At 40.2% G+C, this 144,179-nt stretch overlaps 2 protein-coding genes across 5 annotated transcripts; both read right to left on the reverse strand.

Annotated features, from left to right (window-relative positions):
- Positions 1-2,176: 2,176 nt before the first annotated feature.
- Positions 2,177-75,285, reverse strand: LOC142139984 (uncharacterized). The gene is made up of 16 exons (XM_075197847.1): positions 75,218-75,285; positions 70,713-71,065; positions 69,598-69,664; positions 67,677-68,018; positions 58,855-59,166; positions 56,956-57,089; positions 55,643-55,740; positions 44,804-44,949; positions 29,792-30,130; positions 28,956-29,168; positions 24,730-24,957; positions 19,682-19,744; positions 16,312-16,447; positions 12,452-12,631; positions 9,289-9,385; positions 2,177-4,466 (listed from the first exon to the last, which is right to left on the reverse strand). The coding sequence occupies exons 3-16, from the start codon at positions 69,644-69,646 to the stop codon at positions 4,386-4,388; spliced, it is 2,418 nt and encodes an 805-aa protein (XP_075053948.1). The 5' UTR covers positions 69,647-69,664; positions 70,713-71,065; positions 75,218-75,285; the 3' UTR covers positions 2,177-4,385.
- Positions 75,286-88,362: 13,077 nt separating this feature from the next.
- Positions 88,363-117,244, reverse strand: LOC142139593 (OX-2 membrane glycoprotein-like). Of its 4 annotated transcripts, none has more exons than XM_075197328.1 (6): positions 108,994-109,197; positions 97,594-97,724; positions 94,797-95,138; positions 93,665-93,973; positions 91,830-91,955; positions 88,363-90,392 (listed from the first exon to the last, which is right to left on the reverse strand). In XM_075197328.1, exons 2-6 carry the CDS (start codon positions 97,637-97,639, stop codon positions 90,295-90,297), a joined length of 921 nt encoding a protein of 306 aa, XP_075053429.1. In that variant the 5' UTR covers positions 97,640-97,724; positions 108,994-109,197; the 3' UTR covers positions 88,363-90,294. The 4 variants fall into 4 exon arrangements, 3 of the variants coding, with proteins under 3 accessions (XP_075053429.1, XP_075053428.1, XP_075053431.1); XR_012688236.1 differs by lacking the exons at positions 88,363-90,392; positions 91,830-91,955; positions 93,665-93,973; positions 97,594-97,724 and adding exons at positions 110,474-110,599; positions 112,990-113,298; positions 114,728-115,069; positions 117,021-117,244 and having other exon boundaries at positions 95,055-95,138; positions 108,994-109,298; XM_075197327.1 differs by lacking the exon at positions 108,994-109,197 and having other exon boundaries at positions 97,594-97,965.
- Positions 117,245-144,179: the final 26,935 nt, after the last annotated feature.

Here is a 144,179-nt window from a genome sequence, read left to right on the forward strand (position 1 = left end):
TCTCATTAACAATTTTATTATATTTTTAAATAAAGGCTACGGCCCTGTTATATATAATATATTACCATGATTAGCGTTCATGAACTGGAGTGCCCTTAGCATTCTTTGAACTCCAACTTCTATTTCTCCCCTCCCTTCTACTTGGTCTTTTGGTTAACATCACTCGCACTCCTAATGCAGCACCAATGTCACATGGTAAAGCTTTGACCAAATACTGGAGCTATATTTCAGCAATGGGGCTGTATATATATTAATACATACAGATATTAATGATAGCAAATATTATAGCAAATAATATAATATATAAACAATATCTAATAGGTTGAGTTACTACATTACACACTTACCTTATAGCCACTTGTGTACATCTTACCACTCAAAATTACCCATGATTGCTTTATTATAAAGGGGTCATGGGGACACCTAAGAAAGTAGAGAGCCATCACATATAGCATGTACATTGATAGAACGGTAATGTTTATAGTTATGAAACATTAATTTCTGACCAGGGGTATAAGGGCTACGTGTAGTATCCACTGCCCCAATGACATGCAGAAACTATTGTAAAATTGCACTTTTATCTGAAAAAGGTAATCCTCATCCAAAGGCAAATTAATAAAATTGATTGATGGGTGTCAACAGTGCCTGTTTGGTTTGTTTCTGTGCACAACTAAAAGTATTCCATGATATCCCTGCCACCACAGCTTCTGTGGCCTGGAATGACCCTAACACACAGAAATGTGATACAGACAACAATATAGTCAGTAGTGGTATTGCTGTGCGAATGCTCATCATACGCTCACAATCACTACACAATCTTCCGATTTCCTATGAAGACCTGAGATGGGAGCATAAACTAGCTTCTCAGCTTTGTCTCAGGTATCCTAATGGGACTTAAGCTGTAGATCCATTCTCCTAAATATAGATGGAAATTGCTAACAACTTATCCATAAAGAGGTACTTTGATCATCCACACAGCAAAACTAATGATCATCATCAATGGAACTCCCTAAATTGCAGGTAAGTTTCTAACCCAACATTTTTATAAGGGGGTGCTCTCCCAGAGCTAATCACAAATATGTGTTGCAGAGGAACTCTTCTTAGGCCCACATTATTATTTTTTTTTTAAAGTTCATGCTTTATTTTAATCCTTTACAATTCTCCAAACTCCCTATACATATATACATAAATTACTGCAAAAAAAAAAAAAAGTTGTCTTGATGAATAGCATGAGTTTAATATCCACAAAATAGAATAATGTATTATCAGTATATGTTGCGAGTGCATCAATCGCTGCTCATAAACATTATTAATCACATAGTTTATTTTTTGAGGAATATATATATATATATATATATACATACACATTTTATATACACAACACACACACTGTATATTTATTTATTGAGGGGAAAAATATATGTAAAAAAACAAAAATAAGGAAAGATGTCCTGCGCATCTAACCTACCAGTGTACAACTCATAATACAAAGATAGGTAGGTTTGAAGCGCAGAACATCTTTCCTCTTCATGTAACTCAAACTGGCTTATTTTCTTCCTGCAATCTGCTGTGTCTCTATTTCATATTTTAATTTGATTTATTTATCAACGCTACACTGCTTTTCTTGGCTTACGCACACCGTTTTATTTCCATATATTCTGGATGCATATGTAATTAATAAAAGGGACGATCAACATCATATGCAGAGTTCATTGCTACTTATTTTTCCCAATCTATACAGATCATTTTAGTTTTGTTGCCTGGTTCGTTCTACGATTCTATCGGCCACACCCAAATTCCATTTCAAGCTGTCACAAGGAACATTCATTCTTCCTGAATGTAACATTTATCTCAATGACCCTAATTAATGACGGCGGGGATTTGCGAATCTCACTTTCGCTATCCAGGCTGTAAAGTACAGTTAATATAACATAGCATAGTATATATATTGTCTGTCCTAATAAATATGTATGCGCGCGATAATACAGAAGACAGATGTACAAGACACGTGACTGGTTGAGAAGTGTTAACACAACTCTTTCTTGTGCACCAGCTGTTATAAATGTACCTGATGAGATGTGACACGAGTATGCAATTCATATAAGGCAAAAAATATTACAGCGACACAAAAGAGATTATATTTAGAATATGTATTTCATTAAAAAATTGCATGTAGTGTTACAACATCTAAAAAAAACCAGATCATTTTGTATTACAATCCAGCATATAATACATCATAATGCAGTATAAACAAAATGTTATCATAGAGCATCATCATCATTTATTTATAGAATGCCAGCAAATTCCGTAGTGATTTACAAATGGGGACAAACATTAATTAAACAATAATACATATAAACAGAGAGTAAAGAGGACCCTGCTCGCAAGCTTACAATCTATGGGACAATGGGTGTTTGATACATGAGGGTAAGTGCTAGTTATTTAATTTCGGCCCAGTCATATTATAAAGGAAAAAAAGTGATTAGTATGCTATAAGATCCAGTCACACAGCAATGTTGGTCAGGAGGTCAGAGGTTGTCGTCTTGTGTAAATTGTATAAAGGGTGGTAATAGGGTAACCTAGTGAGGTTAAGAGGGTGGTTGAGGAATATTTTAATCTTGCCGGAAGAGGTGGGTTTTAAGAGACCGTTTGAAGGTTTCTAGACCAGAGGAAAGTCTTACTGTGCGAAGGAGAGAATTCCATAGAGTGGGTGCAGCACAAAAAAAGTCCTGTAACCGAGAATGGGAGGATGTGATGAGAGTGGATGAAAGACGCAGATCTTGTGCAAAATGGAGGTGTCGAGTTGGGAGATATTTTGAGACAAGTGAGGAGATGTATGTTGGTGCAGTTTTGTTGATGGCCTTGTAGGTTAGTAGAAGTATTTTATATTGGATTTGGTGAAAAATAGGCAACCAATGTAGAGACTGACAGAGTGACTCAGCAGTAGAAGAAGGATTTGCAAGGAAAATCAATCTAGCCGTTGTCAGGAGCCGCGGCGGCCTCGGGCACCGCCGCGACTCACTTCCTGGTTCTAGTGAACGTCCCGGCCGTATCCATGATGACCGGGGCGTCACTTCCGGTTCTCGGGTCCGACCGTTGCCAAGGCAACGGCCGGATGCCGAGTTTGACAAGCGGTGCGCCCCGGCAAGTGAGCCAGCCGGGCGCATGCGCTAGGATAGCCTGCGGGCTAATCAATGTCAGGGGCATGGGTTGTGATGTATTGCAGGGCTAAGCCCTGATTGGCCAAAGTCTGTATATAAGGCAGGGAGGGCTTAGCCTCCCTGCCGGTTATAGCGTCCAGTTTGCCTGTTAGCTTAACTTGCTCCTGATCCTGCCTTGTATTAGTGAAAACCTGTTGGACTGATTACCTGTGTATGACCCCTTGCCCGGATTTGGACCCTGCCTGTGTATCTTGTGACCCTGACCTTCTTGCCTGTATCTGGACTTAGCTATCGTGCCTGTGACCCTTGACCCCGGATTGTGTATTGGTTTCCCTGTCTGCTGCCGGCCCTCGACCCTTGCCTGGACTTACTCCGCTTTCCTGGGTTCTCCCTAGTCGGTACGCACTTCACGACCCTCTGCTAGTCTGCGGCCAAGTCTGTCCCCACCACTAGGGGCTCCAGTGAACACCTGACTGGCAGAGCAGACTCCGGGTTGTGCTGCACCAGCTAGAGGGGTTCCTAACAGCCGCTGTGTGCACAATAGATTGTAGGGGTGAGAGTCGGTTTAGGGGAAGACCAGTAAGGAGATAATTACAAGTGTCAATGCGGGAGATGAGTGCATGAATTAGTTTTTGCAGTGTCTTGTATAAGATTTGTGCGTATTCTGGAAATGTGCATAGCAGGATATAAGAGCACGCTATGTAGTTTTTTTCCCTGTTTTGATTGATATATTATATTAACAATGGACAACATAAATGTATACATACAAGTACATACACATACATATACACACACACACACACACACACACACACACATATAAAACACACAAATTATAAAAAGCAGGTCAACACACATGATAATTGCATAATCAAGTCCAGCACTTTTGCAGTTAAAGGTCTGATGATATGGAAAAAGTTTCAATATCAGACCCAAACGCAAAGGCTGTTCCACAGTTGGGATACAGACGTTTGAGGGAGCACAAGTGACCAATGCTGGTTACATTAAAGTAATAGGTTGCCGAGAATATAAACCAGAGATTTAAGGATTATTAAAAATACATTTCTCAAGTCACCATAGTTAGCATATTGTTGATCGCCAGCTGATCGCCTCATAGGTCCTTATCTGTCTTCTATTTGTGATTTGTCTTTGTGCAGGATTTCCTTTCTGAAGATATGGGCCAGAGTGAACTGTAGACCAACATTCAACTAGGACTTGGGGACATCACATAAATAGTCTTCTTTTGCTGTTATCTTTTTTGGTGCTTGATGCTCTCCTTTTCTTTACCGAACTATGTTGGTTTGACTAAAAACCAGAAGAATCATTCTATTTAAAATACTGAAACAAAGACACAAAAAATATACAAAGTTCACATAGTGGGTCTCTATCAGGAACGTATGTTGATCACCTTAAAATAACTACTCTCTTTTCATGCCAATGTGAGAACATTCACCTTGCTGACATTAAGGGGCATATTCAATTCTTTTGAATCCCTGCGGCGTTAAAACTATTACCGTTATTACGGTAATAGTAAGCTGGATTTCAGCTCGGGGAGCTGCGAGCTGAAATCCAGCGAGAAAACTATTATTATTATTATTATTATTATCCTTTATTTGTTAGGCGCCACAAGAGTTCCGCAGCGCCGTACAATGCACAAACAGTAGACAGTACAGGGTATTACATTACTTAACAGTAAACAAAAAATACTGACACTTCAGGATCTCTAAGCAGGCTAATGCGGTAGAGATGGAGCAGAAGAGCTGGTAAGGACACAAGAGGGAGGAGGGCCCTGCTCAATGAGCTTACATCCTAAGGGAGGGTGAACAAAACACAAGTACAGAGGGAGTGAGTGGGAGTATAAAGGAGGGGAGGCAGGGTTAGGTGGAAGGATGGTAGGCTTTGAGGAACAGGTGGGTTTTTAGTGCCCGTTTGAAGGAGCTAAGAGTGGGAGAGAGACGGATGGAGCGAGGCAGGTCATTCCAGTGAAGGGGGGCAGCGCGGGAGAAGTCTTGGATTCTGGAGTGGGAAGAGGTAATCAGAGTGGAGGAGAGGCGACGGTCATTGGCCGAGCGCAGAGAGCGGGCAGGAGTGTGAATGGAGAGGAGGTCAGTGATATAGGGGGCAGTGGACTGGGAGAGCGCCTTGTACATTTGGTCAGGAGTTTGAAAAGGATTCTGTGGGGTATGGGGAGCCAGTGTAGGGCAAGGCAGAGAGGGGATGCGGAGGAGGAGTGGCGAGATAGGAAGATGAGTCTAGCAGCCACGTTAAGAATAGAGCGGAGGGGGGCAAGATGGGAGAGGGGGAGGCCGGAGAGGAGGAGGTTGCAGTAGTCCAGGCGGGAGATAATGAGTGCATGGATGACAGTTTTGGTGGCATCCTGAAAGAGGAAAGGTCGGATGCGGGCAATGTTGCGAAGTTGGAAGCGACAGGCTTGGGCAAGGGATTGAATGTGGGGGGTGAAGGAGAGAGAAGAGTCGAAGGTAACGCCTAGGCAGCGAAGTTGGGTGACAGAAGAGATGGAGGTGTTATTAACAGTGATAGAGAGGTCGTGGTGGGAGGGGAGCCTGGGGGGAGGAAAGACAATGAGCTCCATTTTGGAGATGTTGATCTTGAGAAATCGCGAGGACATCCAGGAGGAGATGGCAGAGAGGCAGTCGGATACACGAGAGAGAAGGGAGGGGGAGAGGTCAGACGAGGAGATGTAGAGTTGAATGTCGTCAGCGTAGAGATGATACTGAAGACCGAAGGAGGAGATGAGAGCGCCAAGGGAGGAGGTATAGAGTGAAAAAAGTAGAGGGCCAAGAACAGAGCCTTGAGGGACTCCAACAGGGAGAGGGGGTTGAGGAAGAGCCAGAGGTGGATACCGAGAAGGAGCGGTTAGCGAGGTAAGAGGTGAACCAGGCTAGGACAGAACCCGATAGGCCAAGAGAGAGAAGAGTTTGTAGCAGGAGGGGGTGATCAACGATATCAAAAGCCGCAGAGAGGTCGAGTAGGATGAGTAGGGAGAAGTGACCCTTGGATTTGGCTAGTAGGAGGTCATTGGTAACTACCGTAATAACGGTAATAACTACCGTAATAACGGTATTTACGCTCACTATTATAACGGTAATAGTGCGTGCGCCGCAAGATTTTTGGTGTTTTCGCCAACAATTGAATATACCCCTATGGCTTAGTTCAAAAGTACTGATGTTTGTCAATACTGGACTACACAAACAAACTTTGATTGAAAGTATAAACTGCAAAACATATGTTATCAAAACAATTACAGGGATTATACCAACATTTCAATAATTAAGTACTATTGCATTTCTTTCCTTTTTTCAAATGCATTTAAAGTGAGGCTGTTACCAGGAGGCAGAGAGAATATCTTTTAAATGTATAATATAAACACTTGGGGCGCATGCAATCAAACAAAACATTATTATGCTCCTCTCTTCCGTTACCGATGAATGAGGCAGAAAATGGCTAAGAGCAAGCCGATGCTTTGAACATGTTCCTTAATCTGTATTTTTGAACTCTGCACAACAAAGCGTACTATGGCGCCTGCTCTGTGCTTTATTCTGAACACCTTCACCCTGTCCCTCTGTGCAAATGCGCCATCTTATTTCGCAAGCCCATGCACCCTGGGAGCACTTGTGCAAATCTAGGCACAGGGCTGTATTTTGCACTTTTGTCTTTGCTTTCTGAATGCCCTTTTTGGTTTCAATAATTCACAGTGCTATGGAGTGTTCATTGCAATAAATGAGTGAATCATCCTCAAAATCTTATATTCTATATATCTACGATTACTAATTTTTTTTTTTATTGGGGAACAATATTAGGAATAGGTTTATAATTGGCTTTTATGGGTTTCTATTTGTTAGCATAATGGAGGATATTTGGCTTTAAAAAAGTCTGTAGTCACAGGCGAAATGTGTCAGAGGACTATTACTAGGAGCCTCCACTCCAGAGGAGTTCTAACAACAAGTCTTGAGTCTCATCTATAAAATCAAAGAACATGCTTTTAGCTGGATGAAGAGATCACAATTCATGGTAAAAGAGACTTTTGGTGGTCACCAAGAGGCACAAGCTTAGACTCCAGCGATGCTATTTAAACAACGAGGACTCCTACCATCGGACTTAAACTCCCTGGTGTGGATAATCATTGTCCTGTCTGGGAGCCTAAGATTTGTTTGGACAATATCTGTGAGGATTCACAATACTAGCTCCAGATGACAGCTGTCATAAAGCAATTACTGTGAGGTTTCATACACTAGTTCCAGATGACAGATCACAGTGACAGCTATAAACACGGTTTTTCAATTCCTGTAATCAGCACTCTGCTAAGTACAGCAATCTAGCTCGTCACCTCTCACCTGGACTGAACAGCTTTCTTTACTCTGCAATCAGCCCTTCAGTGAAAAGATCAAGTCAATCAGAACGCTTTCTCTCACCTATTTGTAGCCTTTATAAGTCCCTAAGTCCTGCCAAACCTTTGCAGGAGAAATGTTTTGTTTTAGACCTCTCTGATTGTGTTTTGAAGACTGTACATCACAATCTACCAGCTCCAATCCCTTGACTTTGGCTTTGTTTTAAGAGAAATAAAATCTGCTCTTAAGAATTAATTTGGTAATCTTAGATAGGAGATGGATTTTGAGGATTAATCATTTACTTTAGTAAATACTCTACAGTGCTGAATTACAGGTATTTATATTTACTTGGGTTTACGGATATACAAGCAATAATCCCCTCTATGGCAGCTGGGATTGTCGTTATAATTTAATCAAAATTTTAGAATTATAATTTTATTTTATAGACATATTACAGCGTCTCACTTTGTTTCATACACTACATCTCCCCAACCACACAAATCCAATGTGATCTTATTTGTGTAGATAAGAGTTGAGGTTACATGTTTTAAAACAAAAAGAATCCTGAAGATGAATACAACAGGCAGTTCTTTCCTTATTGCAGTGGACACTGAACAATGGGATTATGAATCAAAAAATTATAAGTTCTATCAGATGCTCCACTTGGGTATGCAGCCTTGTATGTAAATATGAATAACCACAAATAATTCACAATATTCTCAATCTAATCTTACACACAATAGCGCTTCCGTTTCTGCTCATTGAGACGATTGTGTGTGGGACCCCTTGTCTTAGAGGATACCTCTTTGTCATATGGATCTGGCCAAATCTAGATTACGGGTACCGGACGACCATCACAAGTGACATTTTGGGGGGTATTCAATTGTTAACGGGGAAAAACGAGCGCTCAAAAAATATTACCGTTTATACGGTAATATTGCGCTCGAAAAGCGTTAATACGGTAGTTTACTCGCAGAATTTCAGCTCGCCGCTCAAGGGGCTGCGAGCTAAAATTTTGCGAGTAATTACCGTATTAACGCTAAGATTTTTTGAGCACTCATTTTTCCCCGTTAACGCTAACAATTGAATTCCCCCCTAAGTGTGGATCGCAGCCGCAGCGGTTTATGAACTCATTGCCGAGATCCTGTTATGTGACTGAAAAGAGTTTGGTACGGGTTTTATTCACAATCATTGCTTCTTCATATTTGAAGTGGAATGCATTTTATTTGTTTTGTAATAAATCTGTTATTGAGTTAATGCACAAGGTTTGTTCTTGTGTTACTCTTCGTTGCATGTGCCAATATGAATATTGCCGATGTCTGAGCTCTGTGAAAGGAAGGGAAAATCTGAATAGGAGCCAATATTGACAAGCGCATTGTGGAGGTTTTTTCTTGTAAGCAGATACCCTAAGGGGATTATACAAGGAGGGAAATCACTGGTGGATCCCCAACTTTGCTATTTATAGACCACCATTCAGGATAAAGGATTGCAATATTGTGGTGGTGGACGACCCTCAAGCCCTTCATGTTTACATGTTACACTATGTATTGTTGTTTGTTTATTTTTATGTTATACGAGTCCTGTTGAAGGTTTTGCCAGATCCATATGACAAAGAGGTATCCTCTCAGTCAAGGGTTCCCACACACGATCATCTCAATCAGCAGAAACGGAAGCGCTATTGTATGTAAGATTTGATTGAGAATACTGAACAATGACTTGTCATTTAATATAAAACATTGTATGTATATCATAGACTTAGCACACAATTAATAACTCACCCTGTTATTGCTATTAGTGTTGCTGCACGGAGTTCCTTCTTCTACCTTCACCCGACTGTCATCCTCAGATAATTTATTTGAGTTACTGACTGGTGACCTATAGTGGTAGAAGAGTACTCTAAAATCAATACAAAATCTTTTATGAATGATTACATGTGGGCAATACTGCTTACTTTAAGAAAATGTGTACAAACAAACCAGACCTTGATATGAGGCAATAATACACAAAATGTTCAGTCTATTGACAATTTATTCCCTCAGCAGATTATTATTATCATTTATTTATAAGGAGCCGCATGGTTTCCGTAGAGCCGTACACAGTACAAACATTACGCCATACAGGGTAAAACAGTACAGAACAAAAACTGAGTATAACAGGACTCCAGCAGCTCCAGATACAGAGGGAGTCAGAAGAGGGGATCAAGCGCAGGAGGAGCGAGTAAAGGCCCAGAAAGAGAGGTGAAAAGAATGAGCATGGAGAGAGGATTAGGTGGATGGCTGATCATAGATGGTCACAGATAATCCTAGCACATGCTTGTACTCACTTTGATAAAATAAATACGGAAGCGGAAAGTAAAAAGTTATTGGACATTTATAATTAAAAACAGACTGAATATGTAAGGCACATAAAGTACCTAATTCTTGCTGAAAGGTGAACCTTGGGGAAGTTCCAAGTAAATACCCCCAAGTGGGAACACTACGAGAGTCCAAAAGGCAGGTCAGATACCCATGGATTCCAGTGGATGGCCCAGTATGTGGGAGGTTTGCATAGAAATAAAAGTGGTTAGGGATATGTGGCAGCTGACCGGTCCTGGGATAAGAGAGCACACTAAGAAGTATATAAATTAGATTCCACGATCCTGAGAGTAAAGGGAGTCAAACAAAAAAAGTCAGCGAGGTTTCTTCCATTTTGTCCTCCTCTACTCTACACAGTCTTGCTCTACAGAATAGAAAGTACGAAGAATGTTGTTAATTAGGGCTGGATCAATTTAAGAGACAAAATAAATAGTTCTGGGTAAAATTCTGCTGTGGGCTTAAATTAGTGGACACTTCACCGGCTATACATGGCCCTTTTCAATAAAATTTGTGACTCAGAATCTAAAGGTAATGTGTGATTGTAGGTGTAATTTCAGCATCTTTGCAGCTTAGTTAGTTGCTCTGATTGGCTATATTCCAGTAACCAAGGGATTCGTCTGCTATTGTCCGTTATCATCTAACCATAAGAAGCAGCTAAATAAAAAGACCATAGAATCCCTTCCTTGTAGACCAGTGTTGTTGGTACTATCTGATGAGGTTTTATGAAGATATGATCATTGGAGGGAGGACACATTTTTAGGCTCACCTCTCAATTGTACATATATAAGATCACTATGGTTCTTCACAGGTTAATGTTTATCTAAAGGGAGTTTGTCCCCTTTCTTCTTGTCACACTTAATTGCTTCAGATCTTCAGACAAAGACAAAGACAACATGAACAAAAATAAAAATATAGTTTTTAAATGGTTGTTTCATTTATTAGAAAAAAAATAAAGTTATCCAATGCCAACTGGCCCTGCCAGAAACAGTAATTGCCTCCTTAATTACTCATTCAACCAATGAACCAAATTGAATTGATAACAGGGTTCAATGAGATTAGACACAATCAGACTTTATTACTGCCAGCCCTGTTGACTCTAAACATCAATTAAATAGAATGCTTTAAGCAATGTGAAGTTGGCCAAAAGGTCTCAACAAGCAGATTTGTATGCAGCGATCAAAAGAAATTCAGCAAGGGATGGGACAGGAAGTTGATGAAATATCTCGGTTTGGATAGAGTTAAAAAGGCATTTCTAAGGTTCTTGGACTCCAGAGAACTACAGTGAAAACTTTGAACAGTGGTGAATCTCTCAGGAGTGACTGGGCTACCAAAATTCCTCCATAAGCGCATCGATTACTCAGCCCGGAAGTCACAAAAGAACCCAGATGCACATCTAAGGAACTGCAGACTTTGCTCGGCTCAGTTTTCACATGGGCGATATAGGTGTTGGATAACTTTTTTCCTTCAATAAATGAAATGCTAATTTAAAAACTGGATTTTGTGTTTACTCAGGATCTCTGTCTTATATTCAATTTTGTTTGAAGATCTGAAACTACTAAGTGTGACAAATATGCAAAAACAGAAGAAATCGGGAAGGGGGCAAAAACTTTTTCACACCACTTTACATCCAAATCCGCTTTGCATTTGATCTGTTGTGATTTTCTTTGAGGTTTTCTCCTAGTGCCTATCCCTTCATTTTGAGAATACAACATATTCAACTGTGTGGCTTTGATACTTGATTATATCTGAGATGGAGCAGCTGGAATTAAGCCTCTACTATTTGATTTAAGGGAATATATTACTGGACTATTTTGGACATTAACATTTCCTATTTATTGCAGATAGCAATGATTTTATTTAACACCTTTAGATTAACTTTTTATTCACGTATTAACAATTGTTTTTATACTCTGCACCTCGTTGCCTCAATTCTGGAGATTTGTGTTTTATGAAACGGAATTGGTAGGAACATAAAAATACAATTTCAGCAATAGTTTCATAACTTTAAAAAGTATAATTGTAATTTCCATCTAAAAACAACCTTACTTTCAATTGTTACATGAGGAATGATATAGTCAGAAATAAGGAAACCCCTCCACCTATTCCTCCTGTTATATGATTCTGTATCTCATAGGGAGGAGTCTGCAGTTATCGGACACTGTAACTATCTGCAATAATCGAAGATTAGAAGAGAAATATCCAAAACCACTTGGATGACTCCAAAACATTATTCATAATCTGACTCCTGAGGTTTAAATGGAGAAAATTAACTCAACATACCAAGATGTTATACAGAGATACCACTGGAAGTTATTGTAACAATTCTGTTTGTACAGGTTCTGGGTTCTCAGAGTCCCACTTATACAAGAAAGTCCAGTAGCTGAGCATCCGGTAAACAGATATATTAGTAGACGACCCTTCCTGAAACAGTATTTTGCTAAGGCACCCAAATACCTTGAGCTCGGCTGGCCAGAATTGTCACCTTGGTCCACAAATGGCATCCTATCGTCCCTTAACAGTATATCTCTTGTTGAGACTCTAACGGCCATATCTGCTTTCTTAAACAAAGGTTACTTTAATCAATTACCGCATTATATGGGAGCGTGATGGAGTTGATAGCAGCTTGACAGCCTGCCAAAGGTGCCCTTGTTCCAGTAATTGTAAAGATTCTGCAAATTTGTTTTCGCTGTTGCTGCCTGGTGTTCCTTCTTCTAACTTCTTGATAGTGTCATCCTCAGATAATTTATTTGCTTTATTGGATGGAAACCTATAGTGGTAGAAGAGAGTACTCTAAATGACTAAATATTCTTGTAGGAATGACTATATGTGGGTAATAGTTTTTTATTAAAGTAAGCAATAAGTTAATAACTTTATGTGCAAACAAACGAGACCCAGTTATGAGAGAACAGTATTCAAAATGTTCAGTCTATTGATGGTTTAATTCATGTTTAATTTGATATTTTAATAATAGGGGCTTTGGACATAGGGTCATAGGCTATTGGACATTTATAAATACAATATACAGTAGCCCAATTCTTACTGAATGTGAGGTCCAAGAAAAAACCACCAACTTGTCACTACTAGTGTCCTAAAGACAGCTCATGGGAGGGTTTTGAGCAAAGGCATTTAAAAAAAAAAGTGCTTAGGGGATAAATACGGGTGACCAAATAGTCTCTTTTCAGTCCTGGAACATTAGGGCACACTAAGGAGACAAGTATGCATAATACACAGCACACTCCTGAGAGTATAGCGAGACAAACAAAAGGTCAGTGGGGTTTCTTCTGTCCTCCTCTACACACACTCTCTCTCTCTCTCTCTCTCTCTCTCTCCCCAACCTGGAAAGTATGATGTCCTGAATGTCTTATTAAGGGCTGGATCCACTTAAGATAAAACAAGGAGCAGTTCTGGGTAAAGCCCATTCATCTAGTTCTTACTCGCTTCTGTATCCAGCGCTACAGAAACCGAGGTGCCTCATAAATAAATAAATAATAATGTAGTTAACAAAAATATATTAGACAGTGCCTTAGGGGTCGTCACTTTGTCTGGTTTCTCTCTCTAATACTGGGTCTTTCTCTCTGTCCAGATCGGTGGTAATATTCACAGGTATCAAGGCAGAGTCTACCTTGGCACTCAAATAGTAATTCTCTCAAAGTTATACCAGGTCCATACCGGGAAAATACACCAGGTTATATTGTCCACGTGAAAATCACAGGCACCAATTCATGCCACAAAAGTCACACAACACGTCCCAGGGAGTGCACTCTTGAGTATGTTAATCCCTGGGGACCACATCAACTAAATAACGGTCAGTCAAAGGGGCGATACATATAAAAAGTGCCCTGAAAAACTGGCAGAAAAGATAGAGAATAGCAAAAAAAATATTCCCTTTTCTCCCTTTGCTAATTAATGAAGGCTGCCCACAGACTTTCCATGCCTCTGCAGAAACAACAAGGTCATGATCAGACGGTCTTTAAAAATTATTCAAGAAGAATTGTATAAAGCACATGAAGCATTAGTGGAATGAGTATGACCCAGTACTGTGAGTCAAAATAAAGATATTGGCTGAATTCCACTACTGTAATTGTATTACAAAGATAATGAGTTACAGGGAATATAAGGAAATAGTCCCAAAAATGATAATCACCATTAATATGATGATGATTAAGGGAGGAGTTCCAAGAGCAACAATAGCCACATAGTGGTTAGCACTTCTGCCTCACAGCACTGGGGTCATGAGTTCGATTCCCAACCATGGCCTTATCTGTGTGGAGTTTGTATGTTCTCCCTGTGTTTGCGTGGGTTTCCTCCCACACTCCAAAAACATACTAGTAGGTTAATTGGCTGCTATCTAAATTGACCCTAGTCTCTCTCGGTCTGTCTGTGTATATATGTTAGGGAATTTGGACTGTAAGCTCCAATGGGGTAGGGACTGATGTGAATGAGTTCTCTGTACAGCGCTGCGGAATTGGTGGCGCTATATAAATAACTGATGATATGTATGTAGAAGATGAAAGGGTTCAAGGCCAGGTCTCTAGCTCAGGTAGGCCACTATACTGTAGCGAGAGGGTGCCCCCCGGGTGTGGAGCCCGTGAAGGAGGGCAAAGAAGAGGAAAAGACTCGCATGCCCAGGGATCCGGTGAAGGTAGGTTCCTCTTCTTTCTCCTTTCAGATCCCGTCGCTGGTGGTAGTAAATCAGAAATGATCTGCTGCCAGCCAATCATCGGCCAGAACAGTGAGCCAGTCGGAGCTCACCACTGGCCATTTGAAATTATTGCGCTGCGGCGAACCAATAACGGGTTCGCCACGTCACCACTCTGCATCAGCTGCAATATAGCTGTCCTGCGCGGCGCAGCAGGAGTTGTCCGACGAGAGGAAAGCTGAGAAGATCGCTGGAAGGAAGGAGCCGCAATCAAGATGGAGGACGGCGGCAGCAGCAAAGAAGCCGGCAGATAAAAGAAAGAAAAGATGAAGCAGCAATGCATTGTGTGAATTGATGGATTCATACAAAGGGTCATGGCCAGTGATATCCCAGCAGCTCTAATGACTGCAGTCTCAGATTTTTGACCTGTATCAGATACCATCAGGACACTGTCCTAAAGATGTCTGTAATAGACTGGGGAGGTAATACTTTATAACAGCTGTAGAGAAAAGTTAGGGTAACAGTGAACAATGTATTTTATCTATGGCTCATATCTGAAAATTTCATATTTGGGGTTCACTGGTTCTTTAACTGGAGCTGTACAACCCCAACATGTCAGTGTCCACCAACTAAGTTATACATTGACACAACTGATTATGTGCACAGTAATATCAGATGCATTGTGGCAGCTGGTTGTACACACTTTGCAAAATTCATTTTTAGTTAATTCCACTCCAAATAAATGATTTTGTTTTTTTTTAAAAAAAACATTTCATGTTCAAGTCTACAAATGACCAGTTAGTAGTGACAGAAAGAGACTCTAACAGTGCAAACACTCTAATTTCTTGTTTTCGGAGCTCACAAGGCCTCAGGTTATATTTGCCCAAACAAAAGTATATTCATCAATAGTTTCAGAACTTTGAAGAGTATAAATGTAATTTCTATCTAGTAACAACTTCCGTTTCAATTAACTGTTACATTAAGTTTAACTCAGTCAGAAATAATGAGAAAGCACTAGGTAAGCAAACTACTGGCCTTTTCTGCATCACATACATAGGAATCTGTGGTTATTAGACATTATCAGACATGGTGAAAAACTGATGTATTGGCAAACTGAGAACTGTATCAAGCTGCGAGTTTCCAGCGAGTTTTAAAAGTGGAGATGTTGCCTATAGCAACCAATCAGATTCTAGCTGTCATTTATTTAGTACATTCTACAAAATGACAGCTAGAATCTGATTGGTTGCTATATGCAGTATCTCAGCTTTTCAAACACGTCGGAAACTGGCAGATTCATACATTTTAAATGGAGATTAAATGGAGCAGGATAACTCAACATACCTAGATATCACAACCATGTTCTACAGATACAGCTGGAAGTAGTTTAGCAACTGTGTCTATAACAGGTACCAACAGATATGATCCCCGAGTAACTTTCCTACAGTATATGTGTCTTATGCCCAAGGAAGAAGTATCGCATTTCAAAACTATAGATTTGGATCCAGGTCAGCTGTGTCATGATTTTACACTGCCGTGCATGGCTGGAGAAATTGATTGGAGCCTTTTACTGGTGGGTGATTTTCTCCATTAACCCAAAATGTAATGGGTACTGACTGTAAGAAGCTACTTGTTCTTTAATTAAGTAAAATACTTCCACAATTGTTTCATCAGTTTCAATGTAGAGTTTGTCCCACCAGCTGAGAACTGAAGGGGCCTGTAGACCTCTCGTCACAGCAATAGAATGTTCAGTCTCTAATAAATTACAGGCAGTTCTAGTAGTGCAATAACCTTATACTCAATGTACTTACCTTATATGTAGTCTGTGTAATGTATAGGATGAAGCCCCTAGTAGTATTACTACTGCTACTACACCAACAATTACAAATCGGGCAATTAAAGAAGGTTGATGTTTATCCAATTTATGCTTTGCAATATCTGGGTCACCTAGAAGAATAAAAGAAACATGATAATTAGAACCCAACAACATGGTACATAATCAGCGTGAGATTATGCTGCATTGTTTCTCTCATTTCTCTCTTGCTGCATAATAAAGACATAGATGAAAACAATTCTTAGGTGTATATTTACTAAATTGCGGGTTTGAAAAAGTGGAGATGTTGCCTATAGCAACCAATCAGATTCTAGCTGTCATTTTGCAGGATGTACTAAATAAATGACTAGAATCGGATTGGTTGCTATAGGCAACATCTCCACTTTTTCAAACCAAACTTGAAGTCATTGCGTAAATGGGAAATTCACAGAAAGGAGCAAAGACAACACTGATAGTTTCCATCATGTAAGTGGCAGCAGGCAGGAGAGAGGACTCCCTGTGCACAAGTAAGATTTCGTGTTTCTATCCTACTTTAACCCCAAATTAAACATTTGCCCTCTTGGTTAATATGACATGCATAGTGCCATACATTTAGAAAATAGCAACATTAGCCACATAAACATAACCCGGTCAGCACATACGTATTGTATTGTAAATATATATATCTACAATATAAATGTCTAGTGGCGTGTGTTAGTCTGTCTGTGTGTGGAAAAAATAAAACCAAGCTGCAGCGCCACCTGCTGGGCAGAGTTATACACTGACCTACTAAATTCTTAGTGTGTATGGAAAAAAAATTCAGAAAGGGCTGAAATTTGGTATACCAAGATGTTTTTAATTTGTTAATTTAATTTGTTAATTGTTAAAAGTGTTTATAAAGATTTAAAAAAAATATATATATATTTCTTGAAGGAGAAGTGACAGTTGGGAGTGGTTGGTGGTTGCCGGGGGTGACAGTGGGGAGTGGTTGGTGGTTGAGGCCTGGGCTATGGCCCAAATGCATGACAAGAACCTTTTTAACACCTTAAGTAGCTTGATTTGACTAGAATGCATGAGTATCATGCACAGGTTAACTTGTGTTATATATTTATTTATTTTTCATAAATGCACACGCACGCTTGTGTACATCATTGATGCACTAAACAGAAACTCTAGTCATTGCATGAAATCCTGCCTGGCACACAAAACCCCACAATTCCTCTGCATAAAAAGGATAAAATGAAAAAAGCAAATAAGATAAAATAAAAGTCCTTCCGGACATCAATCAAAATGCAACAGGAACTGGCACCTTAGTGTAATGCACCTGCATAGAACAAGAACGTAAAAAATGCAACATGCGTGATTTGCTGTTGTCAGATGTCCTTAAACATATATGTCATGATTCAAGACTGAACGCAACTTGACCGTAATTTACACGTAAGTACATAACTCTGCTCGTATTCAAATCAAAGCGTTCTTCAGATATGTTACTATTTGAATGGAGTGTAGGTACGCCCTGTATAAACAGTACTTGCCGTACATAGACAGACATAACAGAATGAAGTATAATTACGCACATGCCCAGGTACAATAACTTCACATTAGAACGAACATAACTTTTGTTTGATCATAAAATTACAATAGCAACTGCTAACAAAATAATTTTAAAAAAGAAGTTTTTCAAATACAATTCGTATTAGTTTCATAATTTTTAAAAAAAATAAAACTAATGAAATAATTAACTTGTCAATGCGCACAGTGCATACAATTTGTTTTGAAAGTAAATCTCAAAAGCATACAGTTGTATTGTGATGGCTACTGAGACTTTTAAATGTCATTTTTTAATCAAAGACTATGCTGTGTCAGTCATCACTATCATTCAGCATTTACATCTGTCCTGCAGCAGGAGTAAAAGATACATCTATAAATATCCGCACTTATAATAAACACAGGATTGGAATCGGCCGCATCTGCATTTGACACGCCCGTACCGTACATGGCCTGTGTTAGTCTGTTCCTGCCCTACCCCACTCCGCCTCAAGTTGTAAGAGTCAATAATGTAGATGGGCGCAGATTTGAATTACCAGCAATTGCGCTCATAGGCGTAAGGTCCATTTCTAGGCATGCACAGTGCGGAATCATGCAAGATATGCTGTGCAAACGGACGTACAGTCGGACTTGAATCAGGCCCAAAATGTTCTAAGGCGACGGTTCCCAAACTGTGCGCCGCGGCTCCCAGGGGTGCCGCGGCGCTGTCACTGGGGTTCCGCGGGCCAATCATTGAAAAAAAGAAAGAGCACAGAAACTTACCAATCCGTCGGGCGCCGGGACCCAGCAGCCTCCTCTCTCCGGCAGCTGTCACTGAATATCGACGTCAGAGAGGGTGACAGCTGGGGCAGAGAGGGTGACAGCGGGGGCAGAGGGGGTGACAGCGGGGGCAGAGGGGGTGACAGCGGGGTGACAGCGGGGGCACAACGGGGCAGAGGAGTGTAACAGGGGCAGAGTAGTGCAAGAGGGGCAGAGGAGGGGGGACATCGTGAGAGAGGGCAGAGGAGGGGGGACAGGGTGACGGGACATCGTGAGAGAGGGCAGAGGAGGGGGGACATCGTGAGAGAGGGCAGAGGAGGGGGGACATCGTGAGAGAGGGCAGAGGAGGGGGGACATCGTGAGAGAGGGCAGAGGGGGCAGTGTGAGAGGGCATTGTGTCTGGATGCAGAGGGGGGCAGTGTGTCTGGATGCAGAGGGGGCAGTGTGTCTGGATGCAGAGGGGGCAGTGTGTCTGGATGCAGAGGGGGCAGTGTGTCTGGATGCAGAGGGGGCAGTGTGTCTGGATGCAGAGGGGGCAGTGTGTCTGGATGCAGAGGGGGCAGTGTGTCTGGATGCAGAGGGGGCAGAGTGCCTGAGGGCAGAGTGCCTGGATGCAGAGGGGGCATTTTTGCATACAACTAAATAAGTAATTCTGTCCTGACTTAAATACTTATTACAATTTTTTGACCAAACTACTTCTAAATCAGGACTGTTCAATAATTATTTTGGAGGGGTGCCTTGAAGAAATTTGGAGACTCTGCCGCGAACTGCAAAAGTTTGGGAACCACTGTTCTAAGGGTTTTATTGCAAAGTAAACAAACCCCGCCACACAAATTTAAAAAACTAACAAAACATGCACTTTTGGTGGTATAAAAAAAAACAAAAAAAAAAACAAAACACACACACACACACACACACACACATTACATACATACATACATACTAGTTTTTTTAAATTTGTAATTTTTCCCTGGTTTTCCATTCATATTGCTCTATGCTACCAAAGGAAAGTCTTGTGTGTCCTGGTAAAATACAAACTTCTCTTTTCTCTCTCCACTCACCTAGTCCTTCGTCTTCCTCTCGAGAATCCCTCACACCCATATATTGAACATAATGTGCTGGTACTGAAACGGAAAAAACAAACCTTGTTAAATTATGGAGTCTACTTATAAACATCTAATGATAGGACTGATTTTCTCTCTCCATTCATTGCGGCGATATAAAATCACCTAACACTATAATTCACAGAGGTAGCGATACCCAGCTTCTTTGACGACACTGGTAAGAATGATCGGTAAGAATGAACTTACTACTTAATTACGACACTGAGAAAACCATACCAAGATACTCTTGATCTTGACAGAAGTCATTACTCATGCCAAGAAAAAGAGAGTGAGAAAAACAAAGACCACTTCAATCTTACCTTCATTACACAATTTAGCAACTCAAAACAGCTAGTAATGATCATCCTCAGACACTGACCCATCCTTCAAAAAAGATGAAAAACTGTCCAATATTCTATCTCAAAAACCATCAATTGTTTACGAAAAAGCTAAGAACCTCAGGAATAAGCCTGTTCCTGGCTTTCTCCCACCGGCTACTAAAAGGACACCTGAGACATGGTTAGGGGAAAATAGAAGGGGTTTCTATTACTGCAACCGTTGTCATGTATGTAGAACAACTAAACAAGATAAAACTCAACCTATCAACAGCTTCAACTCAGACACTACAGGTGAAGAATTCAAGATAAAAGAGGGAATCTCCGGTGACACAGTAGCGGTTGTCTACTTGAATGTCCTTGCGGACTTCAGTACGTAGGACGGACCATTAGAAGTTTGCATACTAGGACTGCTGAGCATCTTAGAAACATTAAAATACAATAAGACACTCAGTGTCTCTCATCATTTTTCTAATTACCATGTAAGCCTGCGAGCAGGGCCTTCTCACCTCTTTGTCTGTTTTACCCAGTTTGTTTATTAGTTTACTATGTTTGTCTCCAATTGTAAAGCGCTATGGAATATGTTGGCGCTATATAAATAAATGATGATGGTGATAACCACGATCCCACTCTACTAAGGTTTAGGGGGATCATGAAAGTTCCCGAACATTGGAGAGGTGGTGACTATATAAGAACCATATCCAGAGACGAAGCCCGTTGGATATATGATCTTGGTACCCTATAGGTTTAAACCTAGATTTTGATCTTGGCACCATTATGGAAAACGAAAATTAAGATGTCATTTTAGGCTCCTTTTAAGATCCGAGAACCTCTTCCCCAATGTTTTCTACCTACCTCCCTTTCATCAATACATATCCTTCTCCAGATGTACGCATGTATTTTACGCAAACCCAGTATGCACTTATCATGAGCTGTCTGTCATACAAATGAGTTGTGTGTCTTACACCCTACTGCATATATTTGGTTTGTTATCATACAATTGTGTGTATTCACTTTTTATGTGTATTTTACCTCCTAATGCATCTATTAGCTTCACACACAAGTGTATATTCATTACATGTCATTATGCATTACAAATTGTCTTTATACTGACTCCATCTACTATTCTCTGAAGCCATATATTCGTTTAAAACAATAATTGACAGTCTAACCTGATTCCCCTCCTGATTATATAAGAGAGAGGGAACGCCTGCAGGTTAATTAATAACTTTAAATCAGTATTATAAACTTGTGAACATATTACTGACTTTATTTACTTATTACTCTCTGAAGGCATGTATCCATTCTAGAAAAATATTGACTGCTTAACTTCATTCTCTATCAAGTAAGGGAACACCTGCAAGCTAATTAATCACTGCATAAAAAAAAAATCAATTAGTGGGCGGCTGTTTGGTCAGACACTATAAAGACTTCAGATTCACCTGCAGTACTTCCATCCCTGAGGAAGCCCATTGATCTACTGGGCGAAACGCGTTAGTGGAATTATCATACGTTTCCTTTTCATATACTCCTATTTGAAATGAGCAAGTGTGTTCTTTTCAGCACTACCATCGGAATAACTGCGCCTCTCAGACTGCTGCAACTCTTCCTCCACACTAGCACATTAACACTGTGCCTTCAATTCCACTGCGAGTGGCACTTGGCACCAGTGTCGGGACTCCGGCTCCCACGTGACAGCCGGACAGTCACTATTTCCAATATCAATATACTATTGCAACGGCAGTAGCCGCTGCTGCAGGATATAACACCTACTTCTACAGGCAACACGAGAACATTTCCAGCACACGTCTACATTACTCGGACCTGAACAGCAGCAACTTCTTCATTCTATTCTCTGCCATTTACTGGACCGAGGACTATTCTGGGGACCAAAGCAACAACGCCTCTCGTCCTGAGGGGTAATGCAAGTTCCTACAGCCATTTTCCTGAGATCCGCAGATCATAATGTTCAAATAAGGTTTTGATGCTCAAATTACCATTATCATTTCTTTCAAAACTATACAGCCTGGATATTGTCTGTGCATCTGATCGCTACTGACTTTGCAGAGAAAAAAAAACTCTCCTTTATCTCTTAGACCTTTACCTCTCTGAGCTGCTAAGTAAGCGCACTGTATGAAAACTATTCTCAAGCACCTTTTAACAACATCAAACTATGGATCTAGTTTGATTCTCGATTAAATCATCCAGTTTGTTGATTTTTGCTGGATTCGTTTTTTCCATTTTAAGTGCTATTTCCTTATACGTTATTCTTACTGGTCAGTGTTTATTATACTATTTTTTTTTATCAACTACTGCATTTGTGATTTGATTAATTTTTGGCCAGAAATGTGATTGTACTCATTATTGACATTTTGGTTATTAAATGTGATTTTGACAATTTGTGTACAGATCCCTACATTTACCCACCGTCTCCCTATACCATTTTCCCTACTGTTAAGCACCTTGGAGATCTTGGTGTATATTTAAGTTACTTCTCCGCTGGGTCAGTCTCAAGGGATATACGTGTGGTGGGGCTGGCCGAATCATGCGCTGTGGAACTGAAAGACCAAGCTTGGCTTTTCAGTTACACTTTGTAAACAAAAAATAGTTAAAGAGTTAAAAAATTAGTCATTGAAAAAAAAATGTTATGCTCATAAAAAAGCATTTTTTCATTTATTTTCTTCGGCTATCACCATCTCAGGACGCACGACAGAAGGATTGCGGCTGTATATGTGAAAGCTATCGCCAGCAAGACCTAGCGACTCCTTGATGTATTGGGTGAAGTTCTACCGCCGGTGAAAACTGCCGTTTACGCCAGAGATGGAGTTTTTGGCTGCGGAATTAGTGGTGCTATATAAATAAAAGGCAATGATGATGTTGATACTAAATAGAACTGTATATTCCAGAATTATATCACCATCTAGTGGCCATCCCAACACAATGACTTTTGCTAAAACACACCAATATGTGGGTATAAAAGAGAGCCAAAAATCAACATCTCCATTAGTGTAAGAGCAGGTAAAGGTCCACATACCAGACATATAGATTATGTATATAGTATTAAGATTATATTATCTAATAATTTATTTAATCTCATTATCTGACAGAGAACAAGGCATTATGTTTTAGCACTATGTTTGTACTGAATCCATGTTATTTAATTTCACTGAAGTATTTACATATTCATAACCTGTGTGTGGTTATTGTCTGGCCAATCTCTCCCTCCTCTCTATATTGCCTCACACGCATCAGATAAACAACATCACACCAGGCCCAGTATCTTTGGTTCAAGTAGCCGCAGCTAGTTTTAATCACCAGCATCAAAATAAAATAAAAAAACAAACAACTAAATCGTCCCCTGTCCAGCTTATAATACACAGGAACACCCTCTCTGAGGTGAAGTACCTAGTGTCCCACACATATACAAAATAACATAATTTACTGATCACAAATTGCAGTATCTCTCAGGAGCCATCTGACCTGCTCCCCAGGTATTGAGAGACTGAGAGAAATGCCTAGCAGCCTTTTATCACCACCTTACAGGTGCAACTCCTGATTAGCCAGCAACTGGCTAGCTCTCTGGAAAAACCCAAAACAAACTTTGAGAAGCTCCTTCCTAAACACAAACAGTCTCCCTGGGGTTTAAAAACACATGACAAAAATTCAGGACACACATCTCTGCTATTTATCACTTTCCAGTGCTTGTGTCACAATATATAAGAAAACTGTGTGCAATTAGACTGCAAATCAAGCTCATCTGCAATGGTTCCTTGACAGTTTTCTCAAGTCTGTTTAGATTTATTCCCACAACAACAATGGATTATCTTTTTCTGCAGCAGTCCATATGGAAATGTCAATTAAGCAAAATGAATAGACGTTTGTGACACTAATGATTTAAGCACTATGAGCTAGAGGGGTCAATACGCAATCATAAAAATGCGGCTTGATAGTTCTGCTAAGTCTTCATCATCAGAACATTGGCCCTATAGTCATCATCATTCATTATTGCACCCAGAAGAAATTCTCCTCCTTAAAGCAAACTGGCCAAAGTATACAGTCTATAATGCTTGCAAAAGGTGTCCAGTGACAACTGAAGCTCTCACAGCTTGAGAGGTGAATATAGGGTTGGTGGGGTTTCAGGTGTCTTAGAGGAACCTACACTAGGACGTCATTATTGGTACAGATAGCCTTCTTTATCCTTCTCCTGAAAGGCCTCTGCTCCGTTTCAGAGATGTCCGTATAAAAATGTGGCACCCAGCCCTAGATCCTCTGCACTAGGGATTCAATGGGGCTTCACAGAGAAGAACCTAATGCCTCAGAGATGTGTCTGGTGCAGCACTACCGGGCCCATGATGTCATGCCGCTACCTCACTCCCCCAATGTATTCAGATTTAAAATTTCCAACCAAATAATTGGTGCCCTCAGATTTATGTGCATTGAAGGAATGAAGCAGCAGCACGGGTCCAACCCTACCCTCCACTGTGCACCGTTCAGCACATACTGTAGGGGTCTCCACTGTGGAGATCCCGTTTACCCAGTGACACAGAAGACGTGAGCCCCTAGCTAGGACCCCTTATGACCCAGCTATGAGGACTGAGCATAGAACAGGACAGAAAGTATCGCTTAACAGTTGGCGTAGATATAACCCGGGCTTTACAGAAGTAAACGTACCTTCTGGCTTAATGTTACAGGTGATACTGAAGTCGGTGGATGATGAAGACACCAATTGATGGATTGTACTTGTGACCGTGGTAATGTTACCAGTTGTGTTCTCTTTGTATTCTCTACTAATGATATTCCCCTCATTGTTCCAGGTAATTATAGGTCTCTGCCTTCCTGATGCGCTGCACTGTGTGATAATAACGTCATCCCATCCTTCTGATGAATTCTTGTGGTTTTCTGGAACGAGAGCAGTAAAAGGGAAACTTTAATGAGACAATACTTTAAACAATAAAAAAAAAGTTATTTAGATTTTTGCTGTATATAACATAACATATGGGGAGGGGGGAATTTAGTTGGCCGCGTTACTGTCAAAAGTAACATGGCTGGCTCACTATTACCGTTTATGGTAATTGTCACCCAGAGTTCTGCATCAGTGGATCGAACAGCTGAGAGAAAAGGCTGTTTAATAAATACACATTTATATAATGTATGAAATTGGTCATCACAAGAGAGGAGTGGAGATGGGGCAGATAAGGGGGTTTGTGAATGGGAGAGGCAGGAGGTAGGAGTGACGTGAGGAAATAGATTTCCTGGGGGGAAAGAGAGGGAGGTGGTAGGTAGGAGAGCAGACTGACGCTGAGAGAAGAGTAGCGAAGGGGACAAGAGGGAAAGGGTGAGAGTGTGGAAAAGGAGGAGAGAGGGAAAGATGGTAGAGGGGGTAATGAATTAGATCAGGGTCCCAGAGGCACAGAAGAGAAGAGAGGAGTGAAATAGGGAGAGGGAGGGGAGTGAGGAGGAGGAGGAGGAAGAATATGGAAAGGACAGAAGTGAAAGAGGAGCAAATCATGATAAAGCTAGAGAAGGTGTGGAAAAGACAGTTGAAAATAAAACAGAAATCAAGGATGGTGAGAGCTTACAAGTGAAGTGAGGAAAGGGTGAGAGCACGAAAGGTGAGTAAAGCGAAAGAGTGCAACGGTAGAAGGAGAGAAAAGAGGAAGAAAAGATGTAAAGTATGAGTCAGGGAATAGGAAGCAGTAAGGACAGTAGAGACACCAGATGGGTGAGTTTAGAAAAACAGTTAGATTAGACAGTGACATTAGGCATGATTGAAAGGCAATAGTATAACATAAGGCATAATACAAGGGGCACTGAGCTGGTTATACAAGTCCACAGGACAAGAGGGAGCCAGTTCAAGGTTCAAGCTAAGTGGAACAACAATGTGGTTTAAAAGTGGAAATCCAAACAGCGTAAGAGGAATCACCAAGTCATAATACTGCAGCAGCCTGAATAAGTGTGAGAAACAGACCAGCAGGGAGTGTCCAGGCAGTTGACAATGCAGGTGGTGAAGGAGCTCAGGGCTGATTCTGGAATGCTGTCCTCATGTAGTAGTGTTAGCAGGTAGAAGGTTCATCTCTTGTATATCTCTTACTGTACTAAATTAGTACTAAACTAAATTAGTTAATACACTCGTAAAAATCCTAACTAGCCAACAGCCTCACAGGCTAAAACAGCCTTAAGCTGGGTACACACTACAGAAATTTCGACCAACTTTTTATGCCGAGCAATTTTACATGCGATCGATGGTCCGATCGCTCGGTCCATGGGCTGCATACACACTAGCCTTGTTTAGGACGAGAAAGAGAAGAGCGGACGTCCCTTTAGCGACTTTTTACAGCCATGTTGTCGTGAGCAATGATTTAAATTTCGTACTCACTGCAGCGACATTTGCGGAAATGTACGAGATACCAAAGACATTAGCATAAAGGGGCAGAGCTTTAGCTATAGTTAACTATAGTTAACTCCCTTAATTTCTATGAAATAGAAGTTTAGTAATATACATTAAATTTAGAAAAACTGCTAAAGTGGAATGCAATGAATATTCCCTAATAATAAAACCCCCATTCGTATGTAATGGAATGCTCCATTCTCGGCGTGCATCATCGCTGATTGGTCCAAAGCAGAAACATACGCCCATGTCTGTGTGTATAAATGACAGAGGGACCTGTTTGGCGCCGAGGAGCGTCAGAAGATGGCGAGTGAGAAAGTGACAGTGGGGGTTGCGGGTGAGGAGAAGATGTCAGTGGGGGTTGCGGGTGAGGAGAAGATGTCAGTGGGGGTTGCGGGTGAGAAGATGTCAGTGGGGGTTGCGGGTGAGGAGAAGATGTCAGTGGGGGTTGCGGGTGAGGAGACAAAGATGGAGATAGAGTCAGAGATGGTGCTGGAAGGGCCAAAAAATGTTGGAAAAGTTAATAGGTTATAAAGGTATAATTGTATAAAGAGTAAATATGAATACATTGCCATCATAGATGCAAAGGGTAATAACACACGTGCTTTACATAAGTGTAATGGTCTGCAGCCAGACAGGTGCAATATACAGCGATACAAAACACTAGTCAGTGATGTGTGGATTCTGCACCACTTGGGACTGGGATTGACATAAAAATTTACATACACACGCCCCCCAGGTCGAGAAAGTATCGGAGGATTGTCGTGGATCTGTCTGAAGTTTATACACACTGCACAGCGGAAACGAGATTGGAACGAAAATATTAAACGGTACGACCAACCAAATGAGGCGAGAATCGTCCATTTGGGCAGACTTTCAACCATCGTGTCACTACACACACTGACCCGACTTTTGAACGAGCGGTCGTATGTCGGCTGTTTGAGCCGATTGTTGGACAAAAACAGTGTAGTGTGTACCCAGCTTTAGACTGCTGTTTAAATAGGTTCAAATAGCCATGTGACCACTTGCATGGATTAACCCCCACTAATCTCACACACTACAAAGTAATAAAATTCTTAAACAAACAGAGGGTAACCATACCATATAACTAAAAACTGCACATATGGGGGTAAATGTATTAATGTCCGGATTCTTCAACTCCGGCGTGTTCAGCGTCTTCGGCAATTACATTTAAAGCGGCGCTGCATTGTAAAGGGAAACTTCCCCTTACAAGGCAGCGCCGCTTTAAATTTAATCGCTGAAGACGCTGAACACGCCGGAGTTGAAGAATCCGGACATTAATACATTTACCCCATGATCTTTTACGGATAGTTTTAAGCAGTGGCTGAATGAGATATTTACTTAGAAGAATCCTCACTAGCGAACAGCCTCAAATAAATAGTCACAGAAACTTGGTGTGATGGCAACAAAGCTTGAATTACATAATAGATAGAAATGACTGAAATAATAGTACTTAAGATATTTAGATATAACAATACCACAATCATCATAAGTAGGTCCCCTGTTGCAGGATTGCAACATTTTGGACACAAACTCTATCTTATTCACTTTTTCTTACTATCATTTACATTTTTATATTTCGCCATATAGAGATAAGGAGAGAGATGGTAAAGTCGCTGTATTTTAATAAGAAATAATAAAATATATGGTTTTATAGGAACTATTAGTGAGTAGTGTGCCCCCGTTAAGAGAATTCTTTTTCTTTTTCTTGGAGATGTCCTTTTGTTTCTCTGGGGGTTGCACCTTTGCTCTGGCAATTTAAATATGGAAGATATATACAGATATATCTTGCTGGGCATGCTGGGACTGTTAGTTCCACAATAGCTCGGTCACCATCCACAGAGCTCCAGTTAGAGAGCAGGGGGCGGGTGCACCCTAGGGGGGGCATGCTGGGACTGTTAGTTCCACAATAGCTTGGTCACCAGCCACAGAACTGGGGGGGGGGGGGAGATTAGAGTGTATGGGGGCGATATTGGGATCTTGGGGGGTCTGCGCCCCCGGACTCTCACTCAGACTCTGGTCCCTGACAGTCACTTCCCGCCCGATGCAGCTGCGGTGACGCGTTCGGACATCAGCCGGGTAATATAATATTATAATATAATACTTATCATATTAGAGAGAGCTCACTTTATTTATTCATAGGTTCAAAAGGAGCTTTTTATTAGAAATAGATACCTGTAACAATACTCCTTTAAATAATAATAATAATATAAATGCTTAAGGGAGACCTTGATGCCAAATCAAAGTTGGGTACTCCTATTGTGGTAGAGATTTTTATAGGGATTGTCCACATGAACTATGTATTGCCTGTAGTCTATTCACCAAGCCTCATACAGAAGGGCTGAACATCGAACTCTAATTTAATTGGCACCTTATTGTGTGTCCTTCCCCACATCATGTTGAGGTTATGGTGCGTCACTTATTGTCTTAGTAAATACTTTAGATGTTAGCGATTACCACAGGAACAATATTATCCATCGTTACTCACCCTCGAGACTCCTATTCTTCCTTCTTGCTCTCAGTAACTGGAAAGTGCAGGCTGGGTGTATAGATCCATCAATATATATGCCCTTCTGAACGGAGGGCTCTTCTGTGTTGCTCTTAATGCTCTGGGCAGACTGACGTGCCATTATGTCTGCGGGGGTCATGATGATATTGAGGAGCTTTCCTTTGCCCAAACATGTCACTTCATTGCTTGGTACTACATGGAGGGAAAAGAAACAGACATTGAGTTTGACCGAAGCAGGGAATTCCTGGGTGGGTTTGTTTGTGTCCTCCCCACTACAGGCTCAGAGAAAAGGATTTAACGGCAATGTCTACCTTGTAAAACGTGGAAAAAGTACGCTGAGATAACCATGTGGCCGATCTACAGACCAGGGCGTAAATGTATCAAGCTGAGAGTTTTTCTGTGGGTTTGAAAACCCAATCAGATTCTAGCTATCATTTACTTAGTACAGTCTACAAAATGACAACTAGAATCTGACTGGTTGCTATAGACAACATCTCCACTTTTCAAACCCGCCGGAAAACTCTCAGCTTGATACATTTACCCCCAGGTCTGTTAAAGCCCTGTAATGCGGACCAGAAAGGTCCAATGTGCCTGTTTGTGCACCATTTGCTTAGAGGGAACCTAAACATCGCACGGGTCCTCTTTGGACTTAGATTTCAGTGAAGATAAGTCCTCGCCTCCCTTTTGTTTTTGGCGTTTCTGGAATCCGGAGTACGGGAAAAGCCGCAGGGGTTACAATAATAAAGATTTTTTTATTAGTGTTGCTAAATCAGAAAGGTAGCACAAGACAACAGATGACTTTAAATCCAACTTACCAAGATTTGCCAGGCAGACGTCTCCAGTAAAGGCACCATCAGGATAGGTGTTAAAGATACAAATATAACAGGCTTCATCTTCTTTTTCCAGTTTAGTAATGGTGATGGATGATCTTGTTGTATCAGCTTGCAGAACCGAGACGAGTCTTTTAAACGGATCGGCAATGTGGACCCCATACCTTCTACTATGAGTTACCATGTTCTGACGTAAGGGGCCACTTTTCTTCTCCCAGGTCACTTGCAGAACATCCAACGGATATGGGAAATCGCATGTCAGATTCACATTGCCTCCCAGTATAGCAGGGCTTGTGCTCGTACAGATCACCTTAGGCTTCATTGCTGGTAATAAGAATATAATATATAACTCTCAGCTTCATATAAAGAGAACACAAACCCTGACCAAGCACTATACTCCATTAGAGAAACAAATTGACCAGGACCAATAATAGACTGTGACAACATAAAATTGTACTACATTTCTCAAGAGGGTTCGAGAGCCAATCAGGACACAATCCTCCACAAGGAGAGAAACAATTGAAACAATGTAAATTGGTCAGTAGGTGGGTGAGGAGAGAAAGCCTCAGTCGATCAATTCAGACAGCACCTGCTCTACAAAGGAGCAGCTTCCTGTCTGTGATAAACAGTGCACTGACATAAAACACTGCATTAACAATACATACATGACAATTACTTACAATGTGTTCGCACCTGCTTTATACTCCCCCATTAGATTACACTACTCCACACTTTTATCCCCACAATGGGCTGGGGCGGCATTTGCCTCCAGGCTATACCCAGAGTGCGCTACTTTGGCCTAGGTCACTGGGCTACATTAATTTTTTTTTTCCCTTTGAAAAGTTCCCAAAAGGCTACAAAAGCACATTGGAGGCTCCCAGGCAGCCAGCATCCATTCACACTCTACCGCTCCCTCATGTCTCCATCTTTCCACCACCCAAGTCTCCCACTCCTGGCTGTAATATTACTTCCAGCAGCACTGTGCCCACTCAGTACTATGCAGCTTCACCAAGTCACAGTGTGTCTGTACAGAGGGGAAATGTCTGCTGTGACAGGGGCTGAGGTGTGAACACATTTAGCAGTATAAGCAGTGCTGGGCCATGTATACAATGTTATTAGGTGAAGTTCTGAATGGGGAAGAGACAACAGAGGAAGCCGGGGAATGAAGAGCAATGTATCCAATGCTGAGTGTTAGAGATCTGTGTCCTGGAGGCTGAGAGAGGAGACATCTGGGTGCATAGACCATACATAGCTGCCAATCTCAATCTCCATAATTACCTCCCCCGCCCCTCACCCTCCCACTGGTGGGTTTATGAAGCCGCACCCCATACACTCAGTGTGAATCTATCCCGGGCTATGTAGTGGTAATACTCGGCCTGCATCGGACCTCCTGTACTTACAGCTCAGTCACACGTGTATTATATACAGGAGGTGGCACCAGTACAATTGTCCCCCTTGGCACAGAGCTCACTCCTGCAAATGCCCCGTCCCTCCTTCACCACCTGAGACTATGACTATTTATTGTATATTTTCTATATTCTTGCCCATCCCCAGTTACACTTTACATAGATGTACTGTCATGAGCTCACGTGCATCCTGCATTGCACATGCTACAGACATGTAACATACCGGAGAAGTCATTGCAGAGCAGTCACGTCTAATCCACCCATGTCCGGAGTTACATGACGGACAGTGACATGTACATATGATACACAGCACATACACCGTACACTGTACATACACAGCACATACATTGTACATACATGCACACAGACAGCTGCACTCACCTGTGGTTGCTGACAGCACTAAGGATAAGAGGATCAGTGATTTCATCTGTATACAGGATGTAATGTTCTCCTAATAGTTACTGTGACTTCCACACTGGGAGCTGTCAAAGTGAAAGTACATTCAAATCTGCCGCTGCTGCATTCAAATCTGTCGCCTCCAGCCAATCACAGCTAGGAGGCTGTCTGCAGTATATACAGTATATACAGTTACTGCACTTTGCACTGTAACTTTGGTAACTTATTAAATAGAACAGTTTTGAATCTTTGCTGCGGGATCACAATATAAAAAACATAAATATATGTATGAAAAAATAATACATAACTAGTCTTATATAAACTTCTCAGATCAGAAAGACTAAGGTAACTCATTATTAGAGATGGTCACTGACCCCCGTGTTTTGGTTTTGGATTCGGTTTTGGATCTGGATTACCGTCGTGTTTTGGTTTTGGTTTTGGTTTTGCAAAACCGCCATTGCGTGTTTTGGTTTTGGTTTTGTTTGGTTTTGTTTTGCTATTTTTTTGGAAAATCCATGTTTTTGGGCCTAAATTAACCCAATTTAGTGCTCCAACTGTTTTAGAGACAAGTAATCTAATTGTTGAGGTAATAAATCATCCAAAAAAACAGTTTAATTCTTCGTTAGTAGGCCTATTCTACACACAAAACAGATTGTCTTCCTCTCCATCTATGCATATTGGCAATGCAGCCATCGTCTTTGAATGTATATTACACCCTACACTTATAGTTAAATATGTAAAGAAATGGAAAAAGCCAGTTTGGTTTCTGTCTCTGAAAGGCCCCCCTCCACTTGTATAAAATACCAAAAAATTCAGCCAATATAGACTGTACAATATTAATTGACATGGAGAAAGCCAGTTTGGTTTCTGTCTCTCTAGGCCCCCCTCCACTTGTATAAAATACCCAAAAATTCAGCCATTATAGACTGTACAATATTATGAAAAATGGACAAAGCCAGTTTAGGGTCACTCTGTCTATGACACCCTACCCTTAAGGATAAATTGCCCTAACAGCAGCCTTTCAAGATGGTATGTGATATGGAAATGCCACAAGTCCCTTTCCTCTTTGGGGGTAGATTGCACCCTACACTTACATAGAAAGTTTTAAAAAGATGTTATCGGCATCATCTTCAGCTTAATCCTCACCCTCATCAGGGTCATCATCACAGACTATCAATTCATCGCCGCTTGAATCCGCCATTAGAGAACAGTCAGTGCTTGGATGTCTTGGATGGTGAAGGCCTTCCTCGTGGAAGATGTAGTTCATTTTTATAAACATCATTTTCTCCACATTTTTGGGAAGTAACCTTCTACGGCGATCACTGACTAAGTTCCCTGCTGTGCTGAACACTCGTTCAGAGTACACACTGGAGGGTGGGCAGCTTAGGTATTGCAAAGCAAGTTTGTACATGGGTTTCCAAATGGCCTGCTTTTCTTCCCAGTAAGGAAAGGGACTGTCTGACATTTCCATATCAACTACCTCTTGAAAGTAATCCTCCACCATCCTTTGCATGTTTATACTCATATTGGATGGAGTTATGGGCAAAGTGACACATTTTTTTGAAAAATCCTTCAAACCAGCCCAGATGTTAAATTGTTCTGGTCTGCCCCCTGTGTCTTCCCTGCTTCTTTTTTGAAAATTTAATTTTTTACGAGCAACAGCTTGAGAAAGTGAAGGAGGACACGTCGTCAAGCCGAGGCCCAGTTCAGCGGCCAACTTGCTGAGCAATAGCTCCTTGCAAAAGTTCACATCTCGCTCATTTACAAGTAAAGACTCAATGTAGGTTTTAAACCTTGGATCAAGCACAGTGGCCAAAACGTACTGATCCGAGTTCAAGATCTTAATAACTCGAGGATCATTGTGAAGCGAATTAAGTACTTGATCGACAAGGCCAACATACTTTGCTGAATTGCTTGCTTTCAGCTCCTCCTTCATTTTCTCAAGCTGCTTTTCCAATAGTCTAATTAAAGGAATGACTTGGCTCAAACTAGCAGAGTCTGCACTGACCTCACATGTCACAACTTCAAATGCTTTCAGCACCTAGCACAGCACTGAAAGGATTCCCCACTGTGCAAGAGTGAAATACATCCCCCCTCCTTTCCGAATGTCATGACTTGTGCAATATGCTTGGATGGCTTTGCGCTGTTCCTCCATCCTCTGAAGCATGTACAGGGTGGAATTCCACCGAGTTACCACCTCCTGCTTAAGTTGGTGGCAGGGCAAGTTAAACTGCTCTTGGAGCTGCTGTAATCTCCTACATGCTGTGGCTGAATGCCTGAAATGGCCTGAAATTTTACGGGCCACCGAAAGCATCTCCTGCACCTCACGGTTATTTCGTAGGAAGCTCTGCACCACCAAGTTGATGGTGTGAGCAAAACAGGGAATATGTTGGAAATCACCCAGCTGTAATGCTCGCACTATATTGTTGGCGTTATCTGAAATGACATACCCTGGGGAGAGTCCGAGTGGTATAAGCCATGCATCAATCACATCTCTCAGTTTGCGTAACAAATTGTCAGCCGTATGCCTGTTAGTGAAGCCGGTGATACAAAGAGTGGCCTGCCTGTGACAAATGTTAAGTAGTGGTGTACATGCTGCTGCTGTTCCTGCTGGTGAAGGTGAATGACCAACCCAGTGGGCTGTCACAGTCATATAGTCTTTGGTTTGGCCACTTCCACTTGTCCACATATCTGTGGTTAAGTGAACAGTGGGCAGAATGGCATTTTTCAGCGCAATCTCTACATTTTTACACATTTTTTGGTATAGTTGTGGAATAGCTTTACGGGAGAAATGGTGTCGCGATGGAATTCTGTAACGCGGACACAAAACCTCAATTAACTGTGAAAAACCAGCTGCGTTTATTGTGGAGATTGGACGCAGATCTAACACTAACATTGCAGCCATGGCGTCTGTGATTCGCTTGGCGACTGGGTTACTGCTGTCATATTTGCTTCCCCTCGCAAATGATTGTTTCACAGTTAATTGCTGAAATGTAGGACTGCTCATTTTATTAACCTGCCTCTGGGATGACGATTCACCCCCAGCAGCAGCAACAGCAGCAGCAGGACTAACGCTTTCTTCAGAGGAATCAATAATAGTGCCGGAGTCATCCAGCCTTAAGTGGGATGCCGGGCTAACTCCGAGCGCTACTGAGGATATTGATGAGGATGGTGTGGTGGGTGTATTTTGTAGCCGTCGGTATGTCGGTGAGCGGAGGGTCTTAGCTGATGAGGGAGTGCTTGTATTCTTTTGGGAAGAACTTTCAGCTTTTCCCAACACTTTGCCATGAACTCTCGTTAAATGGCGTAACATAGACGAGGTTCCAAGATGGTTAAGGTCCCTCCCTCGACTGACTGTGGCTTCACATACACTACAAATGGCTATACAATTGTTGTCTGGATTTGGGTAGAAATAATTCCACACATAAGAAGTGGATTTTTTTGTTTTATGCCCAGGCATGACAATGGCCTTTTTCTTGTCACGTGCCAGAACTGCTGCCACTGGTGCAGGACTTACACAAACAACCTCATCCTCATCAACATCCTCATTAGCGCCCTCGTCGCCTACACAAATCTCCCCCTCATCCTCTTCTAATTCCAAAGTGGCATCCTCAATTTGGGTATCACCGGCTACACTCGGGCTATTAAGGCACACATCAGCAGAATGCTCACGATTAGACATCCCATTGTTGGATGGACTCTCCACAGGGATTGTTGTCATTTGTGAATCAGAGCAAATATTCTCCTGTAATGCCTCACTGTTATCTTGCAGCTCGGCTTTGACGCGTAACAGTAGTTGTGCACCAATTGTAGGCTGGGTAACTTTTTGGGATCTGCCACTAATAGCCAAAGGTGAAGGCCTCATTCTCTCTTTGCCACTGCGTGTGTAGAATGGCATGCTTGCAATTTTTTTTTTATCGTCACTTAACTTTTGCTCAGTTACACTTCTTTTTCGCTTCAATACAGTAAATTTTTTTTTGGTTTTTGTTTTTTGCACTAATTTGAAAACACTCTGTTGTTTGACATCGCCTTGGCCAGATGACGTACTGGGAACACTAACATCAGGACTGGTGACAGAACCTGGTTGCTCATTCAGATCATATGTGGACTGCTTTGAATCCATTCTGAGCGCAAACCACTGGGGAGTGCTAAAAATTATTTAGTAGATACTGCTGACAGTTATGACTTTTGACAGCCAGAAATATTAATGCACAATTAGGGAGGACACCCCAAAAGCACTGAGGAGTGCTAAAAATTATTTAGTAGATACTGCTGACAGATATGACTTTTGACAGCCAGAAATATTAATGCACAAATAGGGAGGACCCCCCAAAAGCACTGAGGAGTGCTAAAAATTATTTAGTAGATACTGCTGACAGATATGACTTTTGACAGCCAGAAATATTAATGCACAATTAGGGAGGACACCCCAAAAGCACTGAGGAGTGCTAAAAATTATTTAGTAGATACTGCTGACAGATATGACTTTTGACAGCCAGAAATATTAATGCACAATTAGGGAGGACACCCCAAAAGCACTGAGGAGTGCTAAAAATTATTTAGTAGATACTGCTGACAGATATGACTTTTGACAGCCAGAAATATTAATGCACAATTAGGGAGGACACCCCAAAAGCACTGAGGAGTGCTAAAAATTATTTAGTAGATACTGCTGACAAATATGACTTTTGACAGCCAGAAATATTAATGCACAATTAGGGAGGACACCCCAAAAGCACTGAGGAGTGCTAAAAATTATTTAGTAGATACTGCTGACAGATATGACTTTTGACAGCCAGAAATATTAATGCACAATTAGGGAGGACACCCCAAAAGCACTGAGGAGTGCTAAAAATTATTTAGTAGATACTGCTGACAGATATGACTTTTGACAGCCAGAAATATTAATGCACAATTAGGGAGGACACCCCAAAAGCACTGAGGAGTGCTAAAAATTATTTAGTAGATACTGCTGACAGATATGACTTTTGACAGCCAGAAATATTTATGCACAATTATGGGGGACACCCCAAAAGCGCTGGGGAGTGCCAAATGTGAAGAAAAAATAATAAACCTCTATCCTCCTCTCTGCACTAGCGATTTTGGTTAGAGCAATTGCAAGAACAATATTGTATTCTCTGTCCCTGCTCTAATTAGCCTATGACTACACCCTGCTCTCTCCCTCTGTCAAATGGCGATGGATTGCTGTGGAGGCGTGTATTTATAAAGTTGAAGTATCGCGAGAACCGAGCCCCGAGATCCGACGACGTCACAATGACGTTCGGCCTCGATTTGGATTCGGAACGGGCGGGAGAGTACCGAGCTGCTCAGCTCGGTACTCGGATACCCAAAGTTCGGGTGGGTTCGGTTCTCGGAGAACCGGACCCGCCCATCTCTACTCATTATGTAATGCTGCAAATCTCTGCCATACATAGGGGTCTATTTATTAACATGCCATTAGCCATAAAAACAGATAAAAAAGCAGTTTTCTCCATAAAATGACCATCACACATTTATGAGGGGTTCAACGCAGGTGAAATCATACAACCTGCGAAGTTCTCCAATTTATTAAGCTTTGTAAATATGGCGTTACCTGTCATTTTCAATGGGATCCAGTTGAAGCCTCTCCGGCTTCGCTGGATCCCTCACCTGTGGATGTGCTACATGTATGCGCAGAGCACTTCTACCAATCACCGGCAGCACTAGGTGCCGGGGGTAGGGGAGGCAAAAGCCAGGGCCTGCTTGAGGGCCCTTTGCTGCCTATGTAGAAGGCGGAGTCACTAACCTGGTGTGACCCCACTCCCTCTGACAGCTATGGAAGGGGGCCCCAATAGGTTATTGTACTGGGGCCTGACAAATTTCTCTTGGCGGGCCCTGAATGTCAGCACGTGCGCATAGTGATTTGACCCTGACGGATCCAGTGACGCTGGAGAGGCTTCAGCTGGTTCCCATGTTAAGGTCATGTAATGTCACACTTAGCGTTACTTTGCACCAAAAAGCTTTGCTTTTCACAGTTTAATAAATTGCCTAATACCGCTGTCCTAATAGAGGTCTATGGGGGCCGCAGTAAGCGCCGGTAAATAGGTTATGGCAGAAATTTCACCGGCGTTAACCCTTTGTTCAACAAGAAAATGCTGTGACATAGTCTTCATAGTGTTCACACTGGTATTATGGCTTTTCACCACTTGTTCAATAGATCACTAAACATGTAACATTGCTGGATAATGTCCTCAGTCTACCAACATAAACCTAGGGATAGGATAACTTATAAACTGTCACGTAGTTAACACTGGAATTATCACTGACTGGTATTAGTCCAACTAAACAGGGAGGCGCTGAGTCTAACGTACCCCCGATGTTCACCAGGGACCCCCGCAAGGAGGTCTGGACTTGGCTGCGTGACGTGCGCAGGTCGCGGATCTCCCATATAGTCATCAGTGCAGCGATGAGAGAAGAATGGTCGGACAGTCTGGATCAGAACCAACGGTAGCACAGTACAACGGAGATAAAAGGAGAGTAGTCCGGAACGTGCCACGGGTCAAGACCAGAACAAGCAGAGCGGTACCAAACGGAACCCACAGGGAAGGTCAATAACAAGCCAAATCAGGAACCAAGTAGCAATAGAACAAACAGGAACGCTGGAGCAGGGCGAACCAATACTCTGGCACCCTAATAGCGCCAGAGTGACGTTTAAATAGAACAAAGTGCCTCCTGACCGGAGCCTGCGGTCTCGGCGGTCAGAACATAGCTGACCGCCGACAGGCTGTGAAGTACATTGTGTCGTTGCCTAGCAATGGGGCGCGAGGTATTGCGCATGCGTGCTCTGTGCCGCCAGGACCCGGATGAGTGTCCCGTTGCTAGGCATAGGGACATGAGTGAGAGGAGAGGAGCGTCCGTCTCCGGGACGTATGAGGGATGCGGAGGTGGCACCTGACTTAAACACTGTGGAACTACCAGTGGATGGCGCCAACAAATCCTCAATAAATCATGATGTTGTGCGATTAACAATGTATCAGTATAAATGAGTATACAGGGAATGTTGATGATCTTTGTTGGGTGGAGTGGATTTGCTCCGGTGGTGTAATGAAAAACAAACTTTTGATTACTTTTTTGGAGTGAGATAATAGATATTAGATTTAGGGATCGAGAGGATGTATTTTTAGGGGCACATGGCTGTTTTTACTTTGCAAATAGACTTGAATTTTGAACTAGGACACAACTGACTCCCAAACAACAGTTAGACATGCAAAATGGGGACAATATAAACCAATGCCCCTGACCCAACCACACCCACAAAATCCGCCCAGAAATGTCCACTTTTGGGCAAAACTACCCCCACTTTTTTGTAAGTAACCCCCCGCCCGCTCATTATGATGCCTGCAGATGGGGAGGTACGGTGACCATGGTTTGTTTTTGGAAAATTTTGCACCTCGATGTTGCACTTCAGGGGAGAGGAGCATTTCTAAGCTCACTTGAAGTTACAAACACAAATCTGACACCTCTTGGTATATTGAAGCCATTAATGAGGATATCCAAAAAGTTTCATTGAACAAAACGAGTTGGACCAATGAAGGAACTACCTTCACTGCAGGGGGAGTGGCGGCTACAGGGCCTGTAGGTAAAAGGTATCAGCAGTACCACCCAAATGAGGCTTCACAGTGTGGGATCCTCAGGTGGGACCTCTGGAGATTTTTCCACCTCTCCAAACACATGGGCACATCTCTAGTTTGCAGAGGCGTATTCCAAGGACGGAGAATAGATCTGCACATTGTTGTGTGCTGGCTGAAAATACAGACACATCAGTGCATGACCAAGGTGTTCTGCAGGGAGCTTGGTAAATCTGGCCCACTGTATATATGTCCAGGCCAAACTGGGAATCTTGCATCTACTATTCCTCATAGTAGTCTAACAGCCACAATGTCCAGGAAATGGGGTCATAATGGTCATGTAACGTCCCCCCCCCCCCCCTCTCTCCCCCAGATGAAAATCGCAGCAACAACGGCAGAACTTCAAATGCTTTGAAGGAAACTGCACTCCCGGTGATCAGGATTCTGTATCCTGAAGAGGAATTTCCTGGGAATTATCTATGATGAAAAGAGACCACTGCAGAAGGTGAATAGCCAAAAGCATTAACATGGCAGAGGAGTCAGCACTGGCAATACTGCCAAGGTGTGGAATAGGTGCTGCCTAGTCTGTTACCAACACAGAGCAAGTTGAAGGTTCATTGACTCGGTCATCGAGCTGCCCTCAGTGGATGTGGTGGGTGAACCATTGGGCCCTTGACCATGTCTATGTAGCCAGATGGAAGTGGGGATGTAGAGCTGGTGTCACTAATGAGCCATTACGTTTTCCATACCCTTAATGTAATTCCTTTCCCACAGTGAATGGGCTGTGTCCAGAATAGTTTTTATTCCTTTATAATCACCAGTGTTGCCTATGGCCAAGGAGAGGTGGTTACTGGGCACATTCATTCAAGGTTAAGCCCAACCTGGGACCCTCTCTTCTTGGCAGTCAAAATTATGTTCCCCATAAAAATATACTGTTATGTGTTACTGTGTTAATTGTCTTGTAAAATAGTCATTGATAGAGCTGCAGCCATTCTGGGGTAAAATCCTACAGCAAAGACTGCCCTGAGCACACTCGTCTTCTAATATGTGCCGACTCATCAGGACGTCCTTCAGACAGTACCGGGACTTGGTTCCTTAGTGGTCGGCCATCGTAGACTGGAAGTGCCACTGAAATTAAAGCTCCAGGTCCCATGAAAAGACCACCTGAGAGACAGTAAATTGTCCGACATTCATTGTCCTGGCAGAAGATATCTTATCTGTCCTAGTAACCAAATCACCTACTGCCTGAACCTATTTGCCTTCCACTATGCTCCTGTTCCCATATTTACTGTGGAAATCACTTCTCTGGTTGGTAACGAAAGTATCCTGCTGTGACAATAAAATGACTATGTGGCTTTTATTCTATAATAGTGATATTTGTGGCATTTACTATACTGCATACACTTTTTTGCCAACTAACACAATAAGAGGGAGGGTGAAAGCATGGAAATAAAATGTGAGATGATGTTATAGGATATGGAAAGTGAAAAATGACAAACTAAGTATAATATAAGGCAAAGATTCCATTTCTATTCTTTAATAGAATATCCATATTAGAGCCACTAGACCTAAGCAAGTGGCTCATTAAGCCGTGGACCTCTTGTTGCGGTGACTCTCTCCCACTAACAAGTGGACTAAGGAAAAATGTTTAATATTGTGATTGGGAACACAACACTTAGGGCTAGATTTACTAAGCTGCGGCTTTGAAAAAGTGGGGATGTTGCCTATAGCAACCAATCAGATTCTAGCTTTCATTTATTTAGTACATTCTACAAAATGATAACTAGAATCTGATTGGTTGCTATAGGCAACATCCCCACTTTTTCAAACCCGCAGCTTAGTAAATCTAGCCCTTAGATTCTATTGTTTAGGGAACTCCAGCTGGCAGTAGTTCACTAGTAAGTACAACCTTAGCAATGTTTATTTTATAACCTTTATTTATATATCAGATACATATCATGCAGCAGTATACAGAGACTATTTCATCGATCACATCAGTCTTTGTACCAGTGGAGCTTGCAATCTATATTCCCAGCCACACACACACACGGGTTTATTTTGTCAGAAGCCAATTAACCTACCAGTATGTTTTTTTGGAGTGTGGAAGGAAACCGGAGAACCTGGAGAAAACCCACTCAAATACGGGGAGAACATACAAACTCTACAGAGAGGAATAAAAGAGTGGAGCTCTATGACTGTGCGAATTGGCAGGTCTATAAAAAGTTGTAAAGGAAAGATGCTCTTTAAATGCCAAATTAGCATAAATATAAACAACTTTCAGGTGAAGTAGAAAGCTTAAATTTAAATAAAGTAATTGGCAGATTATATTAGACCAGGGGGTATATGTATCAAGCTGAGAGTTTTCCGGTGGGTTTGAAAAACCAATCAGATTCTAGCTATCATTTATTTAGTACATTTTAAAAAATGATAGCTAGAATCTGATTGGTTGCTATAGGCAACATCTCCACTTTTCAAACCCGCTGGAAAACTCTCAGCTTGATACATTTATCCCCTGGTTTTGGGTACAGACGGAGGCTGGAAAGAGACCCACAGCTTCACTATTTAAACCTATAGGTTATATCCTTGACATATAACACAGTGAACTTGGTATGTGAAGCCTGTTGTCAGTTCAAATGTACTTGAGATTTTCTTTTTCTAATTAAAACTTTTTTAATTAAAATTTAAACATTTTCTAATTAAAACAGCAGTCTGATATTGCCCCAAAAGGATCCACAGGCCCCAGAATGATCATATAAAAAAAAATTGTCTTGTGTTTGCTGTTGCCTGACGAATGCACTTAAAAGGCTGCGTAAATTTGGTGAAATTGGAAATGAGTCGAATTTGAAAATAATTCCTTATCGTGGGCGGAGAGGGGGGATTGTCCTGTGAGGCCACTATTAGAATAGAACATGAATGGGGGCCAGCACAAGGCATGGTAAAAATTATATGCTGGTGCCTATACTTTAGTTCTACCAATTGATTAATCTCATAAAGGACCTTTCCAATTTCGAACTAGTGGTTTCCGTTAAGCCAAACAATATGTTTTCCAATACAATATGTTACCTTATGAGCTTTGATTGAGAAAATACAGCTCTTCTATGCAGTCTTAGCATTGCCTAGCAATCTCACATTATAATTATCATCTACTGAGCTGAGGTATCATAAAGGTTACAATATGTTATTATTATTAATCCACAACAGGTGAACAATAGAAATTCACAAGCAAATCCACTCCTATTCAGGCATATAGATATTTTGGGAATAACAATTTTATTGCAGCATTTTGAGACAATGTCATGAGATGTGAAATTATTGTCTAGAAATTGGACAGACATGTGGAGGACATAGTGTACACCTTCATGCGTATAGTTATTAAAATATGTAATATTCAAGTATAATGTCCCTGCGAAGCAGCCCAATTCACAGTGTACCTCCAGAGGTTGATTGTACATCATGCAGGCAATCCCATGACCAGTACACAATGTCGTCCACACAGATGAGCAAAATACAATGCAGCCCTATCTAATTACCATAAAATAATATAGCCCCATTTGGTTGCCAGAAAACAATGCAGCCTCATCTCAACTGTAAGGGTGGTGGAAGAGTGTATGCAACTGGGGTCTATAGACCAGTTGTCAGGGAACAGGGGTAAATTACCCCAAATGGGGTAAAAATGAAATTCCCGGGGGTAATGCTGACGAGTCACATGCTGTCAGTTGGATTGTAGACCCCTTTACATGTGAAATTGCTGTTGTACCAGAAGAGCCTCAAGGGTTGGCAGAGGCACTTCTTGAGCTTCGATACAATAATGAAGCACGTATTGCATTTGAAAACAAAGCAGATCTGTCATATTTTTTGATGTCAACAGCTGCAAAGGCATCAAAATTGCACATGAGGAGGCAGTAAAAAGTTGCTGCCTTTTGCAACAACCTACCTTTGTGAACAAGGATTTTCCACTCTAACGAACATAAAAACAAAACAGAGAAATCATTTGGACGCTGAAGACTATATCCAAATTGCTCTGACATTAAAATGCCCCAATATTGATGCTCTCGTATCAAAAATAAAGCAACATCATTTCTCCAAAACCTGAAGTTTTGAAGTTGAAGCTTTCAACGAAATTTTTAATAGATTCAATAAAATTTTGTATTCCAATAATTAATAATATATGATTTTCTTTCTTTAAAATCAAGGGGGTAAAGTCGGCATATCTAAATATATTTGGGGGTAAAAGGTAAAAAAGTTTCCTGACCCCTGCAGTAGACGATGGATGAGGGAGCGGGGTTGATGTGTCACACATCAGAGTCTGGATGTTACTTTTTGAACCTCTATCGGGCGTGCCCCCTCTGCTGTGCCACAATCCTACTCTGTAGAACAGAAGGCGCATAGCAGTTTAAGAGCTTTCAACCTGTGGTCATGTGTTCTGACCTAAGACCCGCCCTATTTCATCAACTCATCTATTTAAACCTGCTCAGTGCCAAAGTATCTACAATTCTAAACCTAAATGGGCGGAAAACCCTGGCGCTGACTATAGCAGTCTATACCTTGTATAATATAGATACAAAACCGATTCAAATAACAATTAATATACTTAGATAGATGATTATTTATAGAAGTTGTTGTGCATCAACTTCAATTATAATGAAAGAAAACAAAAACAAGGGCAAATAGATCCTATCTAATAAATACCACCATAGATATAAAATATATAATCAAACGTATTTGTATAACCATTATTACATATATAAAGCAAAAAATTAAAAAGAAAAGTAAATATCAAAACATACTCCACCAAACCATTAATCCGGACTAATTTTAGTCTTAAATTTTGTTGAAATCACCTATAGTGCACATATAGGGGAAAAATAGGAAAAAAGTCTAATAGACAATAATTCATTGCATAATCTGTGATTTTTGACAATAAAGAGATCACAGGATTACCCACAGTACAAGACACGATTGTATCTATTAAATCCGCACATTTGTTGTATGATATACGCCACACTACTATGTGGATCACAATTCCTTTTTCACGATCATTCATATGATACAGCCGTCAGTATAACACCCTGGAGATACAGATCATACTCCGCACATCTGACTCATGAAGTTCTGCAAGCGGCTTTTAGCTCCGCCTGCTAGAGCTACATACTCAATCACTCTTCTGCAATTTAAGCCTGTTCTCTCTCTGTTATATCGATCTTACCCCACTCCAGGCTTCATAAAAAGGGGGAATGTGCAATATTGATGGTGGAATCCAACTGAGATTGTGATCTCTCCTTAAATCAGTCAATCCAATCAGTAGAGTTATAATTAAGTCCTGTGATCACGGTTCAAAGGAGTTCCACTGACGCGTTTCTCCCCTATTGATGTGTGCTTTCCTCAGAGATGGCTATTTGTTTGTTTAGCCTTCTTTTCAACTCACTTCTCCATTTGATATGTGGTTTCCTCAGAAAAAAATCAGGCTCGAAACCGTTACTCGTTCCTGTATTTTTCGTGGCCAATCCCTGTGCATTCTGACCTGGACTGTTCATAAACTCTCTTCTGTCTGTTGTTTGGTACTTTTTATGCTCCTGATTGTTGCTGACCTGGCTTGTTCTGACACTTCTTCTGTTTTCTGATTTGGCATTCTGCCTGGAGGTAGCGCAGAGGGCTGCGAGGCAGAGAAGCCCAAACCTCCCTGTGGGGGTCCCTTAGGAACACCGGGGGTTCATTAGACTGCATGTCACTGTATCTGAAAGCGGTAAGTCAGGTTGGTGAAAGAGAGTCCACTTTATTATTATTATTTTTATTATTATCTTTGACTTATAAGGCGCCACAAAGGGTCAGCAGCGCCGTACATTACATATACAGAAAACAGAATCAAGACACAACATGATACAAAAATATATACAAACACAGGTAACAAGGTAAATCAAATCAGATTACTTCTGGGACAGATAGTGAAAGGGATGGTAGAAATGCGTTAGTATCATGACAGTATACGCTGGCCATGGATTTCGGTGGTGATTCGTCACCTTGGGACCTGGTGCAACATCTTGTCAGTAGGTTGGAAAAGCAAGAAGCTAATCAGCTGATACAATTTCGACATTGTCTCTCTTGCTGCCTGGACACTCTCCTGACTACCTTGGGCACTCAGGTGCCTCCAGCTATTCCTCTACAGGCACCTGTACAAAAAAATGAAAATTTTTGTGCCATAAATATATGCATTTACAAACTGTGCATGTTTGCCAAAATTCATCTGTGTCATCTGTGGTTTGTACATATGGTAGACTTGCAGCCCTTATGTCTGAAGAGGTGCATGGGTATTAGTTAAGCACAGTAACTGCATGTTCATGCAGTTGCACACCCCTTGAAGATATGAACTATGAGACTTGGACACATCTCCAGATACAGTTCTTACAATACTTAATCTTTTGCTGGTACTGGAGCGCTGGTGTAAAGATATGTGATGATGACATTGATGACACCTGCAGCACTATCTAGCTGCATCTGATTGGCTGGTGGCATATTGACCCCTCCATCTGATTCATTAATTGCAGCTATGTTATGTCAATGTGCAACCATCTATTTTGAAGTACTTGTTTGTCATTTCCATTTGGACTACTGCAGGGTGGAATATTTCCCTTGGATTTTTACAGCGGTAATCAATGGATGTATGGGTATTTTTAATTACATTTAATACGGAAAATGTGACTTTCACATTTTTAATAATTGTCAAAACACTATTTTCTCTCGTGCATATGACACTTCCATACAATATTGTATTGTGTACAACCAGGGAAATTCAAATTTAGCATTTTCTGCTAACACAATCAGAGGCGAACGCAGGATTTAAAAGGGGGGGTTTCCGGCCCTGGGGGAAAAAATAGAGCGAGAGAGAGAGCTGCTCCGAGTCTGAATTCTACAGCAGCCTCGGCGCTGTCAAGAAGCATCCGCGGCAGTGCTGTATTATACTACAATACAGCACTGCCGCGGACTCTTCTCTGACAGCGCCGCGGCTGCTGTGGAGTTGGTTCCCGGAGGGGAGGGGTTTCTGGGGAACCAGAAACCCCCCCTGCGTGCGCCACTGACCATCAAGCAGCATCTCTTCTTTATTGTTAGACATACGTATATCATACTTACCTACTTTCTTCAGCTGCCTTCCGGGAGCCAGTTTGGGATCTAATTCTATGACGTATATACACTTTTATGTCTGACATACACTTGGTGCACATACTGCTGTTTTTGAGTTGTACACATCTTGACATAAGCCCCACTCAACCTACACATGTAAGTACACCTTTCTATTTGCCTACGTCCTCTTCTGCGTACGTACTGTGCACTAATACGTTCAACCCTTAAATAGGCATATACTGTCCAGATGCCATAAGAAATACATACTCATTTTAGACAGTAGATGGCAGCATTACTCTAAATAAGTGTAAAATGTGTGATTTTAGGGGAAAGCAAATGCTAGAGGTTGATGCAATTGTGATTTTATGTACTAAGTGATTCTTTTCCCAAATTGTACAAAATTCACAGTTAAAAAACACAGTGGAACAACTTGTGAGAACTACAATCAATAAAACGTCAGCTGTTATCACTATTTCCTGCTCATGTCTCTACCTGAACAATGTAATCTGCTAACTTTTGGACTCTGCTAAATTTGCTTCTTTGTGTTATTCTCTTGTCACATTTTCACTAACCCCTTAAAAACTCACAATATTTACTAAACTGTTTTTCTTACTTTCCTTCCATGGCATTATTGTTCTGTCATCCTTATTACCCCCTACTTCACACCCCTTTATCTATATTACCCCTCACTACTCCACTTCCCAATAATAAACACTCATAGGGGTATATTTACTAAACTGCGGGTTTGAAAAAGTAGATATGTTGCCTATAGCAACCAATCAGATTCTATCTTTCATTTATTTAGTGCATTCTACAAAATGACAGCTAGAATCTGATTGGTTGCTATAGGCATCATCTCCACCTTTTCAAACCCGCAGTTTATTAAATCTACCCCATGGCGGTAAATGTATCAAGCTGTCATTGCAAATCGCTCGAGGTCACTGGTGATATTATGTGCAAAGTCGCCATGAATATTAACCTGTGATTTAGACATTTCAAAATCCAATATCCAGCGATTTGTGTCGATTTTAAACACCTCGCCGGAACTCGCGGGAGATTAAACAGAAACTAAAACTTGTCCCGAGATTGAGCATAAAACAAAGCATATTATTAGAGCTATCTAGCCAGTGTTAACATAACAGGAGACACAATACAAGTTTTATTTATGAGGGTAATTATGATTTCTTGTTTAGAGGGGCAAAAATGATTATTAATTATTTTACGGGGCTCAAATTGTTTTCTGAATAAATTAGTGTGCCAAATTTCATAAATGACTATATGTAAATATTTTTTTATTGTATTACATTATAGTGGCTTACTATTTTATTAACCAGTAGGGCAATAATTATATTTTATGATGTGACAATACTTAATATTTCCAGATGGGGACGGACACCATTTAAAGTACATAGTTGTGTCCATGTGCATGCTGCCCCTTGTAGTGCCACAAGTATGTACTTTAAACAAGAAAGATTACCCTCATATATAAAACTTGTATTGTGTCTCCTGTTATATTAACATTGGGCAGCAGTGGAGAGCTGATGTCTTTACTCATCTCGCCTATCCAAAGCAACGTGTTGTATCTGGCGATTTTCACATTAATCTCAGGCGAGATTGCAAAATTGTAGCTTCATACATATAGTGACTTGTAATTAGAGATGGGCGGGCTCGGTTCCCCGAGAACCGAACCCGCCCGAACTTAAGGTATCCGAGTACCGAGCTGAGCAGGCTCGGTACTCTTCCGCCTATTCGGAATTGAAATCGAGGCAAAACGTCATTGTGACGTCGTCGGATCTCGGAGCTCGGTTCTCGCGATATTTCAAATGCATAAATATCCGCCTCCACAGCAATCCTGCGCCATTTGACAGAGGGAGAGAGAAGGGTTAGGTCGCAGCATAAGAGCAGGGAGAGCACTTATTACAGCAGGAAGAGAGGAGGCATTTTTGCAAGCATTACCAACTGTTTGGGGTGTCATATTCCCTCCTCAAGAAACTATTTTCTGCCTGCAGAAATAGTAATATACCAGCAGTATATATTTTGGAATTTGCACTACAAGTGCTTGGGGTGTGACATATTGCCCTGTTCCAAAAAATCTATTTTCGATTAGATACCAGCACTATATTTATATATCTGAATTTGCATTACAAGTGTTTGGGGTGTCAGATATTCCCCAGTTCTAAAAAAGCCATTTTCTGCTGTTAAAATTACTAAATACCAGCAGTATATATTACTGAATTTGCACTACAAGTGTTTGGGGTGTCAGATATTCCCCTCTTTGAAAAAAACAATTTTTCTAGTGCTGAAATTATTAGATACCGGCACTATATATTTCTGATTTTGCACTAATGAGGTTTGGGTGTACAGTAGAGCCAAACAGAAAAGATGCTTTGGGCATTTCTATTGATCGTACAGTGTTTGCAGGCTGTTTTTTTTTCTATTTAACTATAACTGTAGTGTGTAATATACAGATAGACACCAAACTTTTTTTGCTATAAATTTTGTTCGCTCTTTTTAGTGCATTGTCTGGCACCCTGGATTGGTGTGTGTCTGATAAAAGCACACATCCCGGTGGGGTCAGCGCTCGTTGCCATATATTAGCTGTAGAATTACCTCACTTATCCAAGAAACAGGTGGAGCACTAAATTATGTTATATTATGTTATATTAGCCCAAAAAAATTTAATTTTTTAACAAATTGCAAAACAAAACCAAAACCAAAACACGCAAGGGCGGTTTTGCCAAAACCAAAATCAAAACCAAAATATGTCGGTCAGTGACCATCTCTACTTGTAATGCTACAGTGGCAAAACGTTGGGGCTGCGATTTGTAGAGATTTTTGGAATGGCAATTTTGAAAAACAATCACTTTACTGGCAATTTTCTATCAATTCGCAATTTCATACAAGGGCTGAAAATGCTAAATTGCAGCTTGGTACATTTACCCAATGGACTCTTTTTCTATTTTAAATGCCTAAGTGCCTAATATCATCAAACTGCCACCAGAAAAAAAACATCTCATACATCGCTCAATCATCTTTATCTCTCTTTCCTTCTTCTATTAGCTGGTGATATATCACCAAACCATGTCCCATATATATCATTCTGATTCAGAACACTACATGCACCATCTAGGTCTCAACACCATAGTGGACCCCACTCTGCCTATTACTTATTTACCCCTCCCTTTATAATGTAACCTCTGACGGGCACGGTCCTGTACCCAGTGTCTCCCGTCTGTCCACTCTCCGTCCTTTCTGTCCATGCCATGCCTTTCCCCCCCTCCCCCAACTTTTTATTATTTAATAAATAATTTAAACAATTGGAGCATGAATATGTACTAATAAGGGGTTAGGGAAGAGGTGGGGGGGAATACAACAGGGAGATCTATGCGGAGGGTAAAAAATAATAAGGGTCGTCCACAGAAAACCATCAACTTGGAAAAAGGAATAAATTTACAGTTGCAACGAATAACATAGGTATAAAGTATAGCATAGTATAATGCTACCATTTAACTTTAACAGATTTCAATACACAATTGATCTTAAAGGTTAATGATACAGAGAGAAATCAAATTGAGGGGCCATGGATAGTATTCAATGGGGGTTCAACCTCATGGTAGTAAGTCCAGAGTGTCCTTGTTCTTTTGAAGCTGTTAAGAGAATTACGTAGCATAGCTGAGATAAGTTCCATGAGATAGATGGACCATATGCCCTTGATTGTAGCTGAGCATGGAGAAGAGTTTGTATTTTTCCAATACACCCTGTTACATCTTATGCTGAATTATTTCTGTACGTAATGCAATTTGCATCCATGCATTTATTATCCTGCTTATCTGTGCCCATCTGTGACCAGTTTTTAACCTATAGTAGCCTCAAACCCTCTTTGATCCTTTAATCTTTGTAAGGATATCCTTATGACTCTCCCAAGCATGTTCAAATTGCTCTACTGTATTACCCTCTACCACCTCTGATGGGAGGCTATTCCAATGATCCACTACCCTTTCTGTGAAGTAGAAACGTACGCTCATTTGAGCAGGGCTCTCCCACCTCCTGTTTCCATCACTTTTAACTGCGCTCTCCAGCTACTCAGCTCACCTCCTCTCGGACCCTCTGCCTCCTCTCGCGTCTCTCCGCTCCCCTTAGTGACTCTTAACCCGTCATCCGTGCCCACCCTCTTGGGCCATAGTTACCTGCCTGTACTCACTTTTCCCCTCCCTTCCTCTCTTTCTTGCTGTGCCTGAGCCCTCAGAGTTATAGTGCTTAATGTTAATTGTACTGTGCTGTTTCACCTTGTACTGTGCCATTGTTTGTCCTTGTACGGCGCTACAGATACTTTGTGGCGCCCTATAAATAAAAATGAATAATAATAGTAATAAAAAGTAGTTTTCCTCAGATTTCCTCTGAACCTACTTCCCCCCAATGTCAGTGCATGTCCTCGTGTTCTAATTCTTCTCTTGCTTTGTAGAATGTTTCCCTACTGTTCCTATATAACTGGAGATGCTCGGGCTTGGTTTTCTGAAAACCGAGCCCACCCGAACGTCCGAGTTGGTTCGCAAGCCGGTTCGGTACTTTTGCGCATCTTCGGATCTGAATCGAGGAGAAACGTCATAATTTCATTGGCGGATCTCGCGGGTTTTGGATTACATAAGTACCTCCCTCCCCAGGAGATCCAGCTCCATTGCTCACACAGAAGCAGGGGTAGCAGTGTTCTTGTCACTTTCCAGTCTCCAGTGACATTGCTCAGTGCCATTGCTCACACAGAAACAGGGAGGGTAGCAGTGTTCTTGTCACTCTCCAGTCTCCAGAGACATTGCTCAGTGCCATTGCTCACACAGAAACAGGAAGGGTAGCAGTGTTCTTGTCACTTGGCAAAAATTTACTTTAAATGATTGGAAATTAATGTTATTGAGGTTAATAATAATGTAGGAACAAAAAAAGAGCCAAATTATGTGATTTTAGGAAAAAATAGGGATTTTAAACCAAAACATGCAAGGGCGGTTTTGCCAAAAACAAAATCAAAACACGGGGTCAGTGAACATCTCTAGTTATAACCCTTAAAATATTAGAAAGTTTCTACATGTCCCCCCGTTCCTTTCTCTGCTCCAAACTATACATATTAAGATCTTTTAGTCTTTCCGGGTAAGTTTTGTGCTGTAGGCCATGCACCATTTTAGTTGCCCTTCTTTGTACAGTCTCTAATGTATTTATATCCTTCTGGAGATATGGCCTTCAGAAATGAACACAGTATTCTAGATGAGGCCGTACCAATGACCTATACAGTGGTATTATTACTTCTTTCTTTCTGCTACTGATTCCTCTCCCTATACAACCAAGCATCTGACTTTCCTTCCTCATTGCTTTGTTACATTACTTACCTGCCTTTACGTTACCTGAAGTAGTGACTCATAGATCCATTTCCTCCTCAGTAGCTTTCCATAATTATGCCATTAATACTATATTTTTTGGCACTAATCTGTAGTTGCCACTCTTTATCTCATCTACCGAGGTCATCGATCACCCCTCCTGGTGTGTCTACCCTGTTGCATATCTTTGTGTCATCTGCAAAAAGGCAGACTTTCCCTTCAATTCTTCCCCAGCCCCGACCTTATTAAATACATTGTATCCTGGTATTGCTATGTCCCAGTCATGGTTTTCATTGCTACATGACAAAACAGACAGTATTTCACTTATGGGCAAAATAATAAACTAATACGCACCCCTTGCATTGTAACATGGTTTGGCCTGGAGAAAATGTACTCCTTCATTTGCCTTACTTTCCTTAATGAACCAGGCCCAATGTCTGCAACAACCTAGTTCACATGTGTATCAACATCTGTCTACCTATACGTATATATGCACGTCAAGTTAAGTATCTTAATAGCCTCTTATTTACTTTGCCCACTAGGAGGCGCTCCCCAGAATCTATTTACATCAACAAAATAAAGAAGATGAAATAGAAGTTTCTGATTGGGGCACTCTTTATCCACACCAAATTCTGTTAAAATAACAATTTTATTCAATGTATTAAATCATTTATATTCTTATGTTCTGACTTTTCTATTAAACATACAGTGACATAAAACACTTTAATGTGACAGTGAAGGTGCTTATATCTATTTTTAAAGATGTAAGTACCCTTTAAATTTTGCACTGTCCTTTGTTGTGGTGACGATGCATTGTTATGACAGCTGTCCTTTATAGCCCATAAAATCACCTTTGTTTACAAGTCGTTGGGCCTGAGTCATTAAGGAGAGCAAAACATAATAAAGGAGTAACATTTGCACCTGGGCAAAACCATGTTGCATTGGAGGGGGAGGTGAATTTAAAATGTAGGGACAGATTTATAGTTGGGTTAGGGCATGTCCTAGATCAACATTAAATTTCAGTGTAATAATACAGCTATCAAGTATCTGTGTGCTAGTATTTAACTTATGTGCAAAATAATAAACTAATTTGCACCCCTTACATTGTAACATGGTTTGTCCCAGAGAACATTTACTCCTTTTTTGTCTTAATGACTCAGGCCCATTGTGTGTATCTGTCATTACATTGTGTCATCTGGTATTTTTAGAAACAGCTGTGTATCTTGTACGTTATTCTTCAGTCAACAACACACATCTGCCACATTGTGACTCACAATGCTCGATCGTCACAATAACAAACCTGGAGTTGGATGAAAAATAAAAAGTGCATGATACAGGCTGACCAAACAAAGAGAGGAGCAAGATGGTGATGTTAATGGGCAGCACGGTGGCTCAGTGGTTAGCACTTCTGCCTCACTGCACTGGTGTCATGAGTTCGATTCCCGACCATGGCCATAACTGTGAGGAGTTTGTATTTTCTCCCTGTATTTGCGTGGGTTTCCTCCGGGTGCTCCGGTTTCCCCCCACACTCCAAAAACACACTGGTAGGTTAATTGGCTGCTATCAAATTGACCCTACTCTCTCTCGGTCTGTGTGTGTATGTTAGAGAATTTAGACTGTAAGCTCCAATGGGGCAGGGACTGATGTGAGCGAGTTCTCTGTACAGCGCTGCGCAATTAGTGGCGCTATATAAATAAATGATGATGATTAATGGTTTATTATATTATTTATTATTTATTATATTATTACCAGGGTAACAGTTTGTCACCTGTAAACCAACATAACTGGAGGATATTGAGCCTCTAGCACTGGTTTTTAGCTTTTAGAAGGGTTCAAACCAAGTTATTTTTGCACTTCTACTCTTTTGTGTTATATTTCTTTGTTTAATATTAAAAAAGTGGACACACAATACGTACAATTGCACAGATGGAGTCCTGGCCACATCATATTATAGTTATCAGTAACCCAGAAGGGATATCACGAATGTCGGAATATTTAATATTTCAAGCTCATCTGCTCATGCAGAATGTCCAGGAGGCTCCTGAATTTTGGGGAGCTGTCCAGGACTCCCACAAGAGCAGGCACCCTCCCGGATCCTGGTGGAGGCGGGGCTTAAGGACATATAATCAAGCCCCGCCCCCACCTTTTGATGCCAAATCTCGCCAATTGCACCCCCTCCTCTCCCCATTGGCTCCCTGACCTCCCCTCTGGGATCTCCCGTAAGGGAGGTAACAAAATGTGGCAAGTATGTAATATTTATATTATATGCATGTACTGCATGAAGATACTTTCAAAGTGTATGATATGCTTGACGTGTGTGACGGTTTAAGCGAATCATCATGTGGTAGAGACACCAGTCATCATTATCAATTTATGTAGGATGCAACACTTGTTTGTTTTTTTAAATATGTTTTTTTGAATAAAAGGAAATATAAAGGAGGCGCCCCGCAGTGCAATCAAATATTTTTTTCATAAATTATTTATTGAAAATATTCATAAAAACATAAGCATAACTGATCTGTATAAGTAACTTTTAACAAAACTAACAGAAATACATATAAGCTCATACATATAAGATTAGGGTCTGTACTTTTAAGAGAACGTGTTGCACAATACATAATTGCATAAAAAGAGACACGTCTTTAGTAATTTTCCATTACTGCACAATTCATGAGCAAAACAGATTAGATAATGGTCATGTGATTTTATTTTGCAATCATCGCCGGATATGGCTAACTAAATGACCGTCCAATAGAACATGTTATTTTAATGATAGAGTGCCAGCAGTGATGTAAGCTGGGAAGGTGTGTTTTGAAGTAAGAAGGAGTTTCATATTCTATAAAAGAATAAGTTAATCAAATATAGGGTGTCAATTGGCATTTGAGACCCTGGGCGTATGTCTGCTTTTTCCAGTATGGGTGTATCTATGTATAATACCTTTTTAATAAATTATAGAAATATTATATTATGGTAACCTGCTCATCTCATTTATTATTTAAAGAGATGGAAAGAAAATAACTTATACAGATCATACGGTAAAACCTCTATACAGATGTAACATCTTTTATATTTTAACCTAGTTTAGTTATCAATCCAAAGTGAGTTATATAAAAATATATATTCATATTTTTATATGCAGGAGTGAACTAATGGGCAGAATTAGATCTGAAATGCCACGATTCTCTGAGAAAGGGGGGGCAAAATGACACAATTTTCTGAGCCCCGCCCCCCGCACACCCACCTCCCCCCGGCAGCTTCTGGACGCTGACTGCCAGAAATTGGGAAGTATGACCTTACTTATAACTAGAGAAGGACAGGCTCGGTTTCCTGAATACCGAACCGACCCGAACTTTGGGGATCCGAGTACCGAGCCGCCTTCTCACTATTTCGGAATCAAAAACGAGGCAAAACGTCACTGCGACGTCTTCGGATCTTGGTTCTTGTGAGTTTTGGAATCTATAAATACCACCCTCCACGGCGATCTAGCGCCATTTGAGATAGGGACACAGAAGCGGTAGCATAGAGTGTAGAGCAGTTGGACAGGCAAATAGAATTGAAAGAGGAGGGGGTAGCAGTGTTAAACAAAGTATACAGTGACATTCAGGAGAGTGCCACAGCTTGGCTTGTGGCGCTGCTCAGCTTGTCATTGGTCATGTGGTCACGCGCTGAGTGCTTACTGCGGGCGGCGCCCGTTATGTTTCGCTACACAACCGACGTGTGTGGGTGTGTGTACAGTGATTGACTACATGATGTGAGTTCCGGCAACTTTTTTCTTACAAAAAAAGCACTGATTATAACCATGCCCATATTATATTTTGCCTCTTCCCTACCCTCCCCTCCCTCACCATTCGTGAGTAAGTGTCATCAAGTGTGCATGCCCTGCCCGAATAAACTGGGCGTACACTCAACGTCATCCCCAATTGACAATGTTTTTGTTGTTCTTTACTTTACAGTGTTGTACATGGTGTATACCCAGTGTTGTTACATGTTGTCTCACAGGTAGGCACAGTCCTCGGTGTGTTGAATATATGTTTAGGATCGCAAAGGACCTAAAAAGAATAAAAGATAGATTCATTATATATATAAAAAAAAAATACAAAATATATTGTTCAAAACAGTAACATTTGTATGGGAAAAATTGTTGTAAATCAAGACACATGCTGAAGGAATAATAACCCTATTTTATATTTTCCTTTTGTGTTTGGTAATTTAAATATTAAGGAATTGACTCATGTTCATTTTTTGACTAGTTATTATGACGGCACCTGTAAATAGATCCCAACATTCAGTGATAATCCTTTGATCTCCTTACAGATCCCTCCTGTCATCTAATCGAGTCTAAAGACTTTCACGAGGGGCAAGAGATATGTGTGACATAATTAGAGGTGGGGTATGGCATAAGTGAGGGTACATTATTATCTTAATCTCTAGCGCTCTAAGGTAAGTACTCATTGGTAGCAACCCCCTATGCGGTAGCCTGACCTGAGTTCAGTCGGAGATAAACACAGTAGGACTCATTTGGTAACATTGTCTGTAGGTGCAAAAGTCGCACTAAACAATAGCAGTCAAAAGCAGACCCTCAATTTCATTGTATCAGTTTCAGTAGACAGAAAAAGCTAATTGCTGATTGGTTGCAATATTTCAGGTACAATTTTTTCACCCAAATGCCGTGTTGGCCAAAGAGCCCTATTGTCATCCCCTTTTCCAAATAGTGATCTATTAATAATGTTGACAAGCGCTGTTTCAATGTTCACTGTATTTTATACAGCCACCACCAGGGGGTAGGATTTATCAGACCTTCTATAAAGGAAAAGTGAAGGTGTTGCCCATAGCGACCAATCAGATTCTAGCTATCATTTTCTAGAACAGTGATAGGTACGTTCACTTAGGTGGAGGGCCGTCTCCCCGCCTTGTGCAGAGGAGGTCACACGACACAACTGGGGGCCGCAGGAGAAGGCTCGGTGGGCCGCCTGTTGCCCACCAGTGTTCTAGAATGTACTAGATAAATGATAACTAGAATCGGATTGGTTGCTATGGGCAACACCCCCACTTTACCTTTGTAGACGGTTTGGTAAATCTATCGCCCAGAATTGTTAAAGTTATTTTAACTGCTGTTTTATTTTTAATGTAATGATTGTCACTAAGCTCAGTGAGACAGTAGGTAAGGAGATGGAAGTCTATTATATAAGGCTGACAGTGGTACTCAGACATTTAGTTCTAGCAGGGGCATATTAGTGGCACATTACTATACTGTAAGTGCTTACCGAGAATTTCTTCTGCATCTTTTTTATTTTGATAAATAAGAGACCAAACAAAGGTAGAAGAATCACACAGGCAGAAATAGGAACAAGCACTAAAAGACGTGAAAATCCTCTCTTTGCAGATGTGTCCTCCTCTTCTTTTTAGAAAAAAAGAAATATAGCAATTAATTATATATACATTTAATTGTCATATATTGTACATTAATATATTACAAATAAGCACAGTTCAGTATATTAGCACAATGCTAATTTCCAAGTCCCTAATCATCACTGTTATTATATCACTGTTGTGATTTTCTATCATCACTTATCACAGCGATAGAGGGTCTGTTATCACCGCCATTTATCAACAAAATATCACTGGGGCAGCTGTGCTATATTGGACGGTACGATAAGGCCAGTCTCGCGACTAGACGGATCGTGCACGGACAGTGGAACTGAAAACCCAGACACTATGTGACAAAAAAACCCCAATGTTTAAAGGTATATTTAAAAAAAAAAAAAAAAAAAAAGTAATATATTTTAAAAGAATTGTCAAATGAAAAAACGCATTCAATTTTGTGAGATGGCGATGGCAGAAGAAGGGTTACGGCAGTACATGTACCACCGCAATCCGTGCTAAATAGGCGACCCCATGCTTTGCCTGATTAAGATATCGCTGGGAAAAATCACTGAATCTTATTGGCCAGCCGGGGTTCCCTTTGGAGATAGCAGTGTGCTTAACCCCTTGATAAAGCGAAGCAGGGGAAAAGCCCTATCTCCAGTGAAAACAAGAGATAGGGCTTTTCTCTATTTGATAAGTAGACCAAAGTTCCTGGACAGAGGATATCAGTATCAGACATGTGAGTATCCTGCATTAAATGTCATTGTTAGTGTTAAAGTCAGTTTGTCAGTGGCAATTTCGGTCTATGTTAGTGTCAATATGTGTGTGTTTAATTTGTGTGTACGATATAACATTATAAAAAGCCATCTTGGTGTTCTGCAATCTATATAAACACTTGGCTTGATTTCTTATATTTTGATATGGTCATAGAAATCCTCAGTGATGTCTAATATCCTTATATTTCTCCTAGGTACTATCCTATGTATGATGATTATTATCATCATCAGTTATTTATATAGCGCCACTAATTCCGCAGCGCTGTACAGAGAACTCACTCACATTAGTCCCTGCCCCATTGGAGCTTACAGTCTAAAGTCCCTAAAACACACACACACACACACACACACATATATACACACACACACTAGGGAAAATTTGATAGCAGCCAATTAACTTACTGTTATGTTTTTGGAGTGTGGGAGGAAACCGGAGCACCCGGAGGAAACCCACGCTAACACAGGGATTATTATGACACTCGTGCATAAGTAGCAATGCCTGTATGATTAATGCTACTGCTATTCACAAGCAGAACAATATGTCATTATATAACACAATAATATAACACACATACAGTTAATGAAAACAATATGTACACTGTGTTTATTACACAAGAAGTTCTTTACATACTATTGCACGTGCAATTAATGATTGTTTAGTATTAAGCAGCTTACGGACCAATTATGTAGCCTGAACTGTACATACTAAAGGACAAACCGGTCTGACGAATAGCAGAGTGATGATACATTATATACAACTATTCTGAATGTTTGCATTGTACTCATGAATTGAGACTCCAGTGAAGGTCTCATCTGCTCTACTGTTTTTTGCCAACACAGACTGTTTGATGCTTACACACCAGTGCGGAGTCCAGTTTGCTCAAAACAGATGTAGAATATCCAAGTCTCAAATAGTCATTAGAGGACAAAATACAACTAATGTTAGCTTGACAGCTGCGGATAGGTCTTGCATATTCTGACAAAAAGAGTTGGTCCAGGTCGCTGTGGGTGCTATGGACTTACCTGGATTATACTGGATTACTGTATGAAGACGTCTCTCCGACCCCAGGGCCGGGTGACTCACTGCACAGGTCACTTCTGCCTTACCCAAGGTCCTGGAGGTTCTCTGAGTAAAGTTACTTATGACAGTCACTGTGTGATCAGGGTTCCAAATCCTGTACGTCTGAGGTTTCGATTGTAGACTGTCTGAAAGGTTCCATGAGATATTAGGGGCTGGTTGACCAGTGGCTGAGCAGCTGATAACAAACAATTTGTCTGAGATCTCCGGCAAAACAATTGTATTTATTTCCAGCTGGGGTTCAGACAATCTCATTTCTAAAGACAAAAGAACAGAATTTATTTTAGATTAAAATAACATGTTTGTAGTTAGAGAAGTGTATTGATTAGTCATTCATTTATTTGGTAGTTTTTCTTTAGTGAGCAATTAAAGGTTCTTTTTGTTTTTCATTAGTTCTTTTTTTTGCATTACATTTTCCTTGCACGCAGAGATAATTCAGGCTGCTATTGCATGTAGCTCACAAATAATGGGCAGCTTTGATTTTAGATTTCAGCACGGACATGCACCGTCCCAACTCTAAATCTGGCAGCTCATTTTAATTATATGCCCCCCTGCAGTGCAACATGGTTTTGCCAAGTTGCAAATTTGCTCCTTGGTTGTGACAATGTTGGCTTACCAGACTTTGCAGGTAGACCTAGTTCTAAGGACGACAGTTTCAGCAGGGAATGTCATGACCTCTGTGCTTATTGGGGCCGTGTGGTGGCTTCTTCCAATAGGCCAACTAGGCTGCAGCATTTATACCTACGGCATATTACCTTGGCGAGGAGGCCCTGTGAGCATATTATCCTAGGGCGGCCTGAACCCTTAATCAGGCCCTGCTAGAGGGGACGAAGCAATTGTAAGCATCTTCTGTACCAGGACTGCATGAGTCAGTGACTGCAGATCCTGCCCATGGGTCAAATAGAGAAATTAGGCAGTGCCAACCTGCAGGTCTGACCACTTTATCAGAGGACCCCCCCTCTCTTCTGCCACTGCTACAGCATCACTGGACGTGAGTGGCAGAAGCCAGGTAGACCGATGCTTCTGCAGCAGTGACCATAGACACATTATCATCATCATTTATTTATAGAGCGCCAACATATTCCGTAGCGATTTTACAATTGGGGACAAACATAGTAAACTAATAAACAAACTGGGTAAAACAGACAAAGAGGTGAGAGGGGGCATATTTAGGATGCACTGCATAATAAGAAAGATAATTTTCAATCCCCATCGCATAGATAAGGATTGAACTATCTTTCATATTTATTATAAGACCTTCATGCAAACAGCAGTTCCGAAAAACTGCTGTTCCTGTGAAGTGCAAAATTCACCTTTCACTTGTCACTTCTCTTCTCCTCCTATGTGATGCAGACTGCGATGATGTTCCCTCCTTTCAATCTCTGAGCGCATGCGCCGACTGAGAACCTCGGGCACACGCAGAGAGATCCTGGACTGCAAGAAGGTGAGTCATGTGACAGGGAGGGATCACATGATCCCTCCACACATGCGCTGCGCTTCGGAGCAGAGCTGTCAGCAGTGAAAGTTTTCAGTTATGTTACTGTACGCCAGCTTCAATGGTCAAAACTAATGTATCAAAAAAGAACTCTTACATCTCCAATATCCTTTAATAAAAGTAATATCCAGATTCAGCAAGTAGTTATAAGCTCCTATACATTCACCAAGCAAATATCTTTGAAATCCATATAAAATATAAAAAACTATAGTGAACAAAAGCATGATGTGTCCGCACGATCCCTATTAGGCTATGTAAATTGCACAAGGTTATATACGGAAATAAAGGCATAGAGGCAGGACCATACCTGAAATAACCCGAAAAATTCAGGTTTTGTTTATTTATAGGTTAAAACAAGAAAATCTGGAAATTTCCTAATGCTAAGCTAGGTCATTCTCTGAGAAAAACTTACTGAGTGAAAAATATGCAATAACTCAGACACTGATTGCCCAAAAAGTGGGAAAAATTCAGAGCCCCCCCCCCCCCACCCCCTCAATAAAATGTCTTACACAGGAAATCTTCAGGCTGTGTTGTAAACTTAAACTGGATGTATTATTTTAAGAATTTACATTCTGAAAAGGTTTGTGCTGTAAAGGTAAACAGTTACGACAAAAATACAAACAGTTACGACAAAAAATGATTTGCACAAGAGGGGCGAGATGAGGGGTTTTGCGTTGCCAATTTATTTATATGAATGTCAATATTTCCACATTTTGGTGGGGGGTAACTGACTGCGTTTTGCAGTTACAATTCCCCTTAACAGAACTAAACATATATTCAGACATGAATACTTTTGCAAGTAAACTGGACACTGTGGATACACATTGAAAAAGTTCTGTAACGAGTTAGTGACTGACTAGCGATTAGTACAGAAATATGTGTTTGGCGTCAGTCAGGGTGTCATAAAAATACACCAGTTGGGATTGCATTTAATAAACTGTGTACTTCTACAGCTAGACAGGTAATGTTCCTAAAACATGTGTTTTGCACCAGTCAATGAGATTAATCAAATATACAAGTGTATATCACAACACATATATGTATTTGTACAGCTATAGAGCTAACGGTGCCAATGACCAGCTCAGAAAATAATTGTGTTTTGCCTTGGTCAGTATGTCCCCTACTACAATACTGGAAGAATGAGTGTTCGAGCGGCTGTCAACACTTTTTTTTTTAATAAAGCTATTGATCTGTGACTTACAGTCCATGTAGTGGGAGCCACGTATTTGCCGAAGTTTTGCAAACCAGGATTGATTCTCAAATTGTTTTGTCAATGGTGAATTTCTGAAACTCGGACAGATTCCAAAATTGCCTGAATCGATTCGACCTCTCTCTAGTAGTAGCTTAAACTTGCCAATGTTTCAACATGAGGAAGTAATAGTTGCTTAGAAGGAAGAGAAGGGACTTAACAATATCTGTTTTGGTTTTTGCAAGAAGAATTTATTTCCCTTACCGAGAACTCACAGATAGTAGTTCAGGAATAAAGGTCCATATATAACTGTGTTTCTCCCTTTTCTCAAAATACACTTTTCAAGAAGCAACATAAGAAATAAATTACTGTGACTTCCTTCATCCTGTTACAGGTCACAATGTAATGTAAGTTTTTATATATTGAAATGTTAGAAAATATTAATGACATGGAACAGTAGTGGGCGCTTTATAGAAACTGCCAGCAGAGGTGCTACAGAAACCATATTTAAAGTGAATTTATTCTCTCAAATGTAGCGACTTCATGGCTCTTATGTCATCCCCTCACTGCCGGGAAACACTGATTCCCCCAGTCAGGCAGGAGGGAGACAGACGTGCACATCTTGTGCCAAATTGCTGAGACTTACCTTAGGACGCAAAATCACTGACCTAGAGTGAAAAAGGAGACAAATGCCCCTTCTTGCTCTTTCTCTAAGGCCCATGCTAAGGGTTCTACAGCCTTCAAATCAAATTATATGAAAACGAACGACTGAAAAAAGTAATTTACCAATAGCTATAAGAGATTCCACTGCAGTCAGCAGACGGTTTTGGCACATCCTCTTCACCATATCAGGGTTCCCAAAATCAAACAAAAAAAGGAAAGCATAAAATTGCTTTGTAGGACTAAATAAAACAAGTTGTATATTAGTGTGTGAGGGTCGGCCATAATACCAGAGACAGACAACAGGCAGCAGCGTACCATCAACACTGGCAACTGCACATTCTTTTTCACTTACTGCAATCATCTCTTTATTAAATGTTCAAGTCAATTAGGACTAAGGGTGTCTATATATCAAGACCCAGTTATCATGAAGATTTTCTATCTCTGCCATTTGCAGCGATTGTAAGTTTTCACCCGTTCAATTTATCAATAAAATGTCACTGGGGTAGGTTTAGGGAATTTTACCTATTAATAAATAGACCCTTTAGAGGCCTCACCTGTATCCAGCTTTTATAAGGCCTTCACTTATACCAATCTTTGTATGAACAAAGTTAGAATTTTGTTTCTCTGATGGTGCTTCAAAGAGTCTTGTACTGTCAGTGCTGAAAAATAGGGACATCTCCATGAACAAGCATTCCCATTGACTATCCGTGGAAATCAGGACTAATTTGTGTGATCCTTGCGGCAGGAATGTATTTAAACAGCCAATGATATGACCAAAAACTAAATACTGTGCAAGTGAAAAGAAACAGCTGCGATACCTATAGGATAACACATGAACAAGCAAGAAGTAAATATTTAATAATATATAGTATAGTATTAAGCTAATAACTAACACAATATGGGAAACCACTAAATACACAGCCGGCTCTGAGCAGTGTTGACCATTGGCTTTATTCTATCAGATACCAAATGTTTCCTTATCTTTCTGCTATATAATTACATGTACAAAACAAACACAAAGAGGTTTAGGCAAGTAGGGGGAAGTCTAAAATATAGGTACCTGTAACAGAGCAGAGAAAGAGGGGAACAATAGTGTGGAGAGTAGTTAGAGATGAACAATGTGTTTTCAAATGTTCACCTCATTGTACATTTAGCTGTGACATTTCTTATGTTTCACTGCCCGGAATTTGACCTTGTTGAGTTTTACAAGTCCAACCTCAACCACACCGCGCAGCAGAATTAATTGACCATAGTTGTACCAGTACTATTCAAAATCTATACATTTTGCAAAATGCAACACCCCAACTGATAACTACATTCTCCTTCTGCTTCCAAATTACTCTCTTCCACCTCTTCCTCCCTAAGACTCTCCCAGTGGACCAACTTAGTCTCAAAAACTAATAATATTCCTGTGGAGAGGGGCTCTGCGACTGCTGTGCCCGGGAAGAGGGCAAAGAAGGAGGAGCCAATCAGGGCTCATTTCCTGCTGCTGGCCAATCATTTGCCGGACAGGCGCACCAATCCTGGCTTTATAAGCCGGCACCCAGCGCTGCGATCTTCAGAGTTCACCAGTGGAGGAGAAAGAAGAGGAAGTCGTGGGACGTCCAGCGCCGTAGATGCCGGAGACACTGGCAGAAGTGGCAGGGAGCCCTAGTAAGGGCTGTGAGCTACCCTGCCATACGAGGACGCCGCAGAAGGAGCTGGCATCGGGGGGAAGCCCTTGTAACAGCTAAGCGCCCCGCCACGCAGTCTGTAGGAGGTAGGGCGCCGAACGGGAGAAGCACTTCTTTAACTTCCTCCTCAGGCTATACTACCCTAGGGACCTCATTACCATAACACTATACAGTTGAAGCAAAACATTTCTTGTCTTTCTATTCTCATATAAACCCCTGACCCCCAAACTAACATTGCTGAATGTATTTGCAGTTTGAGTAACTAGAATTTCACACTGCTGCAAAACTTGATTTGAGATAATATTCCCAATTTTACTCATCTCTAGTACTTAAACTACAAATAATCATAATCAGACTTTGTGTGTTGCACAAACAGTTCTGACTTACTGAAAACTCAGTTTATTAGCTGTAACAAAAGATGAACTGTGCACTAGCCAGATATACAATCTATGAAGCAGCTAAGTAATAGGCAAGATGACCCTAACTTGCCTAAGTACCATAGATAAAAAAGCATTAACCAGCGCTAGTCATAGATAGATGGCTCATAAAGTATATATGAAATAATATAATAATCAGATGGTTACTGGATATGAGCAGTTTAAATAATATGAAGGTGAAGATAAATGGCAGTGGATAAATGAATGGTATGGTGTCTCTTGTTCACATTAACCAATAAAAAAAAACAAATAGATGATATAATCACTATAGAAAATTATTGTATAAGAAAAACATACAATTTATTCTAAAATGCACAGTAATTAATTATCACAAATTAAATGTCACATTAAAAATACATAAAAGGTCATGGAGAACAATGGTATTGGCTGAGGAATAAAATTCAAAAAGTCCAAGGGTCCCCTAAAACAGATTATTTCCGATAGAATGAATAATAGTCCATATAAAAGATAGCCTGCGCATGCCAGGTATAATGAAAAAAAGAGAAAAGATTATAAAAAAGTCTCTGATTATTATATTATTTCATATATACTTTGAGCCATCTATCTATGTCTAGCGCTGGTTAATGCTTTTTTATCAGTTTATTAGGTGCTGGATATGCCTACACGTTGCTCTGAATCACCTGCTCCGCCTCAATATTGAAGGGTCTGTTTGGTAATTAGTGGGCACTAGTAGTTATTGGCCTGTCTCAGCGATACAAAATGTAGTACCACCACTATTTATCATGCCAGTGCCCATAGGCGCAGCCTGGTAAAATCCTCCCTCATAACAAGAGCAGAACCCTTTGCACCAGCTACTGGTAACCTGTTGTAGCTATTGCTCATTGTACATACTGATGGGATCCGGAGTCGTCACTCCGGTAGCGCTGGATGTCATTGAGAAGTTAGGCTCTTCTGATGGCACACATTTTTTATCCTGCTCCGGAGAAAACAGATGTTTCCTATGGATATTTGGCTAATTGTAGCTTCATAAATAGAACCTTTACTGTGTGCAGGTATCAAATATAGTTTAACGTATAGCAAAGACAGAGTGAAGGCAGCAGAAAAATCAGTAAAATACCTTTAATCCAAAGACTGTCTATCCTACTACTGTGCTAATGGCAGTAAGATGTCAGAGGACCAGACATCCTTACATCTTCTGTACACGTGGCCTTACTGTATAATATATGCATACCTCAACTCTGACCTGAGTTCGGTCTTCGGTGGGCAGTCCAGACCTTGAAATAGGCGGAGCTTACATTGAAAATGGTAAAGCTTCACCCAGAAGTGTTTTTTTTTTTTAGTGGAACGGTGGTGGAAATTATTTTGGCCCAATTTTGCAGGTGTGAATGTTGGGAGGTATCTGTATGTGTGTCACTGAATACAATTTAAAACTAAACACTTTTCAGGTTGTATGTATTAAAAAAGGAAGTATAAATAACTGCAGAGCTTTCCTCTTATATAAATATAATAAAAAAAAAGAATCATTTACATAATATATTGCAGAAAACACAATTTATTAAAACATAACATCCATATGGAAAGTTGAACTCTATACGCAACAATTTGCCACTAGCTTCTAGATTAGCAGATTGATATAGAATTGTTACAGCATAAACCCTCTGCTCATATTATAACACTGGTATATCAGGAGCAGGTGGAAAAAGCAGAGTAGATATGTTGTAATTATGGACAAAGGTATCTCCCTTCTGATGATAATAGCTAGGTGTTGGTAAGTCTCATCACAGAAACACAGCAGTTCCACAGGACACTGCAGGATCCTAAACCAGTCTGCTTTTATCACGGAGGCCTCTGTTGCAGCTCAAGTCCAGTTAATAATCTACTTGACGCGTTTCACTACACCTACTTTTCAAACTGTGGTTAAAGAGCAGAGGCTCACTTGCACCAGCAATGTTTGCAGTACGTTTCCCACTGTAAGTTACCATGTGTAGAGGAGGAGGAAGTGAAAGGAGAGTGAGATTCAGAACACTGACAGCGCTCTTGTCTGTCTGAGAGTAATAGTTCGGTCCTCTAAATAACATTTTCTCATATTTGGTCCTTCTACTCTAGAAGCCCCCTAATAGCAACCCTAAGCATAGTGCATATAACATTGTAATAAGAAGAGTTGGAGCAGTATATGTGGTGGTAGTCTGTCCAGGCTCCATACATCAGTACGCCCATGCCCCGCTGATGTAGGTCCATTATAAAGGCGAGGTTGATACCTCAATAATCGTGCACCAGTTTGACGGGAGCCTCACATTAGGATAGCGTAGCCGATAACAGGCAATTGGGCAGATATTGTGAGGGTAAGGCCCCAAAACAGCTGGAATTCCCCATAATGATCCTCTTGAAATAGGATCATTGTTGGGCATGAACAAAAAAATGCCCCAATAGGAATATGCGTATGGTAATCATCCAACCATACTAACAGACCCCAATCTGAAGTGATCCAGCTGCTCGCACAGAATACGAAACACGTGGATCTTATCCAATTTGGCCTCCCTTTTATGTGACAAAATTCGTCATGAAACTTGACTCCCGGCCATTGGCCTGTGTATGGTCAGTTTAAATATTAGTCTGTGTCTTCCTGTTGCCTCCATTACCCTCCCCACATCATGTTATTGCCCCATCTCATGCAGATCTGTCCTCACTAATAATGGACGGGTCACTGCCTCCCACAATGTCAACGCACTCACCTCCTGCTGCTGTGACCATTCCGATAATCTGATTGACTACAAGTTGTTGTATCCCCAGCACACTTCAAAACTGGGGTCATAATGAACGAGCAGCAAACGAAGATTGATAACAGAAAGGTGCACAGACCCTTGTTAAATCTATTTTAAAAGTAAATAAAAGTTAGCTGTATTTTGCCAAAAGCATGAGAGAAACTGAATTCAATTTGAGTGATTTTAGTCCAATGGTTTTTTTTTTAGGTAAAAAATTACAGCACGTAAAAATTGGTCACATGAAAAAAACATGTGAGCCTAATTGGGGCCAATCTGTGTTGATTAGCGCTGGGGTTCTTCCTGGTACCATTGGGGCACTAGGTGTGCAAGGGTAATAGTTAGAACTCAAAAATAGATGAATACGAGAATAGATGAGTCATACTCCTCATAATATATCAATATTAGTAATCAGTATCAAGCTGATAATGATGATTATCGTTAGTACTGCCGCATCTATACGCCGTTTTGTAAGTAGCATATACCTTAAGATATGTGCAACTCAAAATATACACAGAAAAATGCACCTGTTTACATGTATCTTATTCTAATTCAGGCCGTGAAAGTTTATGCTGCATTTCAATACTTACCAAAGACATTGAGGCATATTCTTCCTACGTTAGCTCCGAAAAGATATACATTAAATATACAGGTAAAACATCCCTGATCCTCCAGGGTCACTGGGTTGATGGTGATGGCCGAGGCGTTGAGGGAGTCTACAGTAAATTGTTGCATACGATTAGAGGAGTAACCAATTAGCTTCTGCCCATACTTTTTGCTGTAGGTAGCCACCGGCCCGGTGAAGTTGCCGGAGTCTTTCTGCCACGTGATTTGGAAAATGTTTGTGTGGGTGGTAATCAGCTGGCACTGAAGAGTCACACTGTCACCTACTGTGGCTTCTTGTTTCTCCACACTTATTACTTTAATGGAACCTTTAATTAAACAAAAAAAAAAGCATGTATAATATCTGTGTGCCACAGAGAGAACTTGGAGGGGCCTAAGTCATGGGATCAAACTACAAAAGGAAGCCACTGAAGACATGCTGCATTTATGAGGCATACTAAGACAGTACCCTATAATATTTCCTATTGGAAAATCAGCAGAAATCAGGGGGTAAATGTATTAACCTGCGGGTTCTTCAACACCCGCGGGTTCGGCTTCTTCCGCGTTTAAATTCAAAGCGGCGCTTCCTTGTAAAGGGAAGTTTCCCTTTACAAGGCAGCGCCGCTTAAGATTTAAACGCCGAAGACGCCGAACTCGCGGGTGTTGAAGAACCCGCAGGTTAATACATTTACCCCCAGATCTCATCCTGAGCTCACCCAGACCATGTCCTGATCTGCCCGTGGCACAACCATTACCAGCGTTGGTGATATCATGCTCCTTTTGACCTCTTAAAGACATGGCTGTCCTATGAGAATCATCCCTACTGTCAACTCTCCCGAAGTAGGAGGTATAGTCTAAATTTGAGGGCACTGTCCCACTGCCACGCGCATCAGTGGAAAGGTGTTTTTTGTGGAAGGAGAAGGGGTTAGGGGAGACTGAGAAATCCTGTGTGCCACAGCCATGTCTACAGTGTGTACCTGGCCATGCCACCACACTGCTGTGTGCTGACTTCAGGAACTTAAATATTTGAAGGTATGAACAACAATCGATAGTAGTTAGCATGTCGATGCTGACTACCCTGACAAGACTCACCCCGACGTGACTATTCCGAAGGAGCTGGTTCCCGACCCTGCCCGAAGACAACTCCTCACCCGACAGTAGCCAATGACGATGAAGCAAGAAGGTGGCTGCAGCCGATGACGTCATTGAGCATGCTGACGGCATTATCGCTGTTGTTAAGGTGGTGAGGTAAGTATGCACCCATGTACAATGTGTTTTAGAAAGGATTATACATTGTACACAGGTGCATACTTTCCTCACCCCCTTAACAACAGCGATAATGCCGTCGGCATGCTCAATGATGTCATCAGCTGCAGCCACCTTCTTGCTTCATCGTCAGTGGCTGCTGTCGGGGTAAAGAGGAGTGGTCATAGGGCAGGGTCGGGAACCAGCTTCTTCGGAATAGTCACGTCGGGGTGAGTCATGTCGTTCTTCTCGGCATCGATATGCCGTACCACACCCAACAACAATATCTAGCTTGGAAATATATCTCAATGTAATATTTGCACATCAAAGAAAGATAGTATCTAAAACACCTTCATTTTGTTAGACATTTCTACTTTGCTACTAGGTGCAAAAACCCATCATACATTTGTTTTGTCTAAGTTCCGTTAGAGCGATCAAAGCTAATTGCTGATTAGTTGTCATCTATTACTGTACATTTACAGATTGTAAATAACCCACATTGTTCGTAACTTTCCTCTGAACTTATACACCAGTTGAAAAAAATGGCAAAACACATTATATCAATATATAAGAATAACAGAAAGACATAATGTCACTCTGTTATTGCCTCCATACACACATATAGCTTTTAAAGCAACTTAAGAGCGGATTATAAACTCTTACCAGCTAATATAATTTGCCACCAGTAGCAGAGAACACGGAGACTTCTCATCGTTGAACTGTCAGGTGACTGGAACAGGAAAATAAACTTGTGACTAATTCATATTGAAAACAGAGTCTTCTCATTATAATATGCAAAATATTGTATGCATGGATAAACAAATAATGCCCCTTGGCGTAGAGATGTGTAAATCAAGGGTGTGGGTCCCTCAGATTGCAAGTGGAGGGTGGTATCTGGATGGATGAGAGTCATAGTGTCAAGAGAAGATCCCTGTTTCTGGGTACTGTGATATTATATAAATGTTGCGAAAATATCACAGTTCATACTGGGAAATAATCCAAGAGGTGCAATATGTCACTGATCAATGTAGAAATAGAGCTAAGGAGCCATAGATAGGTGAAAAAACAAAAAATGTTTATTGCTGGAGAGACTGAACAGATGATGTAATAATGGTCTTGTAGAAATTACCAGGTATACACAGTTGCAGGTAAACAGGAGGTGTGGAAAGATTCCAGGCAGCAAGTACAGGGAGATGCACAGGAAAGTACCAGGTTCACAGATGAAAACAGGGCAGCAGAATGTATGTTGGGATCCCAATGCAGCATGATCACAGGAGCAAGGTAGGAGGTAGAATCCACAGGGTGCAACAACAGGATATGACATCAATAACCAGCAATGTGTGCTGGGAGTGACAGGTATATAAAGGGAAATGAGAACACACCCAGGTGCATGGAATAATTAGTGAAGCAGAGTTAACTCCTAAGTAACTAGGAGCACAACAGGCACAATAGCAGCACCTCTGGTAATCAGAGGTACTGCTGCAAACACATGAAATGAACACCAATGATAAAGTCTGATAGTCCAGAAGGCAGGAGCTGCCAGGCAAGGCAGTATGCTGCAGGCAGATCGTGACACAATATTTATATGCCGCTGGTTGTAAGCAAGAGTTAAATCAAACAATGACGACTCCTGAATTGGCATACATAGATATTGTGTCCGATTATGCTGAGCTGCAGTAGTCCTCTAGTAGTCCTCTATATTCGCTCGATAGATTGCAGTCAGTGCTCAGTCCATTATTAGCCCCATCAATAATGGGCAAAAGAAAGGTGAGACTTACTTTTTTGAACGGATGTGAAAACGTCGCTTCGTCTTTATGATTTCCTATGGATGTGTAGAGAGAAAAGTGGTTTTCGTATTGACAGGGTAGTCGCGGACGCGGCTAGATCAAAGGTGGGCATGCACATGCGTCTGTGGGAGAAGAAATGCCGTTCTCTCTTCTGCTGTGTAAATTGTGTTGCCGACGCGTTTCGCTCAAAGGCTTCATCAGGGATAAAGAGAACTCTCTATGTGTAGGTGAGAGTGTTTATAAAGAGCGCCACAACAGGGTCTGTTGTCTAATTGGTAGATGGGAAACCAAACATCTACTGCTTCGAGTTTGGATTGACAGTTCTTGTAGCCAGTTGGAGGAAGCTGTTAAGAGAGAAGAGTTCTTATATAAAATTGCAGAATAAACAACGTAGCAGAATTATAACATATAACCTTGATACACATATGTTAAATAAACATGGATATTGTAAATATTTTGTACGGCTCCTCTATTTTGGTGCATATTTGTTACATAATCATGATTAATGTAAAAAATAATAAGTACGACTCCTAAAAACATCTGTTTTAATAAATAAACAAACATATGGAAAGGATGTGTATATTCCTGAATGGTGATCAGTTATCTGAAAGCAGAGATGATGTGTGTGGTCATCCATTTTATTACCTGTATTGAGAGAAGGCTTTTTTAGTCCGAAAAACAGAGGTTCATATTTGGCTGGGGCAGTCTATCTGATTCAGAGAAAGCTGTTAAGTTCAAAATTTATATTTAGTCCTCCTGGTGGGAGGGTTTTCATATTGTAGATCAATTTGGAATCTTCCCAAGATATCAGACCTAGATAGCCCCCTCCCCTCCCTGGTTTTAGAACCTTTTAAATACCCATGAAGGTGAGTAACGACGGGTCATGGTGTGAGGCAAATTGTTCTGCAACACTGTGTTTTTCTAGACGTTTTTCGTGGTGTTTGGATTAGGGATGAGCGGGCTCGGATATCTGAAATCCGAGCCCACCCGAACCTTGCCAATCCGAGCTGGATCCGAGACAGATCCGGGTATTCCCGCCAATTGCAAAACTGAAAGCGAGGCTCCGAGTCATAATCCCGTTGTCGGATCTCGCGATACTCGGATTCTATAAATTCCCCGCTGGCCGCCGCCATCTTCATGCAGGCATTGATCAGGGTAGAGGGAGGTTGTGTTAGGTGGTCCTCTGCCCTGCTATATTCTGTGCTGTGCTGTGCTGTGCTCAGTCCAGTGGTGCTGTGTCCTGTGCTCTGTCCTTCTGAGTTCAGTGGTGCTGCTGGGTCCTGTGCTGTGTCCTGTTCAGTCCAGTGGTGCTGTGTCCTGTGCTCTGTCCTTCTGAGTTCAGTGGTGCTGCTGGGTCCTGTGCTGTGTCCTGTTCAGTCCAGTGGTGCTGTGTCCTGTGCTCTGTCCTTCTGAGTTCAGTGGTGCTGCTGGGTCCTGTGCTGTGTCCTGTTCAGTCCAGTGGTGCTGTGTTCTGTGCTCTGTCCTTCTAAGGGCATTGTTATTTCCCCATTATTCCCAAGTTATAAAAAAAATTAAAAAAAGTTATAAAAAAAAATTAAAAATAAATAATTATAAAAAAAAGAAATAAAAAAATATATCCAAAAACAATCCTGCAGTATAAGTCCATTGGTACTGCAATATTACAAAGTTCACTGATTCTGCAGTATAAGTCCACCAGTGGTACTGCAATATTACAAAGTTCACTGATTCTGCAGTATAAGTCCAGTGGTACTGCAATATTACAAAGTTCACTGATTCTGCAGTATAAGTCCAGTGGTACTCTCCTGTGCCGCATATAATTTTTAAAGGCTTTGCCGAGTGTGTGTGGCTTAGGGGTACGCTCTCTTGTGCTACATATAATGGAAAACAAAAATTTGGAGGATAAAGCTGCGATGAAAAAGCTCAGTTTTCCTAAAAGACCCGCTGGCGGGGATGCTGATAACATCTGGTTCGGACTGAAGGACCTGCCAATCATTGCAGACATGTCTACTGTTGCTGCATTGGATGCTGTCACAATAGAAAAAATGGTGGAGGATTATTTTGCTGACACCATCCAAATAGACATGTCAGACAGTCCATATTGTTACTGGCAGGAAAAAAAGGCAGTTTGGAAGCCCCTGTACAAACTGGCTCTATTTTACCTGAGTTGTCCCCCCTCCAGTGTGTACTCGGAAAGAGTTTTTAGTGCAGCGGGGAACCTGGTCAGTGAGCGGCGAAGGAGGTTGCTTCCTCAGAACATTGAAAAAATGATGTTCATAAAAATGAATTATCAATTCCTCAATCAAGTACAGCACTGCCCTCCAGATAGTACAGAGGGACCTGTGGTTGTGGAGTCCAGCGGGGACGAATTGATAATGTGTGAGGAGGAGGAAGTACACACTGTAGGGGGAGAGGAATCAGAGGTTGAGGATGAGGACGACATCTTGCCTCAGTAGAGCCTGTTTTGGACTAAAAACAATATTGTGAGGTGTGAGGTGTTCAGAATAGACTGAGAATTAGTGGAAATGATTGTTATTGAATGTTATTGAGGTTAATAATAGCGTAGGAGTGAAAATAAACCAAAAAAACTTGATTTTAACACTTTTTATGTTTTTTTCAAAATAAATCCGAATCCAAAACCTTTAAATCCCAACCAAAACCTTTCGTCGGGTGTTTTGCGAAACAAATCCAAACCCAAAACCTCAAGGAAATCCGAATCCAAAACACAAAACACGAGACACCAAAAGTGGCCGGTGCACATCCCTAGTTTGGATATTCTCACATGTAGTTTTCTAATGGTCCTGCCAATGTACTGTAGGCCGCAGGGGCACTGTAGAAAATAGATAACCCCTGCAGTGTTACATGTGAGTTTAGTTTCAGTGTTGTATGTTTCTCCGGTGACATTTGACGAGAAGCCTTACATGCCATACATGTGTTACAATGATAGAATCTCTTTTCTCTTTCCTTAAGCCATGTACTATCGGGGTGGGTGGTCTTAGGGGGTAAAGTGCTGCATACTAACTGTTTTCTAATGCTATCTGCCTTTGTATAAATAAACCTCTCATTTTCTCTCATTTCTTTCATCCTCTAATAACACCTTCCAGAGTGTTTTGAAGATGTTCTCGATCTTTTTTGAATCTCGGCTATATCTGGTAATAAAGGGGATCTGTGCAAAATCTTCTCTCTTATCTTTTGTAGAAAGGAGATTTTCTCTATCTGCACATTTTATGGTATTGTAGGCTTGTTCCACAATTTCAAGGTTATAGTCCCTCTCTAAAAACTGTTCTTTGAGGGTGTTTGCCTGTAGTTCATACTGTTCAATTTGACCATTTTCAATATAAATATCTAAGTCAAGGAATTGGACTGATTGGGAGCTAATATTAGTTGTAAATTGCAGATTCAGATCATTATGGTTGATGTATGCTTGTTAGCTGGCATTTCAGTCATTAAAGGAAGCCCTGGTTCGTGCTCCAGTGCTGTTAGCGCCCAATTTTGACAAGGACTGGGGGCTAGATTTACTAAGCTGCGGATTTGAAAAAGTGGGGATGTTGCCTATAGCAACCAATCAGATTCTAGCTGTCATTTTGCAGAAGGTACTAAATAAATGAATGCTAGAATCTGATTGGTTGCTATAGGCAACATCCCCACTTTTTCAAATCCGCAGCTTAGTAAATCTAGCCTTAATCTTTTTTTTTTTAAAGTTTTATTTTTGAGAGGTGAATAATAAACATCAGTCCAAGATGATATCCATAACAATCAAGTCAAACAAGTTCACGGACCTATACATTTAGTGTATATCATACAAAACAGAATCATGATATTGACCAAATTTTAACTGTAGGGAGAGGAGAAAGAGGAAACAGAGAAAATAGAAGTTGGTCAGAGAGAAATAAACCAAATAGACTAGGGGGGCGGTGTGGCAAAACCACCAATAGAAGAAAAATAGGGGCAAAGCAGGAGAAAGGAAAAAAAGAAAGAAGGGGAAGGCAAGGGAGGGAAGGCGGTAAAGGATCGAGGAAGGATACCAAGTGGAGTGTTGTAGAGGAGTCATATGGCAAAAGGAGTTTGAACTTGAAAAAATGATATCCACGGTGCCCAAATATTGTTAAAAGATTTAGAAGTATTACGCAGTATGCATGTCATAAACTCCATTTTGTATGAGTGGACAAGGACTTAGGGCTAGATTTACTAAGCTGCGGATTTGAAAAAGTGGGGATGTTGCCTATAGCAACCAATCAGATTCTAGCTGTCATTTATTTAGTACCTTCTGCAAAATGACAGCTAGAATCTGATTGGTTGCTATAGGCAACATTCCCACTTTTTCAAACCCGCAGCTTAGTAAATCTAGCCCTTAATCTTAATCGCCCTAGGTTACCCTAATACCACTCTCTACACAGCTAACACAAGACAGCAACCCTCTGACCAACATTGCTGTGTGGCTGATCACACGGCCCGCTCAATACTTTGTAACCTTTGCATTCTAACTGGTCCAATGTGCAACATGATGTAGCACTTACCCTTGTGTATCAAACTCCCAACGTTCTATAGATTGCAATCTTGCGAGAAGGGATCTCTTACCTCTCTGTCTGTATGTATTAACCAGTATTGTTTTTTTTGTTTTTTGTTTTTTTAAACTGTTTATTAGAAACACCTTTTTTTTTTACAGAAAGCATTACAAAATCTCGAGTGGTTAATCAGTAACAAGTAACACGTGTTTACATACAGCAGGGCGCATAAACACTCTCTTAGTTCTACCAGAGTCGGAAGATAATTGCGTATTTATCCAGAACTGTAAAGATGTTGTTTTAACATTTCAAAATTATAGGATATGGAAGGGGTGGGGGTAATGAATAGGAGGGGAGAGATGCAGGGACCAAAGGAATGGGTGGGGAAATGAGGATTCACGTATCAGACAAAAGAGAAATAAACTTATTTAGAAATACCGTTCCATATTCAGGTTCCACTAAAACTGGAGTGGAGGTTGATTATGATCTAAGGCCGATGAGGACCAGACCTTGTAGAAGGCAACGGAGGAGCTCCTCAGTATGCTAGTAATATGTTCCATCTGGTAAGTGTGCCAGATCCGACTGCAGACCATCTGGAGTGTTGGCGGCGTGGAGTTTTTCCAAAAGGCCGCTATCTGACATGTGGCCGCACTGACGATGTGTCTGAGAAGTTTATGAGCAGATTTGGTGAGGTCAGGGAGGGGCAGCGGTAGCAGGATATGCTTGGGATCGGGTGGGATGTGAGTATCTAGAATTGTTGAAGCTAACGCTAGAACTGCTGTCCAGTATGGTCGTATCCCGGGACAGTCCCACCATATATGTATAAATGTTCCCACTTGCCCACAGTTTCTCCAGCAGTCTTCACTGATCTGTGGGTATATTTTTTGTAGCCTCGAGGGGACATAGTACCACCTGTGTAATAGCTTATTAGCATTTTCTTTGATAGAAACATTTATTGAGCAACGAGCTGTATATTCATAAATATCCAACCACTCCTCCTCATCTAACTCAGTACCCAGGTCCGCCTCCCACTGCACCTGAAAGCGGTCCTTAACAGATGGGGTAGCGGGCAGTAAGGTGTTATATAGAGTGGATATAAGACCTTTGGAGGAGGGGCCCGAGAGACACATGTTCTCAAATGTGGTGGGTGGTCTGGAAGAGAGCTGGGCTTTAACCGTTTGATGGTAATGCCTAATCTGAATATACTGGTGTAACTGTCCCGGCAGAAAACCACACCGTTCTACCAACTCCGAAAATTGTGGAAATATCGCTGTCTTAGTAATATGATTGAGTAACAGCAGCTTGCCCTTACCTGCCCATTTTGTGTACATGGGGCGAGACAATCCGGGTGTAAAAGCAGGGTTAGACCATAAGGGTATCAGAATCGAGGGGGCAGGAGAGAGGGATACTAAACGGTTGCATCTAGACCAGACTGAGAGAGATAGGGCCAGGACTGGGTGAGCTCGAACAGAGACTAGACACTGTGCAGCTGGTAGCCAGAGAACAGAGCAGATCGGTGAACCACCCAGTATATCCGACTCTATGTCCACCCATATCCTAGTTCCAGGGGGAGAGTGCCATTGTACACAATGGGCCAGCCTCGCAGCATAGTAGTAGTTGCGTATGTTAGGAATGCCGAGACCACCTGCCGCGGGACAGCGCTGTAAAATGCGAGCAGAGATCCTGGGCCTCTTGTTTGACCATATAAACCGCATTATAAGAGTTTGTAACATTTTTAAGATTGAAGGGGGGACCCTGATGGGGAGAGTGTGAAAAAGGTATAATAACCTTGGGAGCAAGTTCATTTTCACTGACGTGATCCGCCGAACCCATGATATCATGAGTTTGTCCCATGTGTTTATGCCTTTCTTAATACAAGCTATGAGGGGGGGGGGGGGGTAGTTAGCTTGGTAGATATTTTCCACCTTTCTGGTGAGAGCTATGCCCAAGTATCTTATGTGGCCTGAGTTCCAGTGAAAGGGGAAGTTTAATTCTAGGAGTTGCTTTAGATTAGGGGGAATATGAAAGTTTAGGATATCGGTTTTGGTTTTATTTATCTTAAAATTTGATATCATGGAAAAAATTTCGAGTTCTTGAAATAGGTTAGGGAGAGTAGTTAAAGGGTTAGTTAAGGTAAGGAGAATATCGTCCGCATAGAGGGCTATCTTGTGAGCACTGGAGGGTAGCTGTATCCCCGTTATATTAGGGTTTATACGAATTCTCATAGCTAGAGGTTCTATCACCAAGGCAAATAGAAGGGGAGAGAGAGGGCATCCTTGTCGGGTTCCGTTTCAGATGGTGAAAGATGGAGAGGAGCATCCATTCACCTTGACAGAGGTCAATGGGTTGTGGTACATGGCTGACACTTCCTTGAGGAAGCGGTCTTGAAAGCCATACGCAGTTAATGCCTGCATCACGAAGGGCCAGCCAACGCGGTCAAATGCCTTCTCCGCATCAAGTGACATGAGAAGACAGGGTTGTTTGTTATCATTAATATGTTGGATGAGGTCTATGATCCGCCTAGTGTTGTCCGCAGCCTGTCCACCCGGGACAAACCCAACTTGATCTCGGTGTATAAGCCTGGGGAGCACAGAGTTAACCCTAGTCGTGAGGATTTTAGCATATATCTTGAGATCGCCGGATCAAAGGTGGTTCCATCAAGGATGGCGTTAAACCACGTGGTGAGTTTAGGGCCAGGGACACCTGCAAATGTTTTGTAAAACTTGGCTGGGAAGCAGTCTGGGCCTGGAGCAGAGGACACTTTCATGCCGCGTAAGGCAGCAAAAGTTTCCTCCTCCGTTATGTCTAAATTGAGAAATTCAATCTCAGCTTCAGAGAGCTGCGGGAGTCGGCAGGAGTGTAGGTAAGTATTTATTCTGTCCTCTAAGTCAGGGGGTGGCGGCGAAGAATCATCTAAGTTATATAACGATGAGTAGTATGTCTGAACCTCTTTCACTATCTGACTCGGATTGTATGTCACTACACCCTGTGAATTTTTAATCTACGTAATTGTGTTACGCGTATGTCTCTGCCATAGCCTTCGAGCCAGAAGGGAATCGGCCCTATCGCTTTTTTCGTAAAAGAGCTGCTGGGTCCATTTAAGACTGCGAGCTGTTTTTTTTAGATAGGACCGTGTTGAGCTGGCCCCTCACTGCCGTCAGCTCCCGCAAGTGCGAGGGGTCTAATGAGCCCTGATGCTGAGCGAGGAGGGAGATAAGTCTAGTCTGTAATGTGGCTATCAGTTGCTTTTCCTCTTTATGTCGAGCAGAAGAGATGCTAATAAGCCGCCCTCGGATTGTGGCTTTATGCGCCTCCCAGACTGTAGATGGCGGCAAATCAGGGGACTCATTCAGGGCAAAGTAATCATTAAGTGCCTTCGCTAGTTCCAAACATGTCTTAGGGTTAAGTAAGAGGGTGTCATCTAACCTCCATGTTAGGCTTCACTTAGGGAGATTTGCTACTTGTAACTCAAGTGATACCCTCATATGGTCTGTCCAGGTGAACAGATGAACCTCAGCTTTAACGAGTTTGGTTGCTAGTAGCGCGTCTACGAAAAAATAGTCTATACGGGTATATACGTTAGGTGGATGAGAGTAAAACGTGTACCCTCTGTCCGTACCGTTAATAGCCCTCCATGCATCCTACCCAGTATTGTTTTATTAATCTTTTTTCCTAATTGTAAAGTGCTACAGAATTTGCTGGTGCTGTATAAATAAATGTTAATGATGATGATGATGACTTTATTATGCAAACTGATGCGTCACAGTACAGGTTGGGAGCAAGACTTAGCCAGGTGGGGCCAGATGGGCAGGAGCACCCTGTGACCTATATGAGCAGAAACATGCTGAACAGGGAGTGGGATATGACACTATTGAAAAGGAATGTTTGCCAATTGTTTGGGCAGTGAAGAAACTTCAACCTTATTCGTACTAACAACATTGTAAAAAGGTGTTAAACACCTCCAGGCTGATTTATATGCAGGCTGCATGAATCAGACTGGATTGGTTAAAGGGGCAGGAGGCCGGAATACCTCCTGCCAAGCTAGTCTGAAATGTATTATTCCATCTGTACCTTTCTGGATACCACTAGTACCTTAAACTAGAGTTGTTCAGGCTCGGTTCCCCAAGAACCGAACACACCTGAACTTAGCAGTTCCAAGTACTGAGCTGAGCCAGCTCGGTACTTTCACACACCCTCGAGGCAAAATGTCATCGGATCTTGCGAGCTTTGGATTCTATAAGTCCCGCCCTCCATGGCGATCTAGTGCCATTTCACAGAGGGACACAGAAGGGGTAGCACAGTTCTTGGCAGTCTCTAGAGCAGTTGGGCAGCGTCATAGGTAGAATAGAAAGAGGAGGGGTAGCAGTGTTCTTCAAAGTCTCCAGTGACATTCAGGAGAGCTCCATTGCTCCAATGCTAATTGTCATTGCTGAAATAGAAATAATAGGTCTGGGAGGCTTGGTCTTCTAAACCTGCAGTCACATTGTACTGTGTTATATACGTAAAACACAAAGAGGACAGCTCCATTACTAATTGCACCACTTTTCTTTACTGACACTACCATGTGCCAATGTGTAGTAGATGTGCTAGGAACTATTGTGTGTTTGAGTCATTGCTCTGTCGCTTAGCATCCAGCCAGGTCGCTGCAGTCTTTGTTTGAAAGTGTATGAAAATAATATTGTGACCTGTGAGGTGGTCAAAATTGACTGCAAATGACTTGAAATTAGTGTTATTGAGGTTAATAATAATAATGTAGGGGGGGGAAAGCAAATATATGTGATTTTAGCAAAAAAAAATAGGGATTTAGAAAAAAAATTGGGAACCAAAACCAAAATACGAAGTTAATCCAGATCCAAAACCAGAACATGGGGGTCAGTGAACATCTCTACCTTAAACTAATCAATGTAACTGTCCTTTTTTGGACTTCCTGAGCTAATAAGCATCAACTGCTTAAGGAAACTGATTTGACACCTATTTACCTGCTGTAATTCCTGTAACCACAGTTTACATTAATCCGTTATCCGGCTGTTCTGAGGTTGAGACCCAATATTCTTCTTAGGAAAGAAAAAAAAATGGAGGTATCCCAGTGACCCAGCCTAAGGTAGCCCACTATGGGACCGGCCCATATGAACACTATAACTAACGAGGTCTGAATGAAACAGATTGCCATTTAAAGCACCTGGCACCAATAAGCATCAGGTAGGACCAGCCCCACATGATCTAATATCATGCAACTAAAATCACTGAAAGGAAACACAGCAGACCAGCCTGCATATTATCACCAGTAAACAAACTACAAACATTGCTTAGAAAAACAGTTACCTTCTGTGTCTAACAACATTATGCTGGGTATATAGATTATCCCCATAGTATGGGCCTGTCATTGAGCATTGACTAAATAACCAAGGTGAGGAAACCCTGGAGCATGTCAGAACATTTATCAAACTAAATTAACCCCTTTGCTTACACACAGTAATTTGCTGGAGAACATTGAAAATAAAATAACTCCACATTTTAGGGTAGATCATGACAACAATAAAATATTATTTTCCTAATTATGCCCGTTAGGCTATAATCGTGACATTGAAAAATCACCCTTTTCCTTTTTAGGAAAATCAACTTCTTTAAAGGACAATGAATTGATTGGATTAAGACATAGAAAAAAAAACTTTACAGAAACAGCAAGTTTTATTGATGACATGAAGCTATGGCGCACAGGGGCGCACGCAGGATTGTTAGGGGGGGTTTCCCCCTCACCAAAAAACCCCAAAAAACACGAGAGAGCTGCTGCGCATGCGCCCGCGTGCATGCGCAGCATGCGCAGCAGCTCCGTTTCGGCAGCACTGTACTATACAGCAGCGCTGTCAAAGAAGCGTCTGCGGCGGTGCTGTATACACAGACGCTTCTTTGACAGCGCCGTGGCTGCTGTATAGTACGGTGCCACTATGTGGGGCACTTCGTTAGCGGAGGGGAGGGGTTTCTGGGCCCCTGGTGCACATCTAGTAGTCCCACTATCAAACTTTATTAAAATCTCTCTACCCTGTCCTGTGCTACTCTCAGCCTATCACACAAATATAAACTAATTCAGGACCCTTTCGATAATGGATTCTCCCACTTATAAAGCAATGGAGATGTCAAACTCTTTTATACAACTATGGTTTATTAATAACTTAGCAATGATGTTAGTTTACACATATTTCGTGAAGATGTAATAGTTAACAAAAAAACATAACGCAGTACCTATTACCTATTCTTTCTGTGACACATGCTGGTCACAGGTCGAACTTGTTTGACAAACATGCCCACTTGAATTTCTGCATTTGAGTCATGCAGACTACAACATATTGCCCCATGCAGATCGGAGAAGTTTCAGACATGTGCTTATTTACATAACATCTACATTTCAGTTTCAGTTTTTTTATTGTCGATGTTTTTCATTCTCTGTTTACGGCTTCATACATTTTAATGTAGTACATAAGAAATAATAACTTTGCAAAGTGAAGTGTTACAATGTTACTAAGCACCAATCAGAAACTTTGATAAATAGATCCCTGTACACAGTATAGTGCTGGCACCCAAATAAAGTTATTGTTTATCTATCTCTACCTGATGTCATCAGGTGACTCCCAGGTTATAAAATAATGTTTACACATCTTCATAAAAGACCAATATATTCCTGCAGTATAATCACTAGGGCTCTGAGAGTGGTTAACACAGGAATTACCTGAAACTCAGCACCAAGAAATGTTATTGAACGTGTAAACACATCTGTCAGTCTATGGGGACACATTAGTGGAAGAAATAAACAAAAACGGAACGATATATAAAACTCACAAGGGGAATTTTGTGGCATGCACAATAATCAGCAATCTGTGACATTTATGGACTTCCCTATAGTAGAAAGTGAGCAAGAAAAAACTCCAACTTGTCATCTGACTTTAAGAAGAAGATAAATACTCAGTATTATCCCTTGGGTATTATGGCAATACTTCTTCACTCCATTGTTTAATCATTTACTTCCCAGAAAGTACTTATCACTGGTACGTTTATAAAAACAGAGTATTACTAACTAGGGCAAAGATTTGACGTATTTGTAGCATCTATTTGTCGTCAGTCCTCATTTCCAGCTAGTCCTTGCGCCCCTGGTTCTGAAGTGGGAGGAAATAGAACCACAATGTAATAATAATAATAATAATCAGAAGGCTCACAGCGGCACAGATTATTTCAGGAGATTATTACACATATTGAAAGTTGCTCAATTTTATAATCAAAAGAAACGGATTATGTAGAAAAGAAACACACAGCACACTGCTGTCAGCCACTCAAAAGATTAATTAAAAACACTTTTTTATTTTTAAATAAAATGTGCAAGTCTTAGGGGTAAATTTAGTCAAAATCAAACTCAATGCAGTTGCCAAGCACCTTTGAATTAAGCTATATTGTCGTATTGTTGCACTAATTATTATTATTATTATGTTTTATTTATATTATGCCAGCATATTCCATAGCACTGTACAATCAGAAATAACTATTTGAATGTACCATTATTAACAGTGCAGTAACAAACAATAAAACAGAAGATGACAGAACACTGATTTCTAGAGATTACAATGTAGAGATCGGAGTAATGAGACATAAGGTAAAAGTGTTTTGTTTTGTGGCACGGGAGCAGCCACGTGTGATCACAGTGTAAGATAATGCTGTTATAATCAGTCATCCCGCTATTATCATTGCCAGTACAGACATGAAGAGCTTGGTTTAGAGTAGAAGTCCAGCTATAAATTTGGCAAAACCCTGTTGCACTGCAGCAAGGGGTTAAAATGTGTGGAGCGATATAGGGGTAAATGTATCAAGCTGCGAGTTTATGGCAGGTTTGAAAAATGGCGATGTTGCCTATAGCAACCAATCAGATTCTAGCTGTCATTTATTTAGTACATGCTACAAATTGATAGGTAGAATCTGATTGGTTGCTATAGGCAACATCTCCACTTTTCAAACCCGCAGTTTAATACATTTACCCTCTAGCGTTCGGAGGGGACCTGTCTTAGCTCAACTCTAAATTGCAGTGTTCAAAAAACGCTGCTTAGAATTTGTAGGCTATAAGCAAAAGCAGCCGGTATGTTCCCTACTTGCAAATACACATTTGCATTTTCTTCCCTTCTACAACTAATCTAAAATTCCTTCATGTTAATAAACGTGTGTGTGTCTCCGGCAGCAATAAAGATGCAAAAAACAAACAAACATTAGTCAACAAGCTGGCTGTGTTACTGCAATAATACTCACAATTTAGTTACTTCATTTATTGTTTTTTTTCCTTTCTGCTACCCTAATCTACCCTCATCTGAAATACTGATGTGCTCTGCATAATTGAAAACAATTATAAAAAAAATAGGTTACTGACTTTAATACAACAGTGAACTGATGTTATAATAAAGTTGTTAATGTTATTAATACTGTTCAGTACAGACAGCTGCTGTAATGTCCCTCTAGAGGTCCTCTCTTTGTGTGACAGTTAAGAAAACAGAATGTTCAGAATTCTGAACCAACTCCCATTCCAGAACCCAAGCTTAAAGGTGAACTTAAATAGCAAAAAGTACAGCGTTTTACTATGCATGATGCTGAGCTGAACTGACTTACCTCTCATTCATAGAGACTCTGTGTGCATGGTTGACACTCTTGTAGCGTTGTATACGATGCTTTGTTATGTATCTAGGCGCAAGGCAAACATGGGTTTCCCATTACTTGTAACATAGCAACATAATGAAATAGACGCTGCATTTTTTATAAATAGAGCATCTTTTAATGAATGAAGATTTTTAAATATTTAATTTAAAATAAATAAATAAATCTAATCTGCGCCTGTGCAGTAGTTGATATTAGGAGGGGTGATTTGAGCATGCAAAGGGGGGTAGGGGTTGGGGGTCTGGTGTTCCCCCCTCCCCACCCAAGTGTATGTCTGTAGCTATAAGATTAGATGGGTCAAATGGGTCTTATCCGCTGTCATATTCTATGGGGCATATTTAATTATACACGAAGGCACGTTACTGCAACATCGCGGATTTCCCTTCGACCCCCCCATAGGGTTGCGAAGGGAAATCCGCAGTGTTGCGGTGCTGTATTACCATAGACAATGCACAGCTGCGATATTCACCCAAACATGGCGGCTATTTGAATGTGCCCCTTGTGTTTGTATGGAATATTAGCACTCATCCCCATCATATGTGTGTACTAAACTTTGTCATGATTGAATATTTAATAGCTTGAATATTCCTCAATAGATTGCATTCTATAAAGCAGATATCCAATGGTGAGTTTTATACTGAGAATAAAAAGAATTTTACTGTGCAGTTTTCCAATATTAAAAAAATAGGGACATTTCCAGAAGAAATTAAATCTAAAAGGAAATCATTAAAACCTAGTTCTGTCCATGGGAAATAGGTTTGGATACACACTACAGAAAATTTCTCCTGATGAAACATTATTAACGATCTTACCAATGACCGAAAGTCCCGATCAGCAGCCGATTCCTGAGTACACACTATACACGTTTTACAGGATTTACCTTCTGATCTGTGCTCTTCATCTGTCATAACCATCGGCTGAAAAGATCATTACTCTGCCCACTCCATAGAGATCTATGGACACTGCCGGTCCTGAGTGCATACACACTGCAGGATTGGAACGACATCGTTCCATCATTGGACGAGATTTTTAGTTCAGTTTAAAAATTAAAAGAAACGATACGATGGGCTTTGGAATGTTAATCGCTCATGGTTGGAGCGTAACTAATGCGGTATAGGGCCGAAAGTTGTTTATCGTCTGATTGGTCCGATAATCGGCTGAAAAGCCTGTAGTGTATTCTCAGCCTTAGTAACTGTTGTATTAGTGACAGATGGATTTACAGCAGTTATTTGCTGGAATTGTATCACACATCTCACCTGTTTAGCTCCATGTGGTTCATTCTGTGTTTTGGTTTCCCTTGGTTACCGCTATCTGCTGTTCAGCCTGGCGTTCCTCTATCATCGGTCGCCATCTAGCCTAGTGGTCTGCGCATGCGCTACCCTGGGAACCTTCAAAACCTCTGCTCCGCATTGATTGGATCATCTGCAGCCAGTTCCCTTTATAAGGGTCCTCCTCCGTTTAATGGGTGTCAGATCATCAGGTCTCTCTACCTGATAGGAAGCATCTCCTCTGACTCCTGTTGTTCCTGACATCGTGCATGGTGCAGCTCATCGCTACTCGGAATTCCCTGTGCAGCTCATCACTACTCAACATTACTTATGCAGACTATCGCTTCCCAGGGTGCCTAATGCTTTGGAAGCGCTAGTCACCCTGTTCTCTTCTCCCCTCAAAACACCTTCATTGACGTACACCACCCATTCCCCGCTGCTGTGCCATGCAGAGCAGTGAACTGATAATACTTCCCAACTTTCCCACCCACGGGACAAAGCTTCCCCCCATCGGTATGGCGGGATAGAACCCTCAAATCGGGCGTTTGCCATGCGTTTGTGCAGGAACCAGCCTCCTCTCCTATTTGTCAATTCTCAGGACACTTCCCATATATACAGAGAGAGGAGGCAGGCAAATCTGGGGCAAACAGGTCTTAATGACGCAGCAATACATCCCACCGTGGTGGGGGAAGCATGATGAAGCGTACCGTGTCATCTTACTTGGCTCCGCCCACTGCGTCTGGTTCTGGGGCAACTTCTCTCAGGAGTCTGGTAGATTGTATACAATTTCGGTAGTCTCCCGGACATACAGGAAGACTCGGCAAGTATGATTAAATGTAGACAGCCAGTAGATTAACAAACAATGTGTCTTAGGTAATTAAATATTGTAATCAGGGCTTAAATGCTGGGATTTAAATCAAATATTAGCTTTCATAAGTCTGTTTGCACCTGGCATTTGGTTGCAATGTTTTGAAAATGCATATTTACACTTTGTTAATAACTGCTGATGTTTGTGGATTCACCTCAATTGTATGATACCTTATCTAGTAAATTAGATTTTTTTGTACACTTAAATAAAATGTATAACTGAATATAATATAGTGTGTTCCTTGCTGCCGGAGCATTGGTGGTCTGTCTGTCTGTCTGTCTTCAGCTGTTGTGTCTCCTTTTATCTTTACTATCCTTTCATTTCCTCCTCTCCTGTTACTTGTTTCACTTCCCCATAATATACTGAAAAGGTTTATAAAATAAAACAAAATAAAACTCAACTGCCCGTCTGATCATTATTAGACTTTTACTGTAAAATGTATAATTGTAGAACAGCATCGGTAAATGCTATATGTGTGTGTACAGTATATTATACTAGTGTGTTATACTACTTATGTAACGTGTGATGCAGCATTTGATGGAAATGTATGGAAATGTTCCCCTATAATAGATCCCATTCTAGCTACATTTTGCATTTGAAATCCACCTCCGACGTGTTCTCATTGAAATAACTTGCAAATCAATTGTTCTTTCGAACATATACTGTAATGACAATAATGATGGTGACAGAGAGGACATTCAGAGTTTTATTTTTTAATACAACACTTAATAAATTAGAAAGCATTAAAAAAATACATACATATTACATGAATTTTCCAGTTCTCAGTAACACGTTATGAATCCCATTATAACGCATACAGAACACAGAAGACATCTAACAGAGACCAGATTATGTGTAACATGATTAATAGACCTTCCAGTGGCCCAATTAATAAGAGATTTTATTTTCAATTAGAACAATATCGGACCCAGAAAGAAGACTTTCTAAAGTGGTCAAATAGTCTTTTATGTATTTCAAAATTGTGTCTGTTATTTGTTGTTTTTTCTAACTTCTCTGCTATACTGGACTGAGGTCTTAGGGACGGCCGTTCATAATACTGGGAACAGTGGAGAGATAAGTGGTCACTTTAGGGATCCCAGTTCTCTAACTTATCGCGGTCACCACAGATCCTTACCAGACCTTCAGCATAAAATCCATCACCCATAGGAAATAATGGTAGAGTGGCAGTGTTCTAGTGATAGTCAATCTCTGCTCACTGCTGCTTTGTAAGCGGGGGACGAGATTGTCTGATTCTCTAGATATTGTCATATAGTTTGGCTGAATTTCAGAGATTCGTAAATCACTGCAGATTCACCCAAAATCTCCTGAATAGGTTTAATCAAGTCACCTATCTCTACTCTCAACTAGTAATATTGAGGAGATCCCATAGGCGGGCCCCTGTGGTTCTCCATATACTCAGCTCGACTGGTACTTGCAGCAGATGTATCTCCAGGCAAGACAGCCTGGAAAATTTTGTACAAAAGCAGAAGCTGTCAGAGGAAAGCTGGAAGGACACCTGCAGGCACAGCCAGAGTTAGTGTACTGTAGACCAATGGGGTCTCTGGCACTTGCGGTATTACTAGTTGTGGGGGGAGGGTTGGGTGTTTGTTTACAGTGGAAAGTGACAATTTTCTGGACGTCCTCTTTAACAGTTTTTTATCCTATTATTATTGCCTCCTCTGGGGTAATCTAAGCAGATAACAATACATGGGTTCAACTCTGAAATCAATGCACATTGGTAACAAGCTGATAGCCCAGATATATCTACCCTTAACGACATAAGAACATTTCTTTATACCAGTGGTACCTCCCAGTATCTCACATCCTAAACCCTGTAACTCCATGTCTTTCAGTGTACTAAGCTGGGGTTTCCAGCGCTGGGGAAAGACATGGGACTGTTTTTTTGGACAAATTTGTCCACAATTTTCTGCTGGAAAATAAAGACCCTCAATACAAACCAGGGGGAAGGAACTGCAAAGTTAATAGCTGCAAATCATGTACCTCTCCAAAACTTCACATGTAGGTTCTCCTTAACCCTGATATGAAATTGATGTAATATTTACAGTCTCTAATACTTGTTGTAATGGTCTCCTTCCAAAAAGTACATCCTGATTATATATATATATATATATATATATATATATATATATATATATATCCCTGCATCACGTGTCATCTTCTCTAGTGAAAATATAGAAGTTGAAACTATGTTATTATTATTATCTTTATAATGCAATACAAAAGGTCTGAAGCGCTGTACAGGAAATAGTATACATTACACAGCAACGATCCGTAACATATTACATAACACATGAAAAACAAAATACAAAGACCAGACATTCATCATCATCTATTTATTTATTTATATAGCGCCACTAATTCCGCAGCGCTGCATAGAGAACTCACTCACATCAGTCCCTGCCCCATTGGAGCTTACAGTCTAAATTCCCTAACACACACACACAGACCAGTATATTTTTGGAGTGTGGGAGGAAGCCCACGCAAACACGGGGAGAACATACAAACTTCACACAGATAAGGCCATGGTCGGGAATTGAACTCACGACCCCAGTGCTGTGAGGCAGAAGTGCTAACCACTAAGCCACCGTGCTGCCCAAGTGCATTTAAAATATTATGTTTCGGGGTCAGTGTTATTAAGCGCCCCAATTCCTACCCCATCCCCAACTTTTATATTTGAAAAATAGTAGATTCACATTTATGCTGATTACACAATGATTTAAGTTTCTAACATATTAAAAATAAATATTTCCAGTATAAATCAAAAGAATCAAATATGGTATTTGAGGTATATGATATATCACTTTTACACGTTATCCTTACAACTTGCACAACCTACTTGGCCACACCCCTCCAGGGGATGTCATGAATGGGGCGGAGTCATATTATCTAGGCTCATTCACTTCTGTAAAACCACTGGACAAAAAAAGTATTCCGTTGTCCCGAAATGTAATAAAAGTGTTTGTTTGGTGCAGTGGTCCTGCCACATATATACCCAATATGTGTCAGTGCAATCCAGTTGCGCTGACACAGAAATAAATACAGAAAAATATTTACCGCTACAGAGAATCTCACTTTCATTGTACAATCATATTGCCAACCTCATTGTCAACCACATTGCACAGCCAAAATTTACATTTTTCTTTTCTTTTTTTTTAACACACATTCATCATCATCATTTATTTATATAGAGCCACTAATTCTGCAGCGCTGTACAGATAATTCATTCACATCAGTCCCTGCCCCATTGGAGCTTACAGTCTAAATTTCCTAATATAGACACACACACAGACAGAGACTAGGGTCAATTTTTGAGAGCAGCCAATTGACCTACCAGTATGTTTTTGAAGTGTGGGAGGAAACCAGAGCATCCGGAGGAAACCCATGCAAACACAGGGAGAACATACAAACTCCACACAGATAAGGCCATGGTCGGGAATCGAACTCATGACCCCAGTGCTGTGAGACAGAAGTGCTAACCACTGAGCCACTGTGCTGCCACATTCATACATTATACACATGGCATTTTTTTGCCCCACTCTCATCTGATGGTGATATCTCCCCCACTCTCCAACTTGTCTTTTTGCTGGCCAGGGTTCCTTCCGATTGCAGCGGGGTTGTAATTAGCTAAAGCCAGAGAAGCAGTGAAGTTAAGGGTGGGAGATGCTGGTAGAGTGAAGTGTTTAATGTCAGTGGACTTTAGATTTTGGTAAATGTGAGAGGTTTTATATCAGAGAAGTGGTCACAGAGAGATTTGAGATGTTGTCATGTAACATGGGGATGTGACAGTAGAGGTTGGGGAGGAACAGAAACTGGTGAAGATGGAATTAATAAAAACAAAACCCCAAAACATTAGAGTTATTGGAAAATCTGTGCCCAAAATATTGAACTGCAGTCAATAAGACATAAACACAACATCAACAAAGTCCTAAAACAACTTATAAATAGTAACATTAGTTATAATGCTCTTTTAAGAGCTGACATATGGGAGTATTGTGAAATGTTCATGACGTATGTTGGGGCGTGTGACATATAAGACCTGGTACCTTTCTGATCTCCACCAATCTCTGCGTCCTCCTGAGGTCCTCACGCCAGACAGCACGTCAGACCGTGTGTGCGTCTGTACAATATTCCACAATATTTCACAGTTTCATTGCATCCCGGATTGTTCCGTGTGATAAAGTGCAAAGATGTTGTAATAGCTGCCCAAGGTTTGTAAACAGAAACATGACTGAGAGTCCTTCTTTAGCTTATTAGGCTGCGGGAGTGGAAAGTTCACGTTTATTTGGTAATAATACACTATTTGCTGTTGTTGGTAGTAGATTCGTTGTCTTTTTTCCAGTTTTGCAGACTAAAAGGAAAGAAGAAAAAAGTTTTTATATTTTAATATGTATTTATTTATTTATTAAAAAGGTGGATACAAGGGGGAGATGAAATAGTGCACAGGATAAGAAAGTGCTGGAAACCACCACAAACAACCAGACTTATGTGTTTATTTTCTATATGTTACCTGAAAGAGAGATCTCCCATAGTGGTTGCTATGGGTAACACAACCTTTTCTGTTGCAACTGTCATTGACCGAGAACCAAGTCCATCATCAATGTCTCAAGATATCTCTTATAGTACTAAGTAACCATCATCATCATCAACAGCTATTTATATAGCGCCACTAATTCAACAGCGCTGTACAGAGAACTCACTCACATCAGTCCCTGGATCATAACGTCTAAATACCCTAACACACACACACACACACACACAGACACACACACACAGACACACACACACACACACACACACACCAATTTGACAGCAGCCAATTAACCTACTAATATGTTTTTGGAGTTTGGGAGGAAACCGGAGCACTCAGAGAAAACCCACAGGCAGAACATACAAACTCCAAAATATGTATAATAACATGATAATGACCATGTTAAAACCAATACAAAAGTCGTATTACTATATTAGTACACAATATAATAATGTAAGGATGTGTCATTAGGGTCTTGACACTAGTTCTGAAAATAAATATAATTAAACGCACCGACATCTGTTTACCCCTTTAAAATCAAATCGGAATCATCTTTCCTGTAATAATCCAAATGTCAGTTAAGCAATGCAAATAGATGGCCACAACCTGATATAGTATATCATGAATTAATTACTATCAGCCAATCAGAAATGGCTAAATGGTGGAGCAGATAGTTGTCATCATGATTATTGTATATTGTTACAATCGCCCTCTGTAAGATATATACCTCCTGCAAGGCCGGGGGGATGTACGTCTATCAAATGCCGAATGGTTTCTGAATAATCCGACTTCTTGTAGCTGTATGGTAATTCTAAGGGGCATATTCAATTCCGATCCGACGCTACCGCGGAAAATGCGCAGTACTGCCGGTAATACGGTACCGCAATAACGCGGATTTTCGTACGCAGCCCTATGAGCTGCGAACGAAAATCCACGTTATTGCGGTACCGCGGATTAGGTTCGCGGCCGTTCCGGCGCGATCCCGCGGATCGGGATCGGATTTGAATATGTCCCTAAATATTTTACACCTGAACTTTCCAGCTTCCTCCCAGTTTCCCTTCAAATAGACAATCACTGTGTCATGCTCCTTACTTTAATTTGGTTAAAAGTTTTAATCATTTTCCACATAATATAATTAAATACACGTTGTGCACTTTACAAGCGTTACATCATTGTATTGTGTGTATGTACACTGCTCTTATTCCAGTGATGTTACAATGTGGATTAACGTTAATATAAAACAGTGAAATAACTCACCTGAAATTAAGCGTTTTCCGACTTTTGGGTGGAATAAGATTACACATAACGCCCCTATTAGAACTACGACGGCTAGAACAACAGGGAGGATTACACGAAACGGTCTCGGCGATGAACCTTCACTTCCTGAAAAATAAGTTGAAAAATAAGTTGTTAGATAAAGTGTGACATAAGCCAATCATTTACATTCATCTCATTCATTCACAATGTTCTTCTTAACGAGGTGGTCTCAGGGATAATAGATCCTGTGTTATTGCTTTGTAAAGAGAGGCTGATATATTCTCATTGTACATGTTCATTTCACCACTTTTATTCCACCAGAACCTATGGCTTATTTTACAGAATATGGGTTGATGCTAATTTGTTCCACTTATCAGTATTTATTAATATGAATGGAAGGTGCCATACTGGAGATAAAAGGATCTATGGACTCAGTAGTGTAACTGAATACAGCTGTGGTACCAAAACATTGTCTCTCCTCCGGCTACAGTATAGAATGATTGGGCTTAATGCTGTTAGGTGCTGTACAGCTCTGCTGCCAAGTTGTTTAGCAACTTCTGACATGATTTCTAAATGTAAAACACTATCTCAGTGTGTAAGTGCCCAATGATTGACACAGGAATTCAATACGGGAAATACTGGAAAGTCTCTAAAGGTATTTAGTCACCACGTTATAATGGAAAATGATCTAAAGCTGGATTACCCTTTGCAAACATTTATTTTTAAATTGAGTACTTTTTTTGCGAGCTGGAAATATCCTTATATTACTCACCGAGATGGGGAACAAAAACAAGGACCTTTTTTTACCCATCTTTTTCTGTTATATGCAGATTAGATTTAAAAAAAAGTGTGCATACAGTATTATTACAAGTCTACAGACACCAATGGATGCCTGATGTCTGTACAGTTTATACTATAGCTGGATAGTCTGAAACTCTGTGTAGTAAAAGGGCAAGAGGCTTATCGCAGCAATAGAAAATTAGGATTCACCCTGATTTATCAATACATTTTCCACGTGTGTGTAAATAAAAACAAACCGATACCCTCTAAACATAAGTAGTTCTGAGATTACTTTCCAGAATAAGACACAGTTTAGCAGTATGTACAGTGGAGTAGTAGATACTTGGTGCACAGTTCCAGCAGATTTGGCTAAATGAAGAAACATAAATACAGGGTTTATAAGTGAAACGGGAAGACTAGACAGACTGATGGGTCTTCTACCATCAACATTCTGTGATTCTCATATTCACAACCACAAAAAAATTATAACATTTATAATAGTACATAAATGTATGTTTCATTTAGCAGTAGGGATGAGCAATACTATTCTGCAAGATCGGGGATTTTAAAGATTTGGGCTAATTTGGAGCCGTAGATTGAGGGGAGGGAAATAAATAAGTGTGATTAATAGAAATGGCATTTTAACTATCTAAATATTTTTATGATGTTTCTATTTAAAACAGAAATAATAGATTTCAGAGCGAATTGATGGACTATCAAACTACTAACCTAACCTTCCACATAACACTGTGGGATAACTGCAGATACATGTACAGAGAGGGGGAGGAGGGAATGTAGCCTACAAAGATTTTGGGATTGCCTTGGGGGGCCCAGAGGTGTTGTACTATAAATTAAGGGAAAAAAGGGCTTTAGTTCCAGAGCCCCCTACAAACTAATCAGCCAACTCACTGGATGGGACACAGGGCAGGTGACCGCATGGACCAATGGCAGAGAGTTTGCGGCTTCCTATTGGCCTGTGTGGTCACACCCAGTGGGCCCTGTCCATGCATTCTCTATAATAATATATCAATAAAATGAAGTGTGAGACAACTTACTAGTGTGGTCTATGAGTGCAGAGAGACGTTTCTCGGAGTAGAGAGCTGGGTGATGAACCACGCAGGTTACCTCGATCCCCTCCAAGGTCCTAGCGAATCTCTGAGTAAAGTTACTTATCACAGTCACTGTTCTGTTCAGGTTTACAATAGTGTAAGTTTCAGGTGTTATTTCCAGATTGTCCGGTAGTTCCCATGTGATACTGGGGGCCGGCTGACCGGTGGCTGAGCAGGTGACAATACTCAGCTTTTCTGAGGTGTCAGGAGACTCGGTCTGATGGATTTCCAGTATGGGGTCCGATATGTTGGTTTCTAAGCATAAAAGAATAAAAGTTGACGTAAAATGATCACAACAGGAGGAGAAAATCCTAGAAGAATACTCAGACAAAGATGAAAACTATAATGAACAATTTATAACCTGGTAAATTTGCATTGCAAGCGGTGGTCACTTGGGAGGAATGAGCAGGAGCCCTTCACTCTCCTATGAGTTGCATCAACGGGCCCCAAGCCAAGTTTTTATGGTGGCTCAGCAGAAAACTGGACACAAGTTCCTCTCATGCTTGGTTAGGTCTTATTAAGGAGCGTCGTTCCTTTCCAACGCGTCACAGTTTATAGACCTTGTTGCTGTACAAAGTGTTTTTATTGTATTTTTTATGGATATGTTACGTAATATCCAACAATCATCGATACCTGAGCCCTTAGTTATTCATTACAGCTGTATTTTGGGCTTTACGCCTATTAAACTCTCCTTGATGCTTATAGTTCAAAAAATAATGTTAGTAAATGTACACACACTATCTGACAAGAATTTGCTTCACTTACTGTGCTTTACATCAATGTTAATATAGCATGCAGCGTTCAAATGTGTTAACGCTCTGTAAAATACTACGGCATTCACATTAAGTACATAGGACTATATAAATTCTTTTGTTTTTCAATGCCACGATGTACGAGCCCTGAAAATGTATATTTTTAAACAATTGTAGGGACTTTACTATTCTCTGGGTTTTGACAATTTATCTCATTGCTGGAGACTCTTTAAAAGCTTTTTAAGACACAAAAGGACAAAAAGACGCTTTTTGGAGCGTTACTAAATATACTCCTTACTGTGTCCTGAGAGAAAGACGCCTCTTACCATAGACATCAAGGCAGGTTCTCCCAGAGTTAGCTCCAAATGGATATATATTAAAGATACAGGAAAAACACCCCTGATCCTCCAGGGTCACTGGGCTGATGGTGATGGCCGAGACATTGAGAGTATCTGCAGTAACCTGTTCTGTACAGTGATACGAGTAACCAATCAGCTTCTGCCCATACTTTTTGCTGTAGGTAGCCACCGGCCCGGTGAAGTTGCCGGATTCTTTCTGCCACGTGATTTGGAAAATGTTTGGGTGGGTGGTAATCAGCTGGCACTGAAGAGTCACTCTGCCCCCGACCGCTGCTTCTTGTTTCTCAACACAATTTATTTTAATCGAACCTTTAAATAAGGCAAATCGAATGATTAAAAATGTTAAAAACACAAACTCGTATATAATACATGTGCATATCCTGCAGTCTGTTCTGAATTATGCTCAAGTTTCAAGTTGCGTTCGGACTTAAATCAGGCCCTAATGCAAATCTGATTATATCTAGCACAATCATCATCATCATCACCATTTATTTATATAGCGCCCCTAATTCCGCTGCGCTGTACAGAGAACTCACTCGCATTAGTCACTGCCCCATTGGAGCTTACAGTCTAAATTCCCCAACATACGCAGAGAGAGAGAGAGACTAGGGTCAATTTGTTAGCAGCCAATTAACCTACTAGTATATTTTGGAGTGTGGAAGGAAACCGGAGCACCCGGAGGAAACCCACCCAAACACGGGGAGAACATAGAAACTTCACACTGATAAGGCCATTGAACTCATGACCCCAGTGCTGTGAGGCAGAAGTGCTAACCACTAAACCACCATGCTGCCCCCAATAGTATATTTTTTCAAAACATACTATTGTGCTAGATATATTCCCCATTTCCACCATCTTAAACAAGCTTATTTGTTTTGTATAATGTCCACTCTTATAAAACAAGTCATCCAGTGTATATGAAAAGAGAGAATATATATGTATATAAACCAATGCATGAGTGTATCAAAGTTGGAATTTATGCATACAAGTATATTTCAATATGTACATAGTATCTTCCTTCATAGTGGAGCCTTTATATGTCTGTCTAATGGGGATAAACATGACTGTGCTTTATAACTGGAATGCACTACTAAGAAATATATAAATAACCACCGAATTTAAATATGTACAAAATTGTAATATAATGAATCTAAAAATATATATCTCAATGATCGCAGACCCTTATGTTTAAAAAATACCTACTATGCTTTCATGTATGTGCAGTATATACAGGTCAGCCCAAGAGGGAAGTGATGCTCTTTGCCGCTGCGGTATCACTAGGGGGCAAATTACTTTCCCGGGAAAGCTGGTTGGAAATGAATCACTCCACACTGAATTTATACTACGTTCAGTCCAACAAGCAGTGGTTAATAGGCAAAGATCGACTTAGGATCATGTCTATGGATATTCATTATCAAGCCATCAGCACGTAAGCATCTTGAGTGCCTCCTGCGGTGACTTTTGGCTGGAGATTAATAAGGTTTATGGTGAGGCTTCCGTTCACCTTTTATCTATAAACGCCGGAAAACTGGCAATTTGAAGGATATTATGGACTCACCAATACAAACTGCCTTTTGCCAGTAATTTCCTGAATTATATCTCAAGGCAATCTCTGCTGCTAACCTAAATGGAGTTTAAACAAACATTATGTGCTGTAGAATTCGTTATACTCTGGGGTTTACGTATGACCCCAGCATGGTAACCATCAGTATACATCGCCGCAAATAGGAGTTTTACGTAAAGAAAAACGCTGCTGCAATTTGCTATGCCGGGGGTGCAATGGGACTCCAAAGTTGACCCGCCCCCTCCTCAACAAAGTATTTTCTCTCTCCACTGGCAGCGAATGGAGAAAGCGCTAATGTGCATTCCCCCAGGATGAGAAGCTTCAGATGGATCCCTTTGAAAAAGACAAGTAAAGACATCCTAAAAATGCTGCGAAAAGCATTGCTCCAGTAATTAGGTGAATGGTTTCTCCAACTTTAATAAAATATTTTTAAGAGTAAGGTTCTGTGACAGTTAGTGTATACATAAATATATATATATATATATATACACCAACTGTCACAGAACCTTACTCTTAAAAATATTTTATTAACATTGTAGAGATATATATACATACTGTATATACACACACATATTATATAACTTTTTTTTTACTTATGTCACTTTGGTTGGTTATTTGTATATTTGTTCAGACTGCATTCCACTTATAAAGTTCAGTCATTTTTTCCCCCTCGTTATTCAGTGTATCTACGGGATTTCAAACGGTTGTACTTATTTTCAGATGCATTATGTTTTTACAAATGAACTCTGTGTATAATAAATGTGAATACACTTTCTCAGATAAGGTACATTTGTTAATCAATTCTTTAGTGTACAGAACTAAATTTATAACGCTGTGAAATAACGCCATGTAAAATGAAACATACTATCTGCTAGACGTGCAGTGTGTCTTATATCTTACACATCTACTGTCACTCCAGCGTAACAAGACACCTTCGCTGTTGATTTTATTAATGATATTTGAAAGAATGTGAAGAGAGTTTCAAATCTAGAATCAAATGTGTCTATGAGAAGAAGTAGACAGTCAGCATCTCTCCAGGTGCTGTGGAACTACAAGTCCCAGCATTCTCCAACACCAAGAACCGATTACCTACACATAACACAGGATAATACAGTAGCTGAGAGTTCTATAAATACATGGAAGGACTAGGGCAGAGAGCTTTGGTATAATATAATATAATATTTAAATCAGCACACTCACCATGTACTAAGCCCCAGAGACAGACGAACACACTGAGATGTCTCATTCTTCAGGAGGAACAGAACAGCACTTAGAATTGATGAAAGATTGATCTTGACAGACCTGTTAGTTTTCCCAAAGGTCCTATGTGACTAATGAACAAACGTAAGGTAAATGTTTGATTTCTTTATATAGGCTGGAAAGTAATAACCAAGAGGTAGAATCTCGGGCTGCAGTTATGTGTGACTCCCAGAGCAGAAGTGAAATGTGAGAGGTACTGAAACAATTTATATGAGTGAGCAGAGAGAGAGGAGAAAAAAGGAAAGAGGAAGTAGAAGTAGAGAGGAACTGTCCAAAACACATACTTTGGGGAATTTCAGAAACTTTTTCTACACATAAGAGAAGTGTGGCCATCAGACTAAACATAGTTAAAATCATGCGGGTGAGTGACTTGCTAAATCACCTATTATCTGTGGATTCCTGTGAGTGTCAGCCAATAGGAGCAGGAAGGGGATGGGACTTATACAGTGTTATAAGTCAGTGCAGACAGGATAAGGTTCTTCCTGCTTCCGGATTCCTCCCGCCCTCCCTTCAAGTTTTATGGTTCAAATCTTTGTTTTTTCTAGTGGGTTGCAGAGTAGGAGAGCAGTGCAGTCGGTAACTGCGCTTATGGTGCTCGGTTGATCTTGTCATAGGTCACTACCCCTCTGTGGTTATGGTGTCATACTATGGTTGGTCCGCCTGTGAGGAGGACCCTTGGGCGGGTATTGTCTGGTTTATACTGGCGGTTATAAAAGGGGGCATAGTCTTGCCGTTGGACTTGATTTTAGCACCGGCCAATAGATAAGGTATGATCCTGGGTTGGTGGTACTATGGTCTGACCTCACCACTTTTATTGGTTTTGCGTTCCTGACTGCCCTGCTCTCGTCCACCTTACAGTCCTCTTTAGTTTAAAGTTCATATTCCAATTTAATAACTACTGTCATTCATTCCAATTTTAATTTTGGTGTCCGTGTCTTTATTGGGTATGATAAAAGGTTATGTCACAATGTGTGGAGATTTAGGGGAAAACTTCCCAGCTATGCATTTTAATGTTTTCAGTCAATTATTATCGGGCCAATAACACAATAAACGACCGTTAGGTCCGATATCGCATTAGTGTGTACGCTCCAAACGATCAGCGATTATCATTCAAAAGCTCATGGTATCATTTCATTTGAATTTAGAAATGGTCTGAAAATCTCAATAAACTATGGAACGATGTTGTGCCGATCCTGCAGTGTGTACGCACTCACGACCACCAGTGTCCTTAGATCTCTATGGTGTGGGAAGAGTCACAGGGCTAGATTTACTAAGCTCCGTGTTTGAAAAAGTGGGGATGTTGCCTATAGCAACCAATCAGATTCTAGCTATCATTTTGTAGAATGTACTAAATAAATGAAAGCTAGAATCTGATTGGTTGCTATAGGCAACATCCCCACTTTTTCAAACCCGCAGCTTAGTAAATCTAGCCCACAGTCTTTTCAGCCGATGGTTATGACAGATGAAGAGCACAGATCTGAAGGTAAATTGTGTAAAACGTATATAAAACCTATATATAGTGTGTACACAAGAATCGGCATGCTGGTTGGGACTTTTTTTTATTCCTTAGTTGTTGGTAAAATCGTTAACGATATCGCATCAGGAGAAATCTTCTGTAGTGTGGTCTACCCGACTTAACTGTAGAATTAATGCATATTGTGATACGTTTGTGTCCACAATATAACAAAAAGTACCTCTTCTGACCACACTAGGGGCTCTACTCATCAATTTAGAAAAGCCCTTGTGAAAATGGGTATTTTCACCAGATATAGGGCTTCTCCCTATCTGTCAGTGCGATAGTCAGCAGTACTCCCTGCTGAATATAAGATTTGCTGTGTCTCTGCGGCAATAGCATCCCCATTCAAAGGAAGCAGACATGTACTGCCACAATCCTTCTTCTGCTTGTTAAAGGGTAATATTATTGTTTATTTAATCATCAGTTCAATGTAGTTTACTATGACGCTATATTTGTCCTTAATAATTAAGATAAAAAACTAAGATTCCTATATTGAATAAAATATGTTTCATTCACTAGCCACTTTGAATATTTATTAGAGTCTCATGTAGTACTTGTGAAACCTAATCTATATATAAAAACTAGATTTGCACATATATTTAGTACAAACACAGTCTTTTGTTGTATTCACTAGTCATATGTAAACACAGAAATAAATAGATTTCTACACTAAGACAAAGCGTAGGTGTGGAAAGGAATTGCTTATGAGAACCATCTCCTGATTAACATTCTGAGATAAATTAGAAACAATGATTAATATCTTACTAATACGATAAGTATTAAGTAAAAGGTTTAGAGTCTTGCAAAATGTCACTATCGTATCTGTTGTTAAATCCATATTAATTTAAGACTAATTGTAATATTTCTATTTAAAATTGATTATTTGACCAAAGATCCAGATGTAAACATTGCCTCAGGGACCAAAACAAAGACATCATTTCATCTGCTCAGAGGAACAGAACTTATTGAATATTATCATTATCTTATTTTTGGAACATTGTATAAACACTGGGCCTGATTCATCAAGCTACGCATTTTGCGGATAATACTATAATCGGAGTTGTGCAGCGGAAACTATGAAAATCCGTACCGCAAGCTGAGATTATCCATTGCGTTGTTATGCACGTCTAGTTGCTATCCAATAACGATTGTAGATTGCCGATATGTGGTTCCAAAGCACAAAGTGATTTAATGGCCAAAAGTAGCAGAATAACAAATCAGAATAAAATAAGTACAGCCGTTATTTTTCGCACGCGCTCTGGATCCAGTCTACAGTCATTCAGGTCTAAAGGCTGTCAAGAAGACTGTCCACTGGGTCCAGAGCCCCCGCTTATATACAGTCAGTGAAAACAGTAAAACAATGCAGATGTGGCTTGCTTCTATTGGTCTAGGCTCCAGGAAGGTCCAGTGTACTGCAGGTCACAGGCCAGATTCATCAAGCTACACATTTTGTGCATTTTGCGGATAATACGATAATCGTCTCTGCACATGTGCAGAACCAGAAGTTGCGCAGCGGAAACCATGAGAATCCATACCGCAAGCTGAGATTATCCGTTGCGTACAGGATTCCGTGTCTCAAACGCCATCGCAAATGCATTTGCGAAGTTGGCTGACCACTTGAGACAAATGGGCAGGGAATAGGAAGGGAATGGGTGGTGTTCGTAAATAAGTTGAGAAGAGTAGGCGTTATTTCTTAGGACTTGAGAAGAGTTGGCATTCCCTCCATCCGTGTAGGATAAGTTGAGTACAATCGTGTCTCAACTCCTTGCTCAATGTTAATGCAGCTCAGGGTCATGTTTTAGTCCAAAACTGTTAGCTAAAACCACAAAATTAAACTGTTCAAAATGCATCGCTCATTTAAAATACTCAACTAAATATGCACAACATACATACATCTTAATACATTATTTTTTTTTGTATTTTTTGGGGTTTTTCAATTTTTTTTGTGTATTTAAAACATTAAACTTTGGCTACATTTGTGCAAGATAAGCCTCTTTTCCTTACAGCCACCTTTGTAATAAATGACACTGTAAAGTGGTTGATGTGTCAACAGGTCGGATGCTGATATTTTTGGGTTTTGGGTTAAATCCGGAACTGCCGAAATGCCGGAACACCGGAATGAGTCAGCTTAATATAGCGCAGTCTGCTGCTTGGTGTGTCTTGAGTAAAGCTTGCTGTGTTTTCTATGCCTGTATAGTGCATTTTGGTATGTTACACAGATATGTTCTCTTGAATATGTGGAACCACTTTTGCCCATATTACAATATTGCATAGATATATATATTGGAGATCCCACCTATATACTCCAGTTATCGGTTCTAACTGCCTTAATGAATGCCAAAATGGATTGCTGAGTGCATTCCCCATCCATTCCGACTGCCGGAATGGTTTTCTCAGTGTATTCCCCATCCATTCCGGCTGCTGGAATGGATGGTTAGGGTATTGTAAATCCCATTCCAGCAGCCGGAATGGATTTCTGAGTGCATTCCACCCCAGAATGAATTGCTGAGTGCATTCCCCATCCATTCCGACTGCCGGAATGGTTTTCACAGTGCATTCCCCATCCATTCCGACTGCCGGAATGGTTTTCTCAGTGCATTCCCCATCCATTCCGGCTGCCGGAATGGTTTTCACAGTGCATTCCCCATCCATTCCGACTGCCGGAATGGTTTTCTCAGTGCATTCCCCATCCATTCCGGCAGTCGGAATGGATGGGGAATGCACTGTGAAAACCATTCCGGCTGCCGGAATGGATGGTTAGGGCATTGTAAACCCCATTCCGAGTGCCGGAATGGTTTTCACAGTGCATTCCCCATCCATTCCGACTGCCGGAATGGTTGGTTAGGGCATTGTTAACCCCATTCCGGCGGCCGGAATGGATTGCTGAGTGCATTCCACTCCCGGAATGGATTGCTGAGCGCATTCGACCCCCGGAATGGATTGCTAAGCGCATTCCCCATCCATTACGGTTGCCAGAATGGATGGCAAAGAGACTGGCAGACCCATTTTAGGATCCGAAATAAACCCCTCAAATATCTTATATGGAGTTCAAACATTTTTTAGTTGGGTATAAACCAAAAACCTATCTTTTTATTATTCCCCATATATTATAAAAAATCGCTATGTAAAATGGCTTATGTGTCAACAGTTCGTTGCTAGTGTTTGTAACCCAACATCTTACAAACGCTAATAATAATATTCCCCGAAAAAACCTGACATTTTCATGGGTGATTTGAACAAATTTAAAGCAAGCGTATTTTGACACACGAGACACTTTTGACCTAAATACATTTATGTGAAGAATATTATTGATCCCACAGAGCCAAGAGTGTCGGTGAGGATTTGAACTCAAGAATCAAATTTGTCTAACGGCTACGCCAATGTTTTGGTGGTGAAAACAAAATGTAAATGTAATTGCATAGAATGCAAAGATCAACTTCTCTCATAACAATGTTTATGTTCTTTCCTTTTTTAGTTTTAAATCATGTCAATACTTACAGACAGAAAGCATTTGTACAGGCACATTTTAGAATGTGGGATATGGGAATGTAGTCATGTATCCTAATAATTTCTAAAATGCAAAAAAAAAAATAGAGCTTGCAATTGTTTGTCTTTTTATTGTTAGTTGGGGCCCACTTTGGTTTTTGGGACTCTCAGCTGGGGATATTTCCTAAGTGTTGGCAAAACAGTTATTTGGAACAGCTGCTTCTCTGTGTTGTAGCTGCACACAATTTAAAACCATTTAGCCATATCACACAAAATGTTGCCAAAGTCAAAAATTGAAACCCACGGAGGAGAAGTTTAGTCTTTAAATACTGCTCCAATGTTCAAGTTTTAACAGTATGTGCATGAAATAGACTAGAAGGAAAGTATCAACAATGCAATTTTCAAGCCTGTGCTACATGCATATTTTAAATGTGTGGATATGCAAAATCCCAACACAACACATGCATTACTGGCAACCTGAAGGTTTAATAATAAAAGTAATAAAGTAACACACACACACATTTTCACTATGACAAACACAACAAAGATGTGATAGAAAGGAAAGATCAGTTAATAAACATGGATGCGGCTGTAACGGCAAACAATTCTCATGCGTACTTTTCAATACATTGTCGAAATTTACTTGGAAGTCATATTAAAGTCAGATTGGGGATTTATAATAAAGGCATACTGGGGGATTCGAACTCATGAGCTTACTATTGCCAGATTGAATACCTAACCACCACACTGCCGTTTACACTGAATGGTACACATGTTAAATCTACTACATTGAAACAAAAGACTAAGCAACATATCTTCAATCAAGCAGCCAGGATCTTTACACAACAGAAACATATAAGTGTATATGTTAAATATGTAATGAAACAAAACACATACACTGACCTCAATTTGTATCCACGTCCAAAAATATGCATAATGGATTTTAGATGGCAAAATAAACACACTAGCTCTGTAAACGCACCTGTGCCTGACGTCGGCATACTCAGCTACAGATAATTCTGTAATCTGATTTTGCTTTAAAAACGCCTTGGGTGCACTTCTGTGTGCTTGGGAGTTTCATTGGTATGGGTGAGTACAAGGCAGACAGGAAAATGCTGTTTATAGATGTTTAGATTAGTAGCTTCCTGTGACTGGATCACTGATAAATAACTTTTGGTATAAATTTATTTTAAGGAAATAGTGCAGGCCGCTTATTTATATAAATTGCCAATGCACTTATTTTTAATATTGTTTATATTTGGAGATAGGAAATCATTATTTCTGAGACCAGGGTAGAAAATGTGTTTTTTCTGTTTAGCCTCTCTAGAGGAAATGCATTATGTCTGATGTATATATCTGATACAATGAGCCTTTGTTTACCAAGCCTTTGGTGTATTGTGATGTGGGGAAGTGTCTTGTTTTTGTTTTTTGTTGTTCTGTGTGAATATGTATTCTGAACCGTCTGATGAAAAGCCCCTTATTAATTAGATCTTTTGATGTGTGAAGGTCCAACATTGAACGCAGGCACTTTTAATTAAGACTGGCTCCTGGATTCTCTGCATCTGAAAACTAGGTGTAGGACATCACAGCGTTTCTAGAATTTCACATATAAGTGTAAATATGGCTTTCCAATGCATGTAAATCCATGTTTGTGTAAATAGAGTACATTCTGATTCTAAAAATAGCCTGTGTTCAATCTGTATAAATGCACTGACTTGCACACTGAAATGTATTCTTCTGATTTTCATCTGACCTGATCACACTGGTACCTTCCAGTGTGAGAGCAAATAAACATCTTGCTTCAAGACCTGCTTGAAAACATCTTCAATATTGCTGTATTCCTGTGACCTGCAGATTAGACCCTAAAACTAATCTCTTCTCTGGCTGTCTTAGGTTTAGACCCAAGCTTTTCCAGTAGCACCACTCTGCCTGCTACCCATGCAGCCCTGGTTAGTTCGATAGGCCAGGGGGGATCCATCCACAGCAACCCTGATCTATAGTGAGAGGTCAGGAGTACCAGCCCGGGTACACCAGCAACGGGGTACACTAGCAGCATCAGTTACCCAGAAGGAATGTGGTTCTGAGTGCCATGGAAGGAGCTCAGTGGTGGCAGGATTCTAAGCCCCTCTGACTGCGGCAAAAGGGCGGATTTGGGATAACGAAAGGGAAAGGTGGCAAAGTAAGCCCAGCCAGTTCCCAGCAACAACAGACAGGGTGGCATAGGTGGTCCATCCTGTCACAATTCCACAAACTGAAGTATGTTTTAATAGTTCCAAAAGCATTGCAAAGAGTTTTAGTGTTTGATAGGCCAGTGATAATGTAACTTAGAGATTATCTAATTGCTAAAAAAAGGGGTTTAAATTACCTTTTCTATAGTGTTTTTAGGAGGTTAGGAGTAAAGTTGTTTAAATTATTTCACTGTATACCTTGAAGAGTGACTGGCTCAAGACTGAATTATGTTATGTTTGCTTTATTTTGTGTTTCCTTTCTTTGAATGTATTTGTTACCTGCTCCCCCTCCGTAACAGAATACAGTTGTCAAACACATTACCTAATAAGAATATCATTGAAGAAGCGGCTAAGGCTGTGTTTGTGTGGTAAGTATTGAGTGGCACCCACTCTTTGGTCTGTACTGTTTTGTTTTTTTCACTCTTTATGGTGAGGTGGGCTGTGATGTGGTGGTGTCTTTGCTCTTTCACTCTGGCTTGAGTATTGTTTTTTTTATTTACTTTTTTCTCTAAAATTTTACACACCATTTTCTTGCCTCGCTTTATTCCCTGCACCCCCTACCTAACTTTGTTTTGGTTTCAAACTTTATTGAAATGTTTTGGATTTGCACAAGGGGACTTTTGTGTTTGGGTGTGGTAAGTATCCAGTGGCAGACACTCTTCTGTTGGGTTTCTATTTCGGTATCTTTATGGTGATGTGGTCTCTGATGTGGTGCCTTAGTTCATTCACTAGGGCTTGAGTATTGAGGGGGTTTTTGTGTTTTTTTTTATACTTCCAAAAATACTGTACACGTACAGGCCATATGTGACCCGTCTCTCCAGATTCGTACCCTGGTTGCCAAAAGGGGTGGGAGTACCCATGACTCCTTTGTGTTTTGTCAATCGGGGATGTGGCGCAGATTACAACAGAGGCAAGGGGGTGCCAGGCCACATGGAGATGTGTGGCTTCTTGGTAATTAGCAATAAATTGAGTAAATACATTAGTCTATGTTTTTAGACAATCATCAAATTAAAAGTTACTGTATCCTAAATGTCCACATTGTCATATAGTGCATGTGCCTTTTATCTATAGTTGTTACAACTAGACAGTATTTTTTTATCAAATTGACCAACGTTTCTAAATGTGCATGGTAATAAAGGCATCTTTCATGAATAGACCTAACATTTAAGGTTACATAATGTTTGTAAAATGTTAGTAAACTCTACAAGGCCATGTGCATTATTCACGTTATTTTTAATTGTCAATTTAGAAAATGGTCCATGATATTTGTTTGCCTTTCCTTCTTAAAGAGGTCGTTAGTTTACAATGTTTGGTTTCTTTTCGGTAATATTCCTCTCTTACCTGTCCATTTGCCATAGATATAATGTAGTAGACATATTTGACAAATAACGGCTTTGGACGGTGTGGTTTGGTTAGTGTTAAACTGTATTAATGTTTGATTCTTATGTCCTTTCTCTCATCCTAAATAGGAGACAACGCGTATCCCTTATGCCCTTGGCTCCTCACTCCAATGTTGAGCCCACGCGCAGAGCATGAGGTTGCATACAACTCGGCTCGTGCAGCCACCAGATCGGTCATAGAACAGGCTTTTGGTCTATTAAAGGCACGATTTTGTTGCCTTGACCGGTCTGGTGGTGCCCTGATGTATGGGCCGAGGAAAGTATGTGACATCATAGCTCTGTGTGTGGTGTTTCACAATATTGCCATTCGGTGTGGGGCTTCAGGGCTGGTGGATGAGGAGGGGGATCTGGAAGCCAGGCGTCGGGAATCAGAGCAAGGGTCCAACTTTAGGCAGTATGTGGTGGATAGATTTTTTGGAGGTAAATCGCACTTATTAGTACTGTTTCCTTTAAGACACCATTGCTCTCTGCTGTAATAATGAGCAAACTACCCCCAAAAGAAAACAATATTTCGAACTCAACAAATGTGTTTCTAAATATACATGGGGTGGTGTCCTAATGAAATGTGTTCCATTTGGGCTGCTTGTAAAATCTATGGCAACCTCTAAGTGTTGTTGAAAATGTTGTATGAATTCTCCTTAAATGCCTCAAAGTTTGGGGTCAATCATTTGTCAATCAACCACACAAATGTTTTTGATTCCAACTACTGGCTAATGTTTAAACATCCATGTCCTTGTGTGAAAATTAAGAGTTATGTTTGAACTGTCCGCATATTACCCATATGCTTCTTGAATAATATACTTGATTAAATGGCATAATGGTCTTGTACGGCAAGATATTAATGCCTAACATTGTTGGGCAAAATCTAGGATAACAGTGTTCATTAAGGAATCTAAAGTATATAATCTAATTTGTAGGCATTAGAGTGACGAAAAGGCCACATTTATACTGTAATGACAATAATGATGGTGACAGAGAGGACATTCACAGTTTTATTTTTTATTAAAACACTTAATAAATTAGAAAGCATTAAAAAAATACATACATATTACATGAATTTTCCAGTTCTCAGTAACACATGTTATAAATCCCATTATAAAGCATACAGAACACAAAAGACATCTCACAGAGACCAGATTATGTGTAACATGATTAATAGACCTTCCAGCAGCCCAAGAAATAAGAGATTTTATTTTCAAATAGAACAATATCGTACCCAGAAAGAAGACTTTCTAAAGTGGTCAAATAGTCTTTTATGTATTTCAAAAGTGTGTCTGTTATTTGTTGTTTTTTTCTAACTTCTCTGCTATACTGGACAGAGATCGTATGGACGGCCGTTCAAAATACTGGGAACACTGGAGAGACAAGTGGTCAGTTTAGGGAACCCAGTTCTATTACTTATCGCGGTCACCACAGATGTGTTATTTGAGGTATATGATATATCACTTTTACACGTTATCCTAACAACTTGCACCACCTAATGGCCACACCCCTCCAGGGGATGGCATGAATGGGGCGGAGTCATATTTTCTATGCTCATTAACTTCTGTAAAACCATTAGACAAAAAAAGTATTCCATGGTCCTGAGACATATATACCCACATGGAAGAAAGTTACTTAATTCATCTGTCTACAATCCAGTTGCGCTGACAAAAAAATAAAGTGCGCTTGAAAGCAGATATTAGCAGGCAGACAGATGTAAGTAGAGATTAAAACAAGAGAAGGGGGGTGTAGGATTAGTGTTAAATAGCATCTTTGACATATTGGCTGGAGGAGGCCATTTTGTTTGATGAGCCAATATTCCGAAAATGCAGCCAATCAATTCACTAGGAGTTATTGACATCACTGAGACATGGGCCTGAGGTGTAACTAGGAAACATGGCACCCTGGGCACAGAGTTATGTAATTACTCTTCCCCATTACTAAATTTCTATACCTCGCCCAGTTCTCCCCATACCATGCCCTTCCTCCACTACACCTAACACTACATTATACAAGTACTATAGGTGTGGCATTATGTCATTGTCAATAAATGCAGAAAAATGATTACTGAGAATCACACTTTCATTGTACAATCATATTGCCAACCTCATTGTCAACCACATTACACAGACAACATTTAAAATTTTCTTTTCTTTTTTTTTTTTACACACATTTATACATTTTACACATGACATTTATTTTGCCCCACTCTCATCTGATGGTGATACCCCCCCCCCCTCTCCAACTTGTCTTTTCGATGGCCAGGGCTCCTTCCGATTGCACCAGGGTTGTAGTTAGCTAACGCCAGAGAAGCAGTGAAGATAAGGGTGGGAGATGCTTGTAGAGCTTCAGTGAAGTGGTTAATGTCAGTGGACTTTAGATTCTGGGAAATGTAAGAGGTTTTATATCAGAGAAGTGGTCGCAGAGGGATTTGAGATGTTGTCATGTAACAGATGGGGATATGACAGTAAAGGAAGTTGGGGAAGAACAGAGACTGGTGAAGAGGGGATTAATAAAAACAAAAAATACCCAAATCTTTAGAAATATTGGAAAATCTATGTCCAAATTATTGAACTGCAGTCAACAAGACATCAACACAACATCAACAAAGTCCTCAAACAACTTGTAAATGGTAACATTAGTTAGTTAGTTAGTTAGTTAGTTATTAGTTAGTATTATGAAATGTTCATGACGTATGTTGGGGCGTGTGACATATAAGACCTGGTACCTTTCTGATCTCCACCAATCTCTGCGTCCTCCGGAGGTCCTCACGCCAGACAGCACGTCAGACCGTGTGTGCGTCTGTACAATATTTCACAATATTTCACCGTTTCATGTCATCCCGGATTGTTCCGTGTGATAAAGTACAAAGATATTGTAATAGCTGCCCAAGGTATGTAAACAGAAACATGACTGAGAGCCCTTCTTTAGCTTATTAGGCTGCGCGAGTGGAAAGTTCGCGTTTATTGGGTAATAATACACTATTAGCTGTTGTTGGTAGTAGATTCGTTGTCTTTTTTCCAGTTTTGCAGACTAAAAGGAAAGAAGAAAAACGTTTTTATATTTTAATATGTATTTATTTATTAAAAAGGTGGATACATGGGGGAGATGAAATAGTGCACAGGAAAAGGAAGTGCTGGAAACCACCGCAAACAACCAGACTTATGCGTTTATTTTCTATATGTTACCTGAAAGAGAGATCACCCAAAGTGGTTGCTATAGGTAACACAACCTTTTCTGTTGCAACTGTCATTGACCGAGAACCAAGTCCATCATCAATGTCTCAAGATATCTCTTATAGTACTAAGTAACCATCATCATCATCAACAGCTATTTATATAGCGCCACTAATTCAACAGCGCTGTACAGAGAACTCACTCACATCAGTCCCTGCCCCACTGGATCATAAAGTCTAAATACCCTAACACACTAACACACAGACACACACACACACACACACAGACACACACACACACAGACACACACAGACACACACACACACAGACACACACAGACTAGGGTCAATTTGACAGCAGCCAATTAACCTACTCATATGTTTTTGGAGTTTGGGAGGAAACCAGAGCACTCAGAGAAAACTCACAGGCAGAACATACAAACTCCAAAATATGTATAATAACATGATAATGACCATGTTAAAACCAATACAGAAGTCGTATTACTATATTAGTACACAATATAATAATGTAAGGATGTTTCATTAGGGTCTTGACACTAGTTCTGAAAATAAATATAATTAAACGCATCGACATCTGTTTACCCCTTTAAAATCAAATGGGAATCATCTTTCCTGTAATAATCCAAATGTCAGTTAAGCAATGCAAATAAATGGGCGCAACTTGATATAGTATATCATGAATTAATTACTATCAGCCAATCAGAAATAGCTAAATGGTGGAGCAGACAGTTGTCATCATGATTATTGTATATTGTTACAACAGCCCTCCAGTATCTGTAAGATATTTGCCTCCTGCAAGACCTGGGGGATGTACGTCTGTCAAATGCCGAATGGTTTCTGGATATTCTGATTTCCTTTATGGTAATTCTATCTATTTTGTACCTGAACTTTCCAGCTTTATGTTGTGCACTTTACAAGCGTTACATCATTGTATTGTGTGTATGTACATTGCTCTTTTTCCAGTGATGTTACAATGTTGATTAAGGGAATATAAAACAGTGAAAAAACTCACCTGAAATGAAACGTTTCATATATCTGAAGTGGAATAAGATTACACATAACGCCCCTATTAGAAATATGACGGCTAGAACAACAGGGAGGATTACACGAAACGCTCTCGGTGATGAACCTTCACTTCCTGTGAAATAAAAAATAAGTTGTTAGATAAAGTGTGACATAAGCCAATCATTTACATTCATCTCATTTATTCACAATGTTCTTCTTAACAAGGAGGCCCCAGGGATAATAGATCCTGTGTGGGAGAGTTATTGCTTTATAAAGAGAGGCTGATATATTCTCATTGTACATGTTAATTTCACCACTTTTATTCCACCGGAACCTACGGCTGATTTTACAGAATATGGGTTCATTCTAATTTGTTCCACTTATCAGTATTTATTAATATGAATGGAAGGTGCCATACTGGAGATAAAAGGATCAATGGACGCCTGATGTCTGTACAGTTTATACTGTAGCTGGATAGTCTGAAACTCTATTTAGTAAAAGGCCAAGATACTTATTGCAGCAATATAAAATTAGGCTTCACCCTCATTTATCAATACATTTTTAACAGGGCAAATGAGCACCTCCGATCTAAGGGTTCTCTCCTATTGACAAATAGATCCACGTGTGTGTAAATAAAAAGAAACCAATGCCCTCTAAACATAAGTAGTTCTGAGAATTAAAGAGCTACTAAAAATGTTACATGTCTTTTTTTGTATTATAGGCACATGAGACAGGTGCTACCAATTCTGAAAGTTTAAGTTGCCTAATCACTGCGGTCGCCAAGGCTGCACCTGTGAGTGGGTCTATGCTCAGGGGGTATACAGCCTGGGAGTACAATTCTAGGGCTAGGCACCGTGCCCATTGGTTTTTGACTCTGAAGCCAGTTTACCCAACACTGATACTGAACTTCAAGTGTACGTGTGGAGGTGTGAAGTGAGTAAGAGGTCAGTTATACAACAATAGGGTGATCTCAGATCACGGTGACGTCATTACAAATCTTGTGATATTTGACATTATAGAACCTTTTGAGGCTGCATTTGAGTAAGCAGCAGCGGGTGGCAAAGGGGAAAGGATGGAGTCTGAAGGGACAAATTTAGGACACAGTTCCAAGCAATGGATCAGGAATTAGAGGACAGACATATACCACTGCTTAGTTTAAAAGTTTTGTAGACTTTCAAATACAAAATAGCATACAGTTACAGTATACTATATATAATAAAATCAAGATGATTCAAAGACGGGCATAAAAATGGTGAGGGGCTGTAAGCACCAAGCTTACCATGAAAGACTCATGGGAGGGAATTCAATTCCCCCCGAATTAGCGCGGCGTTAAAGCAATTACCGTTATTGCGATAATTTCAACCTGGCTTTCTGGGAGCTGCGAGCAAAAGCCGGCGTTGAAACTACCATAATAATGGTAATTAAGCGCGGAGGCCGAGTTACTTTTACCAGTAACGCAGCCAATTGAATTTCCCCCATGGAACCTAATTCACATACTTGCCTGTATTTTTCCTACCTTGCACCTGAGAGATCCAGCGGCAAAGCAGGAAAAGGCCAGGTGTCTTGATGACGCGGTTTGTGTCGAAATGTATGGTACAATTTTCCCACCCACCTCGGTACACCTAGAGAGGCAGGGATGTGATGACGAGATTCATATAATTAGTCCCCTGCCACAAGAAGTTACCTAAGGTCGGACCTGCTTGGTTATAATGTTTGCGTCACGTAAGCTCTCGGAGGGGGTCTACTCCTAATACGGGACATTCTGGGAGAGGAGGCAAGTCTGCTAATATGTCATCAACAAGATTCAGGAGGGGATTACTTTCCAGAATAAGACACAGTTTAGCAGTATGTACAGTGGAGTAGTAGATACTTGGTGCACAGTTCTAGCAGATTTGGCTAAATGAAGAAACATAAATACAGGTTTATAATTGAAACGGGAAAACTAGACAGACTAATGGGTCTTCTACCATCAACATTCTGTGATTCTCATATTCACAACCACAAAAAAATTATAACATTTATAATAGTACATAAATGTATGTTTCATTTAGCAGTAGGGATGAGCAAAACTATTCTGCAAGTTTTTAAAGATTTTGGCTAATTTGGAGGTGTAGATTGAGGGGAGGGAAGTAAATAAGTGTGATTAATAGAAATTACATTTTTACTTTCTAAATATTTTTATGATGTTTCTATTTAAAACAGAAATAAAGGATATGAGAGTGAATTAATGGAATATCAAACTACTAACCCAACCTTCCACATAACGCTGTGGGATAACTGTAGATCTATGTACAGAGAGAGGGAGGGGTGATTGTAGTCTACAAAGCTTTTGGGATTGCCTTGGGGGGCCTAGAGGTGTTGGATTATAAGGTAGGGGAAAAAGGGCTTTAGTCCCAGAGCCCCCACAGACTAAATCATGACCAATGACAGAGAGTTTGCGGCTTCCTATTGGTCTGTGTGGTCACACCCGGTGGGCCCTGTCCATGCATTCTCTATAATAATATATCAATAAAATGAACTTACTAGTGTGGTCTATGAGTGCAGAGAGACGTTTCTCGGAGTAGAGAGCTGGGTGATGAACCACGCAGGTTACCTCGATCCCCTCCAAGGTCCTAGCGAATCTCTGAGTAAAGTTACTTATCACAGTCACTGTTCTGTTCAGGTTTACAATAGTGTAAGTTTCAGGTGTTATTTCCAGATTGTCCGGTAGTTCCCATGTGATACTGGGGGCCGGCTGACCGGTGGCTGAGCAGGTGACAATACTCAGCTTTTCTGAGGTGTCAGGAGACTCGGTCTGATGGATTTCCAGTATGGGGTCCGATATGTTGGTTTCTAAGGATAAAAGAATAAAAGTTGACATAAAATGATCACAACAGGAGGAGAAAATCCTAGAAGAAAACTCAGACAAAGATGAAAACTAAAATGAACAATTTATAACCTGGTAAATTTGCATTGCAAGCGGTGGTCACTTGGGAGGAATGAGCAGGAGCCCTTCACTCTCCTATGAGTTGCATCAACGGGCCCCAAGCCAAGTTTTTATGGTGGCTCAGCAGAAAACTGGACAGAAGTTCCTCTCATGCTTGGTTAGGTCTTATTAAGGAGCGTCGTTCCTTTCCAACACATCACAGTTTATAAACCTTGTTGCTGTACAAAGTGTTTCCCTTTCTTAAACATATCTATTGAATCTGCCATCACAACCTTCCCTGGCAGTGAATTCCATATCTTGTCTGCCCTTACTGTAAAGAACCCCTTCCTTTGCTGGTTGTGAAATTTCCTCTCCTCTAACCTTAGGGGGTGACCGCGTGTCCTGTGTATAGTCCTTGGGGTAAAAAGTTTCCATGAAAGTTCACTGTATTGACCCTTAATGTATTTGTACATAGAAATCATATCTCCCCTTAGACACCTCTTTTCTAAAGTAAACATGTCTAAACTGGCTAACCTATCCTCATAATTTAATGACTCCATACCCTTTATCAATTTTGTCGCCCTTCTCTGAACCCTTTCTAGTTCCAAAATATCTTTCTTATAGAGTGGTGCCCAGAACTGTACTGCATATTCAAGATGAGGTCTTACCAACGATTTATACAGTGGCAAAATTACACTATCTTCCCTTGTATCTATGCCCCTTTTTATGCATGCCAATACTTTGTTTGCCCTTGCAGCTGCTGCTTGACATTGAGCACTATTGCTAAGTCTACTGTCTACGGGCACTCCCAAATCTTAAGTGAATGTACACACTCTATCTAACAAGGATTTGCTTCACTTACTGTGCTTTACATCAATGTCAATACAGCATGCAGCGGTCAAATTTGTTAACGCTCTGTAAAATACCGTGGCATCCTAAAACTATAGGAATGCACATTAAGTACATAGTACACTATGCTGCAATGGAGCTTGATAATGTGCTTTTAACTCTCTATTAAAATCAACAACAAAATACAAAATTTTCTTTTGTCTTTCAATGCCACTATGTACGAGCCCTGAAAATTTATATTTTAAAACAATTGTAGGGACTTCACTATTCTCTGGGTTTTGACAATTTCTCTCAAAGCTTTTTAAGACACAAAACAATAGGACAAAGAGATCCTTTTTGGAGCGTTACTAAACATACTCCTTACTGTACCTCTTTGTCTGTTTTACCCAGTTTGTTTATTAGTTTATTATGTTTGTCCCCAATTGTAAAACGCTACGGAATATGTTGGCGCTATATAAATAAATGATGATGATGATGATGATATCCTGAGCAAAAGACGCCTCTTACCATAGACATCAAGGCAGGTTCTTCCAGAGTTAGCTCCAAATGGATATATATTAAAGATACAGGAAAAACACCCCTGATCCTCCAGGGTCACTGGGCTGATGGTGATGGCGGAGACATTGAGAGTATCTGCAGTAACCTGTTCTGTACGGTGATACGAGTAACCAATCAGCTTCTGTCCATACTTTTTGCTGTAGGTAGCCACCGGCCCGGTGAAGTTGCCGGATTCTTTCTGCCATGTGATTTGGAAAATGTTTGGGTGGGTGGTAATCAGCTGGCACCGAAGAGTCACTCTGCCCCCGACCGCTGCTTCTTGTTTCTCAACACACTTTATTTCAATTGAACCTTTAAATAAGTCAAATTGAATGATTAAAATGGTAATAACACAATATAAATAAAGAGTAATTTTGATGTGTAATATTTTGTCTTAAGCTGCACAGCTAAAAAGTCATATATAACGCAGTGCAATATAAATAAGTAAATATTTTGTTATATTGGGCCTGATTCATTAAGGAAAGTTAAGCAAAGAATTGAGTAAGTTTTCTTACTAAAGTTTTCTGGACAAAACCAAGTTACAATGCAAGGGGTGCAAATTAGTTTATTATTTTGCACACAAGATAAATAGTGGCTGTTTTTTTCATGTAGCACACAAATACTTGATAGCTTTTTTACACACTGAAATGTAAAGTTGAACTAGGACATGCCTTACCCCAAATATAAATCTGCCATCACATTTTAAATTTACCTTCCCCTCCATTGCAACATAGTTTTGCCTTACTTACTTACTTTTGCTTAACTTTCCTTAATGAATGAGGCCGATAATCCCCTTTTCCACAATCACAAACAAGCTTATTTGTATTGTTTAATTTCCACTCTTATAAAACATGTCATTCAGTGTATGTTAAAAGGGAGAATATATATGTATATACATGTATGAGTGTATCAAAGTTGGAATTCACACATACAAGTATATATATATATACATATATATATATATATATATATATATATATATATATATAGAGAGAGAGAGAGAGAGAGAGAGAGAGAGAGAGAGAGAGAGAGAGAGAGAGTAACTTCCTGGGATGCTAATTCCAATAAAAGCAGAGGTTGAAATAGTGGAGCATCTATATATCTGAATAATGGGAAAAGATAACTGTGCTTTATAATTGGAATATAAATAACCAACAAAACTGAACATGGAAAAAAGTGAAATGTAAAGAATATATATATATATATTCATTCATCAATTATTTATTTATTTATATAGCGCAACTAATTCTGCAGCGCTGTGCAGAGGACGCATTCACATCAGTCCCGGCCCCATAGGAGCTTACGGTCTGCAATTATTTTTTTACATATTTAACTTTGCTGGTTATAGATATATTTATTTGTAGTGCATTCCAATTATAAGCTCAGTCATTCCCCCCTCATTATTCAGTGTATCTACAGGGTTTTAAACAGTTGTAATAATTTTCAGTTGCATTATGGGACATATTCAATTCTCCGCGGAAACGCCGAAAATCCCACAGTCCGCGCACTATTACCGTTATTGCGGTAATAGTGCGCGGAAAAAACGTTAATACGGTAATTTTCTCGCTGGATTTCAGCTCCCGGCTCCCTGTGCCGCGAGCTGAAATCCAGCTAACTATTACGGTAATATCGGTAATAGTTTTTACGCGGCGAGGGAACGGAAGAATTGAATATGCCCCTATGTGGTGGTTACAATTTAACTCTGCATATAATAAATGTGTACAAAGTTATTCAGATAAGATACATTTGTTAAACTCTCCAGCCATTCTTACAGAAGTAAATCTATAACAGAGTGAAACAAAGTAATGTAAAATGAAGCCCGCTATCTGCTAGTAGTGTGCTGTGCACAGTCTTATATTTGTATCTTACACATTTACTGTCCCTCCAGCGTAACTAGACACCTTCGCTGTTGATTTTATTAATGATATTTGGAAGAAGGCGAATAGAGTCTCAAATCTAGAATTAAACGTGTCTATGAGAAGAAGTAGACAGTCAGCATCTCTCCAGGTGCTGTGGAACTACAAATCCCAGCATGCACCAACACCAAGAACAGCTGGAGAACCTTTGATTACCTCCACATAACACAGAATAGTGGTGGAGAGTTCTATAAATACATGGAAGGACTAGGGCAGAGAGCTTGGGTATAATGTAATATAATATAATACAATATAATAGAATATAATGGAAAATAATTTAATATAATATAATGGAATATAATGGAAAATAATATAATATAATATAATATATAAATCAGCACACTCACCTTGTACTAAGCCCCAGAGACAGACGAACACAGTGAGATGTCTCATTCTTCAGGAGGAACAGAACAACACGTAGAATTGATGAAAGATTGATCTTGACAGACCTGTTAGTTTCCCCAAAGGTTCTATGTGACTAATGAACAAACGTAAGGTAAATGTTTGTTTGTTTTATGTTGGCTGGAAAGTAATAACTGAGAAGCAGAAAGTCAGGCTGCAATTATGTGTGACACCCAGAGCAGAAGGGAAATGGGAGAGATACAGTAACATTTTATATAAGTGAAAATGCTGAGTCATCTCACAGAGAGTGGGGGAAGTTGAGAAAGGAATCAAAGAAATTTCAGGATAGAAAATGCTCTAATATTAAAAAAAAGCATTTTTTCCACAAATATTTTGAATGCTTTCTGTTTTGAAATTTTTTATCATTTTATTCCACCAAGTAGATATGAAAGTCCAAATCTGTACTTTTAGTTGCACTAAGCATGTGTGACCCGCTTCCGGCCTGTATCGCTGAGTCAGCCAGGTATCGCTCGGTTGCCCCCACAATATTTTATTGATAAATTATGGCGCCAGGAGGTTTTCTGCAATAAGCGATGATAGATCTGGGGGTAAATGTATCAAAGTGCGATTTTGCAAATCCAGCGATTTTCTCAGGAGAGTTGAAACTCGCAGATGTATGAAGCTGACATGCTAGGTACAGGTTTCAAAGTTCTTTGTTTATATATGTGTATGCCAATATTTGTTTTATTTTATATATTGTTTGGTTATTTTGTGGTGAGCGCCTGTAATACAGAATAGGGCGGCACTTAATTGGAACGATTTCAAAGCTTTTACTATTAACTCATTTGTAGATAATGATAATGCTTTGTATACATTTTGAAATTTGCAGCTGGTGTTTGCTGTATGCAGTTAATTTTAAAATGAGTATTTTTAAACACTAATGAAATAATTTTTTAGGAATAATAAAAAAAATGAGACTTGAATACCGAACACTACAAACGTTCCAGTTTTTCCGAAACAAACAACAGATAACTTTCAGCGCTTGATAGAGCAGTATACAGAAAATATTATATGCCATAAAAAAGGATGCCACCTGTGTCATGTACTACTACCCATAATTGCAACCATATAGGTATAGATAGGCTTATTAATTAAGCTGAAAAAACGTCCTCCAATGTGTTATCCTTCAGGAGACAAAAATGGGCCAAAAATGATTCATAGATACATAGATAATGAAATAATCATCCCTCACAAATAAATTGTGGTTATAGGCAAAGAGACAATACTAATTACAATAACTCAATTTCAGTCTACATCAGGAAATAAAGAATTTAATATTAGAGGATTCATTAATTGTAATTCTTCTTATGTGATCTATTTATTGAGATGTAGCTGCAATTTATACAATGTCGGTAGAACAACCAGGGTGCTCAAATTGAGCTTCAGAGAACATAGAAGAAATATAGTTAATGGATTGAGAACTCATAGTGTTTCTAGACATTATGCTTCTAAGCACAATTGTAACCCTGGATGTCTTACGCTAGTTGGGTTAGAACTAGTAAGAGCTACCCCAAGAGGTGGTGACTGCAACAAAGGACTCTGCACGCAGGAAGTCTTTTGGATTTTCCAGCTGAATACCCTTTCACCTACAGCTTTGAATGAATCCTTGAACTTAAATGAGATCACGTGAATATATATAGTTTAAATACATCACGTGAGATCACGTGAATATATATAGTTTAAATACACCATCATGACCATCATTTATTTATATAGCGCCACTAATTCTGCAGCTCTGTACAGAGAACTCAACTTGCTCCCCAAGCCTAAGTATATGTATATGTGATATTTTTGTGTGTCTAATCGGCACTTATGAACTGTTGATTGTATAGGCTGCCGTGGGTCCTATATAGAATTGTGATATCCAATAACTATAACTATATCTACAGACTACCTCTGTTAGTGCTGTTTTTTAGTTATTCAATATCTGCTGTTTCTCTGAATATCATTTTTTGATATCCACTTTGTGTGTTCCAGTTTTTCGGTTTGCCATCACCATTAAAATAGTGAAATGTATGAATTTAAGCTTGAACACATGTGCGGACCAGTGAATTTGACAAACCAGCTGGAGAAATGATTTGCAGCTCTCTATAGTCAGAACAGACCACTTTCTCCACATGTCACTTGTTGAAATTCTAGATGTACCATTTAGTTCTATGAGTATTCACAATATTTATATCTTGCTGTACTCCCACTATATCTATTATGCTACTTGATTGTCCAAAATGTTCAGCTTTACAATCAATATATCCAGCTGTTTCCAACAGGTTTGCAGTAGCTGCATTACACAATGCTCCTCTCTCCCCTATATTTTATATGTAGGTTTCACAATCCTGAGCAGACAAATACTTCACACAGTGACCTCTGGCTTTATACACTGTTTGCACAAATAACTGCTGATCTGCTTAACAACAAAACCAATTCCCTTATTTGTAAAACCCCAACATTATTGTAGTAGTCATCATTACATTTGCTTTCTATAGAGTAGTAAAAAAAGGGGTCCATGCACATCACTATGGGGACATGACCAAACCCGGGACATGCAAGCGCTAGGCTGCCCTGTTCTGTCCTCCACTCCAAACTCCCCCATTGCCGTATGCAGCACCCTTTCACCACTGAGCAGCAGTGAACAGACAATCCTTCCCAACCTTACCACTGATTAAGACAAAGCTGGCAAAGGATGCGGGACATAGTGCTCGAATCAGGACTGTCCCATCTAAATCAGGATGGTTGATAAGTATACATCCCACCCATGACACCGCAGAGTGGACTGCCACTTGCACTTGGGCTTTATGGCCCTTTATCACAGTTTAGGTGGACAGGAGGTCAGAACCGCTACATGACGTCAGGGATTGCGGGTGCACATTGCCTCAACACTATTCCTTACCCGGCACCTGGAGCCGTCCAATTTTACCCCTGAAGTTCATTGACCACAGCACATAGACGATGATAGTAGGGGGTGCCATGAGGTGCAGAGATGCTAGGGCATAATGCACCACACCCTGGTGCGTATCGCCTCATATTCACAGATACCAGCAGGATAGGTTGTGTTAATGTTGCAGCCGCAACATTAAACTTTGTCTCTATTAAAGGTGGGACAAGCTTATAATATCCTGGACAGGCAGAATTGCATCTATAAAAAGGAATATCTTGCCACACCTGTTATATGTTTTTTAGACCCGTCCTCTTACAATACCTGCAATACCTGCAAACATTTTCAAAATGCTTCAACAAATATCCACGACATTCATCTGGCCTGCAAGAAAATCTAGAATACTAATGAACATACTTCACAAGCCTATCCAGGAGGTAGGACTAGGTCTTCCAAACTTTCTCAAATATTACAGAGCCCCACATCTCACTCACCCCCAACAAAAGAGTGTGGGTAGTTATAGAAGCCGGTATTACCAACGTCCACTTCCCATCAACCATACTGTGGCATAAACCACAACATAGATCTACTCAATTTAGCTTACCAGCCATATTAGCAATTTCATTAGCAATCTGGAACCACCAATTAATTCATATGACCTCGTCCCTAATCCATGGCGTATGACCACCTCGTAGGACAACTCACAATTTCCTCTGGGACTCGCTCCAACTCGGTTTTCTGAATGGACATGGCATTAGATTTCTCAATGATCTAGCCCCCCCACAACTTTTCGCAACATTTGAAGATATCCAAACACAATTCCATACAACTACTTCCTGCTTTTATCAATATCTACCACTCAGTTACTTTTATAACACTATTCGTCACGCCCACCTTGATATACACCAATCCTCCTCACTAGTGTCTTTCTGCAAAGGTCCTCTTCTAAAAGTCTCATTTCTACTTTTTACCACCTAATATTAAAACATACCTGTGACCGGATGGGCTTATTTTGCCACCCGGTCTGTTGGCCAAACAAGGCCGAAGGGATTTTCTTCCTGCACAGTTTATCTGGCTTTCTTTCTCACCATTAGTAACCAACTGTTACTGACCACTCCTACTGGGGTCATCTTGCCACCAGACACCTGCCGACTGTGAATGCCACCTGCACACTAGTTGTAGGAGAACCTTGCTGCCTCCACTGGGCTTCTTTGCAGCACCTAGAACTGCTTACTGGGGTAGTTGGTATAGCTGCTACAGCGCCTCTTTGCTGTGGGTTGGCTGGTACCTCCTGAATGCTTATTATGGATGAGGACTGCTGGGTAGCTGGCACAGCACTGACACAGATACACTGAGTTCAACACAGGACAGCCAGTGAACGGAGAGTCTAAGCTCTGTTAGTTACAGGATACAGCAGGCAATAGGCTAGTGATCACCCAGAAGTACAGATGGAATGATACATTACATTGTCAAACAGAGCTCTCTATATACTATTTCTGACACACATATTGACAGGGGGTAGGCAATCCCCTTCCTAAATGACACCACAAAGTCTGAGATATTACATCAGAATGATGTAATATATTCTCTAATCTTGGATTTAGCAAAATTTACATCAATCTGTGATTTCCTAAACTACTTGTTGGTTGCATTATTCATGTAGTTCATCTATCTTTTAGAAATATCAATCTTGCAGTCCATCAATGCACAGCTAAGTGTGCTTAGGGAAAAGATTGTCAAGGAGCTGATGATGAACTGAATCGCTCATTTGATGACCCTCCAATGTTAGATTTGGTCATTTTACTTCTGGGCTTGGTGCCCAAGTAGACAGTCTGGAAGTTCCGGCTTATTCAGCACCTGTCCTTCCCAGAAGGGGATTTGGTTAATGACATGCTCTATAGGGAGCAGTGGTTGGTCCGGTATCAGTCTTTTTACAGGTTGTTAGGATGGTTAGAAGGTCCTTATGGCAAATATAGACATAGAAGACCTCATGTAGACTTGTACACAAGTCCATTTAAGTAGCATATAATATGAATTTCAATACTGTGCATGACCACAAAATAAACTTACAATGAGGGAGTGGTGGAGCACCATGACCCCAATTTAGTCAAATTTCATACAAAGTCTAGGCAAGTAGTGAGAATGGGGGTGGGCATTGATACAGCGAGCATAAAAGTAAACTCAGCCAAATGTATTGCCTCCTGTGGCGCTAGCAGCTTAGGGCATAAAGACATTGGTCTTAAATGTTTCCTTGGACTTGAGCTCTTGATATATTATTCTCTATATTGTTTTCTGTCTATTGACTTATGTCTTTCCTGCTGTCTCTTCATCACTCTGGCTCTGCAAATCGACTCTGTAAATTTAATTTGCCCTTGGCATTTCTGTGGACTTGCTTACCCTGCACAACTATCATAGACATTACAGAACCAATGAAAAAGGACTTTCCATTTCTTTTGTGCAGCAGTTTACATGGCTGAAACTGCATGATATGATCTCAACTTTTTTCAGTAAAGAACTTTTATACAAACTACTGTGTATTCCTTCGACTGTTGGGAATCACTAGGAAATATCCCTGGGGTTTTTTACATGGGAGTTCAAACAGGTCAATCGTCATTAGTAGAATAAAGCATTTTTTCATAAGCAATAGTTTTTACACTTTCAAATTTTTTTTATTATATTTTTTTCTATTTTTTACTTGGATTTTCAGTTCCACTGCGCATGTACAATCCGGGTGACTTGGTCAGCCTCCGAGAATAACCTGATGAAGCACTAAGTTAAGCCTTATTACTCCTGGACAGTATGGCTGAGGCGGTTGAGTATCGCTGTTATTGGTAAATCATGGCGATAGGCTGTCTTGTATCACAGCGATTAGGAGCAATAGAAAACCAGTCTTAACATCAAGGGCTAGATTTACTAAGCTGCGGCTTTGAAAAAGTGGAGATGTTGCCTATAGCAACCAATCAGATTCTAGCTTTCATTTATTTAGCACCTTCTACAAAATGACAGCTAGAATCTGATTGGTTGCTATTGGCAACATCCCCACTTTTTCAAACCCGCAGCTTAGTAAATCTAGCCCCAAGTCTTAGTAAATAGACCTGTTTCTGAACAATCAGAGTTAAGGCTTCTCCTGTTTTGTTTTTTTTAAAAAAAAAACCACCAGGAAAGCACACAGTGGGTGGTTTTCAGGTAAATACCAGAATCCCCAAATATAATTATCTTCAGTATAAGAAGTTTGCATTAGCTCATCAGAATTAGGTCATTTATAGTTTTGTTAATTTTGAAAATTACGTTTTGTCTACACCAGTAACACATCTCTTACAGTTTTACCATTCTGCTATTTTGTTGTTTAAGCTTCTGAGCTTATGTTAACAGTGACATTATACAAGAACATTATAACCTACTGATTTCCAGGTGCTGCTTCTACTAGGGGTGCGGCGGTGTTGAGGTTAAAATAAAAAAATTATAAAAAACAGATAAGTCAGCGCTAATAATGTATCCACATAATTTCACATGGACATCAATAACTAAAAAAAGTATTTTAATTTATTAAGAACTGTCACAATCTTAAAACCATGACAAATATACATAAAGTAATATAATTGATGACATGCCTGAAACCTGCTTTCAGACTGTAACTTATATAGCAAGACAGCAGATATTATTGTAACTTAAAGCAAATACGCTTTTAGATAGTAGATGATATTGGAGCCATCATCTGACCACAGTCTCTTAAGCTGGGTACACACTACAGAAATTGCGACCAACTTTTTATGCCGAGCGATTTTACATGTGATCGAAGGTCCGATCGCTCGGTCCATGGACTGCATACACACTAGCCTTGTTTAGGATGATAAAGGGAAGAGCGGACGTCCCTTTAGCGACTTTTTACAGCCATGTTGTCATGAGCAATGACTGTAATTTCGTACTCACAGTTGTGGATCGGTCGGAAGTTTATACACACTACACAGCGGAAACAAGATTGGAACGAAAATATTAAACGGTACGACCAACCAAATGAGGCGATAATCGTCCATTTGGGCAGACTTTCGACCATTGTGTAACTGCACACACTGTCCCGACTTTTGAACGAGCGGTCGTATGTCGGCTGTTTGAGCCGATTATTGGACGAAAACAGTGTAGTGTGTACCTAGCTTTAGAGAGACTGGAAATCAACGGCTCCCGATGTACATATGGTGAGATTAGGAACCGCTCCGTATAGAGCGTACTGAGATACTTCCTATCAAACCTCTATATTACCAATTTTGATTAAGAGACTGTTATCTGAAGGTTGCCCCAATATCAGCTACTATCTAAAGGTGGATTTTCACTGAGTTACAATACAGTCTGAAAGCAGCTTTCTGGCCTTTTTGTCAATTATATTACTTTATGTTTTTTTAAGCAGTAGTAATAAATTGAATAACCTTTTTTAGTAATTAGTTTCTATGTGAAATTATGTGGATGCACATTCATTAGCACTGGCTTATCTGTTATTGTAAATGCCGAACCTTGATTGCTTACATTTTAGTTGGTGACTTCCTTCAACAGACAGGTGTTTCATCTGATTTTTACCATACTATAATGGCAAGTTTACTTAATATTATTATTAAAAGAGTAATAAAAAAAAACACTGAGAAATATCACACAATGAATAATTACAAAATAGCAGTAAGCACCGTAATCAATAATTGTGTTATCCACTAGCCAAAGGTCAAAAATGTAACTCAAAAGTAGGGCAAAAATGTGCAAGGAGTATTAATTATTCATCTGGTACACCAAATCCAAATAAAATTGTATGAATTTCAGCTGCTGAGCTGCAGCTTTCCTGTAGCTGCTGTTCCTGTGCTATCCCCAACCTGTAATCCTCCATAAGAAAGCAAGGAATGAGTAGTGTTGAATTCTAAAGGACCTGACAATGAATGCGTGTTATATCTGTGTGGCTTACATCTGCGCTTCTGTGCTCAATACAGTCAATCAGATCCTCCTTGTAGCTTAGAAACATATTTAAAGGGTAAGAAAATTCACAGCCATATCATAGCATTTATTGCCTTGTGCTGGGGCAAGGCCATGATTGACATAAGCGCCAGGTGATTGGCAGGGGATTCATCAAGGTACTCATTGTGAGCACAATGCTCGCTTGTAATGCATGATACATCCAACACCTATGAGGATTATAAATTTACATATGAACACACAGAAAAAATAATAAAATATTAAATGAATGTCACCTGGTAATAATATAAGCGTTAGTACTAAAACAGTTTTACAAAAGAAAAAAAAAGAATGTTTTTTTTTATTATTATTATTTTTTCCCATTAAAATCATTTATTAGGATGGTCTTAATGTCGGCTGTCCATAAAATACATTTTTACAGTCGCTCCTGATTGCAGACACATCCTATAGCATGTATACGATACTGACGTCAGTAGGACTCAGGACTTAGACTAGCCCTATAGCTGGTGCAAAATATAGGGCAGAAAAACAAGTAACTATGATATAAACAGAGCTTGATTCACACGTGGCTGCGTGCGCTCGAGCTTGGCACGGCCTTACTGTAAATTGCCTACGGCCGAGCGCCCCTTCCCTTCCCTGTTCAGTCCCCTAAATCGTGGGCTGTAGTAAGTGTCGTTTGTGTTCGTAGGTGAAACGGACAGGGCAATATAGGCCAGTTCTGGGCTGTGAAGATTAATTCTACATATGATACGGTCAAAAATGGCAGACACATGTCCTGATGAATCAGGTCCCATGTTACAGGTGAGCAACAATCACTTTCCTTACTGCTGCCACTGGTTGGTATTGCCTGCTGCTTTGGATCTCCTTATACTTTTAAATGTAGTTGTAAGGTAAGAGTGAAAATAGAATCCTTTCTGTGAGCAGCCCCACCCCCATTACAATAGTCTTAACCTCTCTGATTGGATGACGGGGCCTCACAATGGATAACGCACAGAGCACTGCATTTACAAAGGCCAGCACTGACTACAGGTAAGAAGATATCTGTATTATATATCATAACATGGTGAACTCCTTCCACCCTTATGAGGTCCATGAATTATAAATATTGGCAGTTATGCATTACAGCAACTTCAATACATTTAATTGTCTTTTATGCAGATTAATCACATGGGGCCTAAGGAACTTAGGCAAGAATTTGAGTAATTTTTCTTACTTCAGTTTTCTGGACAAAACCATGTTAAAGTGCAAGGGGTGTAAACAGGGCCATCTTAACAACATTATGGGCCCCCGGGCAAAGCAGTGCACTGGGGCCCCTATATATATATATATATATATATATATATATATATATATATATATATATATATATAGATAGATAGATAGATGTGTAGAGATACAGATATAGATATAGATATATAGAGATAGAGATAGATAGATGTACTTGCTCAGTGACCCTTGAAGGTTTTTTTTACAGGTTTTTTCTTTCGCAGGATTATTTATTCTAATTAAGAGCCCTGCCTATAGGGGCCCCCTTGCCCGTGGGGCCCCCGGACACCTGCCCATCGTGCCCAATGGAAAAGATGGCCCTGGGTGTAAATTAGTTTATTATTTTGCAGAGAAGTTAAAAACTGGCTGTTTTTTTATGTAGCACACAAATATCAACTTTCAGTATACAAATAAACTATCAAGTATTTGTGTGCTACATGAAAAAACAGCCAGTATTTAAATTATGTGCAAAATAACAAACTAATTTACACCCCTTGCATTGCAACATGTTTTTTTCCAGAAAACTTAAGTAAGAAAACTTACTCAAATTCTTTATGAATTCCTTAATGAATCAGGCCCATAGTTTGCAATTCGATTTCCCACTTAAGGCAAATATATTTAACTTACCAGCAGGGCATATTTACCTATAAATGCTGAATATGACATAATTGCACTTATTGCTATATCTGGAAGCTGCTGTGTTTTGCTTGTTATTCCAATATGTGATCTATCATCTATAGTCTTTAATAGAACACTGCCACCTACTGAATGTAATTTAACAAGACAAAACATAAAAACACCAGGGGGGTAAATGTATCAAGCTGAGAGTTTTCCGGCGGGTATGAAAAACCAATCAGATTCTAGCTATCATTTATTTAATACATTCTACACAATGACAGCTAGAATCTGATTGGTTGCTATAGGCAACATCTCCACTTTTCAAACCCGCCGGAAAACTCTCAGCTTGATACAATTACCCCCAGGATGCTTGCATGGAAGGAATATTTTCAACAAAGTATTTCTGTGACATGAACATCTAAAAGTCCACATTATGTAAATATTTTTTGTAAACATATTTCATTATTCCACCATATTATATTGTTCTTCTTCAAATGATTTAACTTGAACAACATCATAATCAGTGTCCTCGCTTTCAGTCCTTATTGTGGCATACGTGGTGGTCTCCGCTGTTTTCGCAACTTTTTTTGACTCGCTGAAACCGAAGTCAATAGTTGCATAATGTAATTCCTTAACCTTTAAGTTGTCCTCGACTGCAGATTTCTGGAAGACAATAAAATCATGATTATGTCTATGTATGAATCTATATCCTCATTTTTTTGTTTCTCTCTAATTTTGCAACAATATGATTACAATTAACTAAATGACATTAACTATGAAAAAGGTGTTCATTAATCATGTGAGTCTATATGACGGTATTCTCCTCAAACCCTTGTTCAGCAGAGCTCTTGAAGAAAAAAGAAATTCCTAAGATCAGCATGAGCACCCCAGTCAACATTATATATCCTCATTTAAGATAAAATATAACTTTTATTAGTCAGTTTAAAATCAATAGATCATAGAAAAGTGAAATATAAAACATAAAACAATACAAACAGTGCTTCCAAAATATTGTGTAAAACAATGTATGTGGCACACTGCAGAGTCAGTTCACCAAATAGGTTTTGACAAGCTCAATCTCAATCAAAGATTTTATGGGGGGTATTCAAATGTTAGCAAGATCGCTGAAATACTCGCGCTCCAAAAATATTACAGTTAATACGGTAATATTGAGCGTAAATACCGTTAATACGGTAATTTACTCGCTGGATTTCAGCTCGCAGCTCAGGGCTGCGAGCTGAAATTCAGCGATATATTACCATATTAACGGTAATATTTTTGGAGCGCGAGTATTTCAGCGATCTCACTAACAATTGAATACCCCTTTATGGTGGGTATTCAATTGTTAGCGTTAACGGAAAAAAACGAGCGCTCAAAAAATCTTAGCGTTAATACGGTAATTACTCGTGGAATTTCAGCTCGCTGCTCCCTGAGCTGAAATTCCGCGAGTAAACTACCGTATTAACGCTTTTCTCGCGCAATATTACCGTATAAATGGTAATATTTTTTGAGCGCACGTTTTTTTCCGTTAACGCTAACAATTGAATATCCCCCTATGTGTTACATTACACTTTATCCACAAAGCTTGTAGTGAGAGCGTCATAAATGATTACTGTTTGAACAATAAAGGCTCCTGGTCTGAGTGAGGGAAATGCTATTATGCTGTAATCTATTAGGTGCCGTTAACCCTCATAGTGCCCTCTGAATATATTCCCCTTGATCGCTATAATTCATAATCGATGTCTGGATGTACCTGTAAATATATATTACACTTAACTACAAGGGTAAGGGTATCAACCAATAATCCTGTGCTCTATGTAGAGAATAAGGTTAAATTATTAGGAGCACCAGGATCTCCCGGCCAGACATGTTGCGTGACGATAATAAATGTGGCAGTATCTAGGATCAAGGCATATTATATCTAGCCCAGTGCTCCTATATAAAACTTGAACTGCCACGAAAGTAGTGTTTGATGACTGGGAAATCGTCAATTATTCTGACATAGTGAAAGGGAATCACGGAGCCTATTAATATTGAAGTGCAGCTGTTCCAAACAACTTTCACTCTCGTGAAGGGGGATGAATCTTATTGAAGAGTCTAAATTCTCTTTCTCCTAGGTCATGAATGAATCAGCTCAATATAATCGTAGCCCGTGGAGTCAAATAGAAGACTGAATTCCCCTCTCTGCATTCCAGCACAGACAGAAAACCCCACACAAAACCTTATTTCTTGTGGAGTGTGGCTGTTCAAACAGAGCTCTTGCCTGAGCAGGTGTATAGTGCAACGGCGTAGCTACAGGGGGTGCAGAAGCTGAGTACGACTCGCCTTCAGTGTTCTAGTCACATGTGGTCTGGGCCCAAAAATGTCAGGTTACTCCCCTGGCTCAGTGATCATGTCTGTACGACATCCCCTCTCCTTATTACCTTATGTACAGTAGCGTGCTCTTCACAGTGACTATAGGAGGAGATGCTTGGTTACCATGCCTTCCCCTTTTCATCACCCTGCGAAGCTAGCAGTGCTCCTTGCAGTGACTGTAAGGGAAGGAGCTCAGTGATCTTAACTGTTTATAAGTCATTTCCCTCCTTGTTACCCAGAGTAGCAGTTCTCCTCACAGTGATTGTGGGAGGAGTTAAGTGGTTATGTCTCAGGTATATGACATTTTCCTGCTTATTACCCTGTGACTGTGGGAGAGGGAGTTCAATGATCATGTCTGGTGTATGATATTATCACAGAGCAGCAAATATATATCTCTTTGCGTTTAGAGCTTTGTTTATAATGGTTTTCCAGATAAGAGATCCCGTCCAAGCCAGCGCTACAGCGAGGCGGACAAAGGAGGGCCAGCAAATTCTAGCCCAGTGGGCAAGACTCGACTCAGTGACCCATTTTAAAGGGAAAAAATGCAGGTGGCCCATTGGCCCAGCCCAAGGAAGCCCAGTATGGCCCGGGGGCAGATGCCCCCCTGCTGCCCGGGCCAGCCTATCCCTGGAGGCGGACCTAGGTGGTCGCTTAGGGTGGCAGGTTTTTCTGGGTGCATAAAACACTGAATGAGTGACAAAATGTCTTAATAATTGCATTGCACCCCCTTTATTATTACAGTGCTGACCAGTGACATGTTTTAATGGACTGGAAATGTTGCATACCAGAAGGGAACATGTCAACCCTCATGTTAAAAAAATAATTCTACAGTATGCCCACAGAATCATTTACTATAGGCACAAGTAATGAAGAGTGCTTCGGAGGCGAATCTACAATCAGCCAATCAGAAGTGGTAGCTAGTGTTGGCGACCATCTTCATTATCCGCGTGTTTTTCACTGGCTCTCTGGCATCTGCAACTGATACGACTGACAGCCGTCAGTTTTGCAATTACACAAACACACTCTACTGTTTTCGGTCTGCCTTTGCACACCGCTTCCTTCCATCATTCTGCCTCCCCAGACATAAGAGACACAAATACCAAATCTGCATATGGACATAGGCGAATGCTCAACTAAAAACTGACATCTTTTCTTTAGAAGAGGAAGAGGTAATTTATGTAGTAAACCGTAACAGTTAATGTATTTATATAGTATTTTACATTTAACTTAAGTATTCACTTCCTTGCACCCTTGCACCAGAATTAAAATATAACCATTATTAGAAATACATTAAAATATATTAATGTAAAATAAATTAATGTATCTTGTGGCTATATATATACCGCCATGTTAAATGAACCAGCAAATTACTAAAATATGTAAATGTGTGTGTATTAAAAACTGTACACTGAGGGTACACACTTATCTTCAAATTATATAATCATTATGATATCTAGGCCTATCAATATAAAATAAAGGTAATATAACAAAGTAAGAAATATTGGTCAATAGCGTACTTAGAAAGGGATACAATCTAACCTTTATTGCTGAGTAGATCTCCATGATAAAGTGTTAGGTAATCGTAGTTTTTCTCTAATATATTGCTAAAGTGTTACTGCTGCAGTCCCACCTGCTTTGGAATGATGGGCTGCTTTGCATAGATGCTGGGTGAGAGGAAACCGGTCACTATCGATTCTATAGGACGCTGGAAGCATATATAAGTATTAAGGAGAAAGAAGGGGGGGTCACTCTTCTAAACCTGTCGGCTACTGAGCCACATTCTGAAGCTTCTTATTACACAATGAAAGTTTGAACCACTAATAAATTATTATGACATCGGACACAACAGTGCACTGAGCACTTAATACTTATAAATGCTTTCAGCACTCATATAGTCGCAATTTAAAATTTTTTTTTATTATTTATTTCTAAATACAGCAATTATAGTTACAGTATATAGTAAGATCTCAAAAGAAAAAACGGAAGAAGGACATTCTGGCTAAACAGAAAACAGACATAGATAACACATCAAATAACAGTGAGTCAGTATACTCATGAAATGTAACAATAAAATATAGACTGTTGCCAAAAATATTAACAAGAACTCATGAGTAATATTTACTATTCGTCCATTTCCCCTTTGACGAATATCCCTAACCAGATAAGGAACACAGTGAATGTCTCTAAGAAATGACCTCATTTATGATGCTGTTTTTACATTTCTAGTCTTCCTGAGGAGAGGGGGGATGGGATGCAGATGGGGAGGGGGGTAGGGAAGAGGGTGGGGGAAGGGTTCACAGACAAGAGATTATGTCCCAACGGGTTAGATATGTCCTGTCCATATATAGTGAATTACCAGTAAATTAAAACCATGGAGTTCATGTCAATGGAAACTTAGGTAACAAGTTATTTTGGATGCTATTAATGTATCTTGTGGATGCTATAAAGCCTAATCTATTGATACTACTAATCTACTGATATTCATCATCAGTTTGTCTGAAACTTTATTCAGGTTTTTATAGAGTGGCTCAATAAGAAGGTTGCCAGGTTTTTGGGGACTTTCAAACCAGATATATTCATAATTGAATAGCTCTACCCCAATACAAAATGACTTTCATGCCTAAATGGGAAGGGACATGGGCTTTAAATTATGTATAAAAATGGCATCATTATTGTACCATGCTGTCCAAAGGCTTACTGGAGACTTGATTAATGTCTTTGACACCCCATAGACTGCAGCGTCTTATCCCCCATATATTTCAGAAAGGTCTGAAGCAAAAAGAACAACGTGGCATATTTGGTGGGATCGCTCCATTGTAGCGAGCTTCTGGACGGGACTGATTAAGATTATCAACTTTGTCTTGAGAATCCTTCTACTGAAATCTCCTAGAACCCTATTGTTGGGAGACCGACCTCCCGGAGTATGTAATCCTGCCCAGTGTTTTATTCGGTTCACTTGCATGACAGCTAAGATGCATGTGGCTTATAGATGGCAAACACTGAGTCTCGCAACCACAGCTGTCAAAGACAAACTTTCATACATTGTAAATAATGTAAATATAGTTATAGTCAGCAACAGATATTTGAACTAATCTTGCAATCTTGCCTAATCTATGTCCAGCTGATAAAAGAGCTAATAACTGATAATATTGTGAAATTTTATTTATTTATTGATAGCTTAAGGGATATTACTCAACTGTCTTCTCAGGTGGCTCCACTCCCTTCCTCCTTAACACACAGTTTCCTACTTTTTCCCTTAACCCTCTCCCATGTTTATGTTTACTATAAAATGTGAAAACATTAAACCATGTATGGTGCTGCAGAAACCTTGTGGTGCCTTATAAATAAAACAATAATAATAATAATAATAATAATGGTAATAATTAAAATTGAAAGTAGACAAAATAACAAGTTTACTATACCTCTGATTGAGTGTTCAGACTCTCTGTTTCTGAAACGGCAATAGTACTGTTATCAATGAAACAAGTTTAAAATTGAATGGCCAAATGATTTCAGAATGGTTCCATCATTATCATGATCAACATTTATTTATATAGGGCCAGCAAATTCCCTAGCGCTTTACAAATGGGGACAAAGACAGTAATAAAACAATACTGGGTAATACATACAGACAGAGAGGTAAGAGGGCCCTGCTTACAATCTATGGGACAATGGGATTTGGATACATGAGGTTAAATCTACATATTGCATTTCAGTCCAGCCAGATTGCAAAGGTAAAAAGTGATTTGTATGCTATGTGATCCAGTCACACAGCAATGTTGGTCAGGGGGACAGAGGGTTGTTGTCTTGTGTGAATTGTGTAAAGAGTGTATTACAATATACTTATATATAATTTTATGATAAATTTATGGATGTCCATGGTGACTGAGTGCTTCATCTCTCCCTGTCCTTATTTCTAGAAGTTGTCCCTTCTTCCCGGCATGTGGCCAGCTCCTCTTTTCCACTTTCTGATGCATTTTCTGCTTTATTTTTGCTAAGTCTTCCCAAAATTTTCCAGAGGTGTCACCCTATTTCTGGAACCTTCTCATTGCTTGTAGCATGCACATAGAAAAATAGCAATTACCACGCCCCAGACCTTTGTCTGCCACAGGCTTACACATTGCCGTGGACGTGGTTGGAAGGTCACCAAAACTCCATCTTCTCCTAATCTCCTTCGGAAGAGTAACTCCCTCATATTTCCAGTCTTCTCCTCACTAAAACAATTGTGAGTGGCCTGTATTTAAGAAGGGGCTACTGCTTGAATCTGTGTGATCGAGAGAGAGTCGATTCACTGTGATTGCTGAAAGAAAATCTCTCAACTTATCTACGGTGGCTGCAGAGAGAACACTATAAGGAGATATCCCTTTACGTAATCATGATTATTAATACAGAAACAAGGACCAGAGGAGGTTTGGAGGCTGCTGCTCCATTATAACTATGGTGGAGAGTTTGAGGAGGACACTTGAAGCTACAGGCAAGCATGGCTCCATCATATATTGGATCACAGCATACTTGACAATGTTCTTGCTGAATTGGGTACAGCCTATCAGAAAAGGGCTTCACCAAGAATGAGCGGACGTAGTTTGGGAGTATGGTGGTGTAATCTAAAATATCCAGATAATTCTATTGGCAGTGTTCTAGGAACCCTAAACCGGTGGTAGTCAGCATATCGATGCCGACTACCCCACAACACTTTCTACGGCATGATGATTCCGAAGGGCTCCTTACCGATCACCGATCAGAACTACTGCGCCTATGTACAATATACTTTACAAAGCCTTCTACACTCTACATAGGCGCATACTTACATTACCCCATTAAGAACAGCGATAATCCCGTTGCCATGGAGAATGACATCATGACAGTGAGCCAGCTTCTTACACTTCATCATTAGTTCAAGTCGCTTTCAACAGTAGTCGTCATCGTTCATCATCTGTAAGGAGCCCTTCGGAACCATCATGTCGTGGTAACTGTTGTTGGGGTATTCGGCATTGATATGCCGCACCCCACCCCTTCAAACTAGATCGTTAGATAGAGAGATCACAGTATGCGAGCTCTCCTTTGTATTACTATATACTCTTTGATCAATCTGTGTTTTCTTGGATTTGAAGTGAATTCTCAATTTTTTTTTGTATTTACAGTTTTATTTGTTGATTAAATCTAACCTGATATAGTGTTTGTGAATTCTAACCCCCGCAGCCTGCGAAAGCTTCCAATGTCCTAAGTGTCTCAGTGCCATTCCGTAGTGTAGGTGCCAGCACATGTCCTTACAGCCTGTACTATGATTGTCTTCTGCACTAACGTAGAGCTGGTTTGTGGCTGTGGATCTTCTATGCTGTACAATTTCATTTTATTATGACAGTACGACTTTATTTTAAAAAGTATTGCGGATGGTCATCCACTTTGCACACTGTCTATGTTATAAATCTTTCATTCAAGGTAGGACTGATCCTGCTATTTTATAATCCTGTGTCTCCCCAGCTTCCCACTGTTAACAGAACTGACCTACGCAGACCAACATTTTACACAATATGCGTAGGTCAAATCTGGTAACAGTGGGAAGCTGGGTAGACACAGGATTCTAAAGTAGCAGGATCAGACCCACCTTGAATGAAAGATTTATAACATTGACAGTGTGTAAAGTGGGCTCAACCCATGCGAGCCATTGAAGCAGCTAAGGAATGAGTGTTTAGTAATCACAACTCCCAATTGTATTGTCCGCATATACTATCTACATGATGAGTGGGAGTGTTAATATCCTGCTTAGCTGTCAGCTCTTTCCCCTCCCAGCTGACAGAGCTGAGTTCTGTCTGTGGTCTGTTGTATTCGATATTGATTGAATGCAACATAGATGTTTATTCGGGACAGGTTGCAGCGTGAATGTCGTAAAAAGGTGTCAGAATCAGCTGAGATTTTATAAGGTACTGAGTCTATTTTTAGAATACATATCTTTTATACCCAAAATGACATAATGATCTCCTTAAACCAATCAAGATCCTTCTTACTCACGTATAATGTTTATTTCAGCACTTTTGGCAAAATTCCACTTTTTATGTAGACATTGACCAGGTGTCACGCTATTTTTTTATCTGGCTCTATCAGACTTATTATGCTGATAATTTTTTTATTTCTACCCCCCCCCCCCCAATCCTGTCTATACTCCTTATTCCTGTACTTTGGACCTCATCTTGCTATTCATTTTATGACAATGACCACATAATTTATTGTTTTGTTTATTATCAGATCAGGTCACGTAGACCTTGCTTAAGATAAGTAAATTATTTCTTAAAGTGCAATTATTAAATCATAATATTTTCTGTGCTTGTTAATATGTTAATACATATAATGAATGCATATTGTGATAATATGGATTATTGTGAATTATTATTTCCACAGGTCTTGTCAGAGTGAGAGTCCCTGGTAGACACCGATTCCTGGGGTACGAAGTGGGTAACTCCTTTAATGGGGAATGGAAAAACAGACACACTTTTTCCAAAAATAAAAATCTCTTTCCTGCAGCTTTCACCTGCAGGAAGTGTTGACCCCTGAGCTGCTCTTAGTCTTTCAAAAATAGTCTAATATGGTCATATATTATCAATATACCAATATTTTAAGACGCACATTTATCAACAGAACAAGTATAGTATCAATAGATGAAGAAAATAGAGTTTACCTTCATTTATATGACGTGATGCCCTCCTGCAGAGGAAGAAATACAAGAGAAATGTTACCAGAACATCGAAGAACTGCCTACATAAAGTCCTGTGCTCTTCTTCATAGTGAAAGTAGGACTGTGTCATAACCACAATAATGTGCTTTCCTCCTATAATTAGATTTCTGGTATTAAAACTAAGTTCACCACATAACAATGACTAGTTGTGGTCAACCACAGGGTGTGAATAATATATTGATGATAAGGCCATGGTCGGGAATTGAACTCATGACCCCAGTGCTGTGAAGCACAAGTTCTAACCACTGAGTCTCCGTGCTGCCCCATATAGTACAAAGTTACATTTTACATTAATCAGTAGGATTCATTCTCATTTGCTGGTTATGTCGCTAACCTCAGGACAATGCACTCTTCTAGAACTGTACAAGAGATATCCTTTATAAAGTGTTGGACCATCTCTTGCCTTGTAGACAATAATGACATTGTGAAGCAATTGGGTAGTTCAGGGCTGAAGAGATTGATATGTGATTGGATGTCTTCTTCCGCCCAGAATGGCTTGTTGCGTCTTAGGTCTGTAGTGTCTCATGGTTGATTGCATTTTTCAGATCGGAGTAGACCAGCAAAACAAATGTTCCTAACCACTTTTAGTCCAGGTCCCAGCTTAAGTGTGTCAGCCTTCTTATAGACCATTGTTCAATTTTATACTAATTACAAGCATGAGGACTAACATAATTCAAACAAGTAGAAACAGCAAAACAATGACCGACTTCGAAATTCAGCTGAGAAGGATAATTTCTTATAGTCTACCACAGTCCTTGGACTACAACTTTTTTTCTAGACTAGTTTCCGTTATACTTTTATTTTCTCTGCATTTTTGGTTTGTTTTTCTCAAAATATAGACTGAAATTTTTAAAATGATTTAATGGAATAATTTTGAAGCTTCTGCCTTTAACACACTCACTGCTCATGCTGTATATCTGGGATCTGGTATTTCTATTACATCCAGGCATTACAGGTGAAAATAGCAGGCCAAAATCTGACTTTTCAAGCCACTCCACAAATCCCAGCACCCACACCCATATTTCACGGAGGCCGTACATCATGATTAGGAAGTGTGACACTCTTTGGGGTGCCATAAATCTTGACTGTGTTGCAAACATGCCCTATGGACTGTAACAGCATTTTTCCTCTGCTTTGCAAGTGATTTGAGAATGGTACATGCAGTGTGGGCAATTGCTGAGTGAGTGGATATGAAGAATATTATTAAAATGATAGATGTGAAGTTTAAAGACAGGAGGATTAGCGGTTCCTAATAGATATGCCTCTATAATCCACATTTTGTAGCCAAAAGGCACTGTCCTGATTGGAAGCTTGGCTACAGTTAAATTGGTTGGCTGTTTGGGGGTGTGGTCTATCCTGTCATTTAGAAAAAAAAATAAAAATGGAATATTGAGAGACACATTCATGTACCAGGGGAATTCTTATGAAAGGCTACTCTGTAGTTAGATTTGAGATCTGTTGTACATACTCCATATAGTGCAGCTTTCAATACAAAATAATATATTCACATCTGGCAGCAATATGTGCAAACTGTTTGCCGAGTGGCTCCAGAACTCTATTACATTCTATCCCAGTAAACTCTGTGCCTGCCGCCATGTGCATTACATTGAGCGTAGTGATATCTCTAATGACCCACATTCATTACCTTACATTTTGTGGTATTAAATGTAAGATTCAACACTTTAGTCCATTTCTTATCACATATAAATCACTACACATTTATTGTACCACTTCTAGGGTGTCAAAACTTTTACAAATCTTTGTATCATCTGCAAAAAGAGACATACCTTCCCTTGTAGACCACACCATAATGGGCCTTTTCTCCTGGACAAAACCATGTTACAATGCAAGGGGTGCAAATTAGTTCATTAGTTTGCATATAAGTTAAATACTGTCTGTTTTTTCATCTAGCACAGAAATACTTGATAGCTTTATGTTTACACTAAAATTTAAAGTTGATCTAGGACATGCTCTACCCCAACTATAAATCTGTCCCCACATTTTAAATTTACCTTCCCCTCTAATGCAACATGGTTTTGCCAAGGTTCAAAGTTACTCATTTTTTTTGCTTTACTTTCCTTAATGATTATGAATCAGGCCCAATATCACTAATTATCCACTTTTCTCTACTCTACATTTCCTGAGCTTACACCATTGATTAAAATGCTACAATGCTCTATCTCCTGACCTTTAGCCAAACATTTATCCATTCTACTAGGAGTCAAGTCCAAGGAATGTATTTTGTTTGAACTAATTTATTGTGGCATACCATATCAAAGCCTTGCTAAAATCGAAATAAGCTATATCCACTGATCCATCAATACTCTTAGTTTTATTAAAACCCACTGACTTATCTGTTTTTGTTTTTAAGAAGTCACGTAATACCTCTCCTGTAGTAAATACAATTGCGTTTACAGTGCAATAAGGATATATGTCCTCTCTTGAATGGTCCATAGTAAATTCAGAGCAAAAATAAAGTCAAATAAGCTTTTTTGTTATATTTAACCACGTGTTTTGTTGGAAAAATGTACACTAGCACTCATATTTGCAATTCAGTACTATGCAAATTCCCCAAATCAACAGAATAGCTTAGGAGATTCAGTTCTAAAAAATCCATGCGAGGTGTCTTGCCCAGATTTTTGTTTGACAGAAATATTTTAACAGTAAAAACATTAAAAATTTGCAGCCGCGATGCTCTCAGAAACATTGCGGCCAATTTAATTCCCCCCTCTAAGTGTCATGCAAAGTAGCAATGGCTCCCACTAAGATAGATAATCTTAACTATTGAAAGTCAGGCAGCAATGACAATTGAACCTACCACGCATCTCAACACCTACTCTAGTGTGCACATAAAAAGCATTAAATAAAGAAGGTGCCCAGACTAAATTTGAACTTGAAATTTGAAATTTGAACTACATTATATCTCTTAACAGCACAATGTAACCATTCCTATCCATAATAGTACACCACATAAAGAACAAACAGAAAATGCCACAGGTCTATAGAAACCCAACCACTATGTCATTATTTCTAATAAAAAAAAACACTGCTTATCCAGATCTATTTAATATATTTTCCTCATCTTTAAGGAGCTCTTGTGAAAATAAAAAATAAAATTAAAATAAAAACACAGTTCTCCTTACAAAAACGTATCAAAAAGTAATTTGCAAATCTATATAAAACAACTGAGATCAAGCATACGAAGCTATCAAAATTAAAACTGCTTTAGCTAACGTACAGATAACAACTGACAAAGATTCTGATACTGAAAGGAAGAGAGAGTGCGGGGGTCAGATCCATGAAATAGCAAAAAGTAAACACATGATGGACCACCAAAGCATTAACCCTCCCCTGTCCGGACATCGGACATAAACAACCAACTTGCACCAGTTAAGCTGAGACCAAAAGAATCCAAAATACATAACTGCAGGCAATTTACTTATTGTACAGAGTTGCATAACGTGCCTGAGCTTGATTAATTCATAAACTTAATCAAATCCGTATACTAAGATGTAATTAGAGCATGGTGTAATTAGAGAACGTTGGATCTGTTTCTGGGATAATGCCGGCTGCACCCATAAACATAATAAAACCATCACTGTTATTAACCAATAAACTTGAACTATGTTGCAACAGCGGGATGTAGGCGAAATGGAGACAATGAAAATGTTGCCATTCAGAATGTTGCCACCATAGTGTCAACAATCAGAATGTCGACACAGTTTAAAGGTCGACATTGTAGCTTTCGGCTGGTCGTAATGTTGACAGGCACAATGTCGACATAATGCATTAGATTAATAGCAGCAAATCACCTACACTACATAAAAAAATAAAATAAAACTGTTGGTACTATCACCCGCACTAAATTAAAAATGAATAATAAAATGTCAGTAAAGTAAAAAAAAACAAAAAAACAAACAAAAAACAAAACCAAGCCTGTCCCCTCCCCCCTCCCAAACAACTTCACTAACTTGGCTGTCAGCATGCCCCTGTCCAGGCTGGGGCATGCTGGCTCGACAGACTCCTGTGCCCTATGAAGATTAACAGGGATGGCCATTGTCACTATTGTGTTAGCAACCAGGTGGACTGTGAAGGACATCTTAGACAAGCTGCCACATAGTTCTGAAAAGCCAATCATGTGTTTGCTATGTGTAATACAAATGGCAAATATAGATAAGTTGCAATTTTAATGCATAAAAAATTACCTATAAAAGTTCCCAAAACAATCATTGATGTTTTACAAACAGAGGCCACTGAAGCATGGTTAGGAAACCTTGGACTCCCCAGCACTAGTCCCAACATTCTGAGACTTTTAGTCCCACAATAGCTGAGGTGCTGCAAGTTGCTCTGTGTTCCATACTATACTGCCTGGTTAAAAAATATTTTTGGTGTTTAATGTCATTAGAACAAGAATAAATAGCAAATGAATGGGGCTCACTTAGAGGTGGACACATGCGCTCAGAGCGTATGTAGGGGAAAGGTACCAGTAAAGAAAGCGTATTTCTGTTGCGTCGGATGCCTCTCAAGAACACTTGTCCATTATGCAAGAACCACAGTGGTGGCAATGCTGCTCTGGAGCTCCTGCTCATTCATTACCCAGACCCCACAACCTAGCGGGGGGTGGAGGAGTTACCTCTGGGAGGCAAACAAAAATGGTATAATCTCATCTAGCACTGTCACCAGCTGTCCCTTGACCTGTCTGGAAGCTGTATATCATTATAATGTGGTTCCCCCATGCTGCTAGTTTCCTTGTTATAGTGATACTCCAGTTATGCTATCTAGCTCTAGGGCTGGTTGTAGAGTTAATAGGTGGGGGGGGGATAAGATTTTTTTTTATTATTTATAATAGTAAGATAACTTTTTGTTGAAGCACTGCTGGTCTTCCTATTGAAATAGGACCAGCACTGTCTATTCAATGCAATATATAATAACAAAAACAGGCAGCATGAACCCCCTAACCCTACAAATGATATATAAAAAAAAACGCTAACCCATTCAGAAATGGGGCATTTTCAACATTGCCCGTGGTACCTGAATAAAGGACAAAGGTTTCAAAGACTGTGGGGGTAGGAGACGGCATGTTATAGAAGCGTTAGCCACCTGTAGATCTCCTGCTTATGTGAAACTGGAAGTCTCAGAATGTTGAGGTTGCTTGTGTTCTATAGAGCACTTGGTTACCGCCTGTCCATTATGCATAATAAATAATGTCTGGTCCAGAGAAACTTGTTTCTGTATAGCCATCTAGATGGTCAGACAATGTTGTTGATGATGATGATAGTGTAGTGTAAGCCTACCTGTATTCAGCGGTGGCTTCTCAAACCCCCAAACTGTCTGTACTGATCCTAAAGAAGTCCACAATGCAGCATGGCATCAGGACACTGTGTTCTCTGGTAGAAGGTGGCTTCTGCCAGCATATGACTTCAAGACCTTAAATTCCTCAGGTTATACAGAAGACCTAGCTGCAAGTCGGGGACCTGTCCCATGTACCGGCAGGGTGCGTTTATGTATTCAGGCCATCAGAGATCTTTATCCTACAGGAGCCACTACTGGGAGATGAAGACACAATGGTGATGACATCCTGGGTTGTAGCATGTCTTCCTCAGTCAGGTCCTTTGATCTCCGCTTGTCGGACCCTAAGTTATGCCACCCACTTAATTGCAAATCCAACCATCGATGCGCTCCCTCGCAGCTTGGACCACGCAAGCAGGCAGAGCTTGCATGGTCCAAGCTGCTCTGTTCATCCCCAGACGCATAGATTCCTCCCTTACAGACAGTACTAGGTTGACAAGTTAATGCTTCATGGTATTTCCTAGAGGGTCCCATAAGGGTCGCCAAAGCCAGCCTGATGATCCCTGGGACCCCTACATCCATTCATGCAGTTACTAAAAATAGGAAGACCAGTTGTGCTACCATATGAAGTCCACCTGTTTAGGACCACCCTATTAGCAGAAGCACTGTGAAGTTGCTGGAGGCTCATGATATATTTGTAAACAATTGTAATTAAAACATCCACATTTTGTTTACAGATAGGCAGTATTATTTATGTTTTTGTGTTAGATTTGCTACATACTTACATGTGTTCAGGTTTGGTGAACCTCTTTCTGTGCATTTAATATTTTAGGTATCATATTTTGAAGCTTATATTATATTATGAATAATCATATCCGTATATGACTTTTTTTCCAGTCCTGTATTACTATCATCACAATATATTCTTATACCGAGTTTTTTTTGCTTGTAATAAACACTCAGACAGGTATATATCTTAATTTGCATTTTGCACCCTGTGTTTTGTTGGTCAATATTATTGTATCCTTCAGTGACTCAGCTCCCAGAAAATTAACATTTAGATTGGGGAAACGAGACATAATATTGTAAATATTTTGAAAAATTTATTTGTTTAGGTCACAGGGGAAATTTGGCTGAATCTCCCTCAAACTTGTAAACAACAACAATTACTGTTCAAACTTTCCTTTTTCAAAATTTCAAAATTTTTGCAAAAGTTGATGCTTTTCCCATAGCGTGATTCAGTCTTTTTTGGATAAAACCTGCTTACCAGTGGCAGAACTAACCCTGCCTGTAGGGGGGCTGCAGGCGCTAGGGGGCCTGGTAGTGCCGTGCCACCTGCAGGACCCTAAGGATCGTGGATCCCTCATATCAACTGGGGCAGCACGGTGGCTCAGTGGTTAGCACTTCTGCCTTACAGCACTGGGTCATGAGTTCAATTCCTGACCATGGCCTTATCTGTGTTGAGTTTGTATGTTCTCCCCGTGTTTGCGTGGGTTTCCTCCAGGTGTTCCAGTTTCCTCCCACACTCTAAAAACATGCTGGTAGGTCAAATGGCTGCTATCAAAAAAATTACCCTGGTCTGTGTGTGTTAGGGAATTTAGACGGTAAGCTCCAATGGGGCAGGGACTGATGTGAATGAGTTCTCTGTACAGCGCTGCGGAATTAGTAGCGCTATATAAATAAATGGTGATGATGATGATCAACTCCAGAGCTTCAGCTCTGTCCAGAGCAATGGCTGCAAATGCTCAGAAAATACCCTTTCAGGGCCCAACAGGATACAGTAGCATTGCTGGGCCTCTACCCAAACTTTGTTATGTTCTGCCCCTGATAAACATCAATGTGAAAGTGGAACTTTCTATGTACCTTTCTCTCTTTATGTAATTTTTAACCATATATACTCCAACTGTTACAAGTCTAAATTGTCATAAAAGATTGTAAAAGTTGCTAAAACAATCGCTGACATTGAGAGCAGGTATTTGTAGCTTGGAGTTACTATTGATGGTTTCAGATTAACACTTAGGGGTATATTTACTAAACTGCGGGGAAAAAGGTGGAGATGTTGCTTATAGCAACCAATTACATTCTAGTTATTATTTATTTAGCACATTCTACAAAATGACTGTTAGAATTGGTTGCTATAGGCAACATCTCCACTTTTTCCCCCGCAGTTTAGTAAATATACCCCCTAATGTTTATGGCCCTTTGGTGAAAATAGTATCCTACCAATGTAATGTAATAAAATAGATGTGGAGAAACAGGGTCACCATTCATTTGTAGGTGACCTGAACATAATGTATAAGATATGTAAGATTGTTCCTTGGTCAGTTATCTGTGACTCTTACGACAATGTAAATAGCAGGGTTTCTACAAAGTCTAGGCACAGTATTGGTTTCTTGGAGACAATTATAGGGATAGTTATGAATTTTTTATACCTTCCCTCATCGAATATTTTAGCTTCTGAAAGTCATTTGCCAAACTTGGACAGAACATTCTGCTATTGTTTTGAAACGACAAGATATTGATTCAACTTGAAACTGAACAACAACTGGCTACTTACTGACCCCCTCTTGAATGATGAAGCTGTTAATGACTTTCATAGTGTCCCATTGACAGCTCATTAGACAGCAATTAGATGGATTATGGAAGATCAGCCTAAGTCTTTATAAGATAAGCAAAATAATAAAAAGTGAGAAAATCTACAGGTTTATTTATTACAGGGCCTCACCCCCATACATCAAGGGGGGATGGGGGGTGTTCCGCCCAGAATTCCCTCTAGGTCTTACCCATACTTGCCAACACTCCCGAATGTTCAGGAGACTCCCAAAATTTGGGTCAGTCTCATGGACTCCCGGGAGAGCTGTCAAATCTCCCGCATCCCTCAACTGCCGTTACAAAATGTCGCGATTTGCGGTGAATCGCGTTATTTAGGCCCCACCCCCCGTGACAAAACATAATTTCTATCGCGGTGGGCTGGGCCAAAATGACGTGATTGGCCGCGCCCTGCCCCCTCCGGCCCTCCCGCTA

The sequence above is a fragment of the Mixophyes fleayi genome, chromosome 2 (assembly GCF_038048845.1).
Source record: "Mixophyes fleayi isolate aMixFle1 chromosome 2, aMixFle1.hap1, whole genome shotgun sequence".
In the NCBI taxonomy this organism is placed as follows: Eukaryota; Metazoa; Chordata; class Amphibia; order Anura; family Limnodynastidae; genus Mixophyes; species Mixophyes fleayi.

Bases quoted from the DNA above. Each gene is read 5' to 3' on its own strand.
- LOC142139593 (XM_075197328.1), bottom strand. From the start codon at position 97,639: ATGAGACATCTCAGTGTGTTCGTCTGTCTCTGGGGCTTAGTACATG. The intron at 95,139-97,593 runs GTGAGTGTGCTG...CCTTATTTAAAG, and splicing joins TCTCTGGGGCTTAGTACATG to GTTCGATTAAAATAAATTGT. The intron at 93,974-94,796 runs GTAAGAGGCGTC...TTTTATGCTTAG, and splicing joins AACCTGCCTTGATGTCTATG to AAACCAACATATCGGACCCC.
- LOC142139984 (XM_075197847.1), bottom strand. From the start codon at position 69,646: ATGAGAAGTCTCCGTGTTCTCTGCTACTGGTGGCAAATTATATTAGCT. The intron at 57,090-58,854 runs GTAAGTCCATAG...TTTTCTAAAAAG, and splicing joins AGTAATCCAGTATAATCCAG to AAGAGGAGGACACATCTGCA. The intron at 55,741-56,955 runs GTAAGCACTTAC...TATTCTTTTTAG, and splicing joins AGATGCAGAAGAAATTCTCG to GTCCTTTGCGATCCTAAACA.